Genomic DNA, 142,264 nt, shown 5'->3' with positions numbered 1-142,264 from the left:
CAGCAGTATAATGGTCACATTAGAAAATTCAACGATTTTTCAGCTTATACAAAGCAATTCTTTTTAGATTAATTTTAAAATATGACACTAAGGCTACCAACCTTTTAATTTTTTTAAAGAGGATTTTCTACTTGCCATAATGCAGCTAATTACAAGATGGGAGACTAACTTCCTAGACTGATATTTTTCTGTCTCTCAGATTGAAAGACCTTAAAAGTAATGCTTACTCGCTCAACTTTATTCGGGGGAAACTTTGACACATTAGAGAAAACGCCTGTTATAAAATGGAATTTCACTGGCCATACAGACCTCCTGCTGCTTTCCAAAGGGGAGTTGAGACAGTGAATTTTTACCCCAGACATAATTAGATTGATGCTCACCTTGGAGGCTACTTTGGGGTCCTTCCACTTCAAAAGGAGGTCTGGGGACGGAGCAGCAATATTCCTCTTCCTGAGAAAATGAATGCAAGGTGGGCTTTGCATCCAGCAGCCTGTGACTCTAATGAGACAGGCCTGCTGAAAGCCACTGTGCTTTGGGTAACGATCTTTCTTTCTTCCCTGCCCAACCTTCCTGCCAAAATTATCCCCAAGTACCTCCTCTCCTGTGGGCACACGCTCCAGGAAAGGAGACAGGGGTCTTAGCCCTCTTCTTAGCAGACACTTGTCACACAATCTTCTGCCACCCAGGGCAGCAATTAGACTAATTGGTACCCTGGGCAGTGCTGAAGAGAAAGGTTAGAGATGCCCTGAGTAGGCTGAGCAAATTACATTGGAGGTTCTGCAAGTGAACTTAATGGTTCTCCGGGTAGCTGCTCCCTTTCTGCCTCCTCTGCAGGGTCTTGGAGGAGGACAAGTCTACTGGGGACAAGTCTATAAGTCACAGAGATCTCAGTTCTGAGCCTGACCTGGTTGTCCTGAGACCTCCTGGACTTCCCTTCCTGCTTCCTTCCTGGCCCTTCCCGTCTGTTTTAGTTCCCACCTTTATTATTTATTGCATCAAAGCAAGTGCTTTGACACACACTGGTTCTTCTCATCACCCCATCTACCAGGGTCCCCTGTGAGTAGAAAAGGGTTATTCAGTGTCTCTGTTTTGCTTTCTTCTTATTCCTCAGGACTTCGTGAAAAAAGAGGGGGACAAGAGGGAAGATCAGCCAACCCAGGGCATGTAATGTTCCTCTCAATAGAACATTCATTGCACAAAGGACCCTTGTGTTTGGTAAGACAAGACAAGACAGTGGCACTGCAAGTGCCCAAAGCCAGTGGTTTGAGCGGTTCTTAGGAGAGCTGTCAGGACAGGATTAATGACCCTTTGCTCTGCCACAAGTAGCCACCAGATGTCAAAAGAGCAGAAGGCCAAGAAATGTTAGCTTTGAGCCAGACCTTGGTTACATGTGCTCTGCCCTCTCTCCTCACTCTGGTGCCAACTCTTTCTGGAGGCTAAACAGAGGAGAGAAAAGTGATTGGCCAACTGAGTCCCAGAACCACAAGGAACAGAAAGAACATTTGCATTGAAGGCCATACCCTCTGCCCTCCTCAGAAATAGAGTGAGATTGAAACTAAGCCAAAACCATTGACTTTCTGGATAGGGGCCAGAGAGATAATACAACAGGGAAGGTGTTTGCCTTGTAAGGGGCCAATCAGGGTTTGATCCCAGCGTCCCCCGAGCACCGCCAGGAATGAACCCTGAGCATTGGAGCCAGGAGTAACCCTTGAACATTGCTGGGTGTAGCCCAAAAACAAATATATATATATATATATATATATATATATATATATATATATATATATATATATATATTTGGGGCTCAAGAGACAGTACAGCAGGAAGATTGCTTGTCTTGCACACAATTCACTCAGGTTTGATTCCTCAGCACCCCAAAGGACTCCCCTGAGCCCTGCCAGGAAGAGATCCCTAATAGCAGAACCAGGAGTAAGTTCTGAGCACTGTCAAGTGTGGCCCCAAAACACAACATAAATAAATAAATAAAACTATTTGCTTCCCATTACCGAGTTTCATAGAAATAACTCCTTGTGGAGACTTTTCACCAGAGAAAAAGAAGCAAGAAATGGTTGACCTAGAAACCACTCAGCCTTGCAGAGACGCCAGTGTGCAAACATGAGTCAAAAACTCCAGGGACCTTTCAGGATCATTTAGAACTGGATCAATATATCCACGGGACCTGCCCTCAGCTCACTCATATTTTTGTTGGAATTGAAAGATTAACCCAGGAACAGAAGTGCCAGAAGAAGTATAGTTACCACAGAGCAGGGTAGAAAAAGGGCTCATATTTCTTCGTCTTCCTCTCCTTTCCTAGAAGAGATCCAAGGTGAAGTGAAATGAGGTTATCTGGCCTAGACTATCATTTAAATCCTCAATGAGAGGCACTAGAAGCCTGGTAATAGCAAAGGCTTCGCCCTGTGCTGGGATCTTTCTGTTGTTAATGGATAAATTACTGATGGCTACAGACAAAGGGGGGTGCCTGCTAATCACTGATTAAGTTCATTCCACTCAGCCTAACCTAAGCTCTTGGCTAAAGTCCAGAATTAAAGTGCTCAGGGAAGAGTAAAAGAATGTGGGCTTGCTTTCATCTTTGTGGGTGCAGAGACGTGACCACCTTCCCTGCATTCACTCCACACCTATGAGGCACTGGAGCAGCACAGGAAAATACAGAGATTCTGCCTAAAAGACAAGAGTTGCCTTGAAGAGTCTAAAGTCCACATGATATCAAAGATGGCAAAGCTGTGTGGGAGAAATATGAGAGGACAGACAGGGGAAAGTCCATCTACTCTGAGAAGACTTCAGAGCTGGGTCTCTGTAGAAAGAGCAAGACACTAAGTACATACATTGGGGTGAGAGGGGAGGCCCAGAGCAAAGAGAGTTGGAGAAGTTGGGGAGAAAATGGGGAGGAACAGACTTAGATAGACTGTAGAACTGGTATCTTGGGAAAAGGTGAAAGGAAGGAAGGTAAAAGAGAAATGGTGGAGATAAAGCTTTAACCAGGGGTCTGTGTATTACTGAGAAGCTAACCAAGACTTGGGACCAGAGGCTATGGGTTACCAAGGAGACAATTCAAAAAGTACCTGATCATTTTATTAGAAGCCATTATGTCACTGGATTCTGACCTTGCATTTACTATTCAAGTCCTTGTTTCTAGAAGCTTTGGGTCATTTGGTTTCGATTGTTGTGTTGTTGTTGTTGTTGTTGATATTGTTTTTGTTGAAACAATTACTTGATGTAGAATAAAAATTAAATAAGGGACGAGTGCAGGAGAACCATTTTTTTTTTGTTTTTCTTTGGGGGTCACATCCAGTGATGCTCTGTAGTTACCCATGACCCTGTGATCAGGAATCAGTCCCGGTGGTGCTTGGAGGACCATTATAAAAGGGCAAGCCTCAGTCTCCCCTTGCCAGCAGTCCCATCTGTCCCAATTGGCCTAACATATCCCCCCATCCTCAAGGGCCTGGCTCATACTTTCAACATTCTTAACTAGAGCATAGAATTCTGCCTCAGAGGTAAGGAGCACTGAGAGACTAAGAACCAGATCCCTCTTCAGGACCCTAGCATTCTTGGAACATTTTTTATCAATTGGTAAGGAAGGCAGAGAGCCTTTTAAAGTCTGCACAAAAATCTCAGTTTCCCTATAAAAGCCCCCACAAAATGAGCCGTATTTAACTAAATCCTCTACTAACTTCCTCCCCACCTGGGGAGTTCCTTTTCCTTCCCCTTTGCTATCTAATGAACTGCTCTACCTTCTACCTCTGAGTCTGACCATCATGTCTACACAGTAGTTTGTTTGTTTGTTTGTTTGTTTGGGGGCTACACCTGGTGATACTCAGGGGTTACTCCTGACTATGCACTCAGAAATCGCTCCTGGTTTGGGGGACCATATGGGATGCCTGGGGATTGAACTGTGGTCCGTCCTAGGTCAGTAGCATGTAAGGCAAATGCCCTACCACTGCGCCATCATCTGGTCCCTACTAAGTATTTTCTTTTCTTTTTAAATTTGATTGACTGATTGGTTTTGGGGCCACACCCTGTGGCACTTAGGGGCTGCTCCTGGCTCTGCACTCAGAACTCACTCCTGGCAGGCTCAGGGGTACATATAGGATACCGGAAATCAAACTGGGTCCCTCTTGGGTCAGCCACATGCAAGGCAAATGCTCTACCTCTCTGGCCCCTACTCATTTTTTTTCATTCTTGAAAATATTGAGGAATCTGGAAAGCTAGAATGACTACAATGACCTGGCATCATCATCCTGCATCAATATAAGATGTCAGAATTCAAACTCAGACATGAATGGCTATTTTTAGGACCATAAGTCGCATGAAAAGTTGATCAATTGATGACTGAATGACCCCAGGTTAGAAGAGACCTAGTCTTTGTTAGGTCTGAATCCTTTTTTTTTTTTATCATTTTTTTTCACAGAATTATTTATGGTACATAGTGACAATGAATGAGGGGCATTCCCACCACCAGTGTTGTCTTCCCTCCACCCCCATTCCTAGCATGCATCCCATATCTCCCTCCTTTTTCCCCCCAGAATACTAGTGTAACTGGTCTCCACTTTACAGCTTGTTGTAGATTCTCTATTCTGTTGTCATTTGATAAGAAAAAAAGGAAGAAAAAATTTGGTAGCAACTACCAAAAAAAGAAAGAGAAAAGGAGAAAAAAATTGCACCTGGCTAATAAGAAAAGAAAAAAAAATCACCAAATAATAACCACAGCAGTGAAAGGGGAAGATAAAAGTGGAAGAAAAAAGAGAAGGAAAATAAAGTCAAAAACTAACAAATCAAAACAAAACAAGAAGAAGAAGGGGGTGCTGGAGTGGCAGGGTTTGGCAGTCCCTCCACTTTTTTTTTTTTTTTTTTTTTTTTTTTTGCATAGGCACAGTAAGCATTGGGGGAGAATGGGAATTCCCGTGGCCTAAGAGATTCAGGGCCTCTCCATCCTTGAAGCATACCATCATGGAATCAACCACTGGCTCCATAGATGCTCATTCCCATCCCAAGGGCTTTTTATGTGGTGCCATAAAAACCACAACTCTCAGTTGTGGGTGAGAAAATGAGGCCACTGTAGCTAGCGGTCTTGGTATTTGCGCAGGTCCTAGGACAGGGTCTAGGTTAGAGTCTTTACAGTTCTAGAGGTTCTGTTCCATCATTGTTGTTGTGTTCAGTCTTCTGTTACAAATGCTCCCTGTTTTCATTCAGTCCCTAGGCCAAAGTATGGGATATTATGGATCTAAGGGTTCTGCTCTGTCTCTGTTGTCCAAGTTGGACCTCTGTAATAAGAAATCCTTTTTTTTTTTTTTAATAAGAATCCTGGCTACAGCCTAGGGTAGGGTTTTCCTTATTGGTCGCAAGGAAAGTTCTGTCCCGTTGCGGTTGCCAAAGTCAGTTTTCTGTAGATGGTGCTCTTATTTTTCACAGTTCAAAGGACAGTACATCTTCTGATTTCCATTTAGTGTTAGGTGAGGTGATAGGACAACCTGGTTTTGGATCAAGTTGTCATTTTCTCGTTGTCATATCATAACTGGTACAAGTTGGTGCCAGAGCGATGTTATAATTCTCCCAATGGAGTTGGTTCCTGGTGTTGTTGCCCGGAGCTGTATCAGTTCTACATCTGGGATCTGGGATTTGGGGTTGAACTAATACTGCCCAATCTCCTGGAGACTGGGTTGTATCCACATGACACATGTCCAGGATGGGAGGCACCCTTGTGTTATAAAAAGTGTGAGGTCTTATCCTTAGAAGATAAGATCTTGTTTCTGTTTCTATGGTTTCCCCTTATTTACTGTGCCCATACAAAAACGTATGGTTTCATATTGGATTGCTGGTGCTATTCTGGGTAAGGATGACAGGTTATACTCACAGTCTCTGTGGTCTGTTTTTGATCTGCCCTTTTATCCCAGGCAAGGCTATTTTGTACCAAGCAGCATCAAAAATGGTAAGGATAGCGAAAATATGTATACATTAAAATAGAACAGATAAATAAAACTGGATTTAAAAAAAAGGGTATTTGAAGAAAACAAGTGATAGTTGAGTTTGAGACATGTTTTGCGGCATTATGGAACCCTATATTGTCCTTGATCTGGGGGTTTGCTGAAGCTGACTATGGTATCATGCAATAGTCCAAGTTTGATGGGGCCAAGAGGGGCCACCAAGTATGAGTCGGCAGGCATGTTGATTGTAGTTCTTTGTCGAGGCATGAGATGGGGACCGAGAGGGTGTATTTCACTGAGGAACTGGATGGTGGTCTGCTGGGGCAGAAGGTCAGTCTTGGTGTCTACCCAGTTAGGAACTGAGGGTAAAGAGGGTTAAATAAGGGGAAGATAATAAGTCAGTGTTGGGAGATGAGGGGGTATAAGAGACACAGGGGTGGGGGAGAGGCAATACATGATAGGGGCTATATACAATATATAGATGAACTGTTTATGGTTTAGGCTTGGAGTCAGTATGGAAAGTGACGTCCACATAAAACTAGACATTAAAGGTCTATTTAAGTGTTATCATCCAAATCTTGGGCACCCTGTTTCCATTCCTAGGAACAGTCTAGGATAAGGAACGTTTTTGGATAATGCTTAAAAAGTATATATGTTGCGCGGGCGCAAATGCGCCCGTGTGGTTTTAAAAATTAGTATTAGTAAAAAAATAAAAATATGGAACGCTTCACGAATTTGCGTGTCATCCTTTGCACAGGGGCCATGCTAATCTTCTCTGTATCGTTCCAATTTTAGCATATGTGCTGCCAAAGCGAGCACATTAGGTCTGAATTCTGAGGGGACCAATATATCTGTAGAAAAATACTTTCAAGGGCAGAAGATCTGAGTATTTGAAACTTAAAAAATAAAAAATTAAAAAGAAGTGCTTAGCCCTTAAAAAAAAGTCTTTAAATTTTCTCCTGCTAAACCGGACTCTCCTATATTTAAAAGCATGAGCAGACGGCAATGTTCCTTATCTGTGTCATGAAATAGCAAAAGATACTTTAATCCAGATGAGCCTCCCTAGATCAAGGAATGTCTTATCTGAAAATGCTCTCATTTAGCCCAGCCACGCTTGGTGCTGTCTGTGTCTGTGCTTGGTGGAAAGGAGACGCGGTGGCACTGGTGTTGCAGGAGGCGAAGACATTTCCGTGCTGATCTCGCCTCAGAGTAAGCATTTGGTCCCTTATTAAAATGAAAGCTTAAAAGCTTGAGCAGCTATTGAAGGTTCAGTTCCAACACAGAGGCCTTGAAAGGTGGAACTGCACTTTGAGTGGCTGGGAGGGTGAACAGCCAACTTTGGGGTGTTGAGCAGGGGGTTGGGGCCTCACTCACTGCCTGGTAAACATGGGTGTTCTTGTCCTAGGCCTCTGAGAAGTCTGGATTGTATTTTATTCAGGCTGACCCAGAGCACAGCCTCTCATCTGCAAAAAGGTACCTGAAAATCAGATTTTCCCAAGCTTTCCCTGGTACTTTTTAAGTACTCAAAACCAGGCAAATTTTTCAATTGACATTGAAGGTAAAAATGGGCTCCACTAAGGGCTGGAGCAGTAGCACTGGGGAAGGGGGAGAGGGCTGCCTTGCATGTGGCCAACCCAGGTTGGATCCCCAAGATCCCATATGGTCCCCAGAGTCTGCTAGTATAATTACTGAGCGCAGAGTCAGAAGTAGCCCCTGAGCATCGCTGGGTGTGACTCAAAACTTTTTTTTTAAGTCGGATTCTTTTACTGTTGGTCTTAGGGAAAAGATTCAGAGCCAGGAGTAGCCCCTAGGCACAGCAGGGTGTGTTCCCCCAAAAAAGTGTTCCATTAGGCAAGAGGGTTTGAGTTTGGATTTGGGCTTGGGGAGTTGTTGTTTACTCATTTCCAGTAGGAAAGGTATTTTGAAAAGTTCAAAGCTGCTGAAATATGATTTTGCACAATAAATTATTGTATTTGGGTTCCAATCTGTTTCCAAACTATGCCGTAAAAATGGCAATAACTTCGTAAATGGCTCGAGGAAAATGTTTATTAGAGTCTCTTCTTCTCTCTTTTCTCCTCCTAATCCCAGGAAATTCCGAATAGAGTGTGTCTGAGCCATGTTTGGGTTCCAAATGTGTTATGAGGAAATCAGAAATCATTTTCTTCGGGTGCTTAAAGTCAAGTTGATCCTTTTAGTTCATCCAGGCAGTTCTCATGTAGGAAAAAAAAAAAAAGAAATAAAGAAAACCCTATACTTTAGTCCTATTTTCCAAGTATATTGAGACCTAAGACAGCTGTGGCAAGATGCCTTTTTGCCAAATGAGTCTCCATTTTTGTTTCTAAGAACTTAAGCTAAGAACCCCAGTAACTGAATTAATAAATGACTTCGCTGCTCCAGGGCAGAGGTTTTTCTCACTGAATTTCTTCATTGCCTCAGCCCAAAGGTTCAGAGTCTCCTGTCTCTGAAAAGCCTGGTTTTTTCTCTTCAATTTACTGTCAGAAACCTCCCACACATGATCTGAAGCACGCACAAATCTAAATCCCATCTGAATGCTGCCTGGCATTTGTTTTTTGTCATTAAGAAGAGCTTTTTCTGACACACTCCCTCAAAGAGACTCTGAAGGAAATGGGAAAGGACAGGAACCCCTCAGAGCCTCCCTACCAGGCACCTCTCAAGGAAGATGGGGAGGCGGCAGGAGGGCAGTTTCCTTCCCCCTTTGCTTCTGCTCCGATGGGATTTGCTTGTGGCTAATATTCGCCTCTTCTGGAGTCCGGCACAAAACATTCCAAGGGCCTAATGCCCACAGCTACAGATTCCTTGATGTTTAGTCTAACTAACCCCAGCAGCCTGGTGAGGTTGCTGACAGGCTATTCAAATTCCTAGTCAGGCTTCTGGGTATCTTTATGGATTTCTTCAGAGAAGAAAAATTTAAAATGCTAAGAACAGTCACTGTGAGTTTGTAACCATGTGGGAAGCATTCGAATGATAAGACTAAAAATATATAATAATAATAAACTAGAAAAGTTTCTCGTGTAATTGCTCTCAAAAGAAACCAGGTAAGGAGGAAGATTCAAGTAGCTAGGCTGATGCAACTACCTTTGCTCTGAGAAAGAGTCCAGAACAAATCTGACCAGAGTCAGGAGAGGTGTTAAGTCCCTCAGAGTTTGGTCACCAAAAAAGCCATTCTTGGCATTGTGAGGAAAGTAAGTGAATTCGAGGAGGACAACTTTACAAGCCTATTTCCACAGATTTTGAGTTGTTCTGCACCAGGCAGGATGGTGAGGTGGTCTTTCAAGAGAAATTGTGTATACTTACACCCACCCAGTTTCTTATACACACTCTCACACACAGAGACACACACTTCACAACTATCTCTCATAAATACTCTCACACACACTTTCACTCTCCTACATACTGTAAATATAGCGCACTCTTGTTCACATGTACACACATGTATACTCTTATATACCTCACACACATGCTTTTACACACAGATATACATACATTCTCTCTCACAAATACACTACCCTCTCCTACACTCAGAAACACAGGTATGCACCCTGTGTATGTAAGAAGGAAATTACCTGTTAGAAATAAAAAGACCTTTCTTAGTTAGACCCCACTTGGCCCCTGGCTTCATCCGAAGGCTACTCTGCTTCAGAGAAGTTCAGCTTTGAGGGTCACTGGGGGAGGGAGATGGTGTGCTCAGGCTGCAGGAGCATGAGAGATTCTGAGGGCTCTCTGAGGAGGGACGTGTCCCCTCTGGCCTTGTGTGGAGTTCCCATAAGTTCCTGCAGTTGCTTCAAGTCAACGCCTGCCCTTGGGCAGGGACCACACGTACAGTGTGAGAACTACTTCCCAGGGGCATACCTGTGTGTGTATGTGTGTCTCTGTGTAGAAGAGGGCTGTGTCTTTATGAGAGAGAATGTGTATGTATCTCTGTGTGAAAGTGTATGTATGAGGTACATAAGAGTATACAAGTTTGTGTTTGTATACATGTGATTAAGAATGTGTTGCATTTGTGGTGTGTAGGAGTGTGTGTGAAAGTGTGTGTGAGATGGGCCGGCATGGTGGCGCTAGAGGTAAGGTGCCTGCCTTGCCTGTGCTAGCCTAGGATGGACCGTGGTTTGATCCCCCGGGGTCCCATATGGTCCCTCAAGGCAGGAGCGATTTCTGAGCGCATAGCCAGGAGTAACCCCTGAGCATCACCGGATGTGGCCCAAAAACCAAAAAAAAAAAAAAAAGAAAGTGTGTGAGAATATATGTATGAGAGATCATTGTGAAAGTGTGGGAAGATAGTGTGTGTGTGAGAAACGGTGTGTGAAAGTGTATGCCACTTGAGTTTGTGTGAGTGAACATCTGAAGGAATGTGCAGGGAATAGTATGAGTATGTGAAAGTGTGAATAATATGAGTATGTGAAAGTGTGTATATAAGAGAGTATATGTGTGAAAATGTGAGTGCATGTGTGACTGTGTGTATGGAATAGTGTATGTATGAAAAATGTGTGAGTGTGCATGTGGAGGAGTGTGAGTGTTTATGGGATTAATAGTGTGCGGTTGTGTATGTAAGAGAATGAGTGAAAGTGTTTGAGTATGCATGTGAGTGTGGGGGGTGTGTGAATGAGAGAATGTTTTTGAAAGTATGTGTGTGTGTTTGTGTAAAGAGTATGTCTGGCCGGAGAGATAGCATGGAGGTAAGGCGTTTGCCTTTCATTCAGAAGGTCGTCGGTTTGAATCCCGGCGTCCCATATGGTCCCCTGTGCCTGTCAGGAGCAATTTCTGAGCATGGAGCCAGGAGTAACCCCTGAGCACTGCCCAAGGTCTCACTTGTGACCCAAAAACCACAAAAAAAAAAAAAAGAGTATGTCTGTGTGTCTGTCCACCTTTCTATTCACCAAGTTTCTCTACCACTTCCCCTGCCCCATGAGCCTAACCATGAGAATTCCAGGAAAGTCCTGCCTGTGGTCTCTGAGGCAGGTCTCTGAGCCCCAGTTGGGAGCCTCCCCTGAGAACCCCTGAGAAACTGAACCCTTTTGGGGGCCTCCCCACCCATAGCCTGAGGTGTGCTGGTCAGAAGATTCTCACACCCTCTGCCCAGCCTCAACCCCTGACTGAGTGGATAGGATGGGCCCAAGTACTGACAGGATCCCTGGCCCTGTTTGTTTCCTGGCTCATATTGTTTCCATCTCAGGGCAAGGCCACCATTTCCTCTTTCTTGCCTTTCAAAGGCTGAAAAAATGCTACAAATACCTTCTGAAGTTAGGGCAGTGTGGGAAACCCCCTAAGAATGACTGTGTAAGAGCTCAGCCCTGGGCCCTGTACCACCACAAAGACTCATCACTCACATCTAGTCTGTGCAAATGGGTCTCTGACCTTGGACTTGTCCCATGTGGTGGGCCTGTGTTCCTCACTTGCTCACCTTTCTCTCTTGAGGAAGCAAGAGCCCAAGTCAGAGGGTTTTCTGAGGTTCTTAATTTTTCCTGTTCATTTTTTCTTTGCCTAAGTTTTCTTTCTGATATGTCTGAACTTTGTCTCTTCACTCCAAAATGACAGTTCCCTGATGGACTGAGAGGGTATATCTGCGGGGGTCACCCCTACTGTGTGGATCTAAGGGTTCTTATTTTTAATACCTTATTCTGTAATCTCAAACGTACTTTTGGTGTCTTTGCATGTGTGGGACTTTCTGATAATGGCTGGGAAATGTAGGCAGAAATCTGCACCCACATCCTAATGAACAGGGTCAGGGGTCCTGCTATATGAAAATTTCCTCCCAGATTCTCAAGACCAAGCAAGTCTCCAGCCCCTGTTTAATAATCCCAAAAACAAAGCCATGGTCAGATTAATAAAATTGACTTCTGCTAACCTTGGGAAATATCAATTTGCCTTAACTGTCTTTTCAGTGAGAAGTATACAATGCTATGCTAATATTTGGGTTCTATTTGTACCATATCAACAGATCTAGGAAAGTCAATTCAAATACGCCAACTTTAGTGGACAACATGGTTGCCTTTGACTCCTTGCAAATTTTTTGGCTACTTTATTTAACTTTATTTAAACACTGTAGTTACAAGGTTGTTCATAATACAGTTGGTCTTTTTTTTTTTCCACTGAGAAAAAGTTGTTCATGATTGAGTTTCAGTCATACAATGTCCAACACCCTTCACCAGTCACATTTGAAAATGACCAAGTGGTGCTGAAAGGTAAGGTTTCCTTTTTTAAAAAAAAAATAATGTTCCAAGGCAGATTTACTGCTTTGACATCATGTGAACTTTCTGAAGAAAATATAGAGGATTTAAAAAAATAATAATAGTCAGTATGACTTTTGATTTCCCTCCATGAATCCACCTCTACTGGGGAAAAAAAAATTTCTAAAGCTGACTACACAAATCACTTCTGTTCTTGACCTTTGTGCTGAGGCCAAGTTCAGGTACATTCCCACAATTTCCCAGCTCTTCTTGGAGGCTGAACTCTCCTGCTCACTATGACTCAATCCTTGCATGCATTTGAGTGATTGCAACAGTGACCTAAATGAAAACACTGGACTCTGCTCCTGCAATGATTATAATTCTTTGAGTCTACAGAGGATAGGACTTTCCACAGGAAATCCCATGGATTATGCCTTCACCATTGGATCTGTACTCACCAATATGTTCTCTTCTAAGGACCAGTTAAAGTCAAGAGTCCTAATATACTGAGTTTCAGGGCTGTGCAGCTGCTGCCTGTGTTCCACAGGGAGTTAACAGGAGTGTTAGACAAAGATAGTCTCTCTCCATCTCACTCTTGCCATCTGGGCAGCCATCATTCAAGCTATGCAGAAGCCAACTTAATAGGTTCTTGGAGTTTTCTTTAAGTTTCCAAAGCCAATCTAAGAATCCAATAATGGACGATGGACATCTATCCAAGGAACATCATCAATATTCTCAAAGTAATGTCAAATTACAGATGATTAGAGAAGAATAAATGGTTGGCTCCTCCCAAAATGGTAGCCAATGTCCACCCCATCGGGGCAGCTTAGTAGGAGAGTTTTCTTTGGTTGTTCTTGGACATAAGAAACAAGCAAATTTCTCAGGACTGGAACAATAGCACAGCAAAGAGAGTGTTTTACTTGCATGTAGCTAACCCATATTCAATCTCCAGCATCCCATATGTTCCCCCAAGCCTGCCAGAAGTGATTCCTACGCACAGAGCCAAGAAATAACCCCTAAATGCTGCCAGATGTGGCCATAAACAAAAATACAAAAATGAGAGAGAGAGAGAGAGAAGCAATTTTCTTCTAGTAGGAAAACACTTTTTCTTGTCAGTGACAAGAGTTCCCTCCCTGAAAGAATTCCCACTCACCCTCTGCCAGCACTTAATTCCAAAAATCACTTCGTAATGACTAAGAGACTGGATTCTTAACCTCTTGGTAGCTTTATCTGTCTCATTGCTAATGATTAGTTCAGAACACATAACTCTGACATTATTTTGAATGAGAACTCTCAGTCTTTTGTGGAGTGACCCGTTCCTCCTAAAGCAATCTAAGAGGCTCAAACCCTTTGATTTCATGTCAGTGGATATGATGCCTGAACAAACCTGACAAATAAAATAGGAGAATGTTGGCTCAGTATTAGAGTTTGGGTCAAATCCCAACTCCATCCTTTATAGCCTTCCAGACCCAGGGACCGCTTACAACATGGGAGAATGGCCTTTAAATGGATAATGAGTCTGGTGTTTGCAAATCCCTGGGGTTCCCCCTGGCAACTATTTTCTAATAACTCAAGTGTCCTTCAAGGCTTCAGGGATCTGCTGAGGGAAAAAGTGTTTCTCCCACACTGATGACTTTCTACACACTCCCAACAAATTCTCTCTCTCTTTCTCTGTCTATCTCTCTCGTACATGCAGAGGAAGTTGGGAAAAAGGTCATACTTTGTGTGCATCATGCTTGTAGAAGTACCTCTGGACACACTTGCATGGGTCAAGCCTGTATTTTGATGGTTTTATTTTCTCTTTTATTGCAACAGCATTGCACTCTGTGAGTTTAAGCATTGCCTTGTCATATTAAGTGAGTTTCAGTACTGCATCATCATGCTATTTAACTGTCAAGTGTTCATCATTGAACACCAACAGTTGCGCATACTCCAGGATGTTCGCCATGGAAAGGATGGTTCTGCCTTTTACTGCACAAAATCACCCTTTTCTTTTCCACAAGAGAGCCATGGATGCCATGTAGATGGAGTCTGGAACACAAGGACAGCCTGAGGACCTGGCACACATCACCCACCAGTTGGTGCCCCGCTAGTATCTGGCAGAGTGAAACTCTGTTATAGATTCTTCTCTTGTCAATTTTGCTGACTCTAACAAGGAATGGAAACCACCAATTCTTTGGGATTCTGAGAGCATTGGGGGGGGGGAGTTGGGGGCCACATCCGGGGGCTCTCAGAAATCACTTCTGGCAGACTCAGGGGACCATATGGGATGCTGGGGGTCAAAAATGGGTCCGTTCCAAGTCGGCAGCATGCAAGGCAACTGCCCTACTGCTGTGCTATAGCTCAGGACCCCAAGAAGAAAAGAAGCCTTTTCTTTGGTCTCTACTCTCTCACACCTTACTGAGGTTCCTTTCCAGGGTTCAACAGTAGAACCCTCAGAGGGGTGCTGCTCTGGCCTGTGGCACCAGGAACCACCAGACCTGCCCAGCAGTGCCTAGAACTAGTTACTAGCTCCACAACTCCCAGACTCTCCTTTCTAGAAATAGCAGCCCACTACTTTGAGCAAAGTAGCATCTCTTTCTTTTGGGTTTTTTTTTTTAGACCATACCTGGCTGTGCTCAGGGGGACTTATGGGATGCCAGGAATCGAACCCAGGTTGGCTGTGTGCAAAGCAAATGTATTCACCACTGTGTTATTGCTCCTAACTCCAGAATCCCTTTTTACTTAAGGTTTTGTCTATGTTTTGTTTATTTTTTGTGGAACTACATATAGTAGTGCTGAGGGCTCTGTGCTTAGGGATCACTCCTGGTGGGGCTAGAAAAATCCAATGCACCCTGAGGTCTGTGCACACAAGGCAAACCCACTGTCTCCTCAGAAAATCAAAAGGTCATGAGCAGAGGCTGTGCCCAGTGTGGAATGTGGCCGGGCTTCCATTGGGATTGATTTTCTCCATTAATATTCCAGGGCTGAGGTGAAGCTCATGGTTTTCCTTCCTGCAAAGATAATTCGTCTGGATTTGCTGAGCTCCAGGTGAAAGGAAGCCCTGGGTATGTCTGGGGCTGGTTTTAGTGCAGCCCGGGGCTTTCATGTGGAAAAGTCTCCACTTAGCAATTACAGACAATGAGAAAATGAGGAATGGAGAAGTGATTCCATGCAGAGGTAGTGATAGCCACAGCTGGACACAATGGGAAAGTCACCAAGCCAACATCGCCCCTTCTGTGGCCAACACCAGCCACTTTCATAGAATATCTATCTCCACACTAAGTGTGTCCTTCCCTCTGCCTAAAGGGTCCCTGTATGTTGTGCATGAAGCAGTGAAAGGAAAAATATCAGTTCTCGGAAGCTTCTCTTGGGTTCTACTGACAATCAGCAACAACAGGCTCCTCTGAGCCCCCACAGTTCCACTGGGTGACATATTGTTTTGTTTTGGGGTGCACCTCCAATGGGGCACAGGGAACATTCCTGGTGTGCCACAGATGGGACCTGGGTTGGCCAAGTGTAAGGCAAGCGCCTGCCCAGGCCTTCTGTCTCTCAGTTCCCTCCTTGAAGCTTATATGCTTACATGAGAAACAAGAACCTCCTTCCGGCCCATTTCCAGAATCTTCTCATGCTTTTTTATTTTGGAATGATTTTTTCCCAATAACAGTGATGAAGATTAATTCTACTCTTGCAAATGGCTTCATGGCAATGGTCTACTGGGAGAGAGTTGTATGCCAGACCAGGAAAGAATGATTCCAGTTCCAGTGTCCCAAGTGAGTGATGCTATCTGGGGGGGGACACTGGCATGATCCAGGATAATGACAGTAACCACAGATACCATCAGGAGCATTTCAGTTAATGTTCACTTTAAGAAAGTAGATTCGGGTACTGGAGTGTAGCACAACAGGTAGGGCATTTGGCTGGTCTGTGTTCGCTCCCTGGTATCCTATATGGTCCCCCAAACCTTCAAGGAGTGATTTCTGAGCACAGAGCCAAGAGGAACTCTGCCAGGTGTGGCCCAAAAAGCGAAAGAGGAAGAGGAAGGAGGAGGAAGAAGAGGAAGGAAGGAAAGGAGGGAAGGAAAGAGGGAGGGAGGGAGGAAGGAAGGAAAGGAGGGAAGGAAGGAGGGAGAAAGGGAGGAAGGAAGGGAAGGAGGGAGGGAGGGAGGAAGGAAGAAAGGAAGGGAGGGAGGAAGGAAGGAGGGGAGGGAGGGAGGAAGGAAGGAAGGAAGGAAGGAAGGAAGGAAGGAAGGAAGGAAGGAAGGAAGGAAGGAAGGAAGGAAGGAAGGAAGGAAGGAAGGAAGGAAGGAAGGAAGGAAGAAAGGAAGGAAGGAAGGAAGGAAGGAAGGAAGGAAGGAAGGAAGGAAGGAAGGGAGGGAGGGAGGGAGGAAGGGAGGGAGGAAAAGAGGGAGGGAAGGAGGAAGGAAGGAAGGAGGGAAGGAGGGAGGAAGGAAGGAAGGAAGGAAGGAAGGAAGGAAGGAAGGAAGGAAGGAAGGAAGGAAGGAAGGAAGGAAGGAAGGAAGGAAGGAAGGAAGGAAGGAAGGAAGGAAGGAAGGAAGGAAGGAAGGAAGGAAGGAGGGAGGGAGGGAGGGAGGGATCGGGGAAGAAAAAAAAGAGGAAAGGGGCAAAGGAAAGAAGAGGAGGAAGAACAGTCAATTCTGGCCCTGGTGCTGACCAGCTGAATGGAAACTTGGGCTCTCCAGATAGTTGTGCTTAGAAGCTCTTTCCAGTAGAGTTTGCTGCACCCCAAGATGGGAGTCACCCTCTTATAAGAAACTGGAGCCTGTTGAGTTAGGCAGAAACCCTGAAATTCAGAATATAAATTTCTCTCCACACCCAACATAGTCTTTTCTCCATGCTGCCTCTTCTGTCACCCAGCTTCCTCTGTCCTCTCACACATGGGCTACACAAAAGCATACAACATCACACACACACACACACACACACACACTCTCTCTCTCTCTCTCTCACACACACACACACACACACACACACACACACACACACACTCACATAATCACATACACACACAAGCGTGGGAATACCTAACATCCCCAGAGCAGGAATCCAGAGCATCTTTCCTATTTTGCAGAATCTGCTGCTGGCGCCTCACACAGTTCCTAATTATGGGGAGCAGCACCTCCCAGTCAGCACCTTCCCCTGCTGTGCTTTTCCCCTTTCTGCCTTTGGTGGCCTTTGCGTGGAAGTCCTCATCATCTCAGATGTCAGTGCCTTGTATTTCCCAGACCACTGAGGGCCTCCGCTGGCCACAGTTGGTAATTTCCGACTTAGGTTTTACTCTTGAAGGAAATGGGATTCAACTCCTAAGATTTGGGCCAAGTCGGACTGAGAGGTCCCGTGACTAGACTCAGTTTCAGCCTGGAAGAGTCCCTGCAAACTTGTGCTATTGCTTCCCTCTTTATTCTCAATGACCTTCAGTGACGTCCCCATCCTGCTTTGGCAGCCTTACTGCCTGAGTCACCTGTCACATTTGGTTTCCTTGTTGTTGTTTTGTTTTGAGGACCACACACAGTTATGCTCAGGGTCTGCCACTGTGAGGCAAGCCCTTTAGTTTTGTCTCTTATTCCTCTTTCTTAGGGGGGAAATTACACTAGCAGCAATCCGGTGTTACTTCTGGAATTATGCTCAGAAATCATACCTGGGAGGCCAGAGCCATAGCACAGTGGTAGGGCATTTGCCTTGCACACAGCCCATCCAGGACAGATGGTGGTTCAAATCCCAGCATCCTATATGGCTCCCCAAGCCAGGAACGATTCTGAGTGCATAGCCAAAAGTAACCCCTGAGCGTCACTGGGTGTGGCCAAAAACCAAAAACCAAGAAAAGAAAGAAAGAAATCACACCTGGCAGGCTCAAAGAACCATATGGGATACTGGGGATTGACTTCAGATTAACCATGTGCAAGGCAAACGCCCTCCCTGCTGTGCTATCAATTGGTCCGTGGCTGTAATGGGAAGGAGGGAGGGAGGGAGGGAGGGAGGGAGGGAGGGAGGGAGGAAGGAAGGAAGGAAGGAAGGAAGGAAGGAAGGAAGGAAGGAAGGAAGGAAGGAAGGAAGGAAGGAAGGAAGGAAGGAAGGAAGGAAGGAAGGAAGGAAGGAAGGAAGGAAGGAAGGAAGGAAGGAAGGAAGGAAGGAAGGAAGGAAGGAAGGAAAAAAGGAAGGAAGGAAGGAAGGAAGGAAGGAAGGAAGGAAGGAAGGAAGGAAGGAAGGAAGGAAGGAAGGAAAAAAGGAAGGAAGGAAGGAAGGAAAAAAGGAAGGAAGGAAGGAAGGAAGGAAGGAAGGAAGGAAGGAAGGAAGGAAGGAAGGAAGGAAGGAAGGAAGGAAGGAAGGAAGGAAGGAAGGAAGGAAAACCCCTTACAAATTCACTGTTTCAACACCATTAGGCCACTCCATGGGGTATCCAGTTTTCATGCGCTGCTCACCAAGCTCAGATGGGGACGCCCCACCACCACCAGCACCACCACTCCCCCAAAGCCTTAAGATGCTCCAGCTGCCTCCTGTAGATTCTAGAATATTCCTTCTGCAGTTCTTCTGGCTCAAGCCTTTCTCCAGGACCAAGGGACAGCTTCTCCCTGGCATGGCAGTTGGCCCTCCTTCTGACATCCAGAGCAGCTGAGATGCCCACATGCCCAGGCCGGGCTTCTGGGAAGTGAGTCGGTGGCACCTGTCATTGAATGAGCCGGACTTAAGCACCAGGGCGGATTTTGCTGAGACACGCAGTCCAATCTGTGCTGCCCAAGACCCTTTGTCCTCCAGGGACATGGGGCTCTGCGTCCTGAGTCAGGCCAGGCCCTGCAGGGTAGGTGGCTCTAGGGTGCTTTACAGGCTAAAGGGCTTCATCTGTCTGTCTACGCCTCTGCTGGAGCCACTCACTGCCTAAGAACGGGGATAAACACCTGTCGAGGGCGGATCGGGTGATGTTTGCAAAGCTGACCCCACATCTTGGCTCTGCTGCTGGAAAGTCAGCTGAGGACAAGGGACAACCCTGAACAGCCGTTCTGCCCTGTGTGCCTCGCCCTTACCGAAAGGCCCTGCCTCCTCTGACAGTCAAATCCCATACCCTGGCCCAGAAGGACATGTATGAGCCCTGGCTGGCTCTCTGGAGGCCTCTAGAATTAGCCTTACCCACTCACCCCAAGATCTGGTGGGGGTTTTAATTTATTTTTATTAATTAATGACTTATTTAAACACTGTGGTTAAAAGGTTGTTCATAATACATTTGGGGTTGTTGATGTTGTTTCACTATTTTTTTTGTTTTTGTTTTTTGGGTTTTTTTTTGTTGTTGTTGTTGTTTTTGTTTCACTATTATAAAGGTGTTCATGATTGAGTTTTAGTCATACCATGTGCACATTTCCTCCCCCCTCCTCCTGCCTGCCTCTGGAGAAGACATATACCCATCTGTCTGTCTGTCTGTCTGTCTATCTCCCTCTCTCTCTTTCTCTCTCCCTCTGTGTACATCTATGTGTCCATGTGTGTCTCTCTCACTACCTCTTTTTTTCTTTTTAAGACACTGGTTTGCACTATTGTTACTGAAAGGGTTTCACACATGTCACTTTCCCTCCTTTCAGAACCTATTTCTTGTCCAGAGTGATCATTCCCAACTTTCACTGTCCTAGAGGCCTCTTCTCTGCTCTCACTGCACTCCCTATTCTATGTGGTGATCTTCCCACAATGGACCAGAAATCTCTTAGCAGTAGGGTTCAGCTGAAGAGAGTGGCTTCAATTCCCGTGTGCAGAGAAGGAAAGCAGGAGCCAGATGGAGAAATGGGCCAAGTACCAGGCAAGGCCAAGTTAGATGTGTTTCAGGGCTGCAGGTGCGGCCAGACCCTGAATGGAGTACATGCTCCAAGCTGCTTCCACAAGAACCTGGGTGTGAGCTGTGGGTAGCTGTAGGCACCTCAAATTTAGCACCCTCAGTTCCCCTCCAGGTTGAGTCTGAAGAAAGCTGCACCCTGCAAAAGATCTCTCTGGACTTCCCCAGCATCCAAAGCCTCACTCTGGCCACCTCTTGTACCTGAGAGGGTCTCCCATCTCTCCACCTCTACCATGTAACCCCTCCAGAAAGCCCTGAAAGGGAATGGAGTTTCCTCTTGTCAAGACTCTGAACCCCACCATCTTTTTTTTGTGTGGTTTTTGGGTCACACCCGGCAGTGCTCAGGGATTACTCCTGGCTCCATGCTCAGAAATTGCTCCTGGCAGGCATGGGGGACCATATGGGACACCGGGATTCGAACCGATGAACTTCTGCATGAAAGGCAAACGTCTTACCTCCATGCTATCTCTCCGGCCCTGAACCCCACCATCTCACTGTCCGTTTTCCCTCCCTGTGTCTCTCTCCTTGGAGGCTGTCCCCTAAGCATTGTTCATTATGTGTCATCCTTGCTAGAAATCAGTGTTCAGTACAGAATGAATGAGTGAATGAATAAATGAGTGAGTGAGTGAATGAATGAGTGAATGAATGAATTAGATAACTGCCTAGAGAAGAACAACAAAAACCCAAGAACGGTGTTTTCTTTTTTGCAGTCTTATATTTTTCTCTTTGGATGATCTTTAAAAATGAGCAAAAAAGATGTATGGGGAGAATATTATGCTGAGTGAGATGAGTCAGGGGGAGAGAAATAGACAGAATAATCTCAATCATTTGTGAGATATAATAAAAATAAATGTTAGTATGATAATAATATCCAGAGATGATAGAGATGAGGACCAGGAGACCACCAGTTCATGGTAGGAAGCTCACCACAAAGAGCAGAGAATGCAGTTAGGACAGAGAAGGGATCACTGTGACAATGACAGTTGGAAATAATCACTGGACAAGAACTGGATGCTGAAAGGAGATAAAGTGATAGGCAGGATATCCTTTCGGTAACAATAGTGCAAACCAGAGTGTCAAAAGGAAAAAGAAAGAAAGAGAAAGAAAGAAAGAAAGAAAGAAAGAAAGAAAGAAAGAAAGAAAGAAAGAAAGAAAGAAAGAAAGAAGAAAGAAAGAAAGAAAGAAAGAAAGAAAGAAAGAAAGAAAGAAAGAAAGAAAGAAAGAAAGAAAGAAAGAAAGAAAGAAAGAAAGAAAGAAAGAAAGAAAGAAAGAAAGAAAGAAAGAAAGAAAGAAAGAAAGAAAGAAAGAAAGAAAGAAAGAAAGAAAGAAAGAAAGAAAGAAAGAAAGAAAGAGAGAAAGAAAGAGAGAGAGAGAAAGAAAGAGAGAGAGAAAGAAAGAAAGAGAGAGAGAAAGAGAGAAAGAAAGAGAGAGAGAGAAAGAGAGAGAGAGAGAGAAAGAAAGAAAGAGAGAGAGAGAAAGAGAGAGAGAAAGAGAAAGAAAGAAAGAAAGAAAGAAAGAAAGAAAGAAAGAAAGAAAGAAAGAAAGAAAGAAAGAGAGAGAGAGAGAAAGAAGAGAAGAAAGAAAGAGAAGAAAGAAAGAAAGAAAGAAAGAAAGAAAGAAAGAAAGAAAGAAAGAAAGAAAGAAAGAAAGAAAGAAAGAAAGAAAGAAAGAAAGAAAGAAAGAAAGAAAGAAAGAAAGAAAGAAAGAAAGAAAGAAAGAAAGAAAGAAAGAAAGAAAGAAAGAAAGAAAGAAAGAAAGAAAGAAAGAAAGAAAGAAAGAAAGAAAGAAAGAAAGAAAGAAAGAAAAAGAAAGTTTGCCCCAGAGGCAGATAGGGGAGAACGCTGAAGAAAAACTAGGGACACTAGTGGCAGAAAATGTACACTGTGAAGGGTGTACATTGGACGTTACATGACTGAAACTCAATTATGAACAACTTTGTAACCACAGAGCTTAAATAAAGTAATTATTAAAAAAAAAAAAAAAAGACCGAAGTCAAAGCAGCAGATAAGGCACTTTGCATATGCCCAACTTGGGTTCAATCCCTGTGTCCCATATGGTTCCCTAAGCACCACCCAGGAGGGACTCCTGAGCAGTCAGGAATGATCCCTGAGCACTGCTAAGAATAAGACAAGGAAAAAAGAAAATGAGTTTCCAATAGCTCAAACTCTTTTTTCCCCCTAGATCTGTTAAGCACTCTTATTTTATATTTCTTATAATTGTTGAGACATTAGAATAAATTATCTCCGTCCTCTTTACAATACACAGTTATAAAATGCATTTATCGTTCCTCACACCCCCTCTAATTCTGAGACTGAATAATCATCACAGAGAGTCTCAGGAAAGAGGAAATCCTTGGAAGAAAATTTACTAGCTGCAAACTGTACTTTTACCTCTGAACACCAGGTGGGTAGAAAACATTACTCATGTTTTTTAATCTAAGAATTTCTTACATTTTTATGGCCTGTTCTTTAGGCTTATTTATGATGGTTTGTGACAAAGAGACAACCCTCGCCATTGTGATTTATATTCTTCCAACAAGGGAACACAGAGAAAGATAAGAAACCAAAATTAAATCATGGCACTAGATAAGAAACCCCAAATTAAATCATGACACAGACGCACAAAAATCCAAGTGAAGGTAAGTGCATGACTCGTAATTTTTAAATTAAAACAAAGAACCAGTCTTGGTATACAGACACAGTGAAAATATAACATTTTCAAAACCTAAACTGCAGAATTCAGCATTTACCAAATAAGTAAATTTGAAAAATCTTGCGTCTACTCTATCTGACATTATGAACGCAAGCCTGGCCATTTGGGTTATGTTTTATGACTTATTTTCATCTTATTCAGCCTGTGCTTTTGCCTGGAAAATGAAACAGTATTTTAGATATAGTAAAACTTAGTTGTTGACAGCAGATTGCCAATATTTTTCTATGGGTCTTTTTCATTTCTATTAATACCGTTTATCATAAAACTGACCTACCTGGGCAATTGTGGGTTTTGTTTGTTTGGTTTGGTTTGGATGGGACAGGGAGTTGAGGCCTGGCTTAGCAGTGCTCAGGAGCTACTCCTAGTTCTGTGCTCAGGGAATCTGAGTGCAGAGCTAGGCAGCCAATAAGGGTGAATTCCATGCAAGGCAAGAGCCTTTCCCCCAGAACTACATCATCAGCCTCATTTTCATCTTAAAAGATACTTCACAGCTCTCTAAGAGTTGAGCACCAATTCTGAAGCTTGACAGGATTTCAGGAAAAGAAAGCCTTAGAAACAAAGAGAAGAAAAAGTCCTGCTTTTGAGTTTCTTTTTTCCCAATCAAGGCCATATTTGTTCTAGAGGACAAAGGTTAGTTTGATCAACTAGGGAAGTGGGTTCCCAGTCTTCTAGATGCTATTCAGCTACCCACCATCTGAGTAGCTCTGATAGCCAGCTCAAGAGCTCTTCATAAATGGAGTTAATGCGACTGTAAAACAGGATTGATACCCCCTAAATTACAATTGATTGCAGATACCACCATATAACCACACAGAGCACCATCCTTGATTTGAAGAGTCACTTTGGAAACTGAGTAAGTAGTGAAGGATTTTCAGATCAATGTTCTAGACTTAATTTCACGTCACAGATATCAAAGTATCCAAATGGTGGAAAAAGACAGTCACCATGTCTGCATTTGACCAGCTCCATAGAATCAATTCGTTCTAGAAAGAGATGGAGACCAAGACTTAAAAAATTACAGCTACTCCAGCCATGCAGCTAGAATGTGGCAAACTCAGGAGGAAAGGGCAGGCCAAATTCTCACTCCACCCAAGCCACACCTGCTGCATTCATCACCCATAATCACTGCTTCATCAATGTTCCTGTTTCACCAACCCTCTGTGGCTCTCTGCAGAGACAACAATCTGAGCAAAAGTTTAGGTAGCCCAGTATTTGGGCTAACATCACCAGGACGTTTTTTGAAGTGAGTGTAGACGTCTCTGCCCACAAACTCCACCCTCTCATACTTCAGACTGCCCTGGCAATAGAAACTATGTCCTACAAAAGTCTCGGTAACAGCAACAGTACTTGGAATTCCTGAGAAACTCCCAATTTTTTTAATACTGTCATCCCTGTAGGAACACAACAATCTAGACACCATTGTGTATTTGAAACCACCTAATGTTCAAAAACAAAAGAAATAACAAAATAATCAACTAGCAATGAGAGCTTACTAGGAGCTAGAACAGTGGTGCAGCAGTAGTGTGTTTGCCTTGCACTCACTGACCTAGGACATACCCTGGTTTGATCCCCTGGCATCTCATATGAGCCCCCAAATCAGGAGCAATTTCTGAGTGCATAGCCAGGAGTAACCCCTGAGGTTCACTGGGTGTTAGTCCAAAAAAAAAATACTAAACCTCTGACAATGACTTAACCTCATTGCAAAATACAATAAATTTAACAAATTTGCTCTATTTACAATAGCCAGACTCTGGAAACAGCCAAGATGCCCTTTAACAGATGAATGGCTAAAGAAACTGTGGTACATATATGCAATGGAATATTATGCAGCCATCAGAGAGATGAAGTCATAAAATTTTCCTATACATAGATAGACATGGAAACTATTATGCTGAGTGAAATAAGTCAGAGGGAGAGAGAAAACGCAGAATAGTCTCACTCATCTATTTAAGAAAATAGAAAAATAAAAGACATTTTTGCAGTAATTCTCAGGGACAAGAAAGAGGAGGGATGGAAGGTCCAGCTCACTACATGAAGCTCACCACAAAGAGTGATGAGTGTTGTTAGAGAAATAGCTACATAGAGAACTATCATAACAATGTGAATGAAGGAGGGAAGTAGAAGCCTGTCTAGAGTGCAGGTGGAGGTGGGGTGGGGAGGAGGGAGATCTGCGACATTGGTGATGAGAATGTTGCACTGGTGAAGGGTGGTGTTCTTTGCATGACTGAAACCCAACTACAATCATATTTGTACTCAAGCTGTTTAAATAAAAAAAATTTACAAATTTTCTTATTACTGTTGCTTATTACTCTTTTTTCTTTCTTTGCTTTTTTTCTCTTTCAATAATTTTGTTCCCACTTACCTGGGGGGAAATGTATTATGATCAACTACATTAACTATGTGATACATGGTCTTTAAATGAAATAAGTTATTTTTTAAAGTATACATAAAAAAAGTATAGATAACTTTGGAGTTATCTATGAACTATTTCTAGGCATCATAAAGAAGAGAGAAAGAATTAGGTATACACTCAAATACAACCCGATTTTGATTTGCTATGATTCATGCATTCTGCAATTGTATTTATCTTTTCTCTTCCCAATTGCTATCATTATTGTCTAAAAAATTGTTTTTTAAAAAATGCACATATTTTACATTTTTATCGCTTCCACATACAGATTTGCTGTGAAAACTAAGTTAAAAAAAGAAAAGGTGCTACTTTTTAAAATCTGATCAATAAACTTGTTTATCTGTTCCATGTAAGGCAGACTGGTACTTTTTTAACTTAAGAACCAATGTTATTTTCCAAATGAGTACACACAAATCTTTTCTTGTATCCAACCCTAACCCTTTGACCACAGTTCATGACCAAAGGATATTCAGAAATTATTTATCTTCCCACACACAAAGGGCATTGTTTCCAATGACTGGGATGTAGCTTCTGTTGATAAAAAGTGGGCAATTCACAGTCAAAGCTAAGTGCCTGGAAACTGTGGTACTAATGGAGTTAAAAAAAAAAGGGACCATTCCATTCTGCTATCTGTCTTCATCTTTTGTCTCCAAATATAATGAATTCACTGTGTTAGCTACAGTTCAGCTAGGAATTCTTTATCCAAAAACAAAACAATATAAATGCAGGATAAAAAGGGCTCTTATTTTTCATTTTGAGAGACAAAAATTGTTACAGATGAAGTAGAATATCCAGTAACTTCTAAGACAGAAAATATTAGTATCATTCTCTATAGTCAGATGGGACACTTGGAGGCACGAAAACCCACTGGCCAGGTCAAGCTTCAGTTGATACTTTTGCTATAAAATAGCAATGATCCTGTGATCAATCTGATTAAAACCATTACTATCATATGGTAATACTACTTAAAGACAATAGAGGTGAGGGCGAATCTATGAGAGGAAGCTTGACACAAAGTGGGTGAGTGCAATTAGGGTGAAGGGACCATTTTGACAATGAGAGTTGGAAATGATCACTCTTGACAAGAACTGAGTGCTGAAAGGAAGGAAAGTGATATGCAAGACATCCCTTCAGAAAAAAATAGAGCAAACCATGGTGTCTAAAGGGAAAAAGAAAGAAAGAAGGAAAGAAAGAAAGAAAGAAAGAAAGAAAGAAAGAAAGAAAGAAAGAAAGAAAGAAAGAAAGAAAGAAAGAAAGAAAGAAAGAAAGAAAGAAAGAAAGAAAGAAAGAAAGAAAGAAAGAAAGAAAGAAAGAAAGAAAGAAAGAAAGAAAGAAAGAAAGAAAGAAAGAAAGAAAGAGAAAGAAAGAGAGAAAGAAAGAGAGAAAGAAAGAGAGAAAGAAAGAGAGAAAGAGAGAGAGAAAGAGAGAGAGAAAGAGAGAGAGAAAGAGAGAGAGAAAGAAAGAGAGAAAGAGAGAGAGAAAGAGAGAGAGAAAGAGAGAAAGAGAGAGAGAGAAAGAGAGAGAGAGAAAGAGAGAGAGAGAAAGAGAGAGAGAAAGAAGGAAGGAAGGAAGAGAAAGAAAGAAAGAAAGAAAGAAAGAAAGAAAGAAAGAAAGAAAGAAAGAAAGAAAGAAAGAAAGAAAGAAAGAAAGAAAGAAAGAAAGAAAGAAAGAAAGAAAGAAAGAAAGAAAGAAAGAAAGAAAGAAAGAAAGAAAGAAAGAAAGAAAGAAAGAAAGAAAGAAAGAAAGAAAGAGAGAGAGAAAGAGAGTCTGCCATAGATGGGGAGAGGGAGGGGAAACTGGCCTCAAATGCTAATTTCCACCTTGTCTTTGTCAGGTTTTATTTCACAATGCCATTGTCATTGTGCTGGGAGGGGGGTCACTTCATACCCAAAAGTACAATTAGCATGGGCAGGAGGGTGTGTCTGCAGCCATTTAGAGAGAGGTTCTGAACAAGTACTGGCTGACAGAGGTGGGTCAGAAATTCTTTAACAGCTGTCCTTTAGCAGAGACAGAGGGCCACTTCTGAGCAGAAGGACCCACAGATGCCATCACTGTAGAAGGCACCTGGATCACAGGTCCAGAGTCCAGAAGGTGCCTCAGACCTGACCACTTACACATGTACCAATGGACACCATATTTCAGAGGACCCTGCTCAGGCCACCTGCTCATGTTCTCTGAGCTGAGCTTCTCACTGTTGAGGCTTCATCTGGCCTTGCCTCATGATTCTGTGATGTCAACCAAGTCATCTTGAGCCCACACTTTTGTGTCATGGGGATGCCCCCACCTTCCCACGAGCAAGGGTTAGTATGGTAGCAAAGCACCTAACCACTTGGCCTGTCGGGATTATTTACATATGGATTCAAATGGGAGAGGGGAACCTTGGGGGAAATCTCATAATATACATATTTTGGGGGTTTTGTCTTTGGGCTACTGCAGTACCTCCAATTGTATTACCCTCCGTCCCCAGATAAACATTTTTAAATTTACTTTATTTAAAGAGTATCACATATAAGGCATAGTTGATCATGATACATTTGTTTCCAGATAAGTGGGAGCAAAATTATCTATTAAAGAAAAAAAGAAGAAAGAGAAAAAAAGTACAGTGATAAGCAAATATGTGAAAATTATTATGTCTCCAATGAGGTCATTAAATCACTGTCGGAAGGTTTAGTAAGCTCTTGTTGCTAGTAGACCATTCTGTTACTTCATTTGCTTCTGAACATTAGATGGCTTTAGATACACATTGGTATATTCCAACCATTATTCTTTTTTAATCTCTTAATGTAGGCAACGTGTCAAGGCTCAATTGTTATTAGTGTACTCATTCACGTTCTCCAATTTTACGAGCCTTGTCTAAGCAGGTGACTCAATGGAAGTCCCTTACATCAGAATTTAAGGTCAAAGTCTGTCCACACACTAAAGTTCAGTATTGCAGAAAGGTCCTTTGGCTCCCACACACATTTGGGGTGCATCACCCTGTAAAGGCTGACATCCATTTCTGCAGGGACAACTGTCTAGTCTTCTAGCTGGTCCCTTGACCCCATCCTACTTCCTGCCTTCAAAACATGATCCTTCTTTTTTTGGAGGGTGCCACACCCATTAGTGCTCAGGAGTTACTCCTGGATCTGCACTCAGAAATTATTCAGACCATATGTGACCTTATGGGATACCAGGGATCGAACCTGGGTCCATCCAGGGTTGGCTGTGTTGCAAGGCAAATGCCCTGCCACTGTGCTATTGCTCCAGTCAATTAAAACATGGTCCTTCCTGAAAAAGCTATCATCACTCTCCTCTCCTCCTAAGCAACTCCTATTCCACAATGAAAAGCCATGGTTCTTCCTTGGCCTGGAAGGTAGTTGGTTCACAGTGCCGTGGCCCCGAGTCTCCTCCCCAATGAGCTATGCTGCTGGTCTTCAACTATGAATGCCTAAGCCAAGGAGAGTGACTTTCTTGAACTCAAAAGATGAGCACCTTGACAACCAAGCTTTATGGCCTGGCCAAAACCCAGCAGTGTCACCCAACCTGGGCAAACTCGACAAGGCCACACCAAGTGGCATCTTCTGACAAAGGTCAACCTCATCACTCAACCTCCACTTCCATCTTCCTTCCTGCCACTCTTTTATTATTTTCCATTATCTAATCCCATTGTTCCTCCCCAATAAATTACCTACAACCCCAATTCCACCTCTAAGACTGATTCCCCAAAACCCAGTCAAGACCCCACCCCCTCTAGATCCCATTCAGCTTCTCTTACCCACATATGACTGGCCCTTCACTCCCTACTCCCATACCACTCTCCCCTGGTTTCCATCTCCTTCTCCATTTCTCCCATTATGTTTCTCAATGAGTTTTGACCTTTGCTTGGCACATGTGCCACAGCAACAGACACATGTACAATCCTGTCCATCCTTGCAGCTTTATATCAAAGGAGCTGGTCCTGGCCACCTCGTTACTGCAGAAAATAAGAGAAAAAGAAAATTAACAGTGTAATCCTCGTTTTCCTTGTGTATGTCTTTAGCATTCTGGGTCTAGATAGATTTCATCCAGAGGCAATGATTTCACTTGTTTAGAGATGGAAAAAAAACTGTGGGGGGGGGGGGGGTTGTTTGGTTTGGTTTGGTTTGGTTTTTGGCCCACATCCAGTGATACTCAGCGTTACTCCTGGCTCTGCACTCAGAAATCGCTCCTGGCTTGGGGGACCATATGGGATGCCGGGGGATAGAACTGAGGTCCGTCCTAGGCTAGCATGTGCAAGGCAGACACCTTACACCTTACACCACTGCTCCGGCCCCGAACTGTGTGTTTTGTATTGTGTAACATGGGTTACAATTGTGTTCACATCCATTATATAGTTGTATACAACTATACCAGTCTGGGTATACCAGACCCATCATCAAGTGCCATTATTTCTCCACCCAGTTGCTAGCTCCTTTCTTTCCCACTGTCTCTCCCCACTCAACATCTACACATGGTAAATTCATTTCTCTTCACATGCTCCTGGCTCCATTCATCAGCCTTTCATTTGCTTTATTTCTTCAAGATCACCTATGAGTATGATCATCAGGTATCTGGCCTTTTCCTAACTAATTTACCTTAGCATGACTCCCTCTAGTTCAACCCATAGTGTGAGAAAAATGGGAAATGTTTTCTTTTTATAGTTGCATAGAATTCTGTCATAAATACAGACTGTATTTTCTTTTGCTCACTTTGTTGTTGGGTACTCGGGATGTTTCCAGATATTTGTTGCTGTAACTAGTTTTACAATGAACATAGGTATCATATATCTTTTTAAACTAGTGGGTTTTGTGTGTGTGTTTGTGTGTCCTTGGAATAGATGCCAAAGAATGTAACTATTAAATACAGCTCTATTATTAATTTTCTGAGAAATCTCCATTATGCTTTTCATAAAAGCTGGACCAGATAACATCCTCACCACAGATGCAAAGGGTTCTTTTTTCTCCATATCTCTACCAGAAGTGATTCTTTTTAGGCTTCTTGTATACATCAGTTGTATAAAGTTATTTCTCATTGTCATGTCTATTTGTATTTCCTCAAAAAAAATCTGTGATGATTGTTCATATGCCTATTAGCCATCTGTGTATCTTCTTTTGAGATATATCTGTTTATCTCCTCTTCTTATTTTTGTTGGGTTGTTTGTTGCTAGTTTTTACTAGTGTTTTGCAGATATGTGTGTATACATATATATATATGAGCCTTTGTCAAATTAATTTTATATAAAATTTATTATATTCAGTACATAATTTTATATCATAATCATAATTTCTCTTTTAGCACAGGAACATTTTAATTTGATATAATTTCATTTCTTTATCTTTGCTTTCCTTACCAACAGAGTTGGACTTGGAAGCCAACTCTGAAGTCAAGATTAAGGAGAATTCTCCCCAGGTTTTCCTTGACATTTTTTTGTCTTTCATGCCAAAGTGAGGTCTTGGACCCATTTTGAATTTGTATCTGTCTCTGATCTGAGGCCTCTGAGCTTCATGTTTCTACATGTGGCTAATTGATTTTCTTGTTACCATTTATTGAAAGGGCTTCCCTCCCTCTACCTTATGCTCTTTCACTACTTTTCTGTAAAATTAGTTTACTTTAGGGTTTTCAATACTATTCCACTTATCTGAGAGTCTGTTTTGATATTAGTACCATGCTTTTTTATGGTAGCTTTGTAGTATAGTTTAAAGTCAGGGAAAGCAATAGCTCCTATTATCATTTATTCTTCAGAATTGTTTTTACTATTCAGGGAGTGAAATGTACTTTGCATTTATGAATTCATAAAGTCATTGTGGTGGTGAAGAACACACTTTGGCAATTATTGAGAGATGTTTCTATAATCCAATAGAATCTAAAATTCTATAGGGTCTACTAGCATCAAAAAACTCCACTGGACATCAGTTGACATTCTTTATAGTTTATACACATATATATTTACATAATTTATAGATGAGGGGCTGAAGATATGATCAATTCAGCTATACTCAATCCTGAATGGGCTAAGAACTCCCTACAAATCTGAAAGAGATACTCTGAGGAGAGTCAGAATCAGCCTATAAAACAGTCATTAGTGGGGACATTGAAGATATAAAACCCTCCAACACAGTTTCCTTCCATGTCTCAAAAACAAAAACAGTTTTCCCCTCTCCTTGCATTGACTTTAATTACTTCAAATTTTATCCTAACCTCTACAGCCCAAGTGGAAAGAGATTTCAGATAGGATATCTCTTCATCCATCCACCTATAAATCTATCATCCATCTATTTGAGTATAGAGTATCCATATATATGTGTATCCACCTATATGAGTATAGAATATTCATCTATATGTGTATCCATCTATATGAGTATAGAGTACCCATTTTTACACATTTTATATGTGTAAACATATATGTATATATATACACACTCATCAGAAGTGCATGCATCATTAAAACCAGCCACATATCTAGTGGTGTGCAATTAGAGACCTAAATCTTTTCAAGTGTCTCTTTATTTCCAATATTTCCCTATTTATTTCTGTTTCCATCATGCAGAATTATCATACTAGACTAAAAGAAAAGAAAATGACGGCCATTCCAAAACCTCAATAGGTTTTTATTGAGCTTCCATTCACTTTCCCATTGTACTCACCAGAATGCCTTTATCCACATGCTCAAATCCTCAAGCCTTCCAACTCACTCTGTCTGCACTGAAGAGCCAGACAGCCCAGCAGAGACCATCGACTCCTTCAAACCAACACTAATGAAAACCCTGGCAATACCCTGACATCATCACTTTCTGCATTCTCCCAGTCACACATCTCTCAACAGCCTGATTTTGTCTAAAGAAAGCATCTGTAGTCCCAAAGTACAAGACAATAGGATTGTCCACTTTAGATATATCATCAGCAGCAATCTTCATTCTCCAGGTCCACATTCAAAATCACAACTGCTCCATCACTGATTAAGATGACAACCACCACCAATGGTGCATTGAGGGATGAAACCACTGACATGTCAGCAACTCCAGAACCACACTGCAAAATTCTGCCAGCTCCAGATCTGTGTGCAAGCAAGATCCAGGAAAGGTTTTGTGGGAAAATGAGGCGCATCTGTGTCATGCGTGTGTACTCATGTGTGTCTTTATAGGAAAATCAAATGCTCCGTCCACTTATCCAGGGTCATTTTCTAAGCAGCTAAAAGTTCCTTCACTTTTTAAAAGCTTCTGTGAGAGTATCGTACATTCCTCCGACTCTTCTTCACAGCTTTATACAACTTAATACTCAGAGTAGGGAAACTGGAAATTTCCTCAAGCTCAAACACCTCCTTAAATCTATCCACAAATGCGTCGTCTTTCTCCAGCCTGAACCTCATGGCCCAGAGGATGACGGTCTTGTCCCTGCACAGATGCTCAAAGGTGAGGAGTAGCTCGTCCAGGAAAGGATGAGCATAGACCACGTCGGCCGCCAGGATGTAGTCGAACCTGCTGGAAGACTTGGGGAAGTTCTCCTCTAGCGCTATGCCCCAAGAGAGTTCCTTCACCTGTGGCGAGTGCTTACACTTCAATTTAGTGTTTCGGGAAATATTATACTGCAGGTTTCCAAGTAGTTCCGGTAAGTCAGTGGCAGTCACCTGGGCACCTGTGAAAAGTCATCCCCGTGAGAGAAGGGATCACTGTCAAGTTTCATGTCAAAGAACACCTTGCAGTGAACTCAACTGCTGACTAAAAAAAGAAGTCAGGAGATCCCTTTCAAAAGGATGTAGAGGAGCAGAGTGATAGCAGAGTGGGAAAGGTTTTTGCCTTGCATGCAACAGACCTGGGTTGGATTCCTGGCATCCCATATGATCCTCAAGCACTGCCAGGAGTGATTTCTGAGCACAGAGACAAGAGTAAGCCCTGAGCACCAAGCTACATCTCATCATTCATCCTGTTTGGCCAAATGACCAGAAACAGTGCCCCGTCCCTGAGTACTGCTTAGGAGGCCTCCAAATAAATTAAATCATGTTTTAATGCAAAGGCAAAAAATTTAATTACAGTTCCCTTTAGCTCCCCCTTCCCATTGCTTTTGCTTTTCAGTTCTCCGGGGTATTTTATGCTTTATTTTGTAGTTTTTATTGTTTTTAATTTACCTACAATAGGAAAGTAAAAAAATTATGAAGAAAGATAATTTCTAATTTCCTGGGATATTCTTGAAACAATCCTCAGTCACTGGTGAAAAATAAAGGAGTAGTTTCCTGAAAGCTTCCAGGTGATAAGGAACATGAGCATCACATATTGACCTTCTTGGACCCAGAGATAGATTCATTGTTTTAAAGCATCTGCCCTGAGACCAAGGCTGAGAGCTCAAACTCAGAGCCCCCCACACGTGATAAGGGGATTTTGAGGACTCTGATTTTGGAATCCTCAAGGAAGAAAGACTCTGAGGCCAAGAAAGTTTTCGAGACAAACAAGAGAAACTGAATGCAAAAATCCCCTGGTGTCGCATGTGTCCATATGAGCCAACAGGGTGCTAGCAGCATATTGCACACACACGGTGCAGAAACGGACTTTAAGTGATGGGAATGTCTTGGTTCAATCATTGTTTCCTCTTCTAGAAGCTATACTTGCTTGACTTAATAAAACTGGAGCCTTTACTTGGCTTGCTGACAAAATAATGATAATAAATTATCTTCAAGATCAAAAAAAAAGTCCCCTAGTGTCTCCACAATTCTGCATATGCAGGACAATTCAGGCAATTCCTGCACCTGGGATCCCCAGCTAGAGAAAATAAAATGTCTTAGTAAAGAAGTAGTTTAGGGCCAGGGAAATAGCACAGAGAGCTGGAATGTTCTACCTAAGGAAGCCTCAGGTTTGAGTCCAGAGTTTGATCTCCAGAATTACATGGTGTGTGACTGTCTCCAAAACAAAACAATAAAAAAAAATTTTAAAGATCCTGCATAGAATGTCCAGTTCCCAGAAGAAAATAAAAATAAATATTATAAAAGTGTTTTTATGCCCATGTTTTATTTTGGACCTCATTATAAGTCTTTTATACAATAATATTTATATTACCCAAGTATTAAAAGAGTGATTAAAAGATAGCATAGTTAGCTTGCCTTGCACATACCATACCTGGATCCAATCCTCATTACTACATTTGGGACCCTGAACCCCAACCAGGGGTAATCCCTGAGCACGGAGCCAGGAGGAAGCCCTAAGCACCAGACAGTGTGGCCCCAAGCCAAAAATAAAAATAAAAGAATGATCATAATGAAGGAGACAGGACAGAGTGCATAGATGAAGAAGTCAGGAGTCTTGCTTCTGGAACTATGGCAGTTTATAAGTGATATTCCCGTGGGAGAGACATATGCAAATCATGACAGAGTTGCAGGATGGGAAGTCTTCTCCCTGCAGGTCCAATGTAGTTGTGACTCACTGCAAAGATCTGCAATAATTACAGGATAAGGAAACACCCTCCTACCCCTATCCCTGAGTGAATGAGAACTGTCTGGCTACTGCATTTAAGTTCAATACAACAAGAGAGGAAAACACCCCCATGTATAGATGACTGACCAAAACAAGATTCCAGCTTTGGATACTTGAGTCAAGTTTTTCAGAGCAGACTGAAAGGACTTATTCATTGGGTTGAGATGAATGATCTCACGAGGCACAAATTCTGCCCTTGCCAGAATTGAAAGCCTTTGGGGAGAATTCTGCTAATACCTTTTAAACCAAGGACACTAAAGAAAATGCTAGAACTGTTTACAATATCCAGAATCTGGAAACAACCCAAATGCCGAGAACAGAGGAGTGGATAAAGAAACTGTGGTACATCTACACAGTGGAATACTATGCAGCTGTTAGGAAAAATTAACTTATGAAATGTGCCTATACATGGATAGACATGGAGGCAACTATGCTGAGTGAAATGAGTCAGAGGGAGAAGGGGAGATATAGAACAATCACTCTAATTTGGGGGATATAAAAATAAAGATAGTATGATAATAATATCCAGAGACAATAGAGATGAGGGCCAGGAGGACTGATCCATGGGAGGAAGCTTGCCACAAAGATCAGGGGAATGCAATTAGGGTAAGGAAGGGATCAATGTGATCATGAGAACTGGAACTGATAACTCTGGACAAGAACTGGTTGCTGAAAGGAGATAGAGGGATGAGCATTATAGTCCTTCAGTAATAATATTGCAATCTAATATCTACAATGTCTAAACAGGAGAGAGAGAGAGAGAGAGAGAGAGAGAGAGTCTGCCCCAGAGGCAGGTAGGGGGTGGGTAGGGCAGTGGGGAGGAAAACTGGGGACACTGATGGAAAATGTGCATGGATGAAGGGGGTTATAATTGTGTGATAGAAACTGGATCATGAACAACTTTGTAACTGTGGGATTAAATAGCACTATATTATGAGTAACTTTGTAACCGTGGTGTTTAAATAAAGTAATTTTTAGAAAAAGTAAAAGAAAATGCTCACTTTAGAAAATAACATCTAGACAGAACCCCACCTCTCCCTCCTAAAAAATATTGTTTTAATATTGGTGTTATTTGGGTTATTGTTTTTTTGTTTGTTTTTGGTTTGGGGCCACATCCGGTGACACTCATGGTATTACTCCTGGCTCTGCACTCAGAAATCATGTCTGGCTTGGGGGACCATATGGGATACTGGGGATTGAACTCAGATCGACCACGCGCAAAGCAAATGCCCTACCCGCTGTACTATAGCTCCGTCCCCAATGGTTTTAATATTTAATATCTAGCTTTTCTAGAGTCCTCTATTTCCACCATGTTTAGCAAGTTGCAAATTTCTAATTGTCGACTTTTCCTCAAGATTTTAGAGCGACAGGTGTGCTCTTCTCAAAACCCAGGAAGTCAAGGTAGGCAGGTGAGGGAGGAGCATCGAGGAGACAGCTAGAGAATAAGACGATGAAACAGAAAGCAGGAGGCAAAAGAGACTGAGTGAAGCAGGCTCAGGCAGAGGGAGACCCCATCAGACACCTCGTTGGGAAAGAAAAGAATTGGAAACAGAGCAAAGGATCATCAAAGGGGAACAGAAATGAACCCAGAAAATGAATTTAAGGACCAGCACGTAAACTTAGTAAAGGCAACTGTGGTATCCTCAGGACTTAAAATGTTCCTTTCTCTAACCCAACAGGCACTTTTCCAGAAAAGCAGAAGACTTAAACCCCAGAAGGAAGACAAGTTCCTGAGGTTAGTCCATTGAATTAAAAGTACATTTGAGGGACTAGAGCTAAGCACAGCAGGGAGGGTGTTTGCCTTTTACGTGGCTGACCAGGGTGTGATTCCTGGTATCCCATATGGTCCACAGAGCCTACTAGGAATCATTTCTGAGCACAAATCCAGGAGTTACCCCTGAGCACTAGCAGGTGTGGCCCAGAAATGAAAAAATATATATATTTTAAGTACGTTTGAGGGGCTAGAGTTGTAGCATAGCAGTAGGGCGCTTGCCTTGCATGTGGCTGACCCAGGACGGACACAGGTTCGATCCTCAGCATCCCATATGGTTCCCAAGGCAGGGGCGATTTCTTAGTGCAGATCTAAGAGTAGCCCCTAAGCACCATTGGGTGTGGCACCCCAAATAAATAAATAAATAAAGTATGTTTGAAAGATCAGAGAGGGCAGTAGGAGTCACCCTGGGCCTTGGAGCTCACCCCGTCTTCTGACCACCCTATTAACAGTTGCTGAGAGTCCCTCCCTGTTAGAACACACAGTGATGTCCCACTCCGAGAGAGTAAGGAGCACACAATGTCCCAGAAGATGCAGAGAGGAAGCAGGAAGATGACTCTGAGATGGACAGAGACACTGATGAATCTAGTCTGATGATGAAGATGCTGAAAACAATCCCAGATCATTGTAAACTGGTAGCAGAGACTAATGCTGTCTCATCCAAAAAAAATCTGGGAACCTAGATAATAAAAAATAAATAATAAAATAGTAAAAATTAAATAAAAAAAACACCCACTTACCCAATAAACTCGCCACAATGGACACGAGCCCTGTCCCAGCTCCAATCTCAATGACACGTTTGTCTACCAAATTATACTGCTTTATGTTTGTCTCCAGAAAATGGCACAACACAAGGGCCTATGAAAATAAAGAATAAATAAGTAAATGAAACCAAGTTATGTTTGGCAACGAATGATGGGAAGTAAAATAAAGACACCATGAGAAAAATTCTCCCCTATAATCCCATGTTATGCTTGTATGCCTGAGTGTGTAAATTGTTTGTATATACCTGTCACTATAAAAAAAAATCAGAAGAGCATCCTCCGATAGATCCAAAATTTTGTTCACTTTAAGTGGTGTCAGCTAAACAGAAAATAAAAGTGGACTGGAGTGATAGTACAGCAGGTAGAGCATTTGCCTTACACGAGGCCAAACCTGGTTCAATCCCAGCATCCCATATAATCTCCAGAGTCTACCAGGAATAATTCCTGAACATAGAGCCAGGAGTAACTCCTGATCACTGCTGGGTATGTACCCCCAAACAAACAAAAAAAAAAGTAAATACAAGAAAATAGCTAGTCTAACCCTTCAGTTATTAAAAAAAATATATAACATCTGAGGATATAGCAAGATTCTTTTGGGGAGTTTTTTTTTGGGGGGGGGAAGGCCACACCCAGCAATGCTCAGGGGTTACTTCTGGCTCTGCACTCAGTAATTGTTCCTGGCAGGCTTGGGTGACTATACGGAATGCCAAGGTGAGCCAGGTACAAGGAAAAAACCCTACTGTTGTGCTATCACTCCAACCCCGCATAACAAGATTCTCTCAAAGTTTTCATATAGCCAGACACAGAATTCACTGGCAGAAGCATTTTCATACTAAGTGGTCACCAAGTGAAACTGTGAAACTGACTTTATTCTTGCAAATAGCACCTTGCATATTTTTTTCACATTTTGCCTTGGGGACCACACCCTACAGCTATCAGGGATTATTCTGGTTCTGTGCTCAGGAACCTGACAAGGATCGGGGAGCCCCTGTGATGCAAAGAATCAAACCCAAGTTGACTTTGTACAAGGCAAATGACCAATCTGCTGTTCTATCCCTCCTGACCACATCTCCCATTTTTTCAAAGAACAGAAACAGAACTAAAATGCAACCAATTTGATCTGAAATTATACCGATGGCCAAACCACGGCCCCGAAGCAATCCATGGCTTCTGTTATCCGAATCTCTTGCCCAACAAAGTAAAATCCCTCCCACGAGGTGGTGGTTATCCGCGTAGGCACAAAACACCTGGCCATGATCTCTGCCACCACTTCCTTGTCTTCATGATCTTCTCTGTTTCCTGCAAGGAGAAGAGAGAGATTTCATGGTTAGGTTCCTCTCCCTAAGGCCTTAAAAAGAGAAAAGAAAAAAGAGAGAGAGAAAAAAGAACCTGGTGGAAAGGCAACATTTAGACTAAAACTAAACTCTAAATAGCTTAGGCAGCAAGAAAAGCTACAGAAAAACAACCCAGGTTCTAAGCTAGTCTGGATTCTCCCCAAAACATCTTTGTGATTCTGACTAAATGGGATCACTCACCTTTATTCCAGCAATGCTGTGTGAATCAAGTGGGAATTTCTTCAAAGCAGCACAGGTTGTTGCCCCTTTAGAGACCCTTCAGAAGTCACCCCCCAAGTTGCATAGAAGAGTGTTTTCAAAATGGGCACTTGGATACTATTGAACCCCAGGACATACTGAAGCATGCAAGCATGCAGGAAGTGGGGGGAGTGAGTAAGTCTGTCTATTTGAATGCCCAGTGGGGACACTAAGTGATTTTGTCCTGAAAAGGGGCTGGTGGAACAAATAAGTTTGTGGACTTCTGGAATAAGAGAAAGATAAGTATATGGCTGGTGGTACTCTAGACCATGTGGTACCAGGGTTGGAACCTCAGGGGCCTCCAACTTCTGTAAAATAAAATATATTATAATAAAAATAAAATATAAAATAGTATAAATGTCTATTTTTAATAAAGAATCTTACTGGAGTGGTAGTACAGGAGCATGGCATTTGTCTTGCACATATCACACCTAAATTTGATTCCCAACTATCCCATATGGTCCTTCAATCTTCCAGGAGTAATCTCTGAGCACAAAGCCAGGAATAGCCCCTGAGCACTTCTGGGTATGATTCCCTCCAAAAATACCATGATCAAACTTAGCACCCTACGTCTAATGATTGCATAGTGTTAATATAGCTAGTTCAATAACATAAGTGGTATATTTTTTTTACCTGCCTTATACAAAAAAGACCACCATTAAATACTAGACCCTTATAATAATTTCCTACTTTTAAGTTATTTTGTTAGGAGTAGCTCATATATCTTAACATGCACTCAACCTCACTACATAAGGTTAAATAGTAATATCGGAGCCCTTTATTATTCAAGAGGGGTAGAGTACAGGCCCCACAGATGTTTGGAACTCCGAGGGTTCCATTCCAAGGTACCAAACATGATTCTAGATAACCACCAGCCAAACACCAAAGTTTTCAGGGCCCAGACTCAGGCTGAGCATCATAGAGAGTAGCCCTGGGTGTCCCATACTAGAACCCCACTGGGGGTTATGACCCTTATTTAAAAAAAAAGAGCATAATATGGGGCCAAGAGAGATAGTGCAATGTAACAAGCACTTCCATGCAATCAGCCTACCAAAGATTCAATCCCCGGTACTTCATACTGTGCCCTGAGCACTGCCATGAGCAACCTAAGCATTAAATCAGGAGTAATGTCTGAGCTCAGCTGGGTGTAAACTAAACTAAATAACAAAAAACAAAAAAAATCGCATGTATGGAGAAGAAACTGTAGCTACCAACTCTAGAGTCTAGATATCTGTGGCAGAAAGGTAACATCATCGTGGTATGCCAAATTAAGACTAGCACTGAAAGATAAAGATGGAATCTTTGAATAGCTATCTGAAGAATAATCTAAGATAAAGGTTGAGTGATAGATGAGAAAACATGGGACCCTTTGCCTATGAACACAGGGACTTTCTCTTGTTCCTTAATTAGCTTCTCCTTGAAAGAAAGGAGATGCTGTTTTCTGGTTAGCACCCACCATGTAGATGAGACAATTTTTATTCACCATTTTGATGGACCAGGTTTTGACCAGGACTTGTTCTGGTAGAGGGTAAATATGTCTTAAAAAGCTAACACAAATTACTTCTCTTTAATCTACTATTTTATTCTTTAAAATATCTTATTCTTTAAATGGATCCCAAAACACTAGGGATGGGGGAAAATAAGCAAAAAAAAAATAATAATTATGAGTCCAGAATTTAAATTCTGTGGTACAAGGTAAAAGACCTGCCAGAATCTTCTCAATCCTTCCACTATATTGAGACAAGAGAAAGAGAGGCAGGGGGAGTCCTAGGAGAGACATGGTCCAGAGAGGGGGACACAGTTTGCTGAACTCTGACCAATTAACTCTAGTCCCTACTTTTCCTAGTACTCAGGGAGTAAACAGCAGGATAGAGACCTGGTTAACTGTCACTAATCCAGCTTCCCAGTTTCCCTCTTCCCATAGAGGCCTCAGCACATCAGGGCCTTTCAGTCACTTTGATATCTAATAGAGTCTTCCTGGGAATCAGGGCAGAAGCAGGCATGTCCTCATCACAGATGGAGTTACCTCCAAGATGAGCTTGCGCCCCATGTTCCACGGACCCTCTAGTCCTCCACCACAACACCACACATTGGGCAGAGATTGCCAAGAAAGCAAAATAGCAAGAGATGGTCCATCCTTTATCCACAAGAACAGCTCATCTGATCCTCCACACAAACTCTGTTTTCATGATGGCGCCATGACTTACTCTGTTCATCAGAGTCCCAGGCATATAATGTTCCAACACTAATTCCACCTCTAGAGTGAAATTAAATATCTAAATCTTAAATATCCAAATTCCCTCTCCTAGTGCCTCCCAGTTTCCCTCCCACATCCCACCTACCTCCCGGACAGGCACATTGTTCAGTGTGGTGTTTGTCCTTTAAATTGTCCTGCTTACCATGTTGTGTAGTGTGTGGTTTCCTTTCTGAAACCACCATGGCACCATTTCATTCGGGAGGCGCTCTGAGCATCCCCATAATATTGGTAATAAGTTTTATGTGAACTTTAACTTTCATTTCACTATATTCACTTGCCTGCTCAGACGGTGGGAGGGGAGGGGAGTGTGGGCCTGGGTGGGTCTTTCGGGAAAAGCGAGAACATTAATTGCTTCCCTGACCTTTAGCTAAGTGTGGTCTCCTGGGTGTTCCCACACACTCTTTGGAAATGCAGCTCTGCTCGGACAAGTCACCCCAGGTAGCAGGGATTAATAGATGTGAGAGCGCACAAAATCCCACGAGCATCTCCCAAAGTTCCCGGTTTTGATATAAAAACTTTGCCAAAGAATATTTACCGTTCCAATATGATGTCTCTGACATTGCACTTTCCTTGAAAGGTTACTTGACCGGCTTTGTGCTGTGGCTCTGACTACAATCTGGCAGCATTGCGACAGTCTCTTCTAAAGAATGATATAATCATTCTTCAGAGACAACATTCATCATAATATAGGAATATGTGACTTTAATTAAAAAAGACTCCTAGGAGGAGAAAGGCAAATGTGACATAATGGGGTTCATTGGCCAATGGGATTCACCTGGATCTCTGAATTCACCCAAACCCCTGAATTCACCTGAATTTATTGATGGGTTAAGAAAGGACAGAAATATCCAAGCCACAGAATCAGTAACAATGAAATCATGAGACCCAAGCTTTAACAGCCAAAATTAAAAACAGACCTGTTATGGTGACATGGGATGAACTCTGGTAACATTGGTGAGGAAGGATGACACTGGTGACGGGATTGGTGCTGAAACAATGTGTGTGACTTTATAAATCAAAAATTTATTTTTAAATTAAATGTTTTTAATTTTTAAAAAAATTTTTTGGTTTTTGGGTAACACCTGGCAGCGCTCAAGGGTTACTCCTGGCTTCTACGCAACAGAAATCACTCCTGGCAGGCTCAGGGGACCATATGGGATGCCAGAACTCGAATCACCATCCTTCTGCATACAAGTCAAATGCCTTACCTCCAAGCTATTTCTATGGCCCCAAATTTTTTTTTGTTTTTGTTTTTGGGCCACATCTGGTGATGCTCAGGGGTTACTCCTGCTATGAGCTCAGAAATCGCGCCTGGCTTGGGGGACCATATGGGACGCCAGGGGATCGAACCTAGGTCTGTCCTAGGCTAGCGCAGGCAAGGCAGGCACCTTACCACTAGTATCACTATGCCGGCCCGATAATTTTTTAAATATTTTTAAATTTTTTAATTAAAAAATATGAGGTCAGAATGATACCATAGCTGTAGGGCATTTGCCTTGCACACAGTTTATTTGGGTTTAATTCCCAATATCCCATATGATCCCCAAGCCTGCCATGAGCGAGTTTTTGAGCACAGAACCAGGAGTAACCCCTGAGTGCTGCTGGGTGTTGCCAAAAAACTAAAATAATAAATATTTTTTTAAATTAAGAAATTACCTTCTAGAGTAAAAATCAAGAGATCTTATGAAACAGCAATATTTACCATGAATTTCAAGTGCAATATAAAAATTATGATGATACTCATTGAAAATAAACCTATAGGGGCTGGAGAGATAGCATGGAGGTAAGGCATTTGCCTTGCATGCAGAAAGACAGTGGTTCAAATCCCAGCATCCCATATAGTCTCCCTGAGCCTGCCAGGAGTGATTTCTGAGCATAGAACCAGAAATAACCCCTGAGCACTGCTGGGTGTGACTGAAAGGAAGGAAGGAAGAATGGAAGGAAGGAAGGAAGGAAGAAGGAAGGAAGAAGGAAGGAAGGAAGGAAGGAAGGAAGGAAGGAAGGAAGGAAGGAAGGAAGGAAGGAAGGAAGGAAGGAAGGAAGGAAGGAAGGAAGGAAGGAAGGAAGGAAGGAAGGAAATCTATAGGGGTCAGAGAGATACCATGGAGGTACGGCATTTGCCTTGTATGCAGAAGGTCGGTGGTTCAAATCCCGGCATCCCATAAGGTCCCCTGAGCCTACCAGGAGCAATTTCTGAGCATAGAGCCAGGAGTAACCCCTGAGCGCTGCCGGGTGTGACCCAAAAACCTAAAAAAAAGAGAAAAGAAAAGAAACCTAATAATCTCTGGAAAACATGGTCAGATTGGGAAAGATTTAATTAAATTTAATGTCAATTAAATGTTTCACTTAAATACTATGTGACAAACACGATTTCATAGAAATAATGCTCAGAAATATTGGGATAATTTGTGTCCTGGAAACAAAAACCTACTAAATTATTTCTTTATTTTGCTACTTTACTATAACATGAAATATGAAATAAATTATTTTATGCCTGCTAAAGGGGCAGCTTGGGGGGGGGTTTGAGGTGGGCAATTGGGGACAATTGGTGAAGGGTCTGCTGGTGGCAGGATTAGTGGTTGGAAGTTGAATGCCAATACATTATGATTAACTTTGTAAACCACAGTGTTTAAATAAAGGTAGAAAGAAAAGAGATTTGTGGTCAAGGTGTTAGTTGTGGTTATTATTGAAGTTAAAACAGATTTTTATCGCCATCTACTATAGGGTAACAGCAAGACTCCATAACCCTGAGTCTAGTGGAGAGGAGCTACAGGGTACTAAGTGGCATTGCTGTATAATAGCATCAGGTGGGTCCCAAAGGGACAATGACAATGAAGGTGCCCTTCACCATTCCTGCTTAGTCATTTGCTAAGTGAGGACTGACCCTAGAGAAGCTCAGTAAATTAGTAAGCAGCCCATATTCCCTTGTTTTTAGTTAAAGCCTAAAGAGCAATTTCCTCCAGAAATTAATAGCCGTATCATCCAGTGGAATTTTAATTGACACTTCTGAAAAAATATGGGTTTTCTACACATATTCTCTCCTTATTATCTAGCCCCAAGACAAATGCTAAAAACTGAATCCTGTTTTACAAAATGAATGTCTGAGAGAGGTGGGTCAGATCTCTCAGGGCTCGAAGCTATTCCAGGCTCTGGGCCTGAGATCACCCCTGGTAGGGCACAGGGAATCCTGCAATGCCAAGGAGTAAACTGGAGTTGGCCACATACAAGGAGAGTGCCTTAACCCCTGAACTTTCCCCCCAGGCTGCTGCGGACATGTTGTGTCCCTAAGCAAAACCTTCGTAGGGTCCGAGAACCTTTACGGGGAGAAAGCGGTCCGAGAACCTTTACGGGGAGAAAGCGGAAACACGAAGCAGACGAATATGAAATATAAAATAATTGAGACCATACAAAATGCATTGTATGGGGACCCACGTCTATGGGATGAGAGACAAATTTTACTGTTCAGCCTATGACATTTTAAGCACAAACTCTGGTATGCAAGGTGTCTTCAGGGACAACAAAGGGCAGAGGATAGCTAGAAGAGGCAACACAATGGTACCCTAGAATCTACATATCAAATAACTACCCAGTGTAGGTGAGAAAGAGCCCTGCTAGAGGTAATGTGAAACATGAGCTGAAATGTTTTTGGGTAAGCAAAACAGGTTTTTCAAGAAACAGGAGGAGAGAGACAGGTTTTGGAAGAAATGTATTTGCAGTAGCTGGAAAATGGATTTTTGGGGGGACGAAAGTAATTGTTTACTACTATGGAGCTAGACTCAGAAAAACAAGCCGCTGGTGCCAGGTTATACTTGAAGTAAGAGTCACAAATAAACTAGCCAGCGGGGAGCTTTTGGCGGGCTTTGGTACTGAAATTCCTTTGTGAGTGTAGAAAGGCTAAGGCCAAATTTTTGTAGTAGAATAGAAGACAAAAATCAAATAAAAGGAAAGGGGAAAATGTAATGTCACAGCCATGTCAGTATTATAGCCAGTAATCCATGCAAAGGGTCAATGATTGACTTCTCTAAATGGGCCTTCTGGCAGATAATTTTTAGGAGGAAAATTAGGCACTGCACCAGGAAAGCCAAAAGCCACGTCTGGTGCGTGCTTCCTTTTGCGGGTAGTGACACCAGGCCCCAAATGTGTAATTTAGAAAGGAGAAAACAGGACAGGTATGTGGTAAAAGTGCCTGTCTTGCAAGTAAGAGGCCTCTAGTTCAGTACCTGACTCTTCACAAATCTCATAGTTGATGCATGCGACAGCCAGGTGTGTTGTAGCACCACCACTAATAGTGTGTAACTCCTCAAGGGTCTATATCTAAAGGATAGAGGGGTACCACACCAAGAGTATGACTCTACACTCAAGTGTAGTGCAATAGAGATGAGGGCCAGGAGGACTGGTCTATGGGAGGAAGCTTCCCACAAAGAGTAGGGAGTGCAGTGAGGGCAGCAGAGAAGGGAGCACTGTGATGATGACAGTGGGAATGATCACTTTGGGCAAGAAATGAGTACTAAACTAAGGGAGAGTAATGGGCATGATATGGGCATAATACCCCTTCAGTAATAATATTGCAAACCACAGTGTCTAAAAGGAGGGGGGAGGAGAAGGAGAAGGAGGGGGGAGGAGAAGGAGGAGGAGGAGGAGGAGAAGAAGAAGAAGAACAAGAACAAGAACAAGAAGAACAAGAAGAAGAAGAAAAGAACAAGAAGAACAAGAAGAAGAAGAAGAAAAGAACAAGAACAAGAACAACAAGAAGAACAACAAGAAGAACAACAAGAAGAAGAAGAAGAACCCCAAGAAGAAGAAGAACAAGACGAAGAAGAAGAAGACGAAGAACAAGAACAAGATGAAGAAGAAGAAGAAGAAGAAGAAAGAAGAAAGAACAAGAAGAACAAGAACAAGAAGAACAAGAACAAGAAGAACAAGAACAAGAAGGGGGTCGGAGAGATAGCAAGGAGGTAAGGCGTTTGCCTTTCATGCAGAAGGTCGATGGTTTGAATTCCATCATCTATTATGGTCCCCCGTGCCTGCCAGGAGCGATTTCTGAGCATAGAGCCCTGAGCACTGCTGGGTGTGACCCAAAAACCAAAAAGAAAAAGAACAAGAAGAAAGAAGAACAAGAACAAGATACTCCCTTGTTTTCTGTTTCTGGTTGGTCTTGTTTTACTACCTTTTTCTTTTTTTCTCTTCCTTCTTCTAAATGGATATTCATAACACCTAGACCCTAAACGGACTCCTCCTAGTTTTACTCTTTTTTGTTTGCCTTTTTTTTCTTTTTTCTTTTTCCTTCTTCCCCCAGATGGTACCAAGGCCAGACAGTTAAATGTTCATTTGGTGGAAATAAAAACTGATCAGCCCTGAATACCAAATCTAAAGTCAACGACAACAGAATTTATACCAATCTACAACAAGCTGTACAAGGGGAGAACAGTTGCACTAGCAACTAGCATTACGGGGGTAAAAGAGGAAGATGTGGGATACATGCTAGAAATAGGGGTAGAGGGAGGACAACACTGGTGGTGGGAATGCCTCCCACTTATTGTCACTATATGCCTCAAATATTACTGTGAGAGAATTGTAACTCACTTCGACCACAATAAAAATAAAAAAAAAAAAGAACAAGAACAAGAAGAACAAGAAGAGGGTGGAGGAGGAGGAGATGGTGGAGGAGAAGGAGGAAGATGTAGAGAAGGAGGAGGTGGTAGAAGAGGAGAAAGAGGTAGAGAAGGAGGAGGTGGCAGAGGAGAAGAAGCAGGAGGAGAAGGAGGAGGAGAAGGAGGAGAAAGAGGAGAAGAATGTCTTTCCCATAGACAGGCGGGGGGATGGGGGTGGGAGGGAGGACAGGAAGGAAACTGGGGACATCAGTGGTAGGAAATGTGCCTTGCAAAGGGTGTTTAATATTGTATGACTGAAACTCAACCATAAATAATTTTGCATCTGTGAAAAAATGTATTATGAACAACCTTGTCACTGCAGTGTTTAAATATAGTAATAAACAAACAAATAAATAACAAAGTCAAGTCTATGGAAGAACCACGTATCAAGGCCAAGCATCAGGGAACACAAGCCAACCTATGTAATTTTCAATCAGTTCATCTACAGAAGGGAAGGGATAAGGGAAAGAAATCAATACATTTTCAAATGAATAAAAGGGAAGGCCAGAGCAATAGTACAGCAGGTAAGGCACTACTTGCCTTGCCTGCGGCCAACCTAGGTTTGATTCCAGGCCTCCCATAGGGTCCCCCAAGTACCTAGGAGTTGTCCCTGAGTGCAAAATTAGGAGTAACTCCCCCACCCCGTCACAGCAGGGTGTGGCCCAAAACCCAAAAGAAACATTTAATAAAAATAAAATAGAGGTGGAGAAATCGTTCAAAGACCTGAGCATATCATCACATGTAGGGCAATCAGGTCTGACACCCAGCACCACATAGTCCTCCGAAGCACTGTAGGTGTGTCCTACTTCTGTGATAAATTAGGAAATAAACAAAAAGCAAAGAAAAAAAATACACTGGCTTGTGTAGCTTTAAATCAACCTATGGTACTAAGAATACTGTTTTATTAAAAAGCTGGCAATAAGAATGTGTTAAAACAGATTGGAATGAGACATCTCAGGACAGTCTTTGCATCTTGACTTAACCATTTTTCTGCTTCCGACACTAAAAATGTCTTAAACACCATCTTCCTGCTGTACCATCTTTGCTATCAAGAATTATTCCCACCAGGTGGCTCTTAGTCTCCTGAGAGTTAAAGGAGTTTCAAGTTGTGAAATTAAAATTAGAAGAATTCTGTCCCCATGATGCTGATGATTTTCGTAAGAGGACAATTCAACAGTGGATTAATTTCCTGCAGCTGGATTGCAGCAAACCTTTAAAACCAAGGCTCTGTCTCCATTCCTGTCTTTTCTTACTTCCAACAATAACTGAAAGGGTCAGATCATAGAAAGACACCTCCCTCCTTCAAAAAAATTGCTTAAAAGTATGGGCAAGTGGATTCCAGCTTCCCCTCTGATGGAATGTCAATAAAAATTTTGGCAGCAAAGCATAAAGCTGAAGACCTTCCACTAAATGAAAAGAACTCATTCAGAGCACATTTTCTGCTCAAAGATGGGCATTATACACTTCTTAAGAATACCTAGAGAATCCAAAATTGGAGAGAAATAATAAGCAGAAAGTCCCTCAAAGAGGAAATACAAAATGGCCAAAAGAAATGAAAACTTGTTTCAGATCTCTAGTTACCAGAGAGATGCAAATCAAAACAACAATGAAATCTCATATCACCACCACAAGAGATGGAACAACACTACAAAGAACAAGAATAACCAATGCCTGTGTGGGCATTGGGAGAAAGGGGGACTGTCATTCATTGCTGGTGAGAATGTGACTGGTCCAGCCTTTTTGGGAAAACAATCTGGACCTTCTCAATAAAACTATAAATTTTAGGTTCTATATGACCCAGGAAATACTTCTCCTGGGAATAGAGCCTGGGGGATTCCCAAAACACAACGCAGAAAAGTCTTCTACACTCCTAATTCTCTCTCTCTCTCTCTCCTCTCATCTCTCATCTCTCTCTCTCTCTTCTCTCTCTCCTCTCTCTCTCTCTCCTCTCTCTCTCTCTTCTTTTTTTTTTTTTTTTGGTTTTTGGTTTTGCGTCACACCCCGCAGTGCTCAGGGGTTATTCCTGACTCCAGGCTCAGAAATTGCTCCTGTGCAGGCACGGGGGAACCATATGGGGTGCCAGGATTCAAATCGATGACCTCCTGCATAAAGGCCTTACCTCCAGATATCTCATCCGGCCCCAAATATTTACTATTCTCTTTTTTTTTTTTTTTGGTTTTTGGTTTTTGGGCCATACCTGGTGTTGTTCAGGGGTTACTCCTGGGGGGCTGTCTGCTCAGGAAATAGCTCCTGGCAGGCATGGGGGGACCATATGGGACACCGGGATTCGAAACCAACCACCTTTGGTCCTGGATCGGCTGCTTGCAAGGCAAACACAGCTTTGCTATCTTTCCGGCTCTCTCTCTCTCTTTTGTTTTTTTCACACCATGCCCTGTGATGCTCAGGGTTACCTCCTAGCTACGCACTCAGAAATTACTCCTGGCTTGGAGGACCATTTGGGTTGCAGGGGATCGAACTTTGGCCTGTCCCTAGGTCAGGACACGTGCAACTGCTCTGACCCTGCACTCCTAATTTTCACTGAAGCACTTCTCATAATAGCCAGGATCTGGAAGCAACCCAAGTGTCTGAGAGCAGATGAGTGGCTAAAGAAACTATGGTACATTTACATAATGGAACACTACACAGCTATTGAGAATAATGAAGTCATGAAATGTGCTTATACATGGATGGATATGGAGAGTATATTGTGTGAAATAAGCAAGAAGGGGAGGGATTGACATAAAATGATTGCACTCATTTTGGGGATATTAAAAAAAGTGTAATAATAATAATACTCAAAACAATAGACCAGGAGACTGAGCCATGGAAGAAAGCTGTCCGCAAAAAGCAGGGCAGTCAGTTAGCACAGAGAAGGAACTACAGTGACAATGATAGCTGATGCTGGTCACTCTGGACAAGAACTGGGTGCTGAAAAGAGAGAAAGTGATATGCATGATACCCCCTCAGTAACAGTATTACAAACCACAGTGTCTAAAAGGAAAAAAATAAGAGATAGAGAAGAGATACAGTTGTGGTGGGGACACTAAGAAAAAACTGGGAGCATTGGTGGCAGAAAATACTCACTGGTGAAAGGATGGGTGTTGGAACATAATATGACTGAAATTCAATCATAGCAACTTTATAACTGTACCTCACAATGATTTAGTTAAAAAATGCACTAATAAACACTTTAATTTAAAAATGAATACCTGGAGACTGAAAAGAAAAAAGATGTTAAGAATGTTTCCAGATTAGCAAGCAGTCACACACTAATCAGAGAAAAAGAGAATCATCCAGTTCAAGATCTTGGGCACTGATGTTGAAACTACTTCCTGAGACTGCCACCTTGCCACTGTCTCAAAGTATGCTTCAATCCCCAACAATACAGAGGCAATAAATTCAATCAAGGAGATCAAAGGATTACATTTACAGAATAAAGAACATCGTCTTTTACCAAAACTACAAACATTGGAAGAAGAGGGGGAAATTAGTTGTATTGTTAATTTTCTGCTGGGATCATACCAATGAGATTTGATCAGTGCAAAGGAATCACTTCTCATCTTAAGTGAGAAAACAATGAAGGTGAATGGCACCAAGAGAGGCGTTTCCCCAGAGAGGCCACTCTAGCTGAGTTGGAGGGATCTGAGAAGCGGCCAGGCAGAGAAGGGCAAGCAAGGTCAGCAGAGATGAAACCACTGTAGAGGTGTGCAGGGCAGGCATGAGATGTGGGGCTGGTGGAGCTGGAATGTCAGTGACCTCTGGAGACTAACATAAGCCTGGGGAGGAGGTGGAGAGCTGACTCACAGGTCATGGTCATCTTTGGAAAGGTGCAGAGGCGTTTGGAAAGATTGTTAGGACTGTCTGATAGTCAAGAATTTACTCTGACAGCTGAGGGCTAACTGGCAGCCTTAGGAAGGTGGTTGGGAGATGGATGTGACTGACTGCACAGAAAAGAATACTAGAGTGGCAGCATTGCTGGGCCCATGAGCCAAGGATGCATCTGAGATTCTCCGATGCTGCAGTCAGGAATGATTCCCCGAGAGAGCAAGGCTCGAATTCAAGTTTGACACTCGAGCACACCATGTAAAATCACCCCAAGTGAACGAGTCTGAATCAGGGTCGCGCATGCCATAATCCAAACCAGGCTGAGGGTGAAACATGGAGTCTGGCAGTCTTCTACCTTGTATCTCCACCAAGCTGCCTGCCAGAACTGTCATTTTTTATTGAGTACAGAGACCACCCCTGGGTGGGGCAGTAAGGACAGATAGCTGAGGCTATCCTGGGCCAGTCCCACCCAGGTTTTCAAGTAAGATGATCTCTGTTTGGGGGTAAATCCAAGTTGTAAACAAACATACAAAGGAACCAGGAATGACCTTTGTTTTAGATAAAATAAGGTATAACGTAGCAACACCAAATTTTGCAGTATCTTAGGAAACCTGTTACAGTAAAGTTAAACTCAGCTTGTGCAAAATTCTTTTTTTTTTTTTTTTTTTTTTTTTGGTTTTGGTTTTTAGGCCACACCAGTGATGCTTAGGGGTTACTCCTGGCTGTGCACTCAGAAATTGCTTCTGGCTCGGGGGACCATATGGGACTTTGGGGGATCGAACTGTAGTCCGTCTAGATCAGCCATGTGCAAGGCAAATGCCCTACTGCTGTGCCATCGCTCGAGCCCCAAAATTCATTTTTTCTCATTTCATGACATCGTTATTTTTATTCCAATCAATGTGTAAATCTTGTTTCTATTTTATTCGGGTTACTTTTTTAAACATTGAAGTGTGTGGGAGTACATTCCCTTTCCTCCTCTATTTATTCTATATAAATAAATAAATAAATAGAGATAAATTAGATCATCCTGAGTTTGTAAAGGTAGGTGCCAAGATGGCCCTAAACCACAGAGTTTGGGGAGGAAAAGGACAGAGAAGGAAAGAAACCAAGGTAGGAGGAAGAAGATGAGAAAATGAAGTAATAGGGTAACAAGGTCTGGGCTTTGTTATGTTGGGGATGTGGGAGAGTGGTCCAGCTCAAACTCCAAAGCACAGACTCAACAACACTGAAAACATGAGATCTAAGTTGCAACCGCCCAACTCTGGAATGTGTGGTTTCAAGATGCAGGCAGGAGGTGGGGGGATGATGGAGTATGGGGAGTACTGGTGATGAGACTTGGGGTTGAAATATGACCTGCCTAAAACTCAATTCTCAATAACTTCTTGGAAGATTACAATTTTGTTTTGTTTTGTTTTTGGGTCACACCAAGCAGTGCTCAGGGGTTACTCCTGGCTCTATGCTCAGAAACCACTCCTGGCAGGCTCGGGGACCATATGGGATGCTGGGGTTCGAACAACTGACCTTCTACATGCAAGGCAAACGCCTTACCTCCATGTTATCTCTCCAACCCCAGATTATGATTCTTGAATTTAATGCAGTTATTGCTACCTGGTTGAAACTGGAAGATCTCACATTGGGCAAAATAAGTCAGAAGAAAAAAGACCAAAAAAAAAGGATTATCAAACTATATACTTGTGGTAGAGAGAATAACTGGATGGGGAAATGTAATGTGGTAGGGTGGAAGCCTAGATCACCCTTGAGCCCAGAGTTTAGGGAATTGAAGGACAGAGAAGGGAAGATATCAAGTTGGGAAGTAAGATGAGAAAGGGAAGTAATAGGGTAACAAGGTCTGGGCTTTGTTATGTTGGGGATGTGGAAGAGTGGTCCAGCTCTACCTCCAAAGCACAAACTCAACAACACTGAACATATAAGATTGAAGCTGCAACCATCCAACTTTAATGTGTCAGCCAAGATGGCAGGCATGATGATGTTTTCATAGGCTGTGCAGTGTGTTTGCCTAATATCAAATCTTTAGTCCTTCCTGAGAAGCCTTGCGTTTAGCCAATAGAAACTAAAGCAGGATGAAGGGGATGACCAGAGGTAAATTCTTGAAGGCTGTAGGGGCTCTGGAGAAAGAGTTGAGAGGAATAAGAGAAGACTCCAGCCCAGAGTGAGACAGTGGAACCTAAAGCGTGTGAGGCCACAGAGTAAGCAAGGGAGCAGGAAGAGGACATGCCTTCACCATAACCCGGATGTGATGTTGAGGAGTGTCGGGAGAGAGTAAGACTAGTCTGAGCCCAGATTCTGGATAACAGGGAACATAGGGTTGCCCAAAACTGAGAGTGAATTCAGGTAGAAACACTGTACAAGGGCAGAGAGAACTGTGCATTCCCAGGAAGTGCCAAAAAAAGAGCCCCCCATTCCTGTGCTGTAGAAGATGCACCTGATCTTATTTCTGCTCTTACTCTCTCATTGAACTGCCCAAGATGCCTCAGAATTGGGGTGCAATCTATGGCCTTTCCTTCCCATCCTGTACTCAAAAATCCTCTCCGGAGCACAGAAATTCGATGCCTTCTGCCTTTTGAAGGAGCAAAAATGATACCCAGCAGTGTGCGGCTGAAAGGAAGCATTTGGGGGCAGGTTTAGGAATCCATGGGCCAAGACATTACTGCAGAGACTGAGCATGGTCCAAGATGATATGTACCCCCCACCCCCCAAATAGAGAGGAACGTTCAGGCACTTGATAACACTTTGTTGTGTATGAGAACACCTGGAGGATGGTTTCTGGCAAGCGGGAAGTCATGTAAGCTAGTTGGAAGAGTTCCCGTGGACGTGCTGTGGACAGCTGGGATTAGAATGAAACACGAGAAAGCAGAGCCGGTGGAATTTTTAGCCTCCGCTGTCCTCCTAACTTGAATCTGTGCATAAATAAGTGGCATTTCATAACTCCTGGATCTTTGGGCTGGCATGAAAGGAAAAAACTGGGCTGTGACATTGCTCCAGCCCTTCCAAGATGTAAAAAATCTAAGAGTTAAGGTGAGGACAGTCAATAACCTTGAGGGCTTGGGAACAGGCTGTTCCTTTTGCAAACCCAAGTCTTTCCAACCAAATGCCATCTGACTCTGCCTGAGAGCACACTTAATCCCTGAGCCCTGGGAACATATTTTTAAAGCTCTAATTAGCTGTCTAGATAAAGAAGGGAGTGCGTTTGTTCAATGTGCAAAATATTTCCAAGCTGGTTGGTTCGGTCTCCACCTGGCCTTGGACTTCTTCAGCTTCCTTTGTAATTGACTAGATTCTCGTTGAAAGCAGGTGATGTGACCAACGGTGATGCTAATAATGTCATTTTATTTCAATGCCACCCAGAAGTCGTATCTTCATTCAAATCGCCAAGCTGCCAACGCCAACACTGGGCAGAAACCCTCTCTTGGCCTAAAAAAAAATCTGTTCACCCAGGCAGAAGCCATCTGCCCTACCTAAAGGTGGAAAGAGCAGAACTCCGTGCTTAAGAAATACTCACAGTGTGTCAATAAAGAGGAGAGAGAGAGAGAGAGAGAGAGAGAGAGAGAGAGAGAGAGAGAGAGAGAAGGCTATATAATAAATATGTACCATAAATCCTCCTCAAATTTTGGTCATTTTCCTAATCTATGTCAAAAATATACATCTGCGCATTTTCTCTCAAGACCATGGGATTAGTTATTCTATGGGTAACATACGTACAATCAATCTTGGCATCTGAGATGATTTCAAAGATCTTGTGACATAATTCAAACAAAAACTCTCTTTACATCCAGGGGGCAGAATGCATTAGATATTTGACTTTAATTCATAGGTCAGAGAAACTACAAACTCAAACTAGCAGTGCTTGTTGAATCCAAAACCATCCTTCATCTGAGCATTAGAGACACATGCAATTTTACATGAAACTATTTGTATATATCTTGCCATCTTCTTATCTGAATAAAACAAGTTAGAAATGTAATCAGACACATAATGTATGTCCCTTGGAAGAAACGATTCCACTTTTGAAGATAAAATAAAAAACATGAACTCTAAATACTTAGCAAATGGACATGATTTATTATATGTCAAAATTATCTCCAAGAAAAAATATCATCTCAAAGATGTCAATGTAGATGGTATGGACAACAGCCTAGGTGTTATGTGTGATTGTTAGCTGTCTATGACATTAATGAACACCAAAAAGACAAGCTTTGTAGTATGTTAATCCTTTATCTTCTTAGGGTCGGTAGATTTCACAAGGCAACTTGAAATTATTTACCTTTTCGAGCTTTTGAATCCATTAGCAGTCAACAAATGGATGGTTATCGATTGATGTTTCCTTGATCACTTCTTGAAAACTAGATAAATAATACCTTAAAAGAGCCAACAGTGAAAGTTCAGAATGTGCCAAGTGCTTTTCTACTTACCTTACAAGCCTCAAAGACAACAGAGGAAAATCCCAAGTATAATATATTAATAAAACATTGTTTAAGAAAGACCCTGAAATCCCTATTTAGTCAGATCAAAGTTTGCATAATGGCCAATTTGGAGATATAAAATTTTAGATTATATTTTAATTCTAATTTTTTAAATGGTGAAAAGCAGGACATTCTTTACCAGAAAGTCTCGTGTATTTTTAAAGAGAAATAAAGCAACATCATCTTTATCTTAACTAAATAGACTGGCAATCCTAAAATAAAAGCAGAAATTCAAACATTAGGAGAAAATGGGTCTCCCTCTGAGCAGTGAAAACCAGAATATTCATCTCAAACTATGTATATCTCATTATCTACATTTTGTATCTACAGATACAAAGCATTTTTGTTTCCATCAGTCCTCACTCGCTTCCTCACAAACTCAAACAACCCAATTCAATGGCCTTTTGATTCACTTCCACATCAGTCTATCCACAAATGTGGGCAACAAATGAAATCTAAATATTTCAAGTTTCCCAAATTGAGAATGCAAATAAACAAATTTAATGGGAGTAAATTACTTGGACATTAGAATAAAACATGACCTCATATTTGACCTCAAGTTGGAAAAGGGTCATATAATAAATAATCACTGTACCAGCACACATGTATACAGCACTTCTCTCTTCTGGGAACCAACACACACACACACACACACACACACACACACACACACATACACACACACCAGTGTCCACATTTTCCTTTGCAGTTAGGAAACAACTGACTCTCCCTACACTTCACAAACAGAAGAGTGAAAAGTTGAACGATAAGACAGAGAGTCTATGGCTTAACCGGAACCAAGTCCTCCCTCATCTTGTCCCAAATAAGTGTCCCAACAAAGTGGCAATGGCTGGTCCAAATGGAGCCAGTTACACATGAACATACCTATAGGAGTGTCTGGGCAGTGCAGGGCATCATCCAGCACCTTTGCTTTGCTTCTCAGAGTCGGCAGGAGCCTAAAAACACTCAGTCCAAGCCCTGCAGTTAACTTGCTACTGTACAGGCTGGGCCCATAGCCAGTCCTTGCAAAAGACTCCGGATTCTCGGGGCAGTGACGTCAGAACACGCACGGGTTGTCCAGTAAAGAGCCCATAAATAGAGGGCTGGAGAACTGGAGGAAAGTTCCATGGGGGCATGGAGGGGAGGTCCTGGTCAGAAGCAGAATTTGCAGGTGATGGACAGTTACTGCAGTGAGTGAGTGAGGACAGGTGGGAAGGAGGCTGACAAGGACACCTCAGCCAGGACGTCCTGGGGAATGTGGCCGCGGGCTTTGCATGGCACCTGTCCTAGTGTGGGTGCCCATGGCAGCCGCAGACAGTCCAGCTGAGCTCTGGGCATGAGACCAGCTCACCAGGAGTCCTTCTGGCAGAGGCTGAATGGGAAGGCTGGGAGCATTGTGGAAGGGAATTTGGGGGACTGGAGAGTACCCCAACACCAGAGCACACTATGACATGCTGCAGTTCTGAAATGTGCTTCCCCGTCATTGCAAAATGCTTTAGAAGATCCGGGATCTCTATTAAAATCTGGCAGCATTGGAAATGTGCAGAAACTCGGGCATACGAGCTGTTGAATCTGAGTCTTGCGGGATCTTCACATGAAAACTGCATACAAATAGGATGAAGGTCACAGTCAGATACAGGAGAGCAAGGTCTCGGAGATCTGACTCTAGTTATTTCTGTCAAGGATCAGTTTGTGAGAAGCCAGAGCAACAGTACATCGGAAAGGGCACTAGCTGTGCATGAGGCCAATCCAGATTCAGTCTTCCACATCCCCCTGAGTCCCACCAGGAGTTCTTGTTGAGTTCAGAGCCAGTAATAAACCCTGAGCACTTCTGGGTAGGGCCCAAAATATAGCCGGAGAGATAGCATGGAGGTAAGGCATTTGCCTTGCATGCAGAAGGACGATGGTTCAAATCCTGACATCCCATATGGTCTCCCGAGCATGCCAGGAGTGATTTCTGAGCGTAGAGCCAGGAGTAACCCTGAGCACTGCCGGGTGTGACCCAAAAACCAAAATAATAATTAATAATAATAATAATAAAGTTTGTAGTTATAAGCAGTTATATTGTATGTTCATTCTGTGTTTCTTTGCTCCCTCATCTATCAAACAGGGATTTTTAAACTGGGCTTGGTAAATATTTGTGGGATGATTAAGGTTGTGTGGATATTCTTGGAACTGCAGGTTCTAAACCATGGAAACTATTATTCATGGACAGTTAATTCTAGTTAGAGGGATTCTCTCTCTGACTTTCTCTCTCTGTGTGTTTTGTGTGTGCCTATTTTTCAAGAACAAAGCATTTTTTAGTGAAGAGTCGCCTACCTGTCTTTTTCAAGGAGTTATAGTTCAAAAAAATCCCAAAATTATTATTAAGAGATAAAATATTATATTTAGAGAAGTCTATGAAAAAATGTTGTCAGATGTATAAGACCTCTAACATATATATATATATATATGAAAAGCTGTTTGTTTTGAGAATTATGTATACAGTTTAAACTTCGATGCTATTACAGTCAACTTTTACTGTGCCTATGCAAAATATAGGGGGAGATGTTGGTTTACTGGTCCTACACTAATCAATATTTGTACTCCACCCTAGGATGTGATCTGGTTATAGGATATTGGATTATTCCCTTCTTGGTATTCCTTTCCCACTCTAGAGTGTGGCCTGGTTTTTGTCAGTAAAAGCAGGGGTCTGAGGAAGGCAGATCCTCCTTCTTCAGTCTTCCTCCACTAAGTTACTTTCTTTCTTAAAAGCAGAAAGCTTGTGTGGTGGGATTCCTGGTTTGAGTGTTGAATTTCCTGAACTAACTTACTTTCTTTCTTTCTTTCTTTCTTTCTTCTTTCTTTCTTTCTTTCTTTCTTCCTTCCTTCCTTCCTTCCTTCCTTTCTTTCTCTCTCTCTCTTTCTTTCTTTCTTTCTTTCTTCTTTCTTTCTTTCTTCTTTTTCTTTCTTTCTTTCTTTTTCTTTCTTTCTTTCTTTCTTTCTTTCTTTCTTTCTTTCTCTCTCTCCCTCCCTCCCTCCCTCCTTTCTTTCTTTCTTTCTTTCTTTCTTTTTTCTTTCTTTCTTTCTTCTTTTTTTACAGGGGAGAGTGCGAATGGAGTCCCCCACTACCACAAATTATGCAGTTGAGTTTCCCACATTTGGGGAAATCGCAGGGGTCAGCACACCCAGGGTGCAATGGGTGAGCCTCGCCCGGGGGAAACCACCTTTGTGATCATGGTACTTCCCCTGCCAGGTAAGTATTAAACCCATTCTTGTACCTTTTCACTGTGCAGATTATTTCTGCATCAACGTTTGCTTCCAGACCCACATCTCATCAGATTCTCATTTTGGAGTCCTGGGTTCCACTAGCAGATGGTGGAGTTATTTTACAGTCGGGTAGGAGGGGCTATGCAATAAATTTGTACATTGATACCAGAAACTTGACTAACTATTGTAAACTGATCATCTAAACTATAATAAAAATCAATTATGTAGGGGCCAGAGTGGTAGCGCAAGCAGTAGGGCATTTGCCTTGCATGCACTAAACTAGGACATACCGTGGTTCAATCCCCCGGCATCCTATATGGTCCCCCAAGCCAAGAACAATTTCTGAGTACATAGCCAGGAGTAACCCCTAAGTGTCACCAGGTGTGGCCAAAAAAAAATCAATTACATAAAATTACAGTTTTAAGTGGCCATTCAAAATAAATATTTACTTGATAAATGGTTTAGAACAAGAGGGTAATTTTCCAAGTGGAAGATGACCAAAAGGGCAAAACTCCCCAGAGAAATCCCAATGTCAGTTGGCACCCCTGGAAAGGGGCACCCGACAGAGTCCAAATTAGCAACTAGTCTTTCCAAGGCTGTAATCGATTGGCCTTAAATCTGCTCCATCCTGATGGGAGAAGGGGTGGAGCCATAGCACTGTGGGGAGGGCATTTGCCTTGCATATGGTAGGCTTGGGTTCAATCCCAGCATCCCCACAGGGTCCCCTAAGCACCGCCAGGAGTAATTCCAGAGCACAGGGCCAGGAGTAACCCAAGCACTGCCGGGTGTAGCCCAAAGCACAGAGAAGTGTGTGTGGGAGAGAGAGAGAGAGAGAGAGAGAGAGAGAGAGAGAGAGAGAGAGAGAGAGAGAGAGAGAGAGAGAGAGAGAGAGAGAGAAGGAGGGAGGGAGGGAGGGAGAGAGAGAGAGAGAGAGAGAGAGAGGGGGAGGGAGAGACAGACAGACAGACAGACAGACAGACAGACAGACAGACAGACAGACAGACAGAGACAGAGAGACAGAAACAGAGACAGAGAGGTCTCAGCTAATTGCAGGGACCTTCAAGAATCCTGCAGATGGGGTACTGAATGATCGCACAGCGGAGAGGGCATTTATTTGCCTTGCATATGGCTGTCCTAGGTTCAATCCCCAGCATCCCATACGGCCCCCTGAGCCTGCCAGGAGTAATTTCTGAGAGCAGAGCCAGGAGTAACCCCTGAGTGTCACCGGGTGTCACCCAAAAACCAAAAAACTAATGTTGATAGTTTCAATCACTTTGGTAATAATGAAGTTTAAGGATGGGAACCGGAGCGATAGTATAGTGGGTAGGGTGTTTGCCTTGTACGTGGCTGACCCAGGTTTGATTCCTGGCATCCCATATGGTCCCCCAAGTCTGCCAGGAGAGATTTCTTAGTGCAGAGCCAGGAGTAACCCCTAAACAGTCAGGGTGTTCAAAAACAACCAAAATCAGAATTCTGCAGACACCTACAGTTCCTGGCCTGGTAGGTGACAAATGAGCTGGTCCACAAAACACAATAAACTCACAGGTAATGCAGATCATGAAGGTCTATCTTTGGTTTTGGTTTCTGACAGACTTTAAAGTAGCGAGGCTCAACATAGACGAAAAGTACATGACCAGAATGCTACCACCAGAACAGTGGAATCAATCAATAAACAAATCCAATGGGCAGAATATTGGGCATAAAGAACTCAGGAAGAATGAAGATTTAATAGTAAATACAGAGGAGTGGGTGGAATCAGTTGAATTTTTTTTTCTGAAATTTTATTTTACACCAGAGTAGGTTACACCAGAGAGGTTACACCTTATTTTACCCAAAACAAAGATCACCCCTGGTTTCTTTGATTCTGTTTGTTTACAATTTGGTTTCACCCAAAACAAAGATTGTCTTATATATAAAACTAGGAGGGACCAGCTCAGGATAGCCTGAGTTATCTGCCCTTACTATGTCCTTACTGCCCCACCTGAGGTTGGTCCCTATACTCTGGCAGGCAGCTTTTGGGAGATCCAAGGTGGAAGACTGCCAGACTCTCCGTGTTTCACCCTCAGCCTGGTCTAGATTATTTCATGTGAGATCCTGATTCAGACTTCTTCACCTGGGATTAGAGATAAGGCATGTGGGGTGATTTTATACAAGCCCATCAGCTTACACAAATCATTAGCATTTTCATTTGCCATGTGTCCTGATATTTCATAGGTCAGAGAGAATCCCCAGGGGCCTGGGAGATGGCTCAGTGGGTAGGAACACTTTTCAAGTTGGGGGCCTGGCTTGATCCAAGCCAGACCCAGCTCCAAGGTGAGAGAAGTTCCTGAGCACTGCTGGGTCTGGTGCACTGGGGGCCCAGACTGCTCTGATTGGCCAGACTGTGGTCAGTGTTCTAGGCCCCAGAGACCATCTGATCTGTACTCTCTTGGTCTCAGCGCAGCCAGTCTGAGTTGCTGCCATGTGAAACACATGAAAACTATTAAAGACAACTGATTCTTAGCAAATCAAGTGTTAGCCTACTTATAAATAGGTAGAAAAACTCCAAATATTAAGTTCTTTTTGAGAAACAAGAATAAGTCCTCTCTCCTCCTCCCCAGCACCTAAAAAATGTCTTCAAGTAGCTACTGGGGGGCTGGAGAGATAGCATGGAGGTAGGGCATTTGCCTTACATGCAGAAGGATGGTGGTTAGAATCTGGGCATCCCATATAGTCCCCCAAGTCTGCCAGGAGCAATTTCTGAGCGTAGAGCCAGGAGTAGCCCCTGAGCTCTGCCAGGTGTGACCCAAAAACCAAAACCAAAACCAAACAAACAAAATAGCTGCTGGAGAGGTAAAAACAAAGGGGGAATGCCTTAAGGAGAAAAATATGGGGCTAGAGAAGTAGTATACATTGGCAAGGGTGTTTGTCTTGCATGCCGGGGCATCCCATGACTCCTGCCAGGAAAGATCTCTGAATGCAGAGCCAAGTTAAGGACTGAGCACTGCTGGGTATGACCTTAAAACAACAAAAACCTTTATTTAAAAAAAAAAAATTAGTTTCACCTCTATCCCACAGGCACCATTGTGAAAACGACCCAGCTTTCCAGTTTCCTCACTTGTCTCTGCAGAAACACCAAACCGATAAAACTCATGGGTACATTGGCCTTTGGGCTAAAAACTGTGGGACACCCTCAGGATGTGGACAGGTCAAGCATCATCCCAGATCTACAGACCCTGGAGCTCCTGGACACCTTCCAAGTCCACAATATTTACAGTTCAGTAGGAGCACAGAAAATTAGATGGGAAAGTAGCAAAGAAACAGTAATAACACAGGAGGCTCCAGTAGCAACCCACAGCTCAGTAAACCCTCAGACTTTAGTAACACTGCTGAGATCATAATTACTTTCACAAATTTTCTTTTACTGAAGCATTTTTCTAGAATTCCATTTGGCCATTTTGTTGTCACAACAATATAAAATAAATTTTTTTTCTGCCTGTCAAAAGGGGTAGCACTGGCATAAGGGTAGGAAATGGGAAGGCGGTAAAAGGAAGGTCATACTGATGGTGAGATTAGTGTTAAGAGCATGGAATGACTGAGACAACCGTATGTTGAACAATTTTGTAAACCAGTGTTTAAGCTAAGTCTTTCGGGGGTTTAACTTTGGTATGGGTTTGGTTTTATTTTTTTTTGAGGGGGGGGGGCACACCTAGCAGTGCTCAGGAGTCACTCCTGACTCTATGCTCAGGAATTTCTCCTAGAGGGCTCTGGGGACCATATGAGCTACCTGGATCAAACCCAGTTTGGCCACGTGCAAAGCAAACCCCCTCCCAGCTGTAAGCTCTGGCCTCAAAATTAGGGGTTTTTATTTTTTTTTTCAATTTTTTTTTATTTTGGGGACCGGAGTGGTGGCACGGAGAAGTAAGATATCTGCCTAGCCAGTGTAGCCTAGGACAGACGGCGATTTGATCCCCCAGCGTCCCATATGGTCCCCCAAGCCAGGAGCAATTTCTGAGTGCATAGCCAGGAGTAACCCCTGAGCGTCAACAGGTGCGGCCAAAAAAAAAAAAATGTTTTTTATTTTTCTGTGAAAGTCACTGTGGCTTTTTAAGAAAGCTGTTAAGACAGAGAAGTGACAACATTACAAGCAAAGAAAAGCAGTAACTGAAGTCCTACTGTTTGGGCTGAAAAATGCAGTAGAAATGGGAACCTTTTTTGTAATGAATGCTGGCAGGAAGGAATGTTGGGGAGATGGGTCGAAGGGCTGGAGCATGAGCTATGTATGTGAGGACCCTGGGCTCCATCTCCAGCACTGCATGGAATCCCCCACACCCACCTCCACCTCCACAGTAAAGCACTAATGTTTCCCATTAGTGCCATCTGCTTGAAGGCTGGAGAAAGGAAATGGTGTGCACTAGACCAGGTAGATTTGGGGAAGGGCACCTGGTCACAGAGGGGTGCAGTAGCTCCATGCAGGGGGTGACTCTGCGATCCGAGTCAGCAGGAGCCAAGATGGCAGCAAGCACCACTGAGCAGAAAGGGGCGCCTGGGAGCTGCAGAGCTGTGGTAGCCAAAATGGCGCCCAGCACACAGCAGACCCAGATTCCATCCCCAGCAGCCCACAGGGTCCCCCAGAGCACACCAGGAGTGATCCCTGAGTGCAGAGCTAGGAATAAGCCCCGAGTGTCACTGGGTGTGGCCCCAAAATTAATGATGCTGATGGAATGCCCAGAAAGATGGTAAAGCAGGTGGGCGTGGGCTAGGGTTGGATCCCTGGCATTCTGTCTGGGCCCGAATCCCATCAGGAGGGATCCCAGAGCAGAGCCAGGTGTAAGCCCTAAACACTGCCTGGGGTGGTGCAAAGTCTTATTTCCAATTAGTTTCCAACTAATCTTCCATTAGTTGGACTCTCAAGAAGCCATGTCTGAGACTTCGCCCGGGGTGGGGATTCCAGCAATCCCCCCACATCTACTCTCTGTTAGCTAGGTCCTCCCAAAGAGTCTTCCAGACCCAACAAATCCATGGAGTTTCTTCCCCACCACAACCCCTTGCATGCAGGAGACACGCACTTATTTATGGGCCTGCCAGCTTGGCTGGGACCCCGAAGGCACAGGCCTGATGCCCCAGAAATGGGCAGGTAAGAGCAAAGACTTGGCAAACACCATGCTCTCCTGGAGTGAGCCCAGAGGGAACATTCTGGAACTGAGCTGGTTGCTGTGCCTTGTTTGGTTAGTTTGGTTTTGGGGCCACACATGGCGTCTCAGGAATTGCACACTGACTGCGCTCAGAAATAACTCCTGGCAGGATTAGGGGGCCAAATGGGATGCTGGGGACTGAACCCTGGTCAGCTGTGTTCAAGGCAGATGCCCTCCTCGTTGATGTTTGAGTTTTAGTGTTACAAAGCCAGGTCAGTCATATATGACTAGGAACAACTCCTGGATACACAGTATTTGGGGAATCTGGAAAACACTAGAAAATGGCCGTCTAGGGAGCGGAGAGGGCAGAGGCCTTGAATGTGGCAAACCTGGGTTCCATTCCCAGCATTGCACAGCACTGGGTCCCTCATGCCCTGCCAGAAGCACTGTGCCAAGCGCAATCCTGAGCACTGAGCCAAAAGTGATCCCTGAGCACCATTGCAGGTGTGATCTCTGAGCTCAGAATCAGGAGTTGTCCCAAAGTACTGTTCTGGGTCTGATCTCTGAGTGCTGAGCCAGGAGATATCCCTGAGCACTAAGCCAGGAGTCATCCCTGAGCAATGAACCAGGAGATATCCCAAAGGTGGTTCTAAGTGCAGTCTTGCCCTCCAGAAGCAGAGCTTAAACCCGGGCTTTCTTCCTCCCTCTTCCTCTTCCTCTTCCTCTTCCCCTTCTCTGGGCCCTGAACACAGATCTGGCTGTCACCAGGCTCTGCTCCACCTGCTCAGGCTCCTCCTCACTAGAGCTGCTTGAGCTCCTGGGGGGCCGAGCAGGAGGTTTCTGGGTATCACCCGAGCTCTGCAGCTGCGTCCTGGGTGTGTCTAGCCCAGCAGGCTGGCACATGTCCTGGTCCAGGGGTGCTGACATGCGGGCTTGTCCCAGGAACCCACCACGTGCGCGCTTGGGGCCGGGGGCCTCGCCTCCCGTTGGGCTTCGCTTTATGGGGTTCCTGGGGGCTGATTCTCCAGTCCCAGCCTCAGCCTCCTCCCGCTCCTTCCGCAGCAGGCACGTCACAGCCCGGTTCAGCCTCTGGCTCCTCAGGCCCTTCGCTTCCAGGCGGTCATGCTGAGCCAGGCGCAGGAAGGAATCGATCCGAAGCTGTGTCTATGAGAAATGACACGCACACACTGCAGGTGGGATTGGGCAAAGGACATACATACAGTGTACACAGCAGAGACTTTTGGAGGCTATTAAGTTCTCCTCCCTGGATTCTCTTTCTCTCCCGCTTTCGCTGTCACTGTCTTCTTGGCCCCTGTCTTTTGTCTCTGTCTCTCCTCTCTTTTGTCTCTATATCTGTGTCCCTGTCTGTCTCTTTCTCTGCCTCTCTCTCCATCTTTTCTGTCTCAGTTTTTGCCTCTCTCTCTTTTCTGTCTGCCTGTCTCTTTTTCTGTCTCTATATAATCTTCTCAGCCCTCTACCCACACCTCTTGGGTCAGCAAGCATTTGGCGCCCTCAGAAAATTTGGTGTCTCAGACTGGAGGGCTGCTCGGAGGCAGCCTCCACCCAGCCCCTGCCCTCCTGAGAAACCTTTTCCAGAGCCGGGTGGTTAAGGGAGGCCGGGTCCCAACAGCCACCAGCTGAAGCCTATGTCAGTGAGTACCAAGCATGGGCAGATATAGATAGGACCCTGGGGGTGCAAGGCCTGGGCACATGCTTCCTGGGAACAGAACACTTGGGGGCCGGGAGGGCAAGGTTACATGGTGGGAATATATTTACCACACTGAATTAACAATGACTACACTCAGGGTTGTAGTGATAGCTCAGTAGAGGGCACTAGCCCTGCACATGGCCAATCTGGGTTTGAACCCTGGCACCTGAGCACAGCTGGGTGCAACCCAAAAATAAAAAACGAAAAAATGTTCAACTGGTAAAAATTTATCATATTTGAGCCAGAGAAATAGCATAGCGGCTAAGGCACTGCAGAGCCACACCCAGTAGTACTCAGTACCTAGGGGTACTCAGGGGTTACCTTTGGCTCTGTGCTCAGAAATTACTCCTGGTGGTGTTCAGGGAACCATATGGGATGCAAGAGATCAAACCAGGTCAGCCACATGCAAGAAAAGCACCTCCTGCATTGTGTGGACCCCCCCCTCATTGTACTATTACTTCAGCTCCTTTTTTTTTCATTTTTAATAAACTAAATTAAAAAGTGGAAAGAAGCAGCAGTTGACCCACGTAGTCATAAGCCACTCAACATGCAGTGAGTCCAGATGTTCCCCCCCCCCATGTTACAATAACTCAAAGGACACCTAAGTCTGGTCCAGAGGTGACAAGGAATAAAAACACTGGCCAGCTGGGACCAGAGCGGTGGCACATATGGTAGGCCGTGTGCCTTGCATGCGCCCCTAAGCCAGGGGCAATTTCTGAGCACATAACCAGGAGGAACCCTTGAGCATCACCAGGTATGGCCCAAAAGAAACAAGAAACAAACAAAAAGCAACAACCACACACTGGCCAGTGTGGACTCCCCTGTCCTCGCCTTCTCCCCCTCACCATCACCGCATTTACACCCTGTGAACCTTGAGGCTCCTGGCCAGGCCCAGCCCACCCTACGTCCCCCCAGCCCCTCACCTGCTGCCTATTCAGCTGCTTCAGCACCGGGGACAGGGACTCATTCGTCTTGGCATGGCTCCAGCCGAAGTAGCGCTGACAGAACATGCGGGCAGTTAAGGCTCATGGTCTGAGGGTCTGGAGACCTCGGGCAAGGGACAAACTGAAAAAAACAAGAGCCCAGAGTCCCACTCACTTACTTTCGGAGATCAAAGACTTGGGATTATGAAAAAAAAATTTAGGGGCCAGAGAGATGGTACAGCAGGGAGGGCGCTTGTCTTGTATGCAGCAGGCCCAGATTTGATCCTCAGCATCCCATATGGTGCCCTGAGCACTGGGAGGTGTGATTCCCTGAGTGCAGACAGGAGTAAGCCCTGAGCACCACCAGGGTGGTCCCAGAACCAAAGAAAATAACAACAAAAGCCTCAAAGTTTAAAAAAGTTTTAACTACTATATATATCACATAGATATATATTATATATATAGCTTGGTCATTTCTATTGCAAACTTCTAAATATCTAAATAATCAAAAATTAACAATAACCAAATTAACAATAACCAAAAATTAACAGAAATTCATATCAGAAATTAGATAAATAGGGATTGGAGAGATAGTACGGGGGGAGGGTTTAGCCTTACACGGGGAGATCTGGGCTCAATCCCCAACAATCCATATGGTCCCCCAGCAATGCCATGAGTATTCTTGAGTGCAGAGGCAGAAGTAAGCCCTGAGCACCACCAGATATGGCCCCATATGAAGGAAAGGAAAGGAGAGGAGAGGAGAGGGGAGGGGAGGAGAGGGGAGGGGAGGGGAGGGGAGAGAAAGGGAGGGGAGGGGAGGAGAGGAGAGGAGAGGGGAGGAGAGGAGAGGAGAGGAGAGGAGAGGGGAGGAGAGGGGAAAGAAGGGAGGGGAGGGAAGGGAAGGAAGAAAAGGGGAAAGGAAAGGAAGGGAAAGGAATAAAAGAGGGAAAGAAAAAGAAGAAAAGAAAGAAAAAAGAAAAAGAAGGGATAGAAAGGAAGAAAGTAAAAGGAAGAAAAAGAATAAAAGAGGAAAAGAAAAATCAAGAGAAAAGGAAGGAAAAAAGAAAAAGAAAAATGAAAGAAAAAGATAAAGCAAGGAGGAAAAGGAAGAAAGAAAAGAATAAATGAAATAAAAGGAAGAAAAAGGAAAAGAAAAAAGAAAGAGGAAGAAAGAAAAATAAAACAAAAGAGACAAAGGAAGAAAAAGAAAAAGAAAATGAAGAAAGGAAGAAAGTGGAAAGGAAAGAAGGAAGGCAAAGAAAAGAGGAAGAAAAAGGGAATCAAAACTCAAAAATCAAATCTATAATTAACCTTTAAAAAGCAGAGCATAAATGGGAGCCTGAGTCAGGCTGGGGGGGGGGGTCCCCCTTCACTACTCTAAACAAACATCATACACACACAACACACACACACACACAACACACACACACAATGGGCAGGATACTCCCTGAGCCGGTCCCCCTTCACTACTCTAAACAAACATCATACACACACAACACACACACACACACACACACACACAATGGGTAGGATACTCCCTGAGCCGGTCCAGGTCGGGGCTACCCCAGAGGAAGGAGCCTCGAGCCTCGTCCACCACGGGCCGCAGGTAGGCTGGGGGGGGGTCCCCCTTCACTACTCTAAACAAACATCATACACACACAACACACACACACACACACACACAATGGGCAGGATACTCCCTGAGCCGGTCCCCCTTCACTACTCTAAACAAACATCATACACACACAACACACACACACACACACACACACACACACACACACAATGGGCAGGATACTCCCTGAGCCGGTCCAGGTCGGGGCTACCCCAGAGGAAGGAGCCTCGGGCCTCGTCCACCACGGGCCGCAGGTAGGCGGCGGCCACAGCAGGGTCAGGGAAGCCGGGGGACAGCTGCAGGCCCCGCAGCTTGCTCTTCACCTTGGTGTCGCGGGGGTCAGGCCGCACCTTCCGGCTCTGCTGGGCTTCACGCCACCATGTGCTGCGGGGAAGGAAGGGTGCAGGTTGGAGGAGCTGGGGGTGACAGGGGCCTGGATGTTCCCTCCATGCTGACCGGGCTGGGACTCACCCAGGTCCAGGGATGGGGTGACACGGGGTACCCCCATCCCTGCAAGTCACCTCGGCTCTCAACCAGATCAGAGCAATGAAGGAGGCCCGGGAGAGATGACAGTGGGGAGGTAGCTTGTTCTGCACACAGGAAACCCAGATTCCATCCTGGGTACCAGAGATGGTCCCCCTAACCAGACAGGGTGAACCTGCATTGCAGCTGAATGAGACCCCAAAATCCAACCCAGACCCAAACTAAGGAAGGACCCGCATCTACTGGACCAAGCGTAGAAATGCCAAGAATGTGCTACGTTTCCAAAAGGCCAGAGCTAATTCTCTCTCTCTCTCTCAAATCTAATCTCAATTTTGGATTAAAAAATATAAACAAAATGGAGCCAGAGGTAGGCAATATGCCATGCACAAGGCAGACCCAGGATCAAACCTGGGTTTGTCCCCCAGCATCCCATATGGTTCACTGAGCCTGTCAGGAATGAATTCTGAGTGCAGAGCCAGGAATAACCCCTGCATGCCACCAGGTGTGGCCCCAAAACAAAAACAAAACAAACAAAAAAAATAATAAACAAAATGGTGTTTAAATTAAATATACACATGGGGCCGGAGAGATAGCATGGAAGTAAAGTGTTTGCCTTTCATGCAGAAGGGCAGTGGTTCAAATCCTGGCATCCTATATGGTCCCCCGTGCCTGCAGGGGCGATTTCTCAGCATAGAGCCAGGAGAAACCCCTGAGTGCTGCCGGGTGTAACCCAAAAACCAAAAAAAAAAAAAAATTAAATACACACATATAAGAGGGGAATAAACCTAACATGGAAGACATGTAAAATAAGAATCAGCCAGGAACAGCTATTATTTAATGCCTGGTTTGTTCTAAATAATAGCATGCAGTTGGAGAGACAGAGCACAGTGTGGCGGGCACTTGCCTTGCACGTGTGGCCAGCCCACACGGTTCGATTCCCAGCATCTCCTAGGGTTCCCCCTTAGCACTGCTAAGAATGATTCCTGAGTGCAGAGCCAGGAGTCAGCCCTGAGCACCACAGGATGTGGCACTTCCAGAACAAACAAATAAATAACAGCCCAGAAGTGCATTTTCCTCATGTCTCAAGGCCTCCATGATCAGCGTGAAGCCTGACGGCCAATGAACGGGCCCAAGGACCAGCCCCTGAGCTGCTCCCAGGGTTTGCGTCTCAGATCTGTAAGCAGCCGACTAGGCCTACAGCAAAGAAGCCATGCCAGTGAAGACGCCCAAATGGAGGGTCCATGGGCCCCCTGGTCCTGTCTCTCTTGCCAGGTGATCAGCAGAATTTGCCAGGTGAGTCCTTTGAGTGGGCCCCAACCCCCCAATATATGTAGACAGTCAGGGCACCTCTGGAGTCAGGCTGGGAAAAAATATGTCAAACATGTAAGCAGAAAAAAATCATTTTATCAAATTTGGAGAAACTAATGCCATTAAGTTGCAAACATAATGTTGCTTCGAAACAATAAGAAGGAGCCTCAAATCTCACATCCCACTTTGTCCAGATCCCCAAATTGTGTCTGGAACAAATTCCACATTTGAAGGTGCAGCTGGTCTTGGCCTGACTAGTGCAGGAACGCCACCTGCTGCTCAGAAGAGTAATTGCAAGGTCAGCAGAGCATCCTGCAGTTGGGGGCCCTCCCCCTTTTCCTGGCAGGAGGTTGGTTCCAGTTCAAATCCTGACAACACAGACAGTGCCTTGAACCTCAGAATGAAGCCTAAACTCAGGACCCTCAGTATGGCCGGGGCTGGCCTGAGAACCTTTTCAGGTCGACACAACCCAGAGCTTCCCAGGGAAGGGGGCGGGTGTCTGTCCCTTTGGGGGTATCAGCTGTGATCTTCGGGACACACAAAGGAGTGGTGACAACAAGTGATAAAGCTGAAAGAGACACAGAAGGGGCAGGGGAAGCAGAAGAGAGCTCAGGGCACAGACACGCCAATGACTGCACACAAGCCAATCCAGCCCAGGTCTGAGCCCTGCTTCTCTAGGACTTCCTTTTTTTTTTTTTAACTTTATAGATTGATTGATTGATTGACTGACTGACTGACTGATTGATTGATTTTTAAGGCCACACTCAGATGCGCCAGGTGTCACGCCTGGCTCTGCACTCAGAAATCACCCTGGCAGGGATGCAGGGAACTGAACCGGGTCCCTCCCAGGTTGGCCGCATGCAAGGCAAACGCCCCATTGCTGTGCAATCTCCATGGCCCCTACTCTAGACTTCCTGAGCTCCAGCGGGTGTAGCCTGGGAGGGTTCCAAGTGGCCCAAGGTGGTGGTCTGGTGGTCCTCAACACCGCACCCCCAACACTGATGGCCAGCCCAGTGCGCAGAGTGGCACCAGGGCCTCTCCAAGCCCAGCCCTGCCTGGAAGGAGGGAAACAGAAACACGGAGAACCACAGAGCTGTGTCCCTGCCATGTGGGGAACAGTGTGTGTATGTGGGGGGGAGTATTATCTTCTACTAAAGGCAGTCAAAACTCTTGCCACTGCGAACACAGGGCCAGAGCAAGGGCACAGCAGAGAAGATGCTTGCCTTGCATGAGGCAAATGCCCTCCTGGCTGTACGATTTCCCCAGAACTTACGAGAACTTCAGCAGAGGTTCCAGGCCTTGTCCAGGGAACTCGTTGAGAATCTCCATGGCTGTAACACAGCCCACACTTGGGATTCCTTCTGTATAGTCACTTCCCAGCAAATAAGCTAAGTTGATCAGTTTGCTCCGGTCTAAGCCTAGAGGAGTGAAAAATCTGTACATATTCTTCTAGCGATTCATCTCCCAACACGTACCGACCAGGGTGATAACTCAGTGGCCCTCTTTGCTCTATCCAGACCTGGCCCCAATGTGGACCCATTTGAAGACTTTCCTGACCAGCCCTTAGACAAAAGAACACTTGATAGGATTCTCATTCCCATTCCTCCGAGTTCCCACTCCCTCACTGATCACTTGCGATCAGTTTGTTCATCTCTGCAGGCATAGCTGATACCCTCAACCTTAGTTTCCCTAACAAAATAAAGGCAGAAGGGGGCCGGAGCAATAGCACAGCAGTAGGGCCTTTGCCTGGCACGTGGCTGACCCAGGACAGACCTGAATTTGATCCCCTATGTCCCATATGGTCCCCAAGCTAGAAGCGATTTCTGAGTGCATAGTGAGGAGTAATCCCTGAGTATCACTGAGTGTGGCCCCAAAACCAAAATAAAGAAATAAATACAGAAGACATGACCAGGACAGGCCAGGGGGTCCCAAACAGGAGGCACCCACCAGCCTCCATTAGCTGCCACCTGTATTCATTCTGGATGTCTCAAATAACCTGGGTCTGACCTGGCCCAGGAATTAAATGCAGGAAACACAAGGTCTTTAGGTGCTCAAAACTGACTCCTGGCTCTACAGTCAGGGATCACTCCTGGGGAGGTGGGTCTCAAGCTCAGGCCAGGCACATGAAAGGCAGCAAATGCCTTCTTCACTGTACTATTGCTCCAAATAAATTTTAACTTCCTGATTTTACTCTGCAAATCTTGTTCCTCTATGCTAAAAAAAAAAAAAAGGCACTTCTATGAATGCATGCACTGAACTATCCTTTTAAGCATCAGGTAAGCGAGATCCTTGCAAAATAAAAAAGGTGAGTTGCAAGAAGTGATCATGCCCTTCAAGCCTTACCTAACTGGTTGTGAAAGTCCACGTACTGGTAATATTCCACAAACTTGTTTTTATTGAAGAAGTTTTTGTAGACGTGCCGGGCCCCAAACAGCCAGATATCGCTGTCATCAGTGATGGTTCCAGAAGTCTGGTCGGTGAGATCCAAGAGGGCACACTGAGCCTCTGCCTCCATGGGGGCCTCAATGTAGGGGACCCCAAAGAGGCGTAACAGTTCCTGAAGAACCCAAGACAGGCCATGAGCTTGGCAGTAGTGCAAAACCCTCCTTCACCAATAGGGGTAGTAGTGTCAGAAACACCAGGAGTTCTGCAGCAATGCATTACACCGCCATCGCCAGCAGAGGGAGCATAGTCAGAGATACACAGGAGCTCTGCAGCAGTGCACTACCCCAACATCAACAGCAGGGGGAGCAGAATCACAGACACACCAGGAGCTTTGCAGCGCTGCAATACCCTGCCTACACCAGGAGGGGGAGCAGAATCACAGACACACCAGGAGCTCTGCAGCGCTGCAATACCCCACCTACACCAGGAGGGGGAGCAGAATCACAGACACATCAGGAGCTCTGCAGCAGTGCACTACCCCGCCTTCACCAGCAGGGGGAGCATAGTTACACACCAGAAGCTCTGCAGCGGTGCACTACTCCGCCTCCACCAGCAGGGGGGGCAGAATCATAGACACATCAGGAGCTCTGCAGCAGTGCACTACCCCACCTTCACCAGCAGAGGGGAGCAGAGTCACAGAGAAACCAGTTCTGCAGCAGTGTACTACCCCACCTCCACCAGCAGGGGGAGCAAAATCACAGACACGCCAGGAGCTCTGCAGCGGTGCACTACCCTGCCTCCACCAGCAGAGGGAGCAGAATCACAGACACACCTGGAGCTCTACAGTAGTGCACTACCCCACCTCCACCAGCAGGGGGAGCAGAATCACAGACAGGCCAAGAGCTCTGCAGCGGTGCACTACCCCACCTCCACCAGCAGAGAAGGCATAGTCACAGACACCCCAGGAGCTCTACAGCAGTGCACTACCCCTCTTCCACCAACAGGGGGAGCAGAATCACAGACAAGCCAGGAGCTCTTCAGCAGTGCACTACCCCCCTTCACCAGCAGGGGGAGCAGAGCTGCAGCTTGGCCCTTTGCAGGACATGCAGGACAGCATAGGGACCTCCTGCTTTTACCAGTATTACCACAGGGACCTGGGGGATCAGACTGCAGGCATCCACCCACCTGGCTCTCCAGGAACATCTGGCCCGTCACTGTGGCAGCCATGCGTTCCTGCTGCTGCTTCTGAGCTTTCAGGGAGTTCTGCTGGGCTAACAGGCTGTTCTCGAGGGTTTCCAGTTCCTCCTGTAAAATGTCATCTCTAGATGTTTATTCGAATAATGCAACACAGGGATTTTGTCATTCTTATTTTGGCTGATTTGGAGGCAAGTCCTGGCTGTGTTTGAGGCAAGCGGGGCTGGTTCTCCGGCCCCTAAGGCCATCTGTTAAGGAAGATCACTGCATTTTGTATTTTGTTTCGTTAGGGGTCCACACCCAATCGTGGTCAGGAGTCACTCCTGGGCCCATAGAGTTCTGAGGATCAAACGGTCAGCTATTTGTAGCTCCAACCCTTACCACCAGCATCTAGTCTGTAGTTAACCACTCTTTGGCTTGTTCTCTTTAGTAAACTTGCCACCAGGTTTTTTGGGGTTTTTTTTTTTTGGTTTTTGGTTTGGGGCCACACCCGGCAGCGCTCAGGGGTTACTCCTGGCTATCTGCTCAGAAATAGCTCCTGGCAGGCTCGGGGGACCATATGGGACACCGGGATTTGATACAACCACGTTAGGTCCTGGATCAGCTGCTTGCAAGGCAAACACCACTGTGCTATCTCTCCAGCCCCGCCACCTGGTTTTCTGACAAGTCTGTAATATCATGCAAGCACCCTCACTGAACCACATAAAAGTGGGGATAACAGGGGCCGGGCGGTGGCGCTAGAGGTAAGGTGTCTGCCTTGCCTGCGCTAGCCTAGGATGGACCGCGGTTCGATCCCCCGGCATCCCATATGGCCCCCCAAGCCAGGAGCGACTTCTGAGCGCATAGCCAGGAGTAACCCCTGAGCATCAAACGGGTGTGGCCCAAAAACCAAAAAAAAGTGGGGATAACCGGGGACAATAACCTACATTCAGGGGACCTGCCAGCCAGGTCAGGAAGATGCAGAAAGCAGTGGGTCATACATCTTTCTCTGGTGACTCCTTACCACTGACCAGGACTTTTGAGCCGTGCATGAAAATGTCACCGTACCAGATCAATGTCTTCCCATTCATTGGGTGAATCGTGTGCATCTCTCTCAGTCTGATCGGGTGGCTCCTGGTCCGAGGCCTGGCTTTCAGAGCTGTCTTGGGGGAGACCCTCAGAGTCCACAGAACCTTCCCTGCTCTCTGTTTCGCCAGGCTCCTCATCCTCTTGTCCAGAGAGAGGTCTGGAAGTTTCGTCTAGCTCAGCTTGAAGCTCCTCGTTATTAGCCACACTCTGCACTTCAATGAAACTTCCTGTGGAGAAATAAGTCACTTTATCAACAAGGGAAGTATAAAATCCCAAAATTGAGAGCTCCACAAAGGAACCCTGAAGAGTGTATTTCACTGAAAATATATGTATAATAGAAAAGCATGGTGCTGGGCAAGAGCGATGGCACGGCAGTAGGGCATTTGACTTGCAAGCAGCCAATCCAAGACAAACTCGAGTTCAATCCTTGGCATCCCATCTGGTTCCCCGAGTCTGCCGGAGTAATCCCTGAGTGCCGCCAGGTGTGGCCCAAAAACCAAAAAAAAAAAAACATGGTGCAGTAAATTATATTTGGAACCATGTCTTCCAATTCACCTTTTCAAATCATATCATCCAGTACCATCTTTGACTTTAGGAACCAAAATTTGCCTAGGAGTGTCATGTTACCATGGCCCCCATGTCAGGCATGTTTTTTCCTTTAATGTTAATCATCCTGGGGATGTCTCTAAAGCTGGCTGTGTTTCCATGGTTCCCTAAAAACAAAGACTAGACATGACTGAGTTGAAAGAATCCTATCGGGCCTGGAGAGATAGCACAGTGGTGTTTGCCTTGCAAGCAGCCAATCCAGGACCAAAGGTGGTTGGTTCGAATCCCGGTGTCCCATATGGTCCCCATGCCTGCCAGGAGCTATTTCTGAGCAGACAGCCAGGAGTAACCCCTGAGCAATGCCGGGTGTGGCCCAAAAACCAAAAAAAAAAAAAAAGAAAGAATCCTATCTAGACTTAGATAAGTGGTTGTTCATTTCCCACTCAATGAACAGGTTTTATTTGCTAAAATCTTTCTATTCTAGTCTCTTCCTTCCCTCCAGAGGGAAGGTCAAACCTGGGGCTCAGTCCCACCTATGGAGATTGTTCTCCAATGACCCCCAGGACTCCAGAGTGTCAGTGGAGCTGGGAAGGGTCAGACAGGGGGGAGAAGCTGAGAAGTACTAGGTGAAGGTGCTGGGAGCTGGGTTCTTCTCCAGACTAAGATCAAAGCTGATAGGGCAGAGGCAAGAGAATGCTAGATGTGGACCAATGAGTTAGAAAAGACAGAAAGGGGGCCAGAGCAGTGGCACAAGTGGTAGGGTGTTTGCCTTGCATGCAGCTAACTAGGACAGACTGCGGTTCAATCCCCCAGTGTCCCATATGGCCCCCCAAGTCAGGAGCGATTTCTGAGAGCATAGCCAGAAGTAACCCCTGAGCATCATCAGGTGTGGCCCAAAAACCAAAAAAATAAAAAAAGAGAAAGAAAAGACAGAGAGGAGCCAGAGAGATAGCTCAATGGGTCTCTACCCAGCCTGCCCTGCCTGGGACTGACCCAGGTTCAATTCATGGCATCCCACATGGTCCCCCATGCACCATCAGGATGACCCCAGACCCCAGAGCTAGGAGGAACCTCTGAATTCTGCAGGGCGTGGCCCCAAAGCAAATACAAACAAAACTCCACCAATAAAAAGCAAGGCAGAGTCTCAAGTCCTGGCTGTGTCCAGGGGACAGTGACTGTTCCTGGGCCTCTAGCTCTTGCCCAACTTGGGGCTCGAGGCTTTGGGGTGATGACCCCCCCCCCCAATCTGCTCTGCAGATGGCTCCTGGCCAGCGAGAGCAGTGGCACCTACCATCGGAGTCACTGTCTGCGGAGTCTGCTTTGCTCTGGCCATCCAGGAAATCATCATCGGTGGAGTCCAGTGTCCCCAGCTGGAGTGCGGACGCAGGGATGGTGGAGGAACCGGAATTGTGTGCTGCCTCAAAAGGGGAGAAGGGTGCTCCCTGCACGCTGAGTGTTCCCTGCAATCCTGGTGCTCCCTGCAAACTGTCTGCTCTCTGAACACTGGGTGTTCCTTGCACATCTGGTACTCCCTGAACACCCAGTGCTCCCTGCAATCCCAGTGCTCCCTGTGTGCTGTCTGCTCTCTGCATGCCAGGTGTTCCCTGAACATTTGATGCTTCCTGGATGCCCAGTGCTCCCTGCACGCCAGATATTTCCTGCACGTCTGGTGCTCCAGGCATGCTCCCTGCTCTCTCCATATTGGATGTTCCCTGAACACCCAGTGCTCCCTCCACATCAGATGCTCCCTGCACACTGCCTGTGCTCTGCCCACTGGGTGATCCCTGCACGCTGGTCTTGCCCATGTCCGAGGCGAGAGCTGCAGGTCTGGTGGCCTCTGGGCTGGGGGCTCCAACCATCAGGGTAGGAATCTCGCACCGACCCACAGCAGCTGCCTCTCCACCCCCCTGGCTCCCCGTCACAGGGCCAGGGGGGACCTGGGGTATAGGGGACAAGGCCTGTCCACACTCATGGGTGTCCTGAATGCTGGCCACAGCCGGTGTCCACGCTTCTTCCTCCCGCGTAGGCTCAGTGCTCTCCGCGAGGCTGGAGCAAAGCAGCCCACTAGGCCCTTTCTCACCACCATCACTGTCACTGTCCCCCATGACAGGGCCGGGGCTCTCCACCAAGTGGTGGCAGGGGGGCCGTGGCCCTGGGGCACCGTCTGCAGCTGCATCCCCTGCACACAGCCTAGGCGGTGGGGCAGCCGCTCCAAGTGCTCCCTTCCTGGATGGGCCCGGGCCCCTGTGCTGGTCTTCCTGGTCCTCATCGTCTTCGTCCAGGGCTCTCTGGATGGCTCGGAGGGTGGCCGGGGAGATGGCACCGTTCTGCTGCACCCGCCGCTCCTCCTGCTCCTCTTCTGAGCTGCTCCCCAACACTGCTGCTTGCAGAGCCCGCAGGGTCCTCGGGGACGGAGGGCGAGAGTCCGGCTGTGACCTGGGACCTGCACTGGACAGCCCACTGGATGCTGGGACGGCATCAGGGGCCTCCTCCTGCTTGGCCTGGATGCCTGTGGGAGAGATGCAGAGACTGTCCTGGGGTGGGCCATAAGCTTGGGGCACTGGGAGAAACCCCCCAGCAGTTCTCGGGGACCAGGAGAGCACCTAGTCCCATATTTTCTGGGTCTAGGATCGAGCTAGAAACAATTATTCAGGCAGAAATGGGGCTTCACTCACACTATCTGGGCTAGCATCAACCCCCATCCTAGGCCAGAATGATACAGCTGGTAAGGTACTTACTCAATCCCCGGCATCCCATACAGTCCCCTGAGCCCGCCAGGAGTGATTCTGAGAACAGAGCCAGGAGTAACCCCTGAGCAGTGCCTCTGGGTGTGGGTCACCCGCAAAGATACTAAATCCTGAAGTCCCTGTTCTATCTGTTCTGATAAGAAGCATGAGAAGTTCATGACAATAAAATCAAATCATTAACCAGGACTGGGTTACAGAATTCAAACAGAAGGGGCCTGAGTGATAGCACAGCAGGGAGGGTATCTGCCTCGCAGGCAGCTGGCTTGGGTTCAATTCTCAGCATCCCTGAGCACCACCAGGAGCAATTCCTAAGTGCAGAGCCAGGAGTAGCCCCTGAGTACCACTGGGTGTGGCCCAAAAACAATATCATCATCATCATCATCACTGAAACATGACACATCTTCTCTACTTGGTTTTACTTTTTTTTTTTTTTTTTTTTTTGGTTTATGTTTTTGGGCCCACCCAGAGGTACTCAGGGGTTACAAATAACTCCTGGTGAGGCCAGAGCGAAAGCTCTGGGTGGGTAGGGCATTTGCCTTGTACACAGTCAACCCAGATTAGATTTACAGCATCCCATATGGTCCTCCAGAGCCTTCCAGGAGCAATTTTTGAGCCAGAAGTAACTCCTGAGCCCCACTGGGTATACCCCAAAAACAATAACACACACAAAAAAAACACTCAGCTAAGAGGACCATATGGGATGCCTGGGGTCGAACCTGGGTGGGTCACTTACAAGGCAAACGGCCTCTCTACTGTGCTAACTCATCTTTCCTTTTTTACAAGTGCTACAACTTTTGATGCTGGGGGACCCACATGGTTCTGGGGATGACTCAGGGACATCCCCGGATCCATGGCCTGTGCTTGACTCCCCCCGAGTCACTTCTCCCTGGCACAGCTGGGGGGTAAAGCCGCCACCTTTTATGAGGATGTAATGCGAGGTATCCTCGGAGACCACTCGGCGGGTCTCCACCTCCTTGACGAAGCCGCCTTCATCCTCATACTGCTTCTGGATCTGCCCCGAGTGCCGCTGGTTCATCTCTTTCTGTACGTTTTCGATGTGCTGGTTCAGGAAGTTCTTCTTCAGCAGGCCTTGGAGCTGATACCGGGAGAAGTCGTTGGACTCCTGAACCAAAGAACAAACAAGGTGCGTTTTCTATCATGCAGAGGGACCCTCGTCCCCTGCTCTCCCGGCCGTCTCCCCAACCAGAGACAAAGACAATGCAGATGGTCTTTTTTCCCCTCCCGCTATTGCTGTCTTGAAATTATAAAATAAAAATGTGAACACACGAAGAAGAAAACTGAAGAGTCGCCTTTTAAAAGAACAGCCTTTAGGGGCCGGAGAAAGAGCACAGTGGTAGGGTGTTTGCCTTGCATGTGGCCAACCCAGGAGGGACCCGGTTCGATTCCCAGCATCCCATGTGGTCCCCCAGCCTGCCAGGGGTGATTTCTGAGTGCAGAGCCAAGAGTAAACCCTGAGCATCGCTGGGTGTGGCCCAACAACCAAACAATTAATAGATAAAGCTTTAAAAATAAATAGATAAATAAAAGAACAGCCTTTAAAACAGAAAGTAGTCCAACAAGAGAAATGAAGTCAGGTACTGTTTATGGCCTAGTGATTTACGACAATGCTCACAGTGGGCCTGCAATCCTGCCAAGCCAGTGGCATTCCTTCCAGTGGGCATTCAATGCATGTCATGCCCGAGACATTCCGGCTCAGGCTCAGCAAAGGCAGTGCCCTAGATGCAGGGGTGCCAGGAATGTATCTGGGCACAGTCACTGCCAGTAAGGAGAAAACATAATCACTCGTAAGTCACAGCTCGTAACAACGAGTGTTTAGCAAGTCTTTCCTGGGGAAGGCACACGTTTGAATATTTTTCTTGGCATCTGTCCATCTGATTTCCCACCTGGAGGGACAGATGTCATATCTCCCCAAGGTCACAGAATGTCTGGAGATATTCATGATTGATCATTGTTGGAGAGCCCTGGCAGCCCCTCTACCCGAGCAACCCAGTGAGGTCCCATCACCTCCCAAAAATAGAGACTTCTGACAAGATAAGACACTTCCTTTTTTATTTGTTTGGGTTTTTTATTTTGGGGTCACACCCGGCTGCGCTCAGGGGTTACTCCTGGCTCTATGCTCAGAAATCACTCCTGACAGGCATGGTGGACCATATGGAATGTCAGGACTCGAACCACTAGCCTTCTGCATGCAAGGCAAATGCCTTACCTCCATGCTACTCTCCAGCCCTTATTTGTTTGTTTTTTGTTTTGTTTTGTTTTTTTTGAGTCACACCCAACAGCTCTCAGGAAATCACTCCTAGCAGGCAGGCTTAGGGGATCATATGGGATGCCAGGGCTCAAACTCTAGTCAGCCTCATGCAAGGCAAACACCCTCCCAGCTGTGCTATAGCTCCAGTCCCTAAGATAAGACATTTTTGATGCACTCTAGAAGAATGCACAGCTGCTGTTTATTAGCAAAGGAGAGGAAATGCTTCTAATCTTCCCTTGCACCTACTGGAACTTTCTCCTCTTGCGTTTCTAACTAAACTCAGCCACTTAGCGTGCCTCTCACCTCAGGCATGGCCTCGAACAAAGTCCTTCTCCGCTTGGTGAACTCCTTCATGTCAGTCAAAATTTCGTGCTTGACTTCCAGGGGCAGGCTGGCAAAGTCTTCAGACTCCACATCAATTGAATGAGGATTGTGGAAGAATTCTTCCTGTCATGGGGATAATGGATCACCATGAACTTTAAAAGCTGGATATTGGGGCTGGAGTGAGCACAGCAGTAGGGCATTTGCCATGCACACAGCCAACCCATGACAGACCTGATTCGATCCCCAGCATCCATATGCTTCCCCAAGCCAGGAGCAATTTCTGAGCGCAGAGCTAGGAGCAGCCCCGAGCATCATCAGGTGTGGCCCAAGAACCAAAATAATAAAAAAATAAAAATAAATAAAAGTTGAATGTGGCAGATATTTTTTTTAATTTTTATTTTTAATTATGAGAACAAAGATGCAAAGAGAGCCCGGAGAGATAGCACAGCGGAGTTTGCCTTGCAAGCAGTCGATCCAGGACCAAAGGTGGTTGGTTCAAATCCCGGTGTCCCATATGGTCCCCCGTGCCTGCCAGGAGCTATTTCTGAGCAGACAGCCAGGAGTAACCCCTGAGCACCACCGGATGAGGCCAAAAAGCCAAAAAAAAAAAAAAAAAAGAAAAGAAAAGATGCAAAGAAAGAGGACAAGGTAAAGTTACAGTGGAAGGACAATCACCCATAAACAGAATTCTCAGAAATCCCCTTGCTGATATCTGAACTTTGAACTTTCAGCCAAAGAACATTAAGAAAAATAAAACAGAACCCATGTACAATTCCTCTGTCCCACAAAACCCCAGATTGTAATACATAATATTTCTTAGCAGCACGCAAAGCAATCTAAAGCCATAAAACTTATTTAACTCCTTTTTTTTTTTTTTTTTTTTTTTTTTTGGTTTTTTTTGGGCCACACCCGGTGACGCTCAGGGGTTACTCCTGGCTATGCGCTCAGAAGTCGCTCCTGGCTTGGGGGACCATATGGGACGCCGGGGGATAGAACCGCGGTCCGTCTCCTAGGCTAGCGCAGGTAAGGCAGGCACCTTACCTCGAGCGCCACCGCCCGGCCCCTATTTAACTCCTTAAACATTGAAGGCAAAGTACTTTTTTACATTTCCATGCACATGCATATTAGTTCAAGTTAACCTCAAAGTTTAAGTGGGTTGTTTTTCTTAAAGATTAGAGTCAAAGGAGCACAGTAAAAACAGTGTTAGAGTGGCAATTATTGTTTGCATAGGCCCACCAAAATATGAGGGACATGGAAAGGAAAAGCCTTGGCCTAAATACAAGGAGAACCTACCCCTAAAGTTTCCTGACATAAGACCATCTCTAGGCTCCAGGCAAACTAGTTTGTCCAATGAATGTGGCAGATATTATTTGGGCTGATAAAACACACACACAGGACCTCACAGAATCCATAACAGGCAGCTAAATGAACAAAGAAGAAAATGAAGACATTCACTCATTCATTCAAAACAAACAAACAGGGACAGGAGCCGTGGCACAAGCAGTAGGTCATTTTCCTTGCCCACGCTAGCCTAGGATGGACCGCGGTTCTATCTCCTGATGTTCCAGATGGTCCCCCAAGCCAGGGGCGATTTCTGAACGCATAGCCAGGAGTAACCCCTGAACATCACCGGTGTGTCCCAAAAACAAACAAAAAACAGACATACAAAAAAAAAAAGAAAGAAAGCAGGCACCTCTCAACATGCCAGCACAAGGAACATGGGAAGAACACATCAGAAAAGGCCCCTTCTCTCAGAAAGGCAAGAAGACTTTGCCAATACCAGTAATGCTCTTGGATTAGCTTTGTGCTTTGCTTTTCATCCACCATACTAAGTTCAATTGTAAATGAGAACTGAAAAAAGGTTCGTTTGGTTTTTGAGCCACATCTGGCGGTGCTCAGGGGTTACTCCTGGCTCTCATCAGGTCACTCCTGGTGGGGCTCAGGGCACATTATGCATCACCAGGAATCAAACCCAGGTCCAGTGCATATGAAGGCAAGCACCTTACTGGCAGAGACGTCTCCCTGTCCGGCATAGTTTAATTTATCCACAAGTTAGTATTGCTATTAACTAGTTGGTTGTTGTGATAGAAAAATAGCTTATTTGGTAGGCTGAGATAAGCAGAACAGGAAACTTACGTGCTTATGCATGTATATATTCCATACATGCTCATAAGATGCACAGACCACATATCAAGTAAGAACATGCCTACTTCCATCAGGGAAGTTCATTAGATCATAACTCTCTCACTAAAACAATTCATTTTCCTGCTATCCATTTTGAATTAAAAGAAAATACATCCTGAATTCAAGAATTACTTGGGGGCTGGAGTGATAGCACAGAGAGAAGGGTGTTTTTACCTTGCATGCAGCCGACGCGGGTTTGATCCCCGGCATCCCATTGGGTCCCCTGAGCCTGCCAGGAGCAATTTCTGAGCACAGAGCCAGGAGTAACCCCTGAGAGCTGCCGGTTTGGCCTCTCTCAAACTCCCCCCAAAAAAATTACTTAAAGAGCCATAGTGACAGGAAAGTAGAGAGGGCACTTGCCTTGCCCATAGCCAACCCCAGGTTCCATCCCCAGCATCCTATAGGATCCCCTGAACCTCGCCAGGAGTGATTCCTGAATGCATAGCCAGAAGTAAGCCCTGGATACCACTGGGTTTGGCCCCAAGAGAAACACAAAAACAAATCAATGACTTACATACCTGTAACGCTTGCTTCTGACTCATTCTTTCTTGCCATTCTTTTTCATCTTCTTCTTCAGAGCTAAAAGCCAAGCACCCATTTATGAAATAGATGATTTAAAGTCTCCTTGCAAAAAACATAGCAAAGCCACAGAGTTCTCAGGTTTCTAGCCATGCCCAGAAGGGAAGCATAGGTAGCAGGAAGGTCCTAAATGGCTCCTTCAAAAGCATAGAGGAAGAGTGGGTGCTGGGGGTGGGGGGCTGGTCACTGCACTCTGCACCCTGGTTGTAAATGATACTACTGAGGTCAATCCTGGGCAAGTAGAACATGTACAAAGAAGCAATAAGGGAGAGGAATCGGTTTATTGTAGGTGGGAAATGGATATTTATATTTAGGGAGGATAGAGGGTGGACCCTGTCAGCCCCATTGGGTAGGATGTGAGAGGGGGTTCAAACAGGCTGTGTGCTCTGTGTTTAGGGAAGACAGGGTTCGGGGATCAGGGAAAGCAGAGAGTGTGGTCTGGGTGTGAAAGCAGGGTGTCCTCAAGATAGATTAGCTCAACCTGGGGTTCTGAAAGCTCTGGAGTTCCCTGTGATCAGAGCATAGGCTGTCTCCTACAGAAATGGGGTGCAAGGATGAGCTGCAAGAAGAAGGAGACGGCATCCAGGCAGATTTCCACAGATTCCCTCCTGTGAGGCAGAGCTGGGAGAGGGGGTTTCTAGAAAAAGGGGCAGAGGATTGTGGAGCAGACACAGTGGCCAGAAGAGCAAGAGGGCAAGAGGGATTCCAAAGCGACTTGGGACATTCTGGGATCTCTGGGAAATGGAGGCGGGGGACAGCGAAACAATGGGACAGACACTTGGTCACTGAGGCGCTGCTGACTCACATGCAGAGCCCACAGTGAGGCTGAAGAGGTGCCATTTACCAGCCATGAAGATGACACGTAACCTAGCCAGCCACTAGTGGGGACCTCCTGAGGGCCGTGGGGGACACCACACTGGCCCGGACAATGAGGAGAAGTGCAGGTGAAGCAAATGAGGAAAACGAACAAAATTCACTTACTCATGAGGAGGCAGCAAAAGAAACAATTGAGTGAAAAACAAACCGACGGAGACTGACCGACCCATCACTGGCCCTTTGCACAAACCACTGAAAGGCCCAGAGCAGTTAAAGGAGAAAACGCTGAATCTGTGACCCACGCTCCAGGGGATGGAGAGAAGGTAGGAGTGGGTCCCCAGGGGGTCGTCCCGCACCCACCAATTCCTGCACCTTTACCTGTTTTTCATGTCTTGTTGCAAAGGAGGCAAAGCATAGATGTCGTCCTGGCGGTTCACTGTGGTGAGGCTGGGCAGCGGGTCATCCCTGGAACCAACACACACCCAGGCAGTGAGCAGGGGACAGAAGCTGAGGCCAGAGTCACTGCAGCTTTCCTGGCATGTGCTCCCCACACCCCAGAGGATTCGTCAGAGCCAGACTTCCCTCTTGCTTTTGTTTTTTGGGGGCCCACACCCAGCAATGCTCACGGTTAAAACATAGGTATCTCTGGGTGGAGGGGAAAGGAGGAGTGCAGGCTCACTTCTGGGGCAAGCTGGCTCTTGGGGAGGCTTGGAGAGAGTCTTGGGGGAAAGGGGGAGTCTGGACTGGCTCCTGGGGGGGTGGGGGGACTGACTCAGTATGGGCCCAGCCATGGCAGCAAAACTATCAAGGTCCACAGAAAGTGGGAGGCCCCAGAGAGCCACAGAAAGTGGAGGACCTGGGAGAGCCATGGAAAATAGGGGGCCCAGGAAAGTCACAAGAAGTGGGAGGACCAAGAAGAACCACGGAAAGTGGAGTGGCCCTCAAGAGCCACGTGAATCAAAGCCACACACAGGAGCCACGTAAAGTAGGCAACAGATTAGCACTGCCCTGATGCGTGGCTCTCTCAGGCCCCTACACTTTCCATGGCCCTTGGGAGCTTTGCTGCCAAGCTGGGCCCACACAGAGGCAATTAACCCAACAAGGATGTGGTTGGTAGGTTGTACCGATGGGGTGGGCTGGTGCTAGGGCTGCCTCGAGCACAGAGGGAGCATGGTCTGTGCTTGCCTCCCTCCTGTCTCTTCTTGAAGAGTTAAAAGTTGGGGAGATGGGGGGAGGTGACTCCAGAACCATCCACACCACAATAAGCTGTCTTCAAACTCAGATGTGAGCTTAGGTCACGGCCCATCTTGCCTTTTGTTTTTTGGGGGCCACACCTGGTGGTGCTCAGGGGTAACTCCTGGCTCTGCGCTCAGAAATTGCTCCTAGCAGGCTCGGGAGACTATATGGGATGCTGGGGATTGAACCCAAGTCCATCCCAGGCTGGCTGCATGAAAGGTAAAAGCCCTACCGCTGTGCTACTGCTCCAGTTCCCTCTCTTGCCTTTTGCTTTTCAGTGTGGTTTTGAGGGCTTGTCTCTTCAGGAACGTCTTCAGCAGCTTGTCTCTGGTTTTCTTGGCATCGCTGGTGGCTAATTCCTTCCTCTGCCTTCTCTTGGCCTGGGAAAAGGAAAGGGGCGGGCTTTTATTTCTGGGTACTCGTGTATTAAAAGCATCTCTGTGGGTTTTTTTCTCCCCAGAGAACTGGGTTTGTCTGAATCTTCGGTCAACAACTGTTTGAGTATTTTCCCTCTGGTGGCGAATGTTCTCTGGGGTCTCCTCGTAAAGGATACCCAGTTTCTAGGCACTCCCGGCTGTTACACAACATGTATGGAAAACTAGGGATTTTATTTTTCCTTACACTTTCTTTAAAAATGTCCTTTTATGTCCATAAGAAGACAAAAAAGCAATATATAATCAAGCAGACATTTCCCATGATAGAAAAATTTTACGTTACTGATATAGTCTCAAAAGTCAGTAATATACTCATGACGAATGAAGGTTTTTACTTTAAATAAAGAAAATAATTTGAGGGGCCAGAGCAATAATAAAGTAAGCAGAACATTTGCCTCACACAAGGCAGACCCGAGTTCGATCCTCGGTATCACATATGATCCCCCGAGCCTGCCAGAAGGATGCCTGAGTGCAGAGCCAGGAGTAACCCAAGTGCCTCTGAGTGTTGCCCAAAACACAAATAAATAAATAAGTGAATAAATAAATAATAAGTAAATCATTTGAAACCAACATTCAATAAAATATCAGAAGGAAGCCTGAAAGGTATATAATTAACTGCTAAGAGATACCCAAGTAAGAGAAAATGAAAATGAAATTACTCCTGGCTCTGTGCTCAGAAATCACTCCTGGCACAGGAGGATCATATGTGATGCCGGGGATCAAACTTGCATCCATCCTGGGTCAGCTGCTTACAATACAAATGCCCTACCACTGTGCCACCACTCCAGCCCTCGGCTTCTCCAACTTCTAAGGGGAATGTGGTTTTAGTCTGTCTTTTACTTCATCCTGAGAGTGCAGAGAAAGGCTCAGGGGCTCTTACCAGGGTCTGTTTCTTCAGCAAAGGGGCGTCCCCGTCGAAGACAAAAATCGGACGGATTCGGAAAAACAGCAGCTTGCAGAGCCGATGGAATAAGGTGAGGAGATGAGGGTTCTCCACCGAGTTGCCATGGCGGTCCCGGACTCCTTTGAGGGCCTGGTTTAACCAAATACTGATGTCTGCATCAGCAGTTAAAGAAAAATACTGTGGGGAATCACCTGGTCCTCACTCCTCAATGTGACAAGAATTGGACCATCACAGCCAGATGTGGATGCCAAGGATCTGGCATGACTCGCTGGACATTTTCAAGGCTGGACTAACGAAGATGCCTGAAATCAGCCCACCTGACTGAGCCTGCTGCTAAATTATAAAATCCTAAAGGCAGATGCATTCCTTAACATCCCCGCTGCAAAGAGTGGCTCCTTTCTTAAAAACAGCACTTATTGGGGCCAGAGAGATAGCACAGTAGTAGTCATTGGCCTTGCATGCAGCCTATCCGGGAGGAACCTGGTTTGACTCCTGGCATCCCATATGATCCCCTGGAATATCTGGGGGTGATTTTTGAGTTCAGAACCAGGAGTAACCCGAGCACTGCCAGGTGTGGCTCAAAAATCAATCAATCATCCAGTTTTAAAAAATTTAAAAATGGGGCTGGAGTGATAGCACAGCGGTAGGGCATTTGCCTTGCACGATGCTGACCCAGGACGGACTTGGATTCGATCCCCGGCATCCCATATGGTTCCCCAAGCCAGGAGTGATTTCTGAGCACATAGCCAGCATCAACCCCTGAGCATCAGAGCGTGTGGCCCAAAAAGCAAAAAATAAAATAAAGTAAAATTTAAAAAAATAAATTAAATTAAAAAATAAAATAACAGCACTTACAATTCTTTCAGAATTTTAGCCAATCAGCACAACCTTTCCTGAGCACAAGTAACAGCACAATCTGTAGCAGCAACAAAAACACAAAACTGAAAACCTTGCTTCCTACTTGACCAAAGAATTCCACTTCCAAACATTTTCCGTAGGAAGTTGCAAGGAATTATCTCTAAGAGTGTCTGTATATGATTAAAATATAACCACTTAAGTTTTCCAAAAAATTCTTGAATTTAAACTAAATATGATAGATTGGTTTGCTGGAAAACCAAGGAGTTCCTTGGAAATAAAAAATGAAGAAGCATATGTGGTAATAAAGAAGATCGTTATGAAATATGAAAGGATATAAGGCAGGTTACAAAATAATGTAAATAACTTCATTTGGGGCGTCATCCCTGCGCAAGGGCCATGCTAATCTTCTCTGAATCGTTCCAATTTTGGTATGTGTGCTTCTGAAGCAAGCACACAAATAACTACATTTTGGACTGGAATGATAACCCAGAGGATGGGTACTTGTCTTGTACATGATCAACGTGCCTTCAATCTCCAGCATCCCTTATGGTCCCCTGAGCATTGCCAAGAGTGATTCTTTTTTTTTTCTTATCTTTTTTTTCTTTTTTTTTTTTTTAGAGAGAGGGGGGAAGACAGGGAGTGAGAGGGGGAGACAGAGGGAGTATGAGGGAGAGGGGGGACAGGGGGGGAGAGGGAGAAGGGGGAAGAAGAAAGGAGTAAGAGGGAGAGGGAGGAAGAGGGAGGAGAGGAAAGAAGACAGAGAGGGAGAAGGAGGGAGAGGGAGAGAGAGAAAAGAATGACAGGGAGAGGGAGAGAGAGGGAGGAGAGAGAGGAAAGGGGAGGAGAGGGACAGGGAGGGAGAAGGGGAGGGGGAAAGAGAGGGAGGAAGAGAGGGAGTGAGAAAGGGAGAAGGATAGGGAGGAGGAGAGAGAGGGAGAAGAAGAGGGAGAGGAAGAGAGGGAAAGGAGAGAGAGAGAGGAAGGAGAAAGGGAAGTAGAGAGGGAGAGGGAGTTTTTCCCACCAAGAGTGATTCTTAAGTGCAGAGCTAAGAGTAAGCCCTGAGCACCACTGAATGTGTCCCCCCCCAAAAAAAATAACTCATAATATATCATAACACAAAAGTCTAGGTTTTCAGAAACCGAACTACTAGGAGTTTATTCTGTACTGCTGTGATTTCAAGTAATCTATGTTTTTTTTTCTTAAGTTATCTTAATAGGTTTTAAATTTTCTTTAAAAAAAAAAATACAAGGGGCCAAAGTGATAGCACAGCAGTAAGGCATTTGCCTTGCACATACATGTCCATTCCAGGACGAACCCAGGTTCGATCCCCAGCATCCCATATGAACCCCGAGCCTGCCAGGAGTGACTTCTGAGTGCAGAGCCAGGAGTTACCCCTGAGGGCCACCGAGTGTGACCCAAAAAAACAAAAATAAATAAACAAATACAATATGGGGGGGGCCACACTAGCCTGTCCTTAAAAACAAAATCTAAATGCAAGACTTAAATTGTATCACCATAGTCAAACTTCTGAGCTAGATAAACAAACAGGACACTTAAACCAAACAATTTATTTTACAGATCCATGTGTGAATCATGAAACTAGTATAGCAACAGGTTGGGTTTTTCATTTATTTATTTAATAAACAAAGAGCAACCAAAAAAAGTTTCAGATATTTGAATTCAAATATCCATGAAAAATTTAAATAAAATGTTACGTCGAGAACAAGCCATGAATTAGACTCAAAAAAAAGCCTAATAGGGGCCAAGAGCTAACACAGCGAGGAAGGTACTTTGCACACAGGACGCTAGGACAGCAGCGGCCACCAGAGGGCGCCCCCCGCCGCTAGAACTTGCGAGTGTTAATTTCAGGTCAATTTCACTGGGAAATTGACTCGCGTGGGAATCCCATTGACGGCAAGCTTCAGAAGTGACAGGGCGTAGCCTTGCATGCAGAAGGACGGTGGTTCGAATCCCGGCATCCCATATGCTTCTCGGAGCCTGCCAGGAGCGATTTCTGAGCGCAGAGCCAGGAGGAATCCCAGAGCGCCGCGGAGTGTGACCCAAAAACCAAAAAAAAAAAAAAAAAAAGTAACAGCAACAAAAAACGCTGGTCTTCTCAACGTCCCCTTTCTCCGCAAGCATGGACTCTCGCTCTGGCATTTCCCACCCAGCCACCCAGGCCAAGCTTCTGAGCTCCAGAGGGGCCCAGAATCCCTAGAAGAATCCCAGAAGCTTTGCAGATTATGAGTAGCCCAGGCACCAAGCTGCCTGCAAGCAGCGAATGGAGCAGCACCCACACTCAGATTTGATTTTTTGTTGGCTTGCTTTTTAAATCAACGGATAAAGAGACTTCAAAAAGAAAAAGTAGCCACGTGCTTTTGATGATGGGGAAGATAGAGAACACTAGCAAACCAGGCACCAAAAACCACCCCCAAAAAAACCTCCCTTGGAAGGTCATTCTATAGGGGGGCGGAGAGGACAAAGACTTTGCCTTTATAGAATGTGAAATCTATTTAGGATTTGGGCCTAGGAGCGTCCTCCTCAAAAAAATAACCAAGAGTGGGGTGATAATTTAAAAAAAAAAGCAAGTAGATAACCAAGGTACCTAGATCTTTTTTCAAAATGTTTTCAATCTGACTACCTGGTGGGGGCGGGCCGCAGAACTGACCCCTCCCTGTCTCCTACCAAGCATGTCCAGGAGCAAGGCCAGGGAGGGAGTTTTGGGGTCCACCGAGCCCCCAACCTGATCCCCCCTCCTGATAGGGGAGGGATGGGGTGATGCTGGGAAGACTTGCAGACAAGATCTTGAAGTCCTCCCGGACTCCTGCTTGGACCACTGCTCCTGCTAGCTCCCCGGGAGTGGAAGTGGGAAGAGGAAAAAGGGGGAGCCCGAGGCACCCCCAGGCAAGGATACCCACAGCCAGGATCTTCCCCTCCAGCGTCTCGGGGTTCACCGGCCGCCCCGAGCACTCCAGCAGCTTCCAGAGGCCCTGCACCCCCATGATGAAGCCGGATAGCTGCCGGCGCGGGACCCCGAGCCCCAGACACGCCCCGGACAGCGGGCTCCCCGGAAGCCACGCCCACTTCCTGTTTAGGTCCCGCCCAGCGTGTGCCTGACATCGGCTACGCAGGCGCAGAGCGCAGGAGCTCCCCGGTCCGCAGACGGCGTTCAGCGGCTCGCGCACGCCCCCGGAAGCCAGACTGTGGCCAAAGCCCCGCTCACCACCGTAAGCCCCGCCCACCCTAGAGCGTGCCGGACGTCGGCCGCGCAGCCGCAGAGTGCGCCGCAAGCCACGCGACGTGGAACCTCTCGGCTTCCGTCCCAAACGGGAAGCGAAGAGGAAGTCCGCCCTTTCTTGTGACGTCTATTTTCCGCACCGCTCACATCCCGGAAGTGATGAGGCTGGGCTCTGGGCATCGAAAATGGCACTAAACTTGGTTGCATGACCACTCCTCCCCCCCCAAAAAAAAACAGTCTAGCAAAATCATTTCCATGTCTAGATAGATAACTGATCATAGTCGTGTTTATTTGACCCAGCTACAATGTTTGTTCTCCAAGAGAAATAATCCTGAGAGTACTGGGCTATTTTATCTTCGTTGTTCTGTGCATCGCCTCCATGTGTACAGAAATTCCAAGAAATTGTACTTGGTTTGATTTCACAGAAATTATTCTAATTGTCCGTTAAGTTCTTGTACCCATTATGCACTGTTAATTTTTTGAGGCCAGTTACAACTTCGTTAATTATTATTAACAAATGCCTGACACTTGGCAGAGAACCCATAAATATTGCCTGTATGATCTCATGTTGACCTTCAGCATCTGGTATTTGATCAACTTTCTCAAAAATTTAGGAAGAGGGTAGTTGGGACCATGGAAGCCAAATAACCTTATGCTCGTAAAGGTACTCCCTGCCAAAAATAAAGGCCCAAAACATCACATGGTTAAAAGTAGAAAACAAAACTTTTATTTGATGAAAACTTCTTCAAAGTTCCAGTATGAAGTAACAAAATCAACAACCTACAAATCATTCAGTTCTTTGCATTCCAAGCAAAATATCATCTTCAGAAAAAAACCTATTTCCCCTTCTGTAGGCAAGGCATATTTGAATGGAGAGACGGATATAAAATTCAAAGAGAAGAAAAGGAACATATTTAAAAAATAAAAATCTGAACCTTCTCCTTGAGGTGTATTTCGGTATGCTTACCAACATAGCCAGCACCCGGTCATCATCAAGTTCCTGACCTGAGTCTCAGAAGAAAAATTAGAACCTAGTTATCTATGAGTTCTAGATTGAGAGAAGAACTCACCATCTACAGGAAAAACGCAGCTCAGTGTCTGAAGTTGAAACAGCGGCTCTCTGGCAGGAATTTTGAGTGCCTCTGACCCTCAAATCCTTTCTGAGAGCTGTCTCATATCAGAGGATCTCATTTTTCAGAATATCTGAGATATAGCAATGCCCACTTGTTAATTTACTCTATTCCTAAATGCATTCTAAGCTTGGCAAGTCTTTTGAGGTCCTCAAGTTCTTGCCACAACCTAATCGTAGCATCCGAAGTCAAGAAAATCAAAAAACAGTTTGACTAAGTGTTTCTAAAACATCCATTTGCACCACTAGAAAAGATTCATTTCTGGACTCTTTCTCTTCTGTCTCTTGACCAACCATCCTGAAAGAGTTAACCAGAATACCATGAGGCAGGCAAGAAACTGCCACCAGGAAAACAATGAGTAGACTCACAAAACCATTTTAAATGAACTTTCACCATGAGAGAAAATGACAGCCCCATTTGCTGAAGAAGGCAGATGGTGCCTTACATGTGGAGCTTACGAATGAAATCTAGGCAACAAATGGGCATCAAGTCATGGGAAATCATGCTTCAGTTTTTCAAATCGCAACGCTAGTAAATGAAACTGTTAAGATTTGCTGATCTATCACTTACTGGATTTTGCGAAACTGTCCAGAAAATCTACATAACTCAAAACTTTAAAAGGACGATAATCTGTGCTTATCTGCTTGTATATCTGTAATCACATCACCATCATCCTATACAAGCTTATTCACTGGAGAACTACAAGGTTATAGTTGTACTGCTCGATCTGTTCCTATTTAGTAAACTTAGTAAATTCTCCTATTGTCTTAGCACAATTCCGAGAAGAACCATTTCTGTGGATAAGACAACAGCTGCTCTAAACCCAGCAACTCAAGTCATCTATCTGTTCAATACCCAGCAGCTCAGTCATTCCCGTCATAGTCACTGTAACCCTGGTAAGCACTATTCCTCCTCTCGTGGATGCTGGACATCTTCCTCCATGCTGAGTCCTGATGAAAACTTGCGCTGAAAGATCGGCCCAGTCGCCCATGCTGCTTCTTGGAGATGTTGTCCTCACTCTCTGATTTGGCGATTCCCTGGCCATGTGATGAAGGCTGTGACTCTGGTCTTATGGTTCCAAATGGAAAATTCCAAATGCCGAATCTTTGCCAGTGAAGTTTCTGGAACGCTATGAGGCAATGCAAATTTCCACCAACCTGATGGGTGGGGGGGGGGGAATGTGCAAAGAACATGGTAGTAAATGAAATACACTATTATTTTACACTACATTATTATTATAATTTCCCCTTTACTTCTTCCTTCACTTGCCTCAACAGTGCCTTTGCATGTGTTGTGCGTGTGTGTAATACGAATACCTTTAAATTGAATGAAACTTGCTTAGAAATATGATCAAGAAAGAAAACAAGTTTCTCCAAAGTAAAAATAAGCAAGCAAAGAAACAAAGACTGGGAGCCAGAGTGGTAGAAAAGAAGATAAGGGGGGCTGGAGAGATAGCTAGGAAGTAAGGCATTTGCTTTACATGCAGAAGGACGGTGGTTCAAATCCCAGCATTCCATATGGTCCCCCTGAGCCTGCCAGGAGCAATTTCTGAGCATAGAGCCAGGAGTAACCCCTGAGTGCTGCCAGGTGTGACCCAAAATAAAAAAAAGAAAAAGAAAAAGAAAAGAAAAGCAGATAAGGCACTTGACCTGCACACCAGCGATTCACATTCAACAGAGGGAGGGAGGGGATAGGGAGGGAAGGAGCGGGGAGGGAGGGCAAGGATACATGTTCAAGGAAGAAAATTAGCTTGAAGAGCAAACTCAATAGTACCTTTCCTGTCTGACATTCTAGGACACTTTCTGACTACCTCCCTGTCCTAGAACTAGTACCCACAAACAGCCTTCCCCATAGATCTGTCTGTGTTGTCATAGACACTCACACACATACACACACATCCATATAACTTCCCCCTCTGATCCAAGGTCAAAAATTCTGTTCACCCTCTCCACGATATCTTCTTTGTAAGATACAGAGTCAATCAGTAAGATATTGGCTCAGTGCACAGAAAAGTGAAGTGAATATTTGGCCCACGCCATGCCAGAGCAGAAACACTGATCTGGAGACAAACCTGCCTGGGATCAGAAAGTTCCTGTGGATGAAGAGAGGAAGTGGAAAGAGGAGTTTTCAGGGAGTAAACAATCAGGAAGCCAGCTAAGAGCAGCACAGAACAACACAAAGAAAGAGAGACATGTGGTCTTTGTTGACACTGCCTGGCTTGCTACTGCTCTGTAAGGATTCCAGAAACACCCCTGTATTTCCCAGCGAAGGGGCCTCAATGTCCTTAAGATCATCTTTCCCTTTTCGGGGGCCAGAGCAAAAGTACAGTAGGCAAGGTGTATGCATGCTGCCAATATAGGTTCAATCCAGGCATCACATGAGCCCCTCCAGAAGTATTCCCCAAGTGAAATTTTGGGCCACCATCAGATGTGGCCCCAAAACAAAAAAAAATAAAAGATAATTTCCCCTTTTTTGTCTAAAGTCTCAACTGGATTCTGGTATTTACCCCTGGGAGTATGCCAAGTAAAATAATACATTTTGGTCAGTCGGAAAATACCTTCTTGAATAAGTATCCTTACCTTCTTCGTTTTTCGGTACTGTAGCCCCCGTTCTAAGTGCCGGATATCTAGATATTCTGGATTCTGGGTGTTTAGATCAGTAACAATATCTGCCCATCTCCAGGTAAGAAGAAAAGATAAAGCACAATTTTAAGTATAAATTATTCACACAAGCAATTTGCTGTAATGCTCTAATCCCTGGATTGATTATTCCACCTACACACTTGAATGGATTCTTGTTCTTAACACAATTCTACATATCCAAGGCTCTGAGTTTTAAAGTGGTTACTGTGAGTAACCAATTGCAAATTGGTTAAATGAGTAAATCGATTCTACCTATGAGTTAAACATGCATCAACTTCATAGATGTCATCCTGTAAGCTACAGTTTAAACATTACTTTCTTGTTTAAAGAAAACATCATGCTCTTGTTTGAAGTTAAGAGCATTTTCCAAGGGGCAGGGAAGGTGGCGCTAGAGGTAAGGTGTCTGCCTTACAAGCGCTAGCCAAGGAACGGACCGCGGTTCGATCCCCCGGCGTCCCATATGGTCCCCCCAAGCCAGGGGCGATTTCTGAGCACATAGCCAGGAATAACCCCTGAGCATCAAACGGGTGTGGCCCAAAAACCAAAAAAAAAAAAAAAAAAAGAGCATTTTCCAAGAATTTTATAGAATTTATTCAAACAATATGACAGTCTGATTGTTTTTTACAGAACATCTATTACTAGAATAGGCAGATTTGAAAGAACATTCACTCATTGCTGTTCAAAGTATAAAGTGGCACAACCTCTCGTTAGTTTAAAAATGCATCTATCGGGGCCGGCGAGGTGGGGCTAGAGGTAAGGTGTCTGCCTTGCAAGCGCTAGCCAAGGAAAGGACCACGGTTCGATCCCCCGGCGTCCCATATGGTCCCCCCAAGCCAGGGGCAATTTCTGAGTGCGTAGCCAGGAGTAACCCCTGAGCATCTAACGGGTGTGGCCCGAAAAAACAAAAAAAAAAGAAAGAAAAGTAAAAATGCATCTATCCTATAAGTCAGCAATTCATTCCAAGATATCAATATCTATCCAAGGAAAACAAAGACTAAATATAGTTCCTCCAAAGACAAAAAATATAATGTGGCCTAGTTGCATAAAGAAAAATTATTTGGTCAACTAAAGTAATAAAGTTCTTAACCACAACACCGCAGGGATGAATGTTGAAACATTCTTCAAAGTGAAAACAAAAAATGGACACAAAAGACCACATACTGTGTGATTCCATTACCGGAAATGTCCCTGTTAAGGAAACCCACGGAGACAGAAAGAAGGTAAGTGGTTGCCAGGGACAAGGGGGAAGGACCATTGGGTGTATCTGCTAATGGGGTCTGGGGCTTGTGGAAGGATAACGAAAATGTTCTGGTATTAGAACGTGTTCATTAATGCTCAACTCCTTATGAATTCACTATGATCCACAGTTTTAAAGACTGAACTTAGGTAGCCAAAGTAATATAACATCAATTAGAGTGCTTGTCTTGCACATCAGACCTGGGCCTCAAACTCATCAAAACCTCAAACCCATCTGGTCTCTTGAGCATTGCCAGGAATAATTCCTGAGCGCAGAGCCAAGAATAACTTCTGAGCATCACAGGGTCAAAAACTAAAAAATAATAATAATAAAGTAAACTAACTTCATTAAAAAAAAAAGCTGAATTTTATGGCGTATTAGTGACTTCAGTAATGTTGTAATTTCAGTTCTTTAAAATACATCAACATGAATGTTCCTGACCATTTTAGTCATGAAATACCAAAGTCAAAGAAATCCAAATGTTCATGACTGAGAAAATTAATACGTTATACAACATAATATTGATACCTGTCAAACACAACTTCAATACTACTTTGCAGTTAAAAAAAATGTTTAAGTAACTCTTGGTCCTCATGAAACAGCAGCAGAACCTCACAAACTTTATTTAAATGGAAGACACCAGACACAAAAGAATATTGCAAGGTTCCATTCACATGAAATTCAAGGACAAGCAAAGGTTCTGAGGAGGAAATCATCCTGACCATCTAGGAAGATTGGTTGGCTAGGAGTGTGGGCACTCTCCATGGTGCTGAAAGGCTTCTCCCAGCTTGATGCTTTTTATTGATCACAATTTATCACCAGTTAAGGTCTATGTGTGTTTCACTATATGCTCATCCTACTTTATAAAAAAAAAAAAAAGAGCCATCAGGGGGCCTCAGTGATAGTACAGTGGGCAGGGTGTTGACCTTGCATATGGCCAACCTGAGTTAAATTCCCATATGGTCCCCCAAGCTTGCCAGAAGTGATTCCTGAGTGCAAAGCCAATAGAAATAACCCCCAAACATAGCTGGGTATGACCCAAAAACCAAAAGTAAATTAATAAAATGAAAGAGACATCGACATACTTTTTACAGTGAATAGCAGGATGTTTCCGACTAGATTCTCCAATTAGGATCCAATATTCGACTTCCTGTGATGAGAGGGGTCCCCTGCTAAATAGAAAATGCATACACAGCAAGCTTAAGTCGCACCATTAGACCATTCTGCTTTGACTGCATGTTAATAAAAGGTAGACTCTGGTCTATTCAAATGAACATAATATCTATTAATGCTAGAATATGTATTAGACTTTAGCTTAAGTTCCTCTCTGAAAGGAGGAACTCAAAATTAAAAAATATCTCTTAATTCCCTGTCACAAAATCTCAATATTAAAAATGTTTTCGGGGCCAGAGAGATAGCATGGAGGTAAGACATTAGCCTTGTGTGCTTAAGGTTGGTGGTTTGAATCCCGGCATCCCATATGGTCCCCTGAGCCTGCCAGGAGCGATTTCTGAGCGTGGAGCCAGGAGTGACCCCTGAACACTGCTGGGTGTGACCCAAAAACCAAACAAAAAATGTTTTCAATAGATCACCTTCCAGCATGCAGGAAGAAAAATAAATCCTTCGTCTGCTTCCAATATCCTTCTCTTATCTTCTTTTGCAGCATTCAGAAATTTCAGAATACATCCTTAAAATCAACCCTCAATGCTGAGTTCTCTCTGTGTAATTTGGAATCATTCAGATACCCTCAGCCCTTCTCTGAGGACTGCAATTGATCTGGAATTGGCACTCGGAGATTCGCCCCTCAGGAAATGTTTCTAAAAATAGCAGGACCTACTTCCTTCCTCACAATCTGCATCTGGGAGGCAACTGGAATAAAGTGGAGCTTGGGATTCAACTGGAAAACAAGCACAGACCTCCTTGCTTTCAAGGAGATAAATAGAGCGTTTCAAGACTAGGAGAGACATAAGTAGCTGCCCTCCTGCTCATGGTCCCAGAAATCCAAGCAGCCTCTTCATTCTCTTCACTCTCTCTGCCTATCTCAGGATCCCTATTCCCAACCTCTAATGACCATCCGTCTTGCAGCTGGCCCGAAGCCTCTCTGATACAGACAGTCTTCATCTCCACTTTATTTCTCCAAGCAAGCTAGACCACTTGGGTCACTTTCCTGGCCCTGTACTTCATACATTAGAAATCTTGATAAATCTGTCATCACAGAGACATTCTCTGTTTCCACCATAACAAAGATGCTTCTTTTCCCCAAAACTTGGGCACCAGATACAGTGCTGGGTAGAGTTAGGGGACCATGTGATGCCAGGGATGGAAACCCAGGGTCTCACATATGCATGGCACGGGCAAGACCACTTGGATCACTAGCCCTGTACATTATACGATATATTAGGACTTTTCTTGATAAACCTCCTTAATAAATCTTGATAAATCTTCTTGATAATAAATATGAAATATATTCAGAATCATCTTGAGGTTCCTAATAACTACTTTGGGAATCCACTTGTTAAAACTTCTTTTTTTTTTTTTTTTTTTTTTGGGCCACACCCGTTTGACGCTCAGGGGTTACTCCTGGCTATGTGCTCAGAAATCGCCCCTGGCTTGGGGGGACCATATGGGACGCCGGGGGATCGAACCGCGGTCCGTTCCTTGGTAGCGCTTACAAGGCAGACACCTTATCTCCAGCGCCACCTTCCCGGCCCCTTGTTAAAACTTCTTAATAAATCTTGATAACTCTTCTTCATAGTCTTTTTAACGACAAATACATTAGGAATCTTCTTGATAAATCTTAACATTATCTTCCTGATAATAAATACATGAAGAATAAATACATAAATAAACAAATACATAAAGAATCTTCTTGAGGTGCCTAATACATATGTTAGGAAATCTTGAGATCAGATTCCTAATGTATTTACCATGCATGTGAGGAATTTTTGTGTGACAATGGATGAAGACACTGAAGCACAGTATCTAAAGTTCTCTTTCCTTTTCAATTTTCATGCTTGGTGGGGTGGGGGGAATTATTCCTGGTTCTGTACTCAGGGTCAGACTCAGAGATATACAGGAAACCATGAGTCTCCAAAATTCAAAGCATGCCCTTAGTTTGTTGCACATTCTCGCTAAATCATGGTTTTTAACGTGATTTTCTCAAGTATCTTCCTCCTGTCATAACTCACAATAAAAGCAGCCAAGCAGATCATATAAAACCCAATGAGTCGGGCCCGGAGAGATAGCACAGTGGCGTTTGCCTTGCAAGCAGCTGATCCAGGACCAAAGGTGGTTGGTTCGAATCCCGGTGTCCCATATGGTCCCCCGTGCCTGCCAGGAGCTATTTCTGAGCAGACAGCCAGGAGTAACCCCTGAGCACCACTGGTGTGACCCAAAAACCAAATTAAAAAAAAAAAAAAAAACAATGAGTCAACTTCAACTCTACAAAAGAAAAGCTACAATGCATAAAGAAGAGGCTAAGATGATGTAAAAAAAAAAATAATAATAAATAGGCAAATAATCAAGTCTTCCAATGTTTAATTAGCTATTTCTTTTTTTTTGGGGGGGGGGCTTTTAGGTCACACCCAGCAGCGCTCAGGGGTTACTCTTGGCTCTATGCTCAGAAATTGCTCCTGGCAGGCTCAGGGGACCACATGGAATGCCGGGATTTGAACCACCAACCTTCTGCATAAAAGGCAAACACCCCACCTTCATGCTATCTCTCCGGTCCCTAATTGGCTATTTCTTAAATGCTGAAATTCCCCAACACATTTTCCTGATGAAGTCACCACAATCCAACACAGAAATGCTTACCTGAAAGCTTTATTTGCCTTAACGGGTGTTGCTTCAAAGCCAATCGGGCAGAAATAATGGTTTTGGCAATGATATATATAAGCCAGGGATTCCTCTTTCAGCCCATGCGTTAACTTGGACAAGGCACCTGAAGCTAAAAAGAACAAAACCAGCACACTCAGAGACCAAAAAGCACTGCCAGTAATCACACAAACCCATTGTTTAGGAAAGGAAGACAGGAGCATTCCTCAGGGTGCACTGACATTGGTGGGGAATGAGACAATACTGACAGATAACAAAAATAGGAAAAAGCAGTAAGGAGTTTGTTTTCCATTTGACCCTGAGGACTGAAATTCTGATCCACTGAAGAGCAAACTAAAGTGCCAATGCCTCTCACCAAAACCTTCTCTCACCCAAACCTCTCACAGCCTGAACATTTTCAGTCAAATTGAACCTTCTCCCAAAACCCCTATGCAAAATGCTATGGCTGTAATCAAACGCTGTGTCCTGTATGGACAACAGTCTCCTCTTTCCTAGCTTTGCAATTCTGTCGCTAGAACTTGCAAAATGATTTTGTACCTCCACTATGAAAACATATTATGGGCCTCAACTCTGGCCTAAACTTGTATATGCAAGATATACAAGTAGCGATTGTAAGTAGTTCCACAGAGAGAGATTACTTTGCATTCCTGCCTATTTCCAGGAATGCATTACCCAGACCCCCAAGATGATGAATAAGAAAGAAACCTGAGTTGTCAAACACAGACACTCTCTACCCATCCCGCACACAAATGCTGAGTTATGACAGAGAACATTCTGGAAGCACAAGCTATTCAGACCATAGTAGCCTCTTAGAAAACACCTCTACGGCACCATGTCCACTGCGGACTCAAGTCTACATGCTTCTGGGAAATCATTTCTCCTTAGCACTCAACGCTGAAGGTCACTAGCTGAGGTTTCATCACATGCATCTCCTGGAAGAAACTAAATTATTCATTAACTAATGGCCCAGGAAGATGAGTTCTAAAAATAGCAGCAGTGCTTTCAAGTCTGAGTGGCTGTGCAGGCCTCTGAAATAACTGAACATTACAGAACCCATGGTCCTGCTGCCAGACACAGTCTGTGGCTCAGTGAAGTCATTTCCACCAGTTTAAAACTCTTCTCCCTGTGGGCAACACTGCCCCGTGTGCTAAAAGGATCGAGGGAAGCCATAATGGCCTTTGGAACAATTCTAGGGACACTTGGTGCATCTTCATTTACAGAAGGTGCTTTTTAGTGAGTGTAGAGTGACTGTCCCCCAAAAGGAGGTTGCAGGCCAAGTCTCCCTGGTCAACACATCTCTCCAGCTCTCTCCTGCAACTACAGGCTAAATTTGTCTATGTGACCCCAATCTTTTGGACAAAAAACCAGCTCTCTTACACCAGTTTTGTTGCTGTTCCTTAGACAACTTAAAAACTGGCATTCCGGAACAGCTCTAAATGAAATGAGGATTTTTAAAATGAAAATTCCAGGTGCCTGAGCAATAGCACAGAAGAAAGGGTATTTCCCTTGCACGCAGTCAACCTGGGTTTGATCCCGAGCATCCCATATGATCCCCTGAGCCAGACAGGAGTGATTCCTGAGTGCAGAGCCTGGAGCAAGCCCTGAGCATCGCAGGGTCCCAGAGGACCATTTCTTAAAGGGACACACTGTGATGATGAAAGGCCCCCAAGTCTCAAGGCTACGTTTCCGGCAGTAACATACACTACTGTGTTCCCACCCAAATTCCATAAACAAAGTCCACTACTGGCACAGAGGCTCCAGTTAGCCCACCTCAACTTCACATCAAGCAACGTGACCCCAACTTTTTACATAGATCCTGCAGGAGAGTGCATATGGGGCGTGTCTTGCAAAGGGTCAAGGCAGAATTGCTGGAACTGAAAAGAAAATGGGGGTTTGAGTAGCTTAACTCTTGCACTCTAGTCACCCTGAGATGCCAGCTCCGAATCCCATCCTCACCTGGGGCCCCCTTGGGAAAAATATCACTGAACTTTGCCCCTGTAAGAAGCTCTAAAGAGAAGGAAGTGTCTCCCTTTGAGAAGCCCAGGACAAGAGTCCTCAAACTGAAACAAGAAGGCTGGTCACACAGCAGTGCTAGCCCAGCCAGTCTGCAGTGGGGACCAAGAAGTGGCAAGTCTAACAGGGCAGAGAGCTACAACAGCAGCAGGGGAGGCACATGCCTTGCATGTAATTGACCCAGGTTCGGCCCTGGCTTCCCACATACTCCCCTGAATCTCACTATGCATCATCCCAGAGCACAGGGCCAAGAATCAGCCCTAAGCATCATCAGAATGGACCTTTCCCCTATGTTCACCCTTCAACAAAAATAATTTGAAAGTTTAACATGCTTTTAGGTGATACCACATTTGGGCGGGGCGGGGGGGGGGCGGCAATGGTGTTGATGTAAGAGGGAAATTCACTTCCTGCGATTCAGTAAGCAACAGTTCAGCACTTATTGACCAGGTCAAGCAACAAAAAGAGCAAAAATACTAATACAGGGCCCGGAGAGATAGCACAGCGGCGTTTGCCTTGTAAGCAGCCGATCCAGGACCAAAGGTGGTTGGTTCGAATCCCGGTGTCCCATATGGTCCCCCGTGCCTGCCAGGACCTATTTCTGAGCAGACAGCCAGGAGTGACCCCTGAGCACTGCCGGGTGTGGCCCAAAAACCAAAAAAAAAAAAAAAAAATACTAATACAGTCCCTCAAGGTGTCCTCCAGGGGAAGAAAAACAGGGAATGTCACTGTAGGATGGGATTAGACAGGGTCATTTAAAAAAGGGGGAAAGGGTTGTTAATCCAAAGAAGAAATAGCACATCAGGTTGGAGGAATCAAGACAGGAGCATCCAAGAGGGAACTCAGTGAAGAGGCAGGAATTCAACAATCTGGACAGAGGAGAGAGAGGAGGGGAAAGAAACCAAAGGGAGGGATGGTTTAGAGGGGAACAGAGGGTGTGACAGCAGAGAGAAGCCTACCGTAGGGCACCCCCTGAATGTCAGGGCAAGGTCAGAGAAAGATGAGCCTCTGAAATAAAAGACAGCAAATGCAATATTTAATAAAAATCCAGAGACAAATAAGGAAGTCATTCAGGTTAGCGAAGAGAACAGAAAACTCAGAATCATATTCTGTCGAGGCTAGAGTATAGGTAAAAGTTTAGGTGCTTAAGGCACAAAGCAAAGGCTAAAAAGTGCAGGTGCCTGAGATGTTTCTGGTAAGGGGAGGAGAAATTAAAAGCTTCTCAAATTAATTAGCCTCCTATGGGGAAGAATATCTAAGTCTTGGCAGCCAGCCTTCTGCCATCTCCAATATTCTTGCACACTGTGTTAATGTTATTAGCAGAAGGGCCAGAGAGATAGCACAGTGGTAGGGTGTTTGCCTTGCACGCTGCTGACCCTGGACGGACCAGGGTTCAAACCCTGGCATCCCATATGGTCACCCAACCATACCAGGAGTGATATCTGAGTGCAGAGCCAGAAGCAACCCCTGAGTGTCACTGGACAGCCACCCCCCAAAATAAAAGTTACTAGCAGTGTGTTAGGGCTGAGTATGTACTTTTTCCTGGAAACCTAGTTCCCCTAAGAAAAAATGATGGAAGATAGTATGATAATGTACTAAGATATATTTCACACCATAAGATACAAGAAGGTGATTCTTGGCTGGAGCAATAGCACAGTGGGTGGGGCATTAGTCTTGTACACAACCATCCCAGGTTCAATCCTCAGCATCCCATTGGGTCCTCTGAGCCTGCCAAGAGTGATTCCTGATTGCAGAGACAGAAGATACCCCTACCAGATGTGGCAAAAAAAAAAAAAAGAAGAAGAAGAAGATGCCACGAACAGAATTCAATGGTAGATCTGTGCCTCCAAGTGCAAGGTCCCAAGTTCAAGTTCAGCGCTGAATGGCCTCTTGACTATTGAGCACTGTGAGGGGAACCTTCCGTATAGCACTACTAATTCTCCAGTCCCACAACCTCAAGCTCCCATGGCCAGGCTGGGAGTATCTAGAGGGTGGAACCCCAACTCTATCTACATCAGCACACTGTGGAGGTGACTTCTTTGTAGAAAGAATAAAAAGAATCTCAAAAGTAGTGGGAAATGCTGCAAAGATCTGGTATTCATTTTGTTTGGTTTGGGGATTATGATTTTTGTTTTGTTTGGTGTTTTTTTTGGGGGGGCCACACCCAGCAACACTCAGGGGTTACTCCTGACTCTGCTGCCCTCATAATTCACTCCTGGCAGGCTCAAGGAACCATATGGGATGCCAGGGATCGAACCCAGGTTGGTTATGTGCAAGGCAAATGCCCTACCCACCGTGCTATCACTCCAGTTTAGATCTCTGTTTCTTAAAGATAAATGATGATGATGATGATGATGATGATGATGATGATGATGATGATGAAGGTGAGACCCTGTCAGGGGAGGCAGGCAACTCCTCCTACAGAGAATATCCAGGAAAAAGGAACAGTGCAGTCCTGGGGAAAATGGAAGCTGAAACATTTCCAAATGTCCTGGGACAAAGAGAAGCAATCTCTTCCCCCCCCACAGCCATCTCCCCAAAAGGGGATGAGAGGAAAAATAGATTGTCTGTCCTGTTCCACAAAGAGGGAGGCCCGACGGGAGCCAGAGGAGTTCCAAGTGCCATTGGGAAACATAGGTGTCTCCCTCAGACACCACCTGAGGGTCTGGGCAGAAAACATACTCAAACTCTGACTCACCATAGAAGCAGCTTCCGACAAGCACCAAACCAGGAGCCCACATACCCTCCACAGCAGGGAAGGTATTTGCTTTACCCACCCACCCCTCTCTCCACCAGAGTGACCCCTAAGCACAGAGCCAGGAGTAAGCCCATAGCATACCCTGATGGGTATGTTCCCTCCTCCCCCACCAAAAAAAATTAATTAAATTGAAAAGATGAAACTCTGTCACCTAGGACAAAAAAAAATGGAGCAGGAGGTGATGAAACTGAATCAGTGAGTGAGGAAATAAATAACTGCGTGTGTGTGCGTGTGTGTGTGTGTGTGTGTGTGTGTGTGTGTGTGTGTGTGTGTGTGCAGAATTCACCTGTGGAAAGAAATCAGGTAATTGGCAAGAAACTGCAGACCTCAGTGAAAAAGACATCAGGGTCCAGTGGCAACAGTGGTTGTGAGAAATGACAAGAGGGGGTCTCACTCCAGAACTTAGATGCTGATATAACAGGTTGGGTGCTCGCCTTGAAGGCAGATGGCCTGTATGATCCCCACCATCCCAGTCTCACCAGAGATCCCTAAGCAAAGAGTAGGAGTGTGAAGCCTGGAGCAGAAGAGACTCCATTTTATCAAACCAATGTTAAGTTTCCATTAAGGGCCAAGTTTCTATTCCATCAATAATGACACAGACCCCAGGCTGCTGTAAGTCACAATATGCCACCCTAGACATCTAGCCATAAGAGGACAGGATGAAACATCCTAGATAGCAGCCAATCAACTTAAGGGTCAAGGACTTTATTTTTTAGCCCTATATAACCTGGCTTATGACCCCCTGGGCAGGGTCGCCCCTCTGGAAGGTGACCCTGGCCAGTCACTTTGTATCTTGTTGGCTGACGGAATAAAACTTTGCTTTATTTCAACTGTGTGGTCTTGTCCTTCCACTCCAGACCTTAGTAGGAGGAAGCCCTGAGTCCCAAATCCAGAAAAAAAGAGGGAGGGGACTGGAGTGGAAGGGGAGAGTGGGGAGGGGATTAAGGAAGATGGGGAGGGGAAGGGCAAGAGAGGAAAGAGAAGAGGAAAATGAAGGGAAGGGAGTGGAGGATAGAGGAGAAAGGAGGGAGGCAAAAGTAGGAGAAGGGATGGGGATGGACAGAGGAACAGCAGATCCAGAACCCACACTAGTTCCTGAAAGCACTTTTACTGTAAGTGTGTTGTGTGTGTGTGTGTGTACATGTGCTTGGCGTGTGTGCACAGACCTGATGTGTGTACATGTTTACACACAGACACAAGAGCTGTGTTCCAAACAAGCCGGCAAATGCCTTAAAGGAGTATTTCTGGCTGCATTATAACTCTTTTTTTTTTTTTTTTTGCATTACAGTTCTAAGCGCAACAATGATAAGAACTAAAAATAATCCACTGTGTATTGAAAACTTCCCTAGAGACCAAAACAATGGTAAGAGAAAATGAAAATGAATGCATCTTGCTGAGAACTTCCAGGAATCCAAACAGCCACTTGTAGACAGAGTCTAAAGCAAGCGTGCGTAACTAGGTGTGTGTGTGTGTGTGTGTGTGTGTGTGTGTGTGTGTGTGTGTGTGTGTGTGTGTGTGTGTGTGTGTGTGAGAAACCTACCGGTTTCTCCAGCTGTTTTGTTCTTCCCATGAAGCAAGCGTGCGTAACTAGGTGGTGTGTGTGTGTGTGTGTGTGATACCTACCGGTTTCTCCAGCTGTTTTGTTCTTCCCATGAGGCTTGTAAAGAACATAAGAGCATCCTTTGACGTGGAAGTGGTCATTGATCTGCCTGAACCACCTGAGAAAGAACAACATTTGCTCTGCATCAAAATTCAATCAGAAGGGAGGCCAGAGCCATGGCACAAGTGGTATGGCATTTGCCTTGCACTCAGCTGACTCGATTTGATCCCCCATGTCCCATATGGTCCCCCAAGCCAAGAGCAATTTCGAAGAGCAGAGCCAAGAGTAGCAACCCCCTGGGGCCGGGAAGGTGGCGCTAGAGGTAAGGTGTCTGCCTTGCAAGCGCTAGCATAGAACGGACCGTGGTTCGATCCCCCGGGGTCCCATATGGTCCCCCCAAGCCAGAGGCGATTTCTGAGTGCATAGCCAGGAGCAACCCCTGAGCATCAAACAGGTGTGGCCCAAAAAAACAAAAAAAAAAAAAAAAAAAAAGAGTAGCAACCCCTGAGCTTCACCAGGTGTAGCCCAAAAACAAAAACCAAAAAAAAAAAAATAAACCTCAACCACAAAGATGGTGCTTGTCCAATGCTGGAGAAATCCCTGCACAGATCAGGTCTGGGCAACAGTAAGATACAAGTTTCTCTCCCAAGGAGAGATGGCACAGCAGGGAGGGCGCTTATCTTGCTCAGTCTACATGGGCTCAATCCCCAGCACCCCAAATGGCCCCTAAGCCAGCTAGAATGATCCCTAAAGAGAGAGCCAGGAGTCAACGCTGAAGAATGCCAGGTGAAGCCCAAAATCAAAAGCAAGAAAATAACAAATTAAAAATAAATTAGAGGCCAGAGCAATAGCATAGTGGTAGGGTGTTTGCCTTGCACATGGCTAACCCGGGACCCAGTTTATCAGACCCAGTTTAATTCCCGGCATCCCATATGGTCCAGGAGCAATTTCTGAGTGCAGGGCCAGGAGTAACCCTGAACGCTGCCAGATGTGACAAAAAAATAAATAAAATAAAATAACTTAAAAACAAGTCTTTTCTATCAATAACTAACTACTGTATTATGATTTTGTGGGGCTGAAGACCAAGTGGTGCCTAAAACCTGGCCTTCCAACCTACCTCATCAGTGTCGTGTTTCCTGTGAAAGGACCGAAGCGAATATCTTCAAACGGGGGTTGAAAGCCCAAAATATGCAAAGCTTCTTCTTGAGTAATAGGTGGAAGGCTGTAAGAGAAAAGTGCCCTTCATTTCATAAGCAAAGACCCCTCTGCCTAGATGTCACCAGGCCTGCAGTAATTTTAGTCCGATCTAAATGTCTTCCTTTGAGTTCCACAGCGATAGCATACAGGTAGGGTATTTGCTTTGCATGTGGCCGACCCGGGTTTGATCCCCAGCATCCCATATGGTCCTCTGAGTTTACTAGAAATAATCTCTTAGCACAGAGCCAGGATTAATCCCTGAGAGTTGGGTGTGGTCCCCTCCCCCACCAAAAATATGTCTTTCTTTTATAAAAAGAATATAAAATAATAAGTAATAAATAATATTTATTTCTATTACATAAGTAATAAATAATGTTGTGTATATATTATGTGTTATATAAATAATAAACAGAAATAATAAATAAAATAATACATGCATGCATTTTGATCTAAATGCACTATCCCCCATACAACTTTTGTTTCATAATTTATAAATCACTTTTTAGGCTAAATACAATTCTATATTTTAGTTATGCTTTATCACTGATTTCCAGTGCTCTAGAATTCCAGAGCAATAAATAGTATCTCCCATACGGATGAGGATAATAAATCTCACTACCTTCCTAGTCAAAATTCTCCCATAATCTTATCATAAAAATAAACCCCCATTTCCCATTTATTATATTTCCTCCCCTTTCCACTGGGTCATTATTGCCATTTTCCTATTCTTTGCCAGAGAACGATCTACTCTTTAACCCAAAGATCTTGTCTGGGATTACCCAGGAATTGCCAATTGCCATACTTACTTTCCTGTTCCCATTGTGCTATACAAGAAATTCCAGCAGGAGATCAGTGAGGAAATGCCACAAGATGTCTTATACTGTGGTCGGCTTATGCAATACCTGAGAAAACGGTAGAGTTTTTCCATTGGGAGGAACATGAAATAAATATTCATGACAGAAAAGAATGTGACATGAGCCAGAACGATAGCGATAGCAATAGTGAGGAGGGTGTTTGCTTTGCATGCAATCAAATTGGGTTCAATTCCTGACATCCCATATGGTCCCCTGAGCCTACCAGGAGGAAGTTCTGAGTGCAGAGACAGGAGTAACCCCTGGGCACTGTCTGGTGTGGCCCCCAAATAAAAATATTTTTTAATTTAAATAAACACAATCAGGAGCATCTAGAAGATAGGCAGATGACAGGGATCTGGCCTTATCCCCACAGCCTGAGTTTAAAATGGGCGGAAGGGGCCATGGAGTAAAGACTCTTCAGTATGAAACCAATATGAGAACTCGGAGAGGTAGGCAGGGCAAGTGGTCAGAGCTGCACCCAGTCCTCTGAGAGAATCACACCCCCTAAAGTAAACTACCTGCAGGTACTCAAGAAGCCGTGTTCAGGTCATGACAGAAGAGAGGATGAGTGGAGGAGAACCCCATCCCATCCCCAAGGTCCTATGACTTACCATCGCCTGAGGTCAAAAACTTTCCGCTGCTTAATATCTTCCACAGGAGAATGCTGGGGCCAGTCTCTGGGGTGTCTCCCCTTCTTATCTGAGGTCTTTTTCTTGGAAATCTGTTTCTTGGCATTACCTAAAATACAAGAATGTATGTAATAAAAGACTAAATGGGAAGAAGCGAGCTGGTTGGCAATGCAATCAATTGGGCAAGGGTTTTTTTGTTGTTTTTGTTTTTTGTTTTTTTTAATATTGGGACCATACTTGGTGATGGTCAGGGCTTACTCCTGGCTCTGAGCTCAGGGACCATATGGGATGCCGAGGATCAAACTCAGGCCAACTGCATTCAAAGCAAGTGCCCTCCCTGCTGTACTTACTATCCCTACAGACCCTCTAGGTACAAAAAAGTTTTAAGTCAATGCCCCTAGTGTTTCAAATAAGCACACTGAAGATATATGTGAATCTTCAAGAACATTCCTCCAGCTTCAAGAGCAAGCGTGGAAATGAAATTAAACAGCTGTGAATGCGCTTTTCTATCGGATTCTTGTCTTCCCATCCTGGAGCTAGTTACTAAACTCCTAAAAGAATTGATTGATCACAAAGCCTTTAGGCATCATCTAATATCAAATTACCTCCAGTAAATTATGGAGCTCGGCCACTGGCCAGCAAAAAATAAATAAATAAATAAATCCTATCGATAAAATCACATTAGTTAAGAAAGTCAATGCACCAGATCCAATTATGTGGTGATGTGGGGTTTTAAAAATATCTCCAGGCCTACTGGGACCACAAACTGGATTATGTATGAATGAGGCAACTCTGTCTATGAGGAAATTGAGAACTTGGCACCCGGCACTAGGATGGAAATCAAATGGCTCTTTTCCTTGAATGTGTTGTGTCTGTGTGCACATCCATGCAGACACACACATGTACAGTTTCCAAAAAACACACTAAGACAAATGGCTGTGATGACCTAAGGAGGGACAGAATGTGGAGCAAGAGAAAGAGAGATGGAAGGTACGTGACATCCTGTTTTATTTTATTCTCTTGGCTTTTTATTATTTTCTTGGTTTCTTTTTTTTTTTTTTTTTTTTTTTTGGTTTTTTGGGCCACACCTGGTGACTTTCAGGGGTTACTCCTGGCTATTCACCCAGAAGTCACTCCTGGCTTGGGGGACCATATGGGACGCTGGGGATCGTACTGCGGTCCATCTTAGGCTAGCGCAGGCAAGGCAGGCACCTTACCTCTAGCGCCACCGCCCGGCCCCTTTCTTGGTTTCTATTTTAGAGATTTCTGTTTGGTTAAGGGCCACACACAGCAGTGCTCAGGGATGACTCCTATCGAAGATCAGAGGACGATATATGAGGCATCAGGAAGTAAATCCAGGTTGGCTGAGTACCAGGCAAGCATCTTCTTACCCACTGTACTGTCTCTCTAGCCCACTAATTTTATTTTGTGCACTTTCATTTCTGAATGGTGCTAACAGATTGCCTAATCCAAGTTTATGTAAATTTAGAGATTAACCCATAACATACAGGCCTCAGTTCACTAAAGCAATCCTAGTAACAAACACTTGGAAATCTTTTGCAGTAAATGTTAAAAACAAAAGAAATGTATTTTTTTATTGTGGCCAAAGTGAATTACAAATCTTACACAGTGATATTTAAGGTACACAGTGACAATAAATGAGGGCCTTTCCACCACCAGTGTTGTCCTCCCTTCATCCCTGTTCCCACGCACATATCCCTTATCTCCCTCCTTTATCCCCCAGAATGCTAGTGTAACTAAAAGCATATATGTTAATACTAATGTAAACCATTTTTTTTCCAGTTCCAAATATTTTTACTAGTGGTTCCTTAAGGTTTAGAGTCAAAGGAGCACTGTAAAAATAATGTTGGAGTGGCAATTATCATTTGCATGGGCCCACCAAAGTATGGGAGACATGGAAAGGAAAAACTTTGGCCTAAATACAAAGAGGCCCTACCCCTGAAGTTTCCTGACATAAGACCAATTCTAGGCATCCAGGTCATTGTCTGTAGTGCCCATACAGTTTTATTTTTCACACAGTCTCTGTTGTTGGTATCATGTTTCTGTATTGAAGGTCCTGGAATCTGTATATCCTACATTGAAGTCAGGATGGTGCGGAATGGCGTCTAATTTCAACTCGCAATTAAAGGGCAATGCAGAAAGCCCTGTCCAGTACGCAAGTCATTGTTGTTGTTTAAATCTTCTCAGTGTTAAGAGAAGACTCTTTTGAGTAAATTGATGTCAGAGCAGCAGTAGGGTCTTCCCTGGTAGAAGATTGCTTCCAGATGACATCATAGACAACTTTGGATATTTTATAGATGGCTTCCCTGGTTCAGGGTGAATGGAGAATGTCCAAACCTCTGAGACGTATGCCAGGTCATCATGTCAATGTTCAGGGTGGAAGGTTCCATTGCACCACAAGATTTGTGTGTTCCAATCTCTATTAGATAAGAACTTATTTGTATGTATAGTATTTTCCATTTTAATGTGCCCATGCAAACAAAGGAATAATGCCACCTGGCGTTATCAGCGCATAAAGGGGTCGCAAGAACAAGTCCAACAATCCCCGTGACCTGGTTCAAACATAAGCATTAAACTGAGGGACTCTTTCACCAAAATTCCTTATTGAACGAAAGAAATGTATTTTAAGAATAAAAAAAAGGGGCCGGAGAGATAGCATGGAGGGTAAGGAGTTTGCCTTTCATGCAGAAGGTCATCGGTTCGAATCCCGGCGTCCCATATGGTCCCCTGAGCCTGCCAGGAGCAATTTCTGAGCGTAGAGCCAGGAGTAACCCCTGAGCGGTGCCGGGTGTGACCCAAAAAACCAAAAAAAAAAAAAAGAATAAAAAAAAATTATAAGGGGGCCTCAGAGATAGCACAGTGGTAGTGTGTTTGCCTTGCACGTAGCTGAACCAGGACAGACCTGAGTTTGATCCCCAAGTCCCATATGGTCCCCCTCTCTAGGAGTGATTTCTGAGAGCACAACTAGTAGTAACCCCTGAGCGTCACTGGGTGTGGCCCAAAAACAGAAAAAAAAAAAATTAAAAATACCATGGTTAATTTTGATGGGTTATTCATAATGAAACATAGAACTATCCCTAAGAAAACAAGCATGGGAAGTGGGATGTTTTGTTGAGGAAAGACTTACCTTCCTCAGTGACACCATTTGGCACCAAAACTTACTGGCCTGTAGAAACTGTAGCGAAGGAGTAAGGCTCTCTAACAGAAATGTCACCAGAACAAACAATAGCAAGTCAGAATCTATCTTTCATTCTCGTCCCCCTAGGCACTTTCTAAGTTTCACAGAAAATATGTAACTTTCCCCAGAGACCTCATTATGATGGACTTGTCATGAGCAAGATAGCTCTTTGGGGCCACGATGAGTACTTGGGTTAAGGGCTTGCCCTGATTTCTGCACACCCCAACAATGTATATGGTCCCTCAAGCATGGCCAGTGTCACTCATGAGTACAGAGGAAGTATGGACACAGAGGAAGGAGAAAGAGAGGGAGGGAGGGAGGGAGGGAAGTAAGAAGGGAAGGAGAGAGAGAGGCAGAGAGAGAGGGAGGGAGGGAGGAAGGGAGGGAGGATGGGAAGGAAGCATTTTGCGCCATTTCCCAAGATCATGTAATTATTTCCCATAATTTCCTATGGAATTAATCAATTTTCTACATAAAATGCCAGAAAAAAATGCCAGAAGCAAACAAGCCTTCAATCTCAGCATACCCAGACCCCACACCTCACATCCTCTCACCCAACAAGTTGTGTGACTGTATGAGGGAGCTCATACTGGATGCCTGCATGGCTATGTCCCAAAGAAAGACATGGAAACTGGGACCGGAGCTGTGGCGCAAGCGATAGGGCATTTGCCTTGCACATGCTAACCTAGGACGGACCGAGGTTTGATCCCCTGACGTCCCATATGCCCCCCCCAAGTCAAGAGCAATTTCTCAGCTCATAGCCAGGAATAAGCCCTGAGCGTCACCAGGTGTGGCCCAAAAAGCAAAAAAGAAGGAAGGAAAGAATAAAGGAAGGAAGGAAGGAAGGAAGGAAGGAAGGAAGGAAGGAAGGAAGGAAGGAAGGAAGGAAGGAAGGAAGGAAGGAAGGAAGGAAGGGAGGGAGGGAGGGAGGGAGGGAGGGAGGGAGGGAGGGAGGGAGGGAGGGAGGGAGGGAGGGAAGACACAGACATGGGAAGTATGTGTGGGTACCTGCATCAAAATTTTCAGGCTGTAGCTAGGAAAACAGTAAAACTATAGCAAATGCCCTCACCCAGAGATCAGCAAGCCTGCAGCCTGTTCATGTGCTGCAGAACAAGCTGGGTTCTCTATATTGTCTTCTAGAGATTGGAGGGATCACATAGTGGCTGACTCAGGCTCTATCCCTGACATCCCGTCTGGTCCCCTGAGCCCCACCAAGAGCGAACCCTGAGCACATACATAGCCAGGGGTCATCCCTGAGTACTACCGAGTGTGGTCCAAAAGCAAAAAATTAAAGTAAAATGAAAAACAAATAAGCAAACAAACAGAAACCCACTAAGTAAGTATAAAATAATAAAAAGAAGCTGCATGGGTCGGAGTGGTAATAGCACAGCCGGGAGGGTATTTGCCTCGCAATGCAGCAGATCTGGGTTCAACCCCTGGTATCCCATAGGGTTGTCCCAACTTGCAAGGAGTAATTTCTGAGATGCAGAGCTATGAGTAACCCCCTAGTGCCACCAGGTGTGGCCCCAAAACAAAAGCAAACAAACAAAAATAATACAACCTACAATGTTACATATTCAGAAAGAAAACCCAGACTTTAGTTAGAAAACAAGAATTCCTGTCCTTGCAAAACATGCGACAGTATGACAGTATGTCATTCCAGCCAGGTCCTCCTCCACCTGAAATGGGAGCACTGAGCACTGTAATTCCATCTGGAGCACAGGTTTTGACAGACAGCCTCCTTGGATTTTCTTTTTTTGGGCCACACCGGCGGTGCTCAGGGGTTACCCCTGGCTGTCTACTCAGAAATAGCTCCTGGCAGGCACGGGGGATCATATGGGACACCGGGATTCGAACCAACCACCTTTGGTCCTGGATCGGCTGCTTGCAAGGCAAACGCCGCTGTGCTATCTCTCCGGACCCATGGATTTTCAAGTCTCTCAAAACACCAGGGTTATGAGATTTCCAAGGGCAACCCTAGAAGGAGCTGAATATCTATGTTGAAGTTTACTTTTGTTATTTTTTGTTTGTTTGTTTTTGAGGCCACTTGGAAATGTTCAGGGACTATTCCAGTTTTGTTTTGTTTTTTTGTTTATGTGTTTTGGGGCCACACCCAGAGGTTACTCATGGCTCTGTACTCAGAAATTGTTCCTGGCAGGCTTCGGGGACCATATGGGATGTCAGGGATTGAACCCAGGTTTGTCCCAGGTCGTCCATGTGCAAGGCTAATGCCCTACTGCTATGTTATCACTTTGGGGCCCTGCTATTCCAGGTTTTAATTTAGTTTAGTACTTAGGGCTTCTTCCTGGATATACTCAGGGCCCACCCCTGATAGAGGTCCAAAAACCATATCGAATCAGGGATCAGTCAGTCAAGTCCAAGGCAAACTGCCCCTCCCTGCTCAAGCCCAGCCACGGTTCCAGGTTTTGAACTCTAAAGTTGCTCTGAGCAATCTACAGCATGCAAAGAGCCCAGATCCCAGTCTGTGGAACCCTCGCCCCTAGACCCAGGTTAAGCCTCTAAAATAATTGGCTTTGTTCCTGGTGACACATCAGAAGAGAAAAACATGTTTACTAAAAAGTTCAAACAGGACATGATCACTCTGGACAAGAACTGGGGGCTGAAATGAAGAAAGGGATATGCATGATATTCCTTCAGTAACAATATTACAAACCACAGTGTACAAAGAGAAAAGGGGAATATGAGGGAGAGAGAGAGAGAGAGAGAGAGAGAGAGAGAGAGAGAGAGAGAGAGAGAGAGAGAGGAAAATGTCTGCCAGCTGTTAGAAAAAATAAAGTCACGAAATTTGCTTATACATGGATGGATTTGGAGACTATCACGTTGAGTGAAATAAGTGAGAGGGAGAGAGTTAAGCACAGAATAGTCTCACTCATCTGTGGGATTTAAGAAAAAATAAAGAACATTATTGTAATAATACCCAGAGATGATAGAGATGAGGGCTGGAAGGACCAGTCCATGATAACAAACTTATCACAAAGAGAGGTGAGAAATAACTACGCTAGCTACCATAACAATGACAGAGAGAGAAATACAATGCCTGTCTTGAAGATAGACAGGGGGAAGTAGGGAATGGGGCGTGGATTTTATGGCTGAAACCCAATTACAAACATGTTTATAACCATGGTGCTTAAATCAAGATATCACTTATGAAAAGAAAAATATTCGGCCAGGGAGGTATGGGGTACGTAGGAGGGAAAAGGGGATATTAGTGGTGGGCTATGTGCCCTGATGAACGGCGTTGGGCATTGTGTGAACTCAAATCATGAACAACTTTCTACATATCTCACTATGATCCAATTTAAAAAATCTATATAGAGATATTACTGTGTGTGATAGCACAGTGGGCTTGCATACGGCCCACCCAGCTTCAAATCCAGGCATCCCATATGATCCAAGCTTGCAGGAGTAATTTCTTAGTGGAGTCAGGAGTAATCCCTGAGCATCGCTGGTTGTGTCCTCCCCCACAAAAAAAAAAAAAAAAGGTATGTTTTTATTTTTTCTTTTTAAATAGGATACGTGGGGCCAGAGCTATGGCACAGCAGTCGGGCATTTGCCTGGCATGTGGTCGACCTGGGGCGGACCTGGTTCATTCCCCGCAATCCCATATGGTCTCCCGAGCCTGCCAGGAGCAATTTCTGAGTACAGAGCCAGGAGTAACCCCTGAGTGCAGCCGGCTGTGACCCAAAACAAAACAAGACAAAAAAAATGAATATATGGTTCGCCTTCTTGTACCTTCCCATCTGATCTTTGAGGGTCCTTCCTTACCTGATTTGTGTTTCAGATTTGTGGTCACAGCATCAAATTCCGATTTATCAATCTCCCACGCCAGAGGTAGCTTGCCCAAGCTGCTGGATACGGTTTCCAGGCTGTTCTCTTCGTTGTGCATGATCTCTGCCGGCGCCGTGGCCAGGCCCAGGTAGCGGGTCGCATTCTTTGCAGCTGAGAGCGAGGTACTTTCGGGGAGGCAGGAAGAGTGGCTGGAGTTGGGGGTCTTGGAGATTGAGGTGGCCTGGTTGAGAAACGCATAGTCCGAGCAGATGGCGTAGATCTTCTCCCGCGTGTGGGTCACTGGACAGCTCCAAGGATAGTGCCCATCTCCTTTAGCACCCAAAGGTGCTCCGGAGGCACGCGAACAGAAAGACTGCAGGGCACCGGGGAGACTGTCTCCAGGAGATGGACTCTCAGCATGGTGCTCTCCATGGCCACAAGCGCTTGCTAGTTCTGGCTCAGCAACGTTAGGCATTGAATGGGAGGAAGGGTCCAAGTTCTCCAGGGAGGAAGGAGAAACTGAGGCTCTTGTCTGGCAAACAACTGGGCACGCTGTTTACAGCATTCTACAAGAGAAAGGGCCGCCGCCTAGGAGAAATGGGGAGAAAGAAGGAAAATTAACAGGCAGCGGAGAAGTGGGGAGAAAGAAGGAAAATTAACCACCTGTTAGATGCAACCCACAATTCTAAATATGCATGTGTTGGGGCCTGAGTGATCGCACAGAGAAGAGCGCATTTGCTTTGCACACGGCTGATCCTGGCATCCCATATGACCCCCTGAGCCTGCCAGGAGTAATTTCTGACTGAGCACAGAGCCAGGAGTAATCCCTAAGCAGCGCCCAGTGTAGCCCAAAAAATATAAATATATTTATATGTAAATATATAGAAACATAGTACATGTATATTTACTTCTTTTTTGTTGTTTGTTTTTGTTTTTGGGGTTTTGGGTCACACCCGGCAGTGCGCAGGGGTCTCTTCTGGCTCTGCACGCAGAAATCACCCCTGGCATTTACGGTGGATCATACTGGATGCCGGGATCCAAACCACCTTCAGTCCTGAATCTGTTGCATGCAAGGCAAACGCCCTACCACTATGCTATCTCTCCGGCCCCATATATTTACTTCTGAGCACAGAACCAGGAGTAATCCCTAAGCAGAGCCAGGTGTGGCCCAAAAGCAAACATAAATATACGTTTATATGTAAATATATAGACACATGTGTTCAGTACATGTATATTTAATTGTAATATTATAACCATATAATAATATTTAATTTCTATAAGACCAGAATCAGGATCAGTTGAGCATCTACAAAAAAATGAATTTTAAGATAAATAAGACTAATAAAAAGACAAATCTAGGGCCAGGAATATAGTCTGAGGATAAGGTGCTTGCCTGGCATGTGGCTGACCCAGATTTGATCCTGTCACCACTTGAGGCCCTTCCAAGGAGTGATCCCTGAGCAGAGAGCCTGGAATAAGCCCTGAACATCACAGGGTGTGGCTCAAACAACAACATTAACAATAATAGGCCCGGAAAGGCAGGTAGCACACCTGGCCTGGGTTTAATCCCTTGATCCCCCCAGTTATGACAGGAATAATGTCTGTACACAGCCAGGAGTAACCCCTGAGCTCTGCTGAGTGTGGCCCAAAAATCAAAATCAAAAACAAAATAACTCAGTTAAAAAAATGAGCAGACTTGGGCCAGAGAGATAATACAGTAGGTAAAGCAATTGCCTTGCAAGTGGCAGTGCAGAATTGGATCCCTGGTATCCCTTATGGTTCCCAGCAAGCCAATCAGGGGTGATTCCCTGAGCACAGAGCCAGGGGTAACCTTGAGCATCACCAACATTGGCTACCCCCAAAGAAATGTGGGCAAACTAAACAGCCACTTCTCCAAAAATGATGGGACATTTGTCCAAAGGGACATTGTGGGACTGGAGAGAGGGCTCAGCGATAGGGCTTTTGCCTTGCATGAGCCAAACCAGGACAGCATCCCATATGATCCCCCATGCCTGCCAGGAGTGATTTCTGAGCACAGAGCCAGGAGTAACCCCTGAGCACCGCCAGGTGTGACCCAAAAACAAAAAAAGGGAGCATTGTATGACAAAACTCAATCACAAACGACTTTCTATGGCTCTCACAAAGATTCAATTAAAACAGAAAAATATTACAACATCACTAGCCATCAGGAACTGAGTATAAGTCCTCAAGGTACCTCATTTATACCCATTAGGACGGCAATAACAAGATGGGGAGGGGCTAGGGAACAGTCTTGCTGCAGCAAAAATGCTGCAGGCTTTGCTGACTGAAAGTCAAATGCTTCAGTCACTTTGGGAGAAATCCTCAAACATTTAAATATAGAGTTAACATAGGAGGCAACAACTTCACACCTCGATCAATACCCGAGAAATAGAGACATATGTTCACACAAATGTTCTTAGCAGCATTATTCACTCGCACCAACTAAAACCCACCAAGATCAACCCCATCAGCACAGACCTGTAATCAGTAATAAGTTTGAAATAGCATAAAAAAAAAATCTTCCTATTTTAAACCACCCATTATGGAAACCTCTTAGAAAACCTGCGTCATTCGATGATATAATAAGACATAGGAGACAACACCGAGGCTAATCCCATATATTATTGCCAATCAAATCATTTTGGATTATATACCTAACCAAAACAAAATTAACACCAAAAATGACAATACCCCTAATTCCTGAAGCAAAGGCTGTGCATGCTATGTCTTACCCAGTCTGACCATCAAGCCTAATGCCACCGTGTTCTCAGGCCTTCTGCAAAGTAATTAAGCACAAAAGTCACATCACGATGGAAGAAAATCATCACTGGCATCCAAGCTCAGGTCCTGGTGCAGTTCTGGCCTGGGGGATCCCCTCTGCAGGGCCTCCCCTCTTGCCCCAGAGTTGGCATTTCTATTCCTATCAGTGTCCACTAAATGTGGAACAAACTCAAAAAGAAAAGAAAGTGAGAAAAACCTTTTATGCATATAGGAACCAACAACAGCTTCAAATAACAAATGACGGGACTCTCTGGCTGAGAAGGTTTATCTTCTGCTCAGTTGCTTCCCCTCTATGCTGGCAGGCTCCATCCCAACTCTCATTCTCCCTCCTCTCTTCCTTCAGGGCTCAATCTCTGGGGGCTGGTTTCTTTGCAACCAGTTTCAAACACCGAGTGGCCCCAAGACACACACACACACACACACACACACACACACACACACACATACTTTTTCAGGGAGTCTTACTGGGCCAGTTTTTCAACTGTCTTTGTGTAGTTTGAGCTTCTGGGTGAAGGTCTATTTTCTGCAATTTGGGAAATGCATCCCAGAAGTTGAGTATTTGCAGAAGGCTCATTCACAAACAACTTTATCATTATTATTTTGGTTTGGGGGGGACCATACCCAGCGGTATTGAGGGCTTTCTCCTAGCCAGCTCTGTGCTCAGGCATCATTTTTGCCTGAGTCCATATCTTGGGAGACCACATGGGGTGCTGGGAATCAAAGACAGGCAGGCCATGTGCAAAGCCAATAGCCTTCCCGTTGTACTATTGCTGTTCCCCACAAACACATTTTGGGGAGGTTGGGTCTCAACCAGTAGTGCTCAGGGGTTATTTCCGGCTCTGTACACAGGAATCACTCCTGACAGAATCAGGGATACACGGGATGACAGGTATCGAACTCAAGTAAGCCACATGCAAAGCAAAGGCCCTCTTTGCAGTGCTAAAGCTCAGGACCCCACAAACAATTTTTTTAAGTGCCTACATCCTGCAGAGTCTCTCTGTAACCCTGGTAGAGTCTACCCACTTGGGGACCAAGTCAGCCAATGTCCTTAGTAATCTTGCTGGTGCTTAATTTAGTAATCACTCTGGCCCCTTCCTACTCACATTTTACCAGTAAGACTGATCACAGGTTAATGGCTCTGCTGATGCTTCATTCAGAAAAATAAATAAACAGTCCCTGTTTTACCCAAATATTCCCAGGGTGCAATCAAAAAACTATTAACACATGCACTAGAGCTGCAGAATTTTTTTTAAAAGTCACTGGAAGGAGGGTAGTTCTGTAATGCAGGTCTCAAGGCCAAGCGACCTAGAGGATTCTTTTCAGAAAAAAAAATATTGTTTTACTGCATCTTTTCCAAAAGATCAGGTTTGCTTAAAGAACAAAAACTCCTTCAAAGTCTACATACAGGAAGGCCACAAACCTGCGACAGTTTTGTGCGAACTGCATCAGGAGAAACTGGGGCAGGAAAGTGACCGAACCAAGGCTGGGCAATGCGCCAGAACTGGACTAGAGGAGTGAACACCGCAGTGGGGCCCACTGGTCATTTCTAGGGCCCCTCCTCAACCTTCCATGCAGCTTCCTGAGGTCTGACCCGAAGCCAGGAAGGCTCCCAGGGGTCCCTGAGCAAACTCACCACCCCTTGCTACACAGCTCAGCAAGTGGGCCTACCCCCACCAGCAAGCAACCAGTAGTGCTTTCTCTCTGGGGCAACCACCCTGCTCACTCCCAGGGGGTCCGGGCTCCCCTTCTTGCACCCAGCGAAGCCCCCCAGAATCCCTCTCAGTTTTCCAGCCTCTCGACTGGGCCTTAAGCTCCAGATGGCCACAAGCCCATGCAGGCCCAGGACTCGAGGGGGGAAAGGAGAGGCAGCCACCAACTGCAGCAGGGACTGATGGGGGGGGGGGGGGACACACTCGGTGAGAAAGGTCCCCAGATGCGCGCGTTGGAAAGCACGAGTGGATTTCTTTACCAGCAACTGCAAAAACGTAGGACATGCTGCTTTGCAAAACAACCCAGGCCCAAGCCAGCGAGTAGAGATTTCCAGGCAGCTTTGCAAGGGAGGCCCAAAATCCGGTGCTCCGGGGTGTCCACACCGCGCGCCCCCCGAGTGGTCGTGCCAGGACCACCTTGCGCTAAGGGGCCAGGGCCTGGGCCCTGCTCCGTTTGATTGAAGGCCACCAGCATCCAGACTCGGGTGCACCCCAAAAAAATAACTAATATATATCTATGAAGCTTTGTTCCCAAGCTGATGCATCTCCTTCTTCCCCAGACCTCTCCAACACTGTGCGCCCTAGAGGTGCGCCCTACTCTCTCTGGATAACCGGCACCCCAAGACGCAGTGGCCACTGCTCGGAGGCCTCGGGACTCCAAACTGGGCCACTGATCCCCGCAATCTGGTCAGTGCCAGACACAGTTGCCAAGCCCCCCCCATGTACCCAGTGCCAAGTCCGCAGAGCGCATGGCCCCTGGCCACCTCCCCATCCATCCCTTTGGCCCAGGCCCACCTCTCCGGCTAAGCTCTCCGGGTCGGGTAGCTGCAAGGCTGCTGCAGCAGATCCCACCAGCACCCCGGGGATCCGGATCAGAGGCTGCGAGGCGAGGCCCGGGACGCGCCTCTGGTCACCCTGGGGCCGGCGACCGTCGTCCCATCGGGGACAGCGTCAGGGACGGCTGCACCCGGCTGCGGAGCTTCTGTGCTCATGGGCAACCCCTGGCAGCCCCGGGGGTGAAGGCTTGCCAACGGCACCAGCGGCCCGGAGCTCCCCCAAAGCCGTGCGCCCCTCTCCAAATCTGGGGCATCTGGAGTGCAGAACTGGCAGGCAGGCAGGCAGGCGAGCTCCCTGGAAGCCGGGCTGAATTAATCGATCGTGGAGTGGAGATAGACACCAGGCAGGATTTCCGCTAAGCGGGGCACAGAAACTACAGGTCCCAGGGAACCCCGCCAGCCACTGGGAAAGGACTTTATTCAACCCTGACACGCGCGTCACCCAATCACCCAGTCCAATCCGTTAGGCCACACCTTGGATCTTGCTGATCCAAGAGCCAAGATCCAGATTCCCCAAAGCCTTTGCTCCCGCCCCCCCCCCCCCCCATTCCAAGGATGCTAAACTTGCCGGAGCCTCCTACGGTGACCATTGTCCGGGGAGAGAGAGGCGAGGTGGCTTCTGTGGAGCTGGCTGCCATCCTTCAGGGACAAAAGAAGGTCCCAGTGTGCTTGTGACTTTGCTGCTGCTGCAGGCACTGGAGGGAGGGAGACCCGCCAGCCCCCCGCCTGCCTGACACTGCAAACTTTTTGCAAGCTGTGTTTGGCCCCTGTCACCAAACCAGCCTTGGGATCCTGTCCCCAAGACTCTCATCCCCGCCTGTGAAGCCCTCATTTACCGCCTGGATACTTTGGCCTGTGCTGCCTCTTCTATGTGGAGTCTTTGGCTACTTGGCTACTGCTTTGGGGGAGCATTTGCCCAGGCTAGCGGGAAGGGGCAGCTGAGCCCCGAGAAAAGCGAAATATGGGGACCCGGGTTAAAGGCTGCAGTGGTGCTCCCGGCCCGCTACTTCTACATTCAGGCGGTGGATACCTCAGGAAAAAGGTGAGTGGAGAGAAGGGTGCCCTAACTATCGGGGAGCATGGTTACGTCTTGGAAAAGGACGAGGGGGTCTCCACTTAACTTTCATCCTAACAGGAACTCGGTTCTCCACTGGACTGAGACATCTTAGAGGGGAGCTTGGAGGGACCTCCCTGTCTACTATTTTTTCCCATACAAGTCTTTTTCCTCTGTTGTTATAGAAATGATGCTGAACTAAGTCTTCTCCTGGATGATTTGATAGATTCCCCCCATCTTTGGGGAGGGAGGTGGTCAAGTTCACCACTTTGCAAGAAGTACAATTTTGCCTTGAGTAGGCCCAAGTGAGGCAGGAATGGACAGCTTCAATATTAGAATCTTGGTTAGTGGGGCCGGAGAGATAGCATGGAGGTAAGATGTTTGCCTTGCATGCAGAAGGACAGTGGTTTGAATCCCGGCATCCCATATGGTCCCCCGAGCCTGCCAGGAGCGATTTCTGAGCATAGAGCCAGGAGGAACCTCTGAGGACTGCTGGGTGTGACCAAAAAAAAAAAAAAATCTTGGTTAGTTTCCTTTTTATTTTTTCTTGTGCCACCACTGTTTTCATTCGGTTCCAGATCTGTTGGGGAGTATGTGTGGAAACTCAAAGAAATCCAAATTAAACATCCCTTGAGAGAGTGTGGATCAAATATGAGTCTTTTGTATGTCACAGAGGTACATGTCTCCCATTGAGTTCTGCCCGTTTTTATCCTTTACTAGACTTCACTCTTTTTTTTTTTTTTTTTTTTTTTTTTTAGTTTTTGGGCCACACCCAGCAGTACTCAGGGGTTACTCCTGGCTCTGGGCTCAGAAATCGCTCCTGGCAGGCTGTGGGGACCATAAGGGATGCTGGGAATCAAAGTCAGGTCCATCCTGGGTCTGCCATGTGCAAGGCAAACTCCCTGCCACAGTGCTATCACTCCAGTCCCTAGATTTCACTTCTGAAAATAGTTTGGTTTTGTTTTTTGTACTTGGCGAATGCTGACTGGAGAAGTTTTTGGAAGAAAAACCAGTCTAGGCAGTAAGAACTTTTCCAAGACAAGAAAAGAAAAGTTGTGGCTATAAATAGTACACTTTGGGAGAATTAAATAACATCATAAAAATCTTCAGAGCCAGAACAATGATTCAAGAAGTTTCCCATGATGTCACTGATCTGGAGCCTCCAGACTGGCCTTTATCCATGTCTGAGCATGATTTGTAATGCTGATTTTTAAAAGAATAGGAAATGTTTTTTTAAAATATTGTTACCTTTGGTAGGAGGGTTCTCACTAGGTAGTGCTCAGGGACTGCTCCCTGCTCATGAACCTGAGCATCAAACGGGTGTGGCCCAAAAAACAAAAAAAAAAAAAAGATGCTCATGAAACTGTGTGGTGATAGGGATCAAACCTATGCTCCAGCCCTTTAAACCATCTCTATTGCCCGAAAACACCATTATCTTTTGAAGCGTCCTGTGATCACAAACTTCTAGTTGGGGGGCCAGAGCAATAACACAGCAGTAAGGCGTTTGCCTTGCACGCGGCCTACCCGGGACAAACCCGGTCGATCCTCGGCATCTCAAATGGTCCTCTGAGCTTGCCAGGATCGATTTCTGAACACAAAGCCAAGAGTAATCCCTGAGCGCTGCCAGGTATGGCTCAAAAATGACAAAAATATTCCAGTTGGGATATATATAAAATAAATTGGATCCAAAAAAGCATTTTTATCTGTTTAAGGCATTCAGAGATAAGGAGTTCCTTCTTCCAAAGAAATGTTTATTGCTAGGGCAGAGAGATAGCACAGTGGTAGGGCATTTGCCTTGCATGCAGCTGACCCGGGACAAACCTGGGTTCAATTTCAGGCATCCCATATGGTTCCCTGAGCCTGCCAGGAGCGATTTCTGAGTGCAGAACCAGGACTAACCCCTGAGCACTGCTGGGTGTGGCCCAAAAATGCAAATTAAAAAAAATGTATATTGCCTGTGTTATTGAGATGAATAAAAAAGAGCTTCAGGACCAGAGCAATAGTACAATAGGAAGGTGCTTGCCTTGCACACAGCCATCCTAGGTTCCATCCCTCGCACTGCATGTGGACTGCTGAGTCTTGCCAGGCACTGAGAGCAGTGCCAGGAGAAGACTTGAGCACTATCAGATGCAATACCCAAGTGCCACGCAAGTTCCCTCCCAAGCACAGTGGGAAGGATGTCCAAAGACAAGCAAAAAGTAAAAATAAACAGCTCCTGGGGCCAGAGCAATGGCACAATCGGTAGGGCATTTGCCTTGCACGCGCTGACCTATGACGGACCTCGGTTCTATCCCCCCCCCCCCCCCCCGGCATTCCATATGATCCCCCAAGCCAGGAGCAATTTCTGAGCATCGAGCCAGCAGTAACCCCTGAGCGTCACCGGGTGTGGCCCAAAAACAAAACCAAAAATAAACAGCTCCTACCCTCAAGGTAATTTCTTGGCCTTTTTGTTTGTTTACTTATGGTGGCCACTCCAGGCAATGTCCAGGGCTTTACCTGGGCAATATTTTGCAGTGCTTCAGAGAGTGCCAGAGATCAGATGTTAGATACCTGAGTCACTTCCCCAAACCTCAAGCAACTATCCCTTTTATGGAACTAGCCATATACAGAGGCCTGTGCAATATTGCAGTAGGCAGGGCGCTTGCCCTTGACATGGCCAACTCAGATTTCATCTCCAGCATTCCCTAGGATTCCCCAAGCTCCTCAGGCGTGATACCTGAGAACAGAGCCAGAGATCAGAGCCAGTTCTGACAGGGTCCAAAACTATTTAAACATGTATAAAAATCACTGGGGCGCTGGAGTGATAACTCAGCAGAGAGAGCATTTGTCTTGCACACGGCTGGCCCAGGGTTCAGTCCCTCGCATTTCATAAGGTCTCCCAAACCCTTTTGGGAGTGATTTCTGAGTGCAGGGCCAGGAATAGGTCCTGAGCGCCCCCAAGGGGTGACCCAAGGACAAAAAAATCATTGGGAATGATGAGACAAGGACACTGTGGATGTACAGCTAACAGTGTCCCAAGCAGATGTCAAATGCTGAACAGTAAATTGGAATCAGACTCCTGATCATAGGGTCAGTGTAAGAGAGGGGAAAAGGAATCGGAGCGAGAGCACGCAGCTGAGTCAAGACAGACCTAGGTTTGATCCCATATGGTCCCCTGAGCCTGCCAGGAGTAATTTCTGAGTGCAGAGCCAGGAGTAACCCCTGAACTCCACCAGGTATGGCCCCAAAACACCTGTAAAAAGTAAAAAAGAGGGCCCGGAGAGATGGCACAGCGGCGTTTGCCTTGCAAGCAGCCGATCCAGGACCAAAGGTGGTTGGTTCGAATCCCGGTGTCCCATATGGTCCCCCGTGCCTGCCAGGAGCTATTTCTGAGCAGACAGCCAGGAGTAACCCCTGAGCACCGCTGGGTGTGACCCAAAAACTAAAAAAAAAAAAAAAAAAAGTAAAAAAGAGATGGGAAGAATAAACATGATTACATGATTTTAAAGTAACAAGAAAGAATCAAGGGAGGGAGAGAAGGAAAAAAGGGAGGAAGAGAGGAAGGAAGAGAAGAAGAAAGGGAAGAGAGGGGCATTTCTGGGTAGAGGAGCAGAATGAGAGTAAATACAGGGGCCATGAACATGCCTCCCACCAGGCACAGAGCCAGCACAGATGCTCTGCAGGAATGTGCGGTCCGGACACATGTGAGGTTCAGGCATGACCTGTGTTGCTGAGGTAGAGGTGGGAACAGATTCAGCATCTTCAGAATCCCTTGCAGTTTTCACAGAACATACATGTTCTCCTGGCCATTGCCATCTTTTATTTTGTGGTCATTCATTTTCTCTGATGTTTCTCCTCATGTTGGTACTCAAAGCAAAAGCAGCAAACAAGGTAGGGGAGAAGGGGGAGGGGGAAGACTGGATCCCGTGGTCTTGGGGTGCGGGGGGACTGATAGCTGAAGTAACCTGAATCTCCTGGCCCTTACCCTCACAGATTCACATCTTCTCCCGGAGAAAAGGTGTTTGAGATTAAAATCTCGGCCCCCGACGAGCAGTTCACGCGGGTTGGAATCCAGGTGTTGGACCGAAAGGATGGGTCCTTTATCGTCAGGTACAGGTTGTACGCGAGCTACAAAAGCCTGAAGGTGGAGGTCAAGTTCCAAGGTCGCCATGTGGCCAAATCTCCATACATGTTAAAAGGTATTGAATTCAGGGATACGGCAGTAGAATGTTGGGGAGGGCACTTAGTATTCAGTTCTGGGGCTTCAGATGGTCCCCTGAGTGTGACCAAAAGTGATCCCTGAGTGCGGAGCCAAGAGTCCTCCCTGAGCTCATTCAAGTGTGGCCCAAAACCCAATACTTAACCCACACACACTCACACATGTGTGTATCTATTTGTGTGTGTATATATGAAGTATACATACATATATATCAGTATATGTATACTGATTTGAATATGATGTTGGTTTGTTGTTTGTTTCTTTTGGTTTTGGGCCACACTCAGTGGTACTCAGGGGTTGCTTCTGGCTCTGTGCTTAGAAATCACTCCTGGCAAAATTTCGGGGGACCATATGGGATGCCTGAAATCGAACCCTGGTCAGCCACGTGCAAGGCAAACGTCCAACCCACTATGCTATTGCTTTGGCCTCACCTTGTTAGTATTGATAATGGTGAACCCTTTAAGAAAACCTGACACCTTTAGAGACCTTGGTTATATAAGATATAAGAGAGTATCAGAAATATTCATTTGGGGGCCAGAGAGGTAGTGTAGTAGATAATGCCATCATTGCATGTAGCCCACCTGGATTCAATCCCCAGCACCAACTATAGCCCTACTGAGCACCGCTAGAAATGAATTTGAGCACAGCGCCAGGAATAAACTATGAACAGCAGCAGGTGTGTCCCAAAAACAACAACTCACAAGAAAAAAACATTTGTTTCACAGTAGTCTGTCATGAAAACAGGTAGGCTTCTCTGGTGACCTTTTGCCAATGTTTGGTTATTCTTAAATTCATAAAATATAATGAACAGTAGCCAGAATAGAGGAAGGAGAAAAAAATACTACCAAGTTGCTTTCTCTGAAATTTTTATAACTTGGCCACAAAATACTTTCCAGACAGAAGAATGTCTTGGCTGTGAGTGTAATAAAGGTATTTGTTTTTGTTTTGGTTTTATTTTTTTTTTGGGTTTTTATTTTTTTAATATTTTGTTTTGTTTCGGGGATACACTCAGTGGCAGTCAGGGTTTACTCCTGGCTCTGCACTCAGAAATCAATTCTGGCAACTTTAGATGACCACTTGGAATCTTGAAGTTTGAACCTGGGTCAGCTACGCACAAGGCTATTACCCAACCCGGTGCACTATTTTCTGGCCAAAAACTATTTTGTTTTTGTTTCTTTGTTTGGGGCTACATATAGCAGTGCTCAGGGGTTACTCCTGGCTCTGAGCTCAGAAATTACTCCTGGAGGTGTTCAGAGGACCCTATGGGATGCCGAGGATAGAACCTGAGTAAGCCATGTGCAAGGCAAATGCACTCCCCGCTGTACTGTTCCCTCCGACCCCAATAATAAAGCTGTTTTTATTATGAAAAGGAGTCAGACAGTAAATACCTTCCCCAAGTAAGGAGGTCAGAAGTCCCTGGGTGAGGGTTTTCCACCTGTCTCCCAGTGTCACTCCTTAAGCCTATGTCCCTGGCACGTGAGCAGGCCCAGTGTACCATGAGAATTGCGACTGTCCCATGGAGGATAGCACTGCGTGGCTGCGAGAGATGAGCTGTCCTGAGTCCATCCCTCAGATTGAGAAAGACCTGGAGCCCTTCACCACTGTTGATCCAGACAAAATTGCTGTGGAAATCCCAAAGAGGTTTGGACAGAGGCAGAGCTTGTGTCACTACACGGTGAAGGACAACAAGGTAGGCAATGGCTGAGCACATAGGGCTGGGCTGGTCCTTGTAATTTCTCCCTGGGGCCTTTGGGCTCTTTTCCGACCCAGGAAGTGCTTTGCTTCTCTCAAAGGTTTACATCAAGACTCACGGGGAACATGTTGGGTTTCGGATCTTCATGGACGCCATCCTGCTTTCTCTCACTAGAAAGGTAAGTGCTGCCTCTCTCCTGGGCCTGACAGACCATTGGAGCCCAGTGGAATGGTTCAAGGTAAGAACATGAGGCCATGCCTTGCACACAGCTAACCCAGGATGGACATGGGTTTGATCCCCAGCATCTATCTATATGGTCTCCCGAGTCAGGGGCAATTTCTGAGTGCAGAGCCAGGAGTAACCCTTGAGTGCCACTGGGTGTGACCCAGAAAACCAAATAAATAAATAAATAGAACATGAGGCCAGGGGCTGGAGTGATAGTACACTTACCTTGCATATGGCTGGCGTGGGTTCAATCCCCATTATCCCATAGTATAAAATCAATCTCCACATTGTGAAATCGCCACACATGCTTATTTCCACCCCCAGGTGGATCTGATGCAGATAGTGTAGCTGCAGAGAATTAATAAACCAAGCCAGTCAGGAGAGAGTCATGGAGTCAGTCTCTTTATGGTCTCTCATCACCCCAAGCCAGACTGACTTTTCTTTATTCTCCCAATACAAAATTCACCAAGGTGAGAAGAGTTGGGTGGAGTAAAGTCCAGGTGGGCTTTTACATATCAAAGGGTTTAGGTTTAAAAGAAAGAGGAAGATGGAGAAAGCCTTTGTTTTGCGTTCCTAGCTGGGTATCATCTTACACTAGCTGATCTACCACCCCCAGACTGCCAGGAGTGACTTCTGGGTGTAGAGCCAGGAGTAACCCCAGAATGCCACTTAGATGTGACCCCAAAGCCAAAACACAAACAAACAAAAAAAGATTATGTGGTCAGAGTGATAGCAAAGCAAGTAGGGCTCTTGCCTTGTACACAGCTAACCTAGGTTCAATCCCCAGCTGTAAAATAAAATATCTAAGAGTTGATGTGACCACCCAAGCGCTGTGTTTCTAACCCCTTAGGCAGCTGTGTGTGATGAAGCAGAGTAGCAGAGGAGAAATAATACCAAGCCAGTCAAAAGCTTAATCAGAGTTAGTCTGCTTTTACTTCATGGCCTTTCTGCCTCATGGCCTCTCTCTGGCTGCCATGTGCTTTCTCTGCCAAGCCCACAGCCAATCTCCTTTCTTTTTTCAAGCCAACTCCCAGCCCCAGATGGGGAAATATCAAGTCAGATACAAAAACAACTGTCCAGTGGATTTTTACATCTCAAAGAAAGATGTTAGGAGACAAGGAAGCTGGGGAAAGGGTTCAGCTTACACACATTATCTTATATAATCAGTCCCCTGAGTAACACAACTTTGTTGCTGTTTATCTCACAGTGATTCAATTTCATTTCTTAATATATATTTTTAATTTACCACATTTTTTAAATTTTACTTATTGATTGATTCATTGGTTTGGGGGCCACACCCGGCGGCACTCAGGGGTTCTTCTGGACTGCACTCAGAAATTGCCCCTGGCTGGCTATGAGACCATATGGGATGCTGGGGATGGAACCAAGGTCTACCCAGGTCGGCTACATGCAAGGCAAACACCCCATCACTGTGCTATCTCTCTGGCCCCAATGATTTGATTTTAAAACTGATTAGACAAACAAACAAACAAACAAACAAAGAAGCAACTTATCCCCAGGAGCCCATTGGCAAAGGCCTGGCCCAGACCCCATCAGCTGTGGCCAAAATAGCTCTGGACCACTCAGAGAAAGTGATCTGAGTCCCCATTACCAGCCGTGACAGGCAGGTGCCCTCCCTCCCTGCTGTCCCCTCCAGGTGAAGATGCCCAATGTGGAATTCTTTGTGAACTTGGGGGACTGGCCTTTGGAAAGGAAGAAATCCAGTGCCCAGCCGCACCCCATCTTCTCCTGGTGCGGCTCCACAGACTCCAAGGACATCGTGATGCCCACCTACGACCTCACTGAGTCAGTGCTGGAGACCATGGGCCGGTGAGCCGGGCTGCCTGCCCTGAGCCCCGCTGTCCAGTCCCCCAACCCTCGCAGTGTATCCCAGGACACAGCCACCCTTTGTGTCCCCCAGGGTCAGTCTGGATATGATGTCAGTCCAGGCCAACACAGGGCCGCCCTGGGAGAACAAGAACAGTACCGCGTTATGGAGGGGCCGAGACAGCCGTAAGGAGAGGCTAGAGCTGGTGAAGCTCAGCCGGAAGCACCCCGAGCTTCTGGACGCCGCCTTCACCAACTTCTTCTTCTTCCAGCACGATGAGAGCCTATATGGGCCCATCGTTAAGCACATCTCCTTCTTCGACTTCTTCAAGGTGAGGACTATCCCCATCCCGGCCTGATTGGATTTATTTGTTGGATTTGGTGGGCAGCTACACCTGGCAGTGCTCAGGGTTTACCCCTAGCTCTGTGCTCAGGAATTACTTCTGGTAGTCCCAGAGGACCATATGGGAGTTCAGAAATCGAACCCAGGTTAGCTGTGTGCAAGGCAAGTACCCTCCCCACTGTGCCATTGATCAGACCACCTTTTGTGGTTGGTTGGTTGGTTGGTTGGTTGGTTGGTTGGTTGGTTGGTTGGTTGGTTTTGGAGCCACATCCAGCAACACTCAGCCTTTATTCTTGGTGTGCTCAGGGGACTCTCTGGGATCCCGGAAATCAAACCTGGGTCATTTGTATGCAAGGCAAATGCCTTCTCTACTATATTATTGCTTTGCCCTCTCTTGTGGTTGGCTTGTTGATTTGTTTTGGAGTCACATCAGTGAGATTCAGGCCTTACTCCTGACTCTGTGACTCAGGACCCATTCCTGGCTGCTCCATCATCAGGATATTGCTCCTTTGTGAAATCTAAGTGCTTCAAAATCAATGTGACTTAGGGTCAGTATGTGCTACAGTAGCACTTGCTGAGGACCATAGTAGGGGCAGGATCCAGACAGTTTGTGTCTATGGATGATGAAGCTTAAGGTCTGGGGAGAGGAGAATAAGGAGAGCAGCAGGAAAGAGCTGTAGGGACAAGGCTGGGGCTCCAGGGGCCAACCCCATCTCTGAATGGTTCCCAGATCTCCACTGGGAGTGGAATAAAGAAAGGAAGGAAGGAAGGAAAGAGGGAGGGAAGGGAAAGGGGAAGGAAAGAGAAGGGAAGGTGGAAGGAAAAGGAGAGAGGGAAGAGGGAAAGGAGAGAAGGGAAAAGGGAAGGAGACAGGAAAGAAGAAAGAGGGAATCGGAAAGGAAAGAATGAAAGGAAGGGAAGGAGGAAAGAAAAGGATAGGGTGGGAAGGAGAAGGGAAAGGAAGGGGAGAGGGAGGGAAGGAGGAAGGAAGGAAGGAAGGAAGGAAGGAAGGAAGGAAGGAAGGAAGGAAGGAAGGAAGGAAGGAAGGAAGGAAGGAAGGAAGGAAGGAAGATATACGCAAAAAGGACCTGTTATACAAGCAGTTCAGGAAACTAGGGGTGGAGGTGTGGGAAGCCTGCTGAGAACAATGGTGGAGGGAGGTCAGCAATGGTGGTGGGCATTGCCCTAATTCACTGTCACGTGTACCTTAAATACAATTGTCCCTGCGCCCCTGTTCCCAGCATGCATCCCATACCTCCCTCCTTTGCTCCCTTTTGAATATACCTTTGTATAGATTGGATGTATTGATTTTGTTGTTGATGACTTTGAATCAATAAAAAATTATTAAAAAAGAAAAGGGAAAAAAGGAAGGGGAGAGGAGGAGAGGAGAAGGAGGAAGGAAAGGGAAGGGGAAGGAAGGAATGAAAAGGGAAGGGAAGGATGGAAGAAAGGAAGGGTGGAAGAGAGGGGAGGAAACAGGGAAGAGGAGGAAGGAGCGGAGTGGGGAAGGGAGGGAAGGGCAGATGGGAGGAAAGAATGCCCAGCAGACCCTGATTTCCTGCTCCTGATGCTCTGATTCCTGGCAGCACAAGTACCAGATCAACGTGGATGGCACCGTGGCTGCCTACCGGCTGCCCTACCTGCTGGGGGGCGACAGTGTGGTGCTGAAGCAGGACTCCATCTACTACGAGCACTTCTACAGCCAGCTGCAGCCGTGGCACCACTACATCCCGGTCAAGAGCAACCTCAGCGACCTGCTGGACCAGCTGCGGTGGGCCAAGGAGCACGACGAAGAGGTAAAGAAGGGTACCCTGGGGAAACCTCTTCTCTGGAAGGGGGGGTGAGTTTTATCACCCCAGCAGGGTGACCACAGCCCACCCACCAGGTCTGCATGAACCAGAAATGAAAACTTCACCTTGAGGCTAGGGAGGTGCTCAGGGCACACGTTGCATATTCCATTCCCAGCACTGCCTTATTTTCCAAAACCCACCAGGAGCAACCCCTGATTACCAAGCTCAGAACACCAAAAGTCAAACAAACAAAAAGGGGCCAGAGCAACGCACAGAGGTAGGGCATTTCCCTTGCACATGGCTGATCCGAGATGGACCTGGGTTCAATTCCTGGCATCCCATATGGTCCCTTGAGCCTGCCAGGAGTGATTTCTGAGTGCAGAGCCAAGAGTAACCCTTGAGCACTGTCGGAAGTGGCTTTCCAAAAAAAAAAAAAAAAAGAAGAAGCTAAATGTTTGGCCTTAGTTGTATTTTATATTTCCTTTTTTGTTTTGTTTTGTTTTGGCACCACACCTGTTGATGCTCAGGGGTTACTCCTGGCTTTGCGCTCAGAAATTGCTTCTGGCTTGGGAAGACCGTATGGGATGCCAGGGATCAAACCACTGCTTCAGCCCCATGTATTTTATATTTCCTTGAGGGTGATCAAGTTTCCTCCTTCCTTCCTCTCTCCATCCTTTCCTTTTCTCTTCCCTCCTTTTCTTTTTTCCTTCTTTCTTCCTTTCTTTATTCCACTCCCAATGGTGTTCTGGGGATTACACAGAGCTGAGGTTGGCCCCTGCTCTTTATATTCTCTCAACAGTGCTCAGGGATTATTCCTGGTCCTGTGCTTAGTAGTTGCTCCTGGTGGTTCTGGGGGTGAGGGGAGCCTTAATGGATACCAGGGATGGAACCCAGGTTGGCCACTTGCATGGCAAGTCCCTGCTTGCTAGATTGCCCCAGCCCCAGTAGGCTCTAGATTTTTTAGTGATCTGAATGTTAAGCCAGTGTGATAAGAGAGATGGTGAATTGAAGTGAGGAATTGCATGAAATAAACCCCAGACTACTTTGTTCTCTATCAAGTTCTTCCCCACATAAGGAGTTTCTTCTCCTTTCTCCTCTACTTTTGTTTTATTGGGGAGTCACACCCAGTGGTACTCAGGGGTTACTCCTGGCTCTGCACTCAGAAATCACTCCTGGCAGGCTTGGGGAGCCATATGAGATGCCAGAAATCGAACATTGGTTATCCCCATGCAAGACAAACACCCTCCCCTCCTCACTGTGCTATTGCTCCAGCCCCACTCTCTCCCTGACACATTTTTCTACCTTCTTAAAAAAATGAAATATAACCTTAGAATAATTATTGAAACTTGCGAAGGTAGTGTGTCCTCATCCTGCATTACATTTACCAAGCCATCAAAATTTTATGTAATGGTTCCTGTTTCCCCCAAGAGACTTAAGTGAAGCATCTCAGACTTTCATGTCTCTGTAACTCACTTTTGTCATACCCTCTCATAAAATTATTTCTATTCCCACAAAAGGTCCCCCCACTTATTCCCACTCTCACCCCACTCTAAAAAGACTCTCAAGCTCAATTTGCAAGGGGAAAATAGATGCTTCGATAAAGAATATTTTGTTGTTCTCACAGGCAAAGAAGATAGCAAAAGCAGGACAAGAATTTGCTAGAAATAATCTTATGGGCGACGACATATTCTGTTACTACTTTAAACTGTTCCAGGTGAGTCATTTTCCAAATGTTTTGCTTGTTTCTTTGGGGTGAGTTGTTTTTTTTTGTTTGTTTGTTTTGCGGCGTTTGGTTTTTTGGTCTACACCAGGCAGTGCTTGGGAATTTCTCCTGACTCTGCCTTCAGGAGTCATTCCTGTCAGTGCCTGAAGGATCCTATGGGATGCTGGGGATTGAACCTGATTGGGTGCCTCCCCACTGTGGTGCTATTTCTTCATCCCTGAGCTGCATGTCTTTTTAAGACAAAGACCTACACAACTTGTCAGGAGAGCTATTGGGAACAGAAAATACTTTACCTAATTTCTCAGAGTATGTAGCATGAGAGATATCTCAGCCCTTTGGATAAAAAAAAAAAATTAGAGAGGACAGAGTGATCATCCAGCAGGGGTTCCATCTCTGGCATCCCATATGTCCATTGAGTCTTCCAGGAGTAGATTCCTGAGTGCAAAGCCAGAAATAAACCCTGAGCATCTCATGGTGTGGCCCCCAAAAGAAAAACAACACAAAAAAAAATCCAGGGAAAATATTCCCCTAGGAAAAGCAAAGCTTTGCTACTAGAGACCATGGTCAGGCATCATGCTGACCTGCAGAGTTGCTTCAGAGAAATGGTGTTTCTCGGCAGCACTGCAGCCAGTATTGGCTCCAAAATGCCTCAGAGGGTGGAGCTCATGCCTTGCATGCACAAGGCCCCATTTTCCATCCTTCACTATCTGACCACTCCTGGTCTCTCAGCTCTGCTGGCTCGAACATCCTTGTGTCCCTGGGCCTGAGCTGTGAGCCATCAGACCAAGCACTGCCAGGCCAAGAATCACTGGCAGTGGGTCCTGTGCTCTGGAGCTATGACCTCCAAATAAAATAACTTAGGAGTCAGCTCCAAGCCTGACTTCCCTTGGAAGTTGTTTCCATGGATTTAGGGATTTGTAATTAACACATCACAGGCTATTTAAATATTTCTTTAAAATAAAAAAAGTGGGGCCGGAGAGATAGCATGGAGGTAAGGTGTTTACCTCGCATGCAGAAGGTCTGTGGTTCAAATCCCGGCATTCCATATGGTCCCTGGAGCCTGCCAGGAGTGATTTCTGAGCATAGCGCCAGGAGTAACCCCTGAGCACTGCTGGCTGTGACCCAAAAAAAAAACAAACAAACAAACAAAAAAAAACAGGAGTAACCCCTGAGTGTCACTGGGTATGACCCAAAAACAAAAACAAAAGATTAAAATAAAATAAAAATTAAAAAAATGCAGGTGTCTGGACCAATAGCACAGCAGGGAGAGTGTTTGCTTTGCATGCAGCTGACCCATGTTCAATCCCAGCATCCCATATGGTCACCTGATCCTGCCAGAAGTGATCCCTGAGCTCAGATTTAGGAGTTAGTCATGAGCTTTACAAGTGTGGGGACCCCCAAAACAAAACAACAAAGCAGTTATAAATGATGGGTTTGTAGTAACACTGGACTTAGGTTTGGGGGAGTTGCTAGGGACTAAACAGGCCTCAAATATGCAGTCTTTGCCCTCGACATCTCTTCCATGCCTAACCAAGATTTTAGGTCTCAAAATTATAGACATGGAGCCCCATATCCAAGGCAAAAATAGGTTTCCCTATTTTTATGTTTAAACCTTTTCCCCAATTTGAAGGGCTAAAGAGTCTGTTGACTAATAGCACTGGGGGGATTTGGCAATGGGGAGATTTGCCATCTGGGTTTCTAGAAGGCTGCAAGAGCATATTAATTTATTAGTTCACTCAGACTAGAGTGTTGTAGGTGAGGTCCAGAGCAGTAGCACAGCAGAGAGGGCATTCGCCTTGCAAGTGGCTGACCCAGGTTTGTTCCCTGGCATCCCATAAGGGTCCCCCGAGACTGCCAGGAGTTCTTTCTTTCTTTCTTTCTTTCTTTCTTTCTTTCTTTCTTTCTTTCTTTCTTTCTTTCTTTCTTTCTTTCTTTCTTTCTTTCTTTCTTTCTTTCTCTTTCTTTCTTTCTTTCTTTCTCTTTCTTTCTTTCTTTCTTTCTTTCTTTCTTTTCCTTCCTTCCTTCCTTCCTTCCTTCCTTCCTTCCTTCCTTCCTTCCTTCCTTCCTTTCTTTCTTTCTTTCTCTCTCTCTCTCTCTCTCTCTCTCTCTCTCTCTCTCTCTCTCTCTCTCTCTCTCTCCCTCTCTCTCTCTCTCTCTCTCTCTTGCTTTTTTTTGGTTTTTCGGCCCACACCCATTTGATGCTCAGGGGTTACTCCTGGCTAATCGCTGAAAAATTGCCCCTGTCTTGGGGGGACGATATGGGACGCCGGGGGGATCGAACCGCGGTCCTTCCTTGGCTAAGGCTTGCAAGGCAGACACTTTACCTCTAGCGCCACCTCACCGGCCCCTTTCTTTTTCTTTCTTTTCTTTCTCTTTCTTCTTTTCTTTCTTTCCCTTCCTTCATTCCTCCCTCCCTCCCTTCTTTCTTTCTTCCTTTTTTCCTTCTTTCCTTCCTTCCTTCCTTCCTTCCTTCCTTCCTTTTTTCTTTCCTTCCCATACCTAGGGATTACTCCTGGCACTGCACTCAAAAATCGCTCCTGGCAGGCTTGGGGGAACCTATGGGATGCCAGAAATCGAACCTGGCTGCATGCAAAGCAAATGCCCTACAGCTGTGCTACCCTCCAGCCCACTGCCAGGAGTGATTTCCAAGTGCAAAGCCAGGAGTAACCCCTGAGTGCTGAGTGTTTTCGGATGTGGCTCAAAAATAAAACAAACAAACAAAAAAAAAAAACAAAAAGAAAGGTGAACCATGGTGGGTATAGCAGTCTAGGGAAGGGGCCTGAGCAATAGCACAGCAGTAAGGCATTTGCCTTGCACATAGCCAACCCAGGATGGACCTGGGCTTGAGCCCTGAATCCCAGATGTCCCCCAAGCTTGCCCTGGGTGATTTTTGAGCACAGAGCCAGGAGTAACCTCTGAGCGCCATCAGGTGTGCCCCACAAACCAGACACACACAAAAAGGCAGTCTAGGAACATCATGGGTATGATCATGTTCACTGAGAGACAGAAGGTAGTGAAGAAAAAAATCCTACATGTTCTACAACTGGACAGAAAGAACAAGAATCAGCCTCAAGGGGGCGTGGCCCGCTTGGCCAAGCAAGTTGAAAGTCCATGTTCTAGAATGGTCCAAGGCACCAAATCTGGCCGAGGTACCTATGTCATCTCAGAGGCATTTTTGTATGGTTTCCTCTGCAGGAATATGCCAAGTTACAAGTGAGTGAGCCCCAGATCCGAGAGGGCATGAAGCTAGTAGAACCCCAGACCGAAGAGGACCTTTTCCCTTGCAGGTGCCACCGGAAAAAGGTAACCAGCACCCAAATGCTGAGTCAGACTCCATTACAATAGAGAGTTACTTGACCTTGGGATAATTCTTATAATTTCCTGGACCCTGAAAGCCTCTCACAGTCTTTTTTCTTTTCTTTGTTTTCATCTTCAAGAGAATGTAATGTACTAATGAATGCAAGTTTTCTCATCTGCTGAAGAATGTCTTGTCTCTAACTATTTTCTTCTCCATTGCAGACCAAAGATGAACTCTGATGTACAGAATTCCCACCCCTTCAAATAAGTAATGGTGCTTCAAAGACTCTCCGGATTTGGAAAAAGGAGTGTCTTTCAATTAGGAATTTCACAGACGGGATAAATAAATTCCACTCTGTTTGGATGACAAAGATAGATTTCTTTTTTTTTTTTTTTTTTTGTGGTTTTTGGGTCACACCCGGCAGTGCTCAGGGGTTTTTCCTGGCTACGTGCTCAGAAATTGCTCCTGGCAGGCACGGGGGACCATATGGGACGCCGGGATTCGAACCAATGACCTTCTGCATGAAAGGTAAACGCCTTACCTCCATGCTATCTCTCCGGCCCCAAAGATAGATTTCTTATTCTGCAGTATTCCCCATCGTTTTCCTTGGATGCATATTTTTGGAAAAATTTTATAATAAATCCATTTTTATTCAAAAAGCCTTGTGTTGTGCTCAAACTAATAGTTCCTCGCTGCATTTTGGACCAGGGTGTAGTTAACAGTGGGGGAGTCTGGGACCCCAATTCTGCATGTAGCGACACAGTAGCCTAGAATCTGTCCAGAGGCTGCTCTTAGAGCAGCATTCTCTGGGGTCAGACTGAGAATATAGAATAAAACAGCTGACAAGAATTTACAGGCACAGAGGGACCCCAAACTCCAAGAGCGTAGAAGCTCTAGCTCAGGGGTCTCAAACTCGTGGCCCGCGGGCCGTTTGCAGCCCTCCATACATTTTGTGGCCCACAGCCGACCTTCAAATATCGCAGTATTCGCGATTATTCGCTTACCGAATAAGCGCAATAAAAATCGCATTAGTAAGAAAAAAAATCGCGGGCCCGGAGAGATAGCACAGCGGTATTTGCCTTGCAAGCAGCCGATCCAGGACCAAAGGTGGTTGGTTCGAATTCCGGTGTCCCACATGGTCCCCCGTGCCTGCCAGGGGCTATTTCTGAGCAGAGAGCCAGGAGTAACCCCTGAGCACCGCCGGGTGTGGCCCAAAAACAAACAAACAAAAAAAAATCGCATTAAATATTCGCATACCCCGCGCAGTTTTGTTCGGGGTATGCAAATGTTTAATGTGATTTTTTGCGATTTTTTTCTTACTAATGTGATTTTTTTATTGCGAATATTCGGTAAGTGAATAATCACGAATACTTTGCACCTAGTGCAGACGTCATTTCTGCTGCTCCTGCCCGCTGTCTTTTGCGGAGAGAAGGGAGAGAAGTTTATTACAGAATTATTACAGAATTAGATTGTCATACCTTCATCATGACTTCATCAAAGCCTGCAGTGAAGAGAAAGATTGATGACATTATCTTTTAAATTCTTTGTGGTAGGGGCTGGAGAAATAGTACAAATGAGGAGGTTTGTGCTCTGCACACTGACAACCTGGGTTTGATTTTTTTTTTTTTTTTTTGGTTTTGGGGTCACACCCAGCAGCGCTTAGGGGTTACTACTGGCTCTATGCTTAGAAATCACTCCTGGCAGGCTCGGGGACCATATAGGTTGCAGGGATTCGAACCACCATCCTTCTGCATGTAAGGCAAACTCCTTACCTCCGTGCTATCTCTCTGGCCCCTAGGTTTGATTCTTAACATCGCAGAAGTGAGCCCTGAATGCAGAGCTAGGAATAAGCCCTGAGCACAGCTTGATGTAACTGCCTAAAAAATCACTGTTAGAAGCATTCAGAATATGTGGGCTTGATCCATGACTCACACACACACAACATAATGTTGATCACATCTGGCGTCTTAGTGGTATCAACTGCCAAATTGACACACACAATCATCACAGAGGAAGTAATTTTACAGTCACAAATGAGCACCTAATAAATGCCAGGTAGTGAATAACTATCAGTAGTTGTACTGAGAGAAGAATGAAAGTAGGGACAGTACAGGAGTTAAAGCATTTGATCACAGGAACCAGATGCTCCCTGAGCACTGCCAGGAGACCGGTGACCACAAAGCAGGGAGTAACACAGCACTGCCAAGTGTGGCCCAACCCCCTCTAAAATAAACTAGAATAAAGACTGAAAATTAAAAAAAGGATTTCATGGGGGCCCAAGAAATAACACAGCAGCAGGGCGTTTGCCTTGTATGCAGCCTATCCAGGACGAACGGTGGTTCGAATCCTGGCATCCCATATGGTGCCCCGAGCCTGCCAGGAGAGATTTCTGAGTGCAGCGCCAGGAGTAATCCCTGATCCCTGCTGGGTGTGAACCCCTCCAAAAAAAAAAAGATTTCATAAATAAAAATGGTACCACAGAGAAAAAATAGGATAGGTGGTGTTGGCCATTTTAGATCAAGTGGTCAAAAATGCTACAAATCTTTTACTGTAAAGAAAAATGTTTGCTATCATGTTTGATAAATAACTGGTAGAATCATCAAATTTCAATGTCTTGCTAATTTATGTATTTAAATGTTCATGTTTTAATCTGATTTAATTTTGCTACATTCACCTATAATAAACTTGTATTAGCAGTATCCTAATTTTGAAACATTATAAAAATTCCATGTTGCAAGTCAGCCCCTGAAGAGGTTGACTAATGGAGGAATGGAGGATGAGGTCTTTCCCCTCCAGCTCGGAGGACGAATCTGCCGGCCGTTCTGAGGTGAAATGGCGGGTAAACAGCTCGCAGACAGTCAGGCTTGTGGAAATATTAGCTTTATTCGGTGGGCAAGACTGAAGTCCAACGTCTCAGCATCAGTTCCAGCCAAAAGCCCCTCGCCTTCCACAGACCTTTGTTTTTATCCCCCAGAATCAACTACCACCCAATGGTGGGATCAGATACCACCCAATGGTGGAAGCAGAATCAGGTACCACTTTAGGGTGGGGGCAGAATGCCAGGTCATACCCTGGGAGGGCACAATCACCGATCAGGGTAGGGTCAGTAACATAATAACCCCATAAAATGTTTACATACACAACACATGACCATCATGTTATTACTTTCTTCATGGTGTGATGAATACTGCTAATATCAAATCGAGACTATTATGAACCACAGCCCATGGGCCAAATCTGAACCAACGCATACAAGCTAAGAATGATTAAAAATGTTTTTAAGGGGCCGGAGAGATGGCACTAGAGGTAAGGTGTCTGCCTTGCAAGCGCTAGCCAAGGAAGGACCACGGTTCGATCCCCGGCGTCCCATATGGTCCCCCCAAGCCAGGGGCAATTTCTGAGCGCATAGCCAGGAGTAACCCTTGAGCATCAAACGGATGTGGCCCAAAAAACCAAAAAAAGAAAAAAAATGTTTTTAAATAGGTTAGAAAATCAAAAGCAGAAAAATATTGGGAGGACATGACATATAACATACATTAAAAGCCAGATTTTACTATCCATCCATTTAAAAAAAATTGTTTTATTAGTTCCCAGTTGTTGCCAGGACATGTTACAAATTGATGGTTCAGAACAACACAGATTTGTTCTCCGATAGTTCTGCAGATCAAAGTGTGAAGTCAATGTTTCTTGGATAAGAACTCTGTGGTCTAAGGGCTGCTTTTTCCTCCAGGCCCTGAGGCCAGGATGGATTTAACTTGCTTTTCCTCACTCTGGCTGCATTTCTTACTCTAGCCTCGAGGTCCCTTTCTCCATTCCAGTTTAGCACCTTCAAGTTCCTCTGTTATCACACAGTCCTCAATCTCTTTGAATATTGCTGCAGCACAATTTTAATCATCAAACAGTAGACAATCCGAATGCACAGCCACCAATTGGTTAAAGGACTTTTCAAAACGATTTATCTAAACAATTAACTACTTTCCTGCAGTCAACTGAATGGTGAGAAGTAGCAGAGTATAAGTTACTATGATGTGCATGAACCGTGGAAACATTTTTCTAAGGAAAAAAAATACCAAAAACCAATACCATATGCCTATTGTACAAAATGTCCAGGGGCGGGGGGGGGGGGGTCGGGAATCTTTAGAGATCAAGAATGTAGGAGGTTGCCTGCGTGAAAGATAAGAACAGGGAGAAACTGCCAGTGGGTGCAGGTGTAGTGGAGGGTGGATGGGAAGGGGCAGAAGGAAATGTGCTGTTTTCTCTTAGATTAGGTGCACATGGCAAATATACTGAAAAATCATTGACTTATCCTCTGAAAACAAGTTGTTTTTCAAGTTTAGCTTTAAAAAAAAAAAAGACAAGAAAGCAGGAAAGAAAACTTCTATTTGGGGGCAGAAGAGAACGTGCAGGGATTAATGTGCTAGTATCAAGATTCATTTAGCTTCCCCCTTAAAGCCACAGTTTGTGTTCCCCTGAGCACTGCCAGGAGGAATCCCTGAGTAGAGCCAGGAAGAGCTCCTGGGTACCAGCTCCAGAGTGGTGTGACCCCAAACTCCACCTTTCCCATAAACAAAAGGGGAAAAAAAGCTTCAATTTGGGGAGAATGCTTGTATAAGTAACAATTAGGTGTTTTCGGACCCGGAGAGATAGCACAGCGGCGTTTGCCTTGCAAGCAGCCGATCCAGGACCAAAGGTGGTTGGTTAGAATCCCGGTGTCCCATATGGTCCCCCGTGCCTGCCAAGAGCGATTTCTGAGCAGACAGCCAGGAGTAACCCCTGAGCACCGCCGGGTGTGGCCCAAAAACCAAAATATAAAATAAAATAAAATAAAATAAAATAAAAAATAGGTGTTTTCTGAGTGAATGGGACATAGCAGAAAAGGGGGAAGAAGTAAATGGACTAGGGGCCAAGTATTAGTCTGGAAATATTGATTTGCCATTTATTCCAGAGGAGAGTTAAAGTTAAATATATATATATATATTTATATATATATATATTGATTTGCCATTTATTCCAGAGGAGAGTTAAAGTTAAATATATATATATATATAGTATTTATATGGGGGAAATAGGAAGCCTGGGGGAGATGTTGGGGCGACCACCTCTGCACCCTCTTCCCCCAAGGAAATGGGGCCTGTTCTCTGGGGTCTCATCTACAAAGGGCATAGTTAGGATTAATCCCTTTAGTGTGGACAGCAGACACCCAGGAGTAGAGGCCACCTAGACATCGGGAAGAGAGGAAGGAAGAAGAGAGAGAGCCTTTGTTGAGTTATCTGGCTTTGGCTCTGAGCCGAGGGGAGGTTTTCAGCAGATGAACTAACAGGCAACATTTGCACAGAAATGTCCACTTAGGTTGCAACCTGCTTGCAAAGGGAAAGACCCTTTGAGTTTCAAATGCTTACTGGGATGTAAACTGGGCTGGTAAATGGGAGAAGGGCTTGCCTGGATTCTGCTTCTGCAAGGCTTGCCAGCAGCAGGGTCAACAACCTAAGGCTAATTGCAATGAGGGTGAGCAGGGGGGTGCCAGAGAGGAAAGGCCTCATTCATTCCAAGACTTCACTTCCCCCATATTTTGCTGGGCCTATGCAAACAACAACAATTGCTACTCTCACACATTATTACTGTATTCTTTAAAACTCTTATCCTTAAAAAAAAAAAAAAAAGAGCTTCCTAAACTTTCTACTAGTGCTTTCATGAGTTCATAGGTGATTCAATAATTCTCAAAGATATCCTTGCTACTGAACTTTTTCTTCTTTCCTTTTTCTTCCATATCTTTAATTTTCTTTCAATTTTCAATTTTTTTTAAATCATGTTGCTTTGGGTCTTACCAAAACAAATTATCTTACGATTAGTGATG

The 142,264-nt window shown here is 45.2% G+C and overlaps 4 protein-coding genes and 3 non-coding genes across 8 annotated transcripts; 1 reads left to right on the top strand and 6 right to left on the bottom strand.

The window, feature by feature from the left end:
• Positions 1-6,650: 6,650 nt before the first annotated feature.
• Positions 6,651-6,758, bottom strand: LOC126016902 (U6 spliceosomal RNA). Its single transcript, XR_007498587.1, has one exon. It is a non-coding gene; the product is annotated as a U6 spliceosomal RNA (small nuclear RNA).
• A 25,428-nt stretch (positions 6,759-32,186) lies between these two features.
• On the bottom strand, positions 32,187-41,454 carry LOC126016016 (protein-lysine methyltransferase METTL21E-like). The gene is made up of 4 exons (XM_049778528.1): positions 41,256-41,454; positions 38,178-38,344; positions 37,022-37,139; positions 32,187-32,684 (listed from the first exon to the last, which is right to left on the bottom strand). The coding sequence occupies exons 1-4, from the start codon at positions 41,452-41,454 to the stop codon at positions 32,260-32,262; spliced, it is 909 nt and encodes a 302-aa protein (XP_049634485.1). The 3' UTR covers positions 32,187-32,259.
• A 16,476-nt stretch (positions 41,455-57,930) lies between these two features.
• LOC126016520 (U1 spliceosomal RNA) lies at positions 57,931-58,094 on the bottom strand. Its single transcript, XR_007498315.1, has one exon. It is a non-coding gene; the product is annotated as a U1 spliceosomal RNA (small nuclear RNA).
• Positions 58,095-63,856: 5,762 nt separating this feature from the next.
• Positions 63,857-89,842, bottom strand: ERCC5 (ERCC excision repair 5, endonuclease). Its single transcript, XM_049778527.1, is given in 15 exon segments — positions 63,857-64,378; positions 65,846-65,954; positions 67,644-67,844; positions 70,525-70,669; positions 71,595-71,808; positions 72,822-72,941; positions 73,878-74,125; positions 75,736-76,953; positions 78,107-78,314; positions 79,764-79,907; positions 82,487-82,547; positions 83,742-83,828; positions 84,864-84,979; positions 85,914-86,089; positions 89,710-89,842. Coding segments are annotated over 15 exon segments (3,618 nt in total). The 5' UTR covers positions 89,798-89,842; the 3' UTR covers positions 63,857-63,895.
• Positions 87,142-87,248, bottom strand: LOC126017098 (U6 spliceosomal RNA). The gene has a single exon (XR_007498771.1). It is a non-coding gene; the product is annotated as a U6 spliceosomal RNA (small nuclear RNA).
• A 1,437-nt stretch (positions 89,843-91,279) lies between the features above and the next one.
• BIVM (basic, immunoglobulin-like variable motif containing) lies at positions 91,280-120,608 on the bottom strand. Of its 2 annotated transcripts, none has more exons than XM_049778622.1 (10): positions 120,219-120,608; positions 114,910-115,500; positions 107,907-108,033; positions 107,248-107,343; positions 106,362-106,466; positions 105,268-105,362; positions 98,856-98,988; positions 96,128-96,214; positions 93,743-93,839; positions 91,280-92,320 (listed from the first exon to the last, which is right to left on the bottom strand). In XM_049778622.1, exons 2-10 carry the CDS (start codon positions 115,385-115,387, stop codon positions 92,027-92,029), a joined length of 1,512 nt encoding a protein of 503 aa, XP_049634579.1. In that variant the 5' UTR covers positions 115,388-115,500; positions 120,219-120,608; the 3' UTR covers positions 91,280-92,026. The 2 variants fall into 2 exon arrangements, with proteins under 2 accessions (XP_049634579.1, XP_049634580.1); XM_049778623.1 differs by having other exon boundaries at positions 96,128-96,211.
• A 486-nt stretch (positions 120,609-121,094) lies between these two features.
• On the top strand, positions 121,095-136,789 carry POGLUT2 (protein O-glucosyltransferase 2). Its single transcript, XM_049778624.1, has 10 exons — positions 121,095-121,301; positions 125,286-125,491; positions 126,996-127,201; positions 127,305-127,382; positions 129,087-129,259; positions 129,351-129,588; positions 131,186-131,395; positions 133,014-133,103; positions 136,308-136,415; positions 136,632-136,789. Exons 1-10 carry the CDS (start codon positions 121,129-121,131, stop codon positions 136,647-136,649), a joined length of 1,500 nt encoding a protein of 499 aa, XP_049634581.1. The 5' UTR covers positions 121,095-121,128; the 3' UTR covers positions 136,650-136,789.
• Positions 136,790-142,264: the final 5,475 nt, after the last annotated feature.

This window comes from Suncus etruscus, chromosome 8, assembly GCF_024139225.1.
Source record: "Suncus etruscus isolate mSunEtr1 chromosome 8, mSunEtr1.pri.cur, whole genome shotgun sequence".
NCBI lineage: Eukaryota > Metazoa > Chordata > Mammalia > Eulipotyphla > Soricidae > Suncus > Suncus etruscus.
This window is presented reverse-complemented; position numbering and strand designations above follow the sequence as displayed.

What these genes read in the sequence shown, in the direction of transcription:
- LOC126016016 (XM_049778528.1), bottom strand. Translation starts at nt 41,454, where the DNA reads ATGTCAGAGACATCATATTGGAACGGTAAATATTCTTTGGCAAAGTTT. An exon ending in GAGACCACACTTAGCTAAAG is followed by an intron (nt 38,345 to 41,255) that starts GTCAGGGAAGCA and finishes TTCTCCTTGCAG; the next exon opens with GAAACAGAGAAGATCATGAA. An exon ending in CATTGTGGCGAGTTTATTGG is followed by an intron (nt 32,685 to 37,021) that starts GTAAGTGGGTGT and finishes GACTTTTCACAG; the next exon opens with GTGCCCAGGTGACTGCCACT.
- BIVM (XM_049778622.1), bottom strand. Translation starts at nt 115,387, where the DNA reads ATGCCTAACGTTGCTGAGCCAGAACTAGCAAGCGCTTGTGGCCATGGA. An exon ending in GGAAACACGACACTGATGAG is followed by an intron (nt 105,363 to 106,361) that starts GTAGGTTGGAAG and finishes GTTCTTTCTCAG; the next exon opens with GTGGTTCAGGCAGATCAATG. An exon ending in CCTGCTATTCACTGTAAAAA is followed by an intron (nt 93,840 to 96,127) that starts GTATGTCGATGT and finishes TCTTACCTGGAG; the next exon opens with ATGGGCAGATATTGTTACTG.
- POGLUT2 (XM_049778624.1), top strand. Translation starts at nt 121,129, where the DNA reads ATGTGGAGTCTTTGGCTACTTGGCTACTGCTTTGGGGGAGCATTTGCC. An exon ending in GTGGATACCTCAGGAAAAAG is followed by an intron (nt 121,302 to 125,285) that starts GTGAGTGGAGAG and finishes TTACCCTCACAG; the next exon opens with ATTCACATCTTCTCCCGGAG. An exon ending in CCAAGGAGCACGACGAAGAG is followed by an intron (nt 131,396 to 133,013) that starts GTAAAGAAGGGT and finishes TTGTTCTCACAG; the next exon opens with GCAAAGAAGATAGCAAAAGC.